General features: G+C 43.5%; 1 protein-coding gene across 1 annotated transcript; it reads left to right on the forward strand.

Moving 5' to 3' along the window:
- Positions 1–12,961: 12,961 nt before the first annotated feature.
- Positions 12,962–76,187, forward strand: LOC124553244 (YLP motif-containing protein 1-like; the record flags this gene model as incomplete). Its single annotated transcript, XM_047127132.1, has 7 exons — positions 12,962–13,015; positions 15,384–15,440; positions 29,854–30,048; positions 58,964–59,085; positions 59,842–60,068; positions 63,013–63,426; positions 76,069–76,187. Coding segments are annotated over 7 exons (1,188 nt in total), but the record flags the coding sequence as incomplete, so codon positions are not given.
- Between the last annotated feature and the right edge of the window lie 67,992 nt (positions 76,188–144,179).

Below are 144,179 nucleotides of genomic sequence, written 5' to 3' on the forward strand. Positions count from 1 at the left end.
TGCAACAGTCGTTACAGCTCTCAATTTAACCAGGGCAGGCCATAAATTAAAAGTTCCAAGAGACTATGCAATGATTTTAATTTTTTACAGGTATTTCTTCACAGTTGATGAGAACAATCTCAAGAAAAGCTCTTTTCAAGGTTAAAACACTTTTGTCAATTTCTGTCTTAAGATAGTCATTCTGTGAGGAAACAAACTGCAAAATAATTCCCACAATGAACTGTAACAGTATATAATTTTAGAAGAAAACTATCTAAGGGATACTTTCCACTCCGAATATTGCAAAACTGTACTGACGCTCATCCAGATTAAGAGCTATTTTCCAGGGCACAAACACGTTAGAGCTCATCTGCCGAAACAAAAACGGTCTGCTTACATTTGACAGTCTCTCAGTACAATAAGAATAGGGGCTCTTATTTTAGAAAAATGCCTGTATAGTGATCTGATTTTGTTCTGACACTGTGTGGGATCATGAGAACATTTTTCCTTGCCTCTGCATAATAATCATGTGAGCATAAACTAAATAAAACTCCCCTTTAATTACATATTAATATTTATCATTGCAGTTTGTGAACAGTTTGAATAGCTTACTACAAATCCAGTAGAAGACAATTAGTCAACCTAGAGCTTAAAAACTTATTTTTTAACAGAAATTTTAGGCTTACCTTAGGAGTAACCTTAAAAGATAGGAAAAGTTGTTCTTACACCGAAAAGGCTGTTTTATGCAGATTTCATAAACTGCCAATGCCATGCACAATTTCACATTTTCATGAAGTTTAGTACCAAATTTTGGAAACTGTTGCATATGAATGAAATACACAGACCTGTACTTGCTTCACTCAAACACCATTCTGAATTTTTTATTGCAAGCTCATGCGAGAAATCCTTAATACCTGGTGTCTGTAGTGGACGTATTTTGCCAGAGGTGAACACTATCCATTGCAGTGACAACTGAGATAATAGAAATACTTTTGTGCTTGACACTCCAATGATATTTACAAGCACGCACTGCCAACACCATGCACAATGCCATGTTTTCACTAAGTTCCATAGCAAATTTTGAAAGCTGTTGCATATGAATGAAATACATGTACCTCTACATGCTTCACTCAGAGCCTACTGAATTTTGTATTACAATCTCATCTGTCAAATCCTTACTACCTGGTGGCTATTACGTATCTATAGCAGACACATTTTATCGAAGTGAACACTATCCATTGCACCAACTACAGTTGCCTAAGAATCAAGAAACTGGTTTAAACTTTTAAGTGAAACAACTATTGGCGGTTTGAATTTCTATGGATAACAAGAAAAGTACATGTTGATTCTTCCAAGTGCTTTTCTCATTTTAAATTTATTGCACTTTTTTCTCAGTTGCTGCAAGTATTCAAAGAAAACTAACATCTCTTGGGAAAAAATAGATATGCAGAAACAATTAACTCAATACTTTACTTCACAACATTATTTCAATTTCTTACAAAATTTTATTTCACATTTTCGTTCTTACAACACAATATTTTCCAACAGATTTATTTCTTAAGCCCATATTCTAAGAGGGCAGAACAATGTTTAACAGATAAAAAGATACTAAAATGTAGACTTTCGCGGCCGGAAATATCATGTCCATTATAATTATACGGGCTGTTATGCCGTGGTCGGTTGATGAATTCTGTGGTGATTCCAAACGTTTTGTCTCCGACTGAGGGAGACATCTTCAAGGTGGTCCGTAGCTCTATGGATGGTCCAACACACCCACTGGCTCGGTGCTGACTGCCGCTAAATTCCGTGTCATCGCACTCCCACGCCGCGGCGTGACGTCACGTGTTTTGAAAACGTCAGTGCAATTGGCCGCTGTCCGTCGCCGTCGATCGCCGTTGCGGAGGAGATGTCAAGAGAAGTGCGACGCCTGGAAGGACTCCAGAAGAGAGTGCATCTTTTGTGTTCCCTCACATTCCTGCTCGTTGCAGAGCCGTCGGCGTTATACCGAAGTTTCTGAAGATAAAGCGACTGTTCTATTCGGGAAAGGCACAACGCATTTTCAAACGGACTGAGGCGGCCTTACTACGAGAGCGCATTCAGCAGACCCGACGGGACTTGGCAAGCACAAACTGTAAGTCAATGTCTCTCCATATTACGATCAGTAATAAACTGTGCAACGGTGACTGGGATAAAATAGATAGACTACTGCATGATACCATGGAGAAGCGTATGTTGACAACGTCTAGTTGACAGAAAAAGTAGTTCGATAATTTGCTACCTAATCAGACTGTTCGGCATTTAGACGTTTCGCGGACCGTTATCAATTTGTCCAAACGTTCGTTATCTGACGATGAGACATCTGTGCTTGCCAAGGGAGGAAATTTTGCTGTTAGTCCGCGTTTTGTGCCCACGGAAGAAATTGATGCCAATGTAGAAGCAGGAATTCGCAGTGTAGATTCTGTAACAGCTGAAGAAATCCCTATAGAAACAGTGAGAATATTAGCCAATGCAAAACCGCCGAAAAGTAATATAACTGTAAGTGAGAGAAGAGCTTTAAATCTCCTGAATGACGACGATAGTATTTTGGTTCTCCCAGCTGACAAAGGAAGCGCAACGGTGATTATGGATGTGGCCGACTATCGGAGTAAAATTACTGATCTACTGGATCCGCAAGCATATAGGAAGCTGAATGAGGACCGCACTAACAGCGTTCTCAGAACTGTGTCGCGGTTAATAAAAACGTCGTCCATTGAAGAGTGTACAGAAAGGTCTCTGCAATTCGGTTGCGCTACCACCGAGGCTTTATGGATTGCCCAAAATTCATAAAAAAAATGTGCCGTTAAGACCGATACTAAGTGCCATTGGTTCGCCCACCTACTCGTTAGCCAAGTTTTTGACTACGCTGCTGAAACCACATGTGGGCCGTTCGGACTCTTATATAAGAATTCGACACATTTCATTAGCAGATTGAATGGCATAGTGGTCCAGCTGGAGGACATATTGGTCAGCTTCGATGTGGTATCGCTGTTTACCATGGTTCCACTTAATGGTGTATTGGAACAGCTGGATCGAATTTTTCCTACTGATATTTCAGAACTGTTTAAGTGTTGTTTGACGACCACATACTTCAAGCGGAATGAACAGTTTTATGTGCAAACGGATGGCGTGGCTATGGGAAGCCCCCTAAGTCCCGTAATTGCAAACTTCTTTATGGAGAAATTCGAAGAACAGGTCTTCGGTACTGCCAGCAAAAAACCAAATGTATGGTTCCGATACGTGGATGACAGGTCTGTGCTGTGGAGACATGGTAGGGAGGAACTAAGCCGGTTCCACGAACATCTGAACAGTATAAACTCGAGAATTCAGTTTACAGTGGAGGAGGAGGTAGACGGCAAGTTGCTTGTTCTCAGAAACGAAAATGGTAGTTTGGGCCACTCAGTATACCGCAAACCCACGCACACGGACTGTTATTTGCACCGGGATTCGAACCACCACCCACAACAGAAGCGGTGTGTTATCAAGACGTTAGCGGACAGAGCTAGAAATATTTGTGAACCTGGGTTGCTCGACGTTGAGATGGAACATCTCCACAATGCACTAATGAAGAACGGATATTCGTCCGCCGAAATAAAACGTGCGTTGAGGCAGCCACGCAGAAATCATACTGACGTACAGGCTACTGCAAAATCTAAGGGTTTCCTGCCGTTTGTTACAAATGTAACGGAAATAATAGGGAGGATCTTGACGAAGCGGAATGTCACCGTAATTTACAAGCCCACCAGGAAGACACAGGAATACCTTAAGCCTGCCAAGGACGCTCGCAAACCACTGGCAAAAGCTGGAGTGTATAGGATCCCATGCAGCTGTGGTGATGTTTATGTGGCTACCACTAAAAGAACTGTTTCTAAACGTTTGGAAGATCATAAGGGAAACTGCAGAAGAGGAGAAACGGAACGATCAGCTGTTGCGGAGCATGCTTTCCAGCCAGGGAACCACAATATTCGTTTCGAGGAGACGCAAGTACTAGCGGCCACAAGCGGATATTACGAAAGGCTCTACAGGGAGGCAATCGAAATCGCTAAACACCCAAATAATTTCAACCGTAAGGAGGAGGGTGTGAAATTAAACGGCATACGGATGCCGGTGTTAAAGATGATGTGTACCACCCGCCCACTACTGGGTGATGGCAACGGCGATAGACGGCGACGGACAGCGGCCAATTGCACTGACGTTTTCAAAACACGTGACGTCACGCCTCGGCGTGGGAGCGCGCGGACACGGAATTTAGCGGCAGTCAGTAGCGAGCCAGTGGGTGTGTTGGACCTTCCATTGAGCTACGGACCCCCTTGAAGATGTCTCCCGCAGTCGGAGACGAAACGTTTGGAATCACCACAGAATTCATCAACCGACCACGGCATAACAGCCCGTATAATTATAATAGACAAGATAAAAAGATATAGAAGACACTGACAAGAGAGTAAATCTAGTAAAAATATAAGGGCTCAAACAAATTAACACAACATACAGATCTAGAAGAAACAAAAAATAAAAAGTACATAAATATATATTCTGTTAAGAGGAAAAGTATATCTAGGTTTACGTAAAAGAAATGAATCCAATTGTTATGAAAACAGAACTCCAAACATATACTGAAAAAGGCTTTGTGGATGCAATATGGGCACTTAGAAAGGCTAAGAACTCCAGGTACTTCTGTCTGTACTTTGTGTAGACATCAAGGTTCAAACATTAATAATAATAATCACCACCTTCGCAATTATTAACTCTAATGTAATAGGGATCAGGCATAGAATATTTAATGTCCCTTAAACAACACAGTTTTTGTGTATAAACTCCTCACACAACCTTTCTGGAATGTTTGTCAGTCTTTCCAAAATGGTGATTTCTAATTTTAAAACACTCAAATAAAATTGATTTATTACAGCATTTCTGTGATTTTCTGTGGACTCAAAGGCCATAATATGTTCGTCGATGGATTGAAAAACGCTACAATCAACATCTTCCATAGCACATGAAACAAGAACAAGCATAACATTTTTCTTTTGCAACATTCCCTTCGCCCGTTGCAACCGATGAGCTTGCTCTGCTGCTTTACAATTTTTAATAACGTCAGCAGAAGTCGTAGCCAAACCTCCCACATTCTTTCTTCTGATTACTCCAATGTCACTGTCCACTGCCCCACATAAGGAATTTGCACATTCTACACAATGTACTGACTTAGTCAATTTACGCACAATGAATCCTTCTATGTATGCAACAACATTCCGTACATAATTTGACAGCTGTTCAAATGAGACAGCAGGAATGCTGTATGAGTGACCATGAGAGACTGATGCAACATCTAGGCCTAACTTTTCTGAATTACAATTGATAACTGATGTAAATGGGTTAGATTGCGTCACATCCAGTCCGGAAGATGCACTGAGAATGGGACAATCTGCAGTATCCAAAGTAGATCCAAATTCTGACCCTCTTACCTGCTGATGGATAAGCAATAGTTTGTAGGCTGCTTTGAATTGAGCTGCTGTCGGGTTGTTGTTACCATCACAATCTTCTGACTGAGCTGAAAAATGTGTCTATGTGGTCCTGTAGCAATTGATATGTAAGCAAGAAACTTAGTTTTGGTTGAGCTGTTTATGACAGAAAAATATTATTTTCTTAGGCTCTGTATACATACAAGAAAGCCAAGGAAACCAGTCTTTCTGTTAGTATACAAAATAGATAGCCCATTAGCCTCGAGTCTCAGCTCCTGAATATATTTTTCCACTTCATCAAGAAATGGTAAAATATGGCGAGCTGTCTGCATTGACAGAGGTGATTTATACCTGTTGGACAGGAGATTCCTACTACTGAAACAATCAGAAATGGTGTTCACTGTCCTTATAAATTTAACTGTATGTTAACAGCCTTTAAAGTCAGCTAGCTGCAAATCTTTGTCAAGGGATTCTAGGGAATTAACTACACTACCACTAAATGTTTGCACAGCAAACCTTACATTCGTTTTATGACGATACCACTGAACGTGTTTTGTTCTTACTTTTGTAGCAGTCAGAAGTTTCTCCATTTTTTGCAGCTCATGTAATTTTAATACATAATCCCATTTCATTGTATTTCTATTTACATAAAAAATGACACCTTTACCAGCTAATGTATTGCGTATTAACTTGAACATGTGACATGGGTAAAGGAATATGCAAACATCATCCTTACATAGAGGGTGTTTAAAAAAGATTTCATTCTACACGTTGAAAGACTGGTCCCTAGCTTGTCTACGATTGCAGTGTTTACGTGAGCACCATCAAAAGTAACAGAAATTACTTCTACTCCAGCATCATATGTAAATTTCAATGCCTCCTTAAGTAGGTTCGATTTTTCAACAGCACATAGGCCATTGACTAAAGTATATACAATTGAAATGTTCCATGAACCATTAACAGCAGTGAAAATGAACGTTAATGCCTCATTTGCAACAGGCAGATTGTCATTGTCAAGATCTGTACCATAATCTATGTAACCAATAAACTTATTTCCACGAATTTCAACATGCTTCCTTATGGCAATCTCATCAAATGACAGGGTACTTTACTAATGAGTTCCTGACTCTTTATTCTAAGCGCTATTGCTGCTTCTGTACTGAAACCAGGACCCCCATCAACAACACTGTACCACTTTCTTAAAGTTCGTGGACAGGCAGTGATGTTTTAAAATTTTTCCTTACATAGCTATATGCCTTGCTACTGTGAAAATTTTGTGTTAGAGCAAATGTCCGAAGAGCTGCTGAATACTTATTTGCTTCTTTACCTTTACTGGCACGTTGGAGCAACTCTGAAGTACCAGGTGGCAGCATCTGATAGCGAAAAGCCACAATCATTTAAGCATAAGTATTCCAACCTGCAATCAGTCATACATTTTAATAACGACAGGCATTCTAAATATACTTGCCTTTAGTAAATTAGCCAGGGATTCATTTATAACACGATTATTTTCAAGATTATTTATCAAATATTTCAAAGACAAGACTTCCTTCTTCATCCCACGAGATGACCGCTGCAAGTTCTTTAACTTTCTGGCTTTGATGCTAATCTGCCGTGTTGCCACACCTACCACATTTTCTGCTATGCCAGGAGTACACAAATCGCTATTCGAAAAGTCCCCAATATACCTGGAACTTTTGTTTTTCGCGGCTTCGTTTCCATATCGCATAACGTCACTGTAAACAAAAGAAAAATGCATGTTTTGAGGTATAATTTGTAGGGGAACCATGTCCGAAGTGACACATAATGTAACATGTTACAGTTCTATTCTAATACAATATTTTAGTAACTCCCAGTTATCACAGACATTCTAACAACATTCAGACGTACAGGCATTAGAAGCACAGATTTCAGAAGACCAGGCATCATCTGACGAACGCCTTCTAGTGTGTGATTCACGGTGCTTAGGCCTCTTCGATTTCATATGCTCCGGAAAATCAAAAAGGGATAGCATCACTACTTAGCCAGTTCCCGCCAGTTTTAGTCCGATAAAAACATCAGGTTTAAAAATGACACACTGTAAATATAAATTATAAATATACATTGTAAATAATAACTAACCTATCAAAACACTTCTCCTCGACGTGCTTCGACCAAAGGAACGTATGTGCAGACGGCTTAGTTTTTTCCGTTTCAGGGCCTGTATCCAAAGCCGCCTTCGGTTTTCATCCTTAGCGAACCTATGAGTAGGAACGAGAAACAGTTACCTTACTTCTGTAACCGAATTATCACGGATACTTTCCAAAATGTAATATGAGTCTGACTCTACAGGCATCACTTTCTACACTTTAATTTACGTGATACTCTATTTCAAGTGTAAAAACCATATAAAAGTCACTTCAGCAGATTTCAATAAACGGATCTGCACTATCCTAGAAACACTTACACCTGATACACCTGACATGTAATGCCATTTCCCCCGACAAAACGCTGAGTACAGACACAAGCGCAACACGAAACAACTGTTTTGCCAACATTCACGTGACTTCAGCCCAGGGATGTTGGAGGCACGAAAATGACGTCAGGGCCAGTCTACCGTTTTTATGGTCGGATATCAACACGTACTGCTGTGAGCAAAGGACCGGCTACCGCTCTGCCATCTCTTGGCAACGCCCGGCAACAGCTGTGTGGGGCGCAGTCCGCCGACCAGTAGCAACAGACAGATGGCAATCGCATTTACTTCGAATTTTGACGTCTTGTCGAATAGCATTTGAAGTAACGCCAATCTCAACAACTGTATATACTTTGTTCTGTAATGACGTTGATGTAAGTGAACGAAGGTTTACAACACTTCTTCCAAGAATGTTTAATACTCGTTCTTCTAGTCTGTGGCAAATGCTATACAGTTTACAGTAACTTCAATGTGAGTCCCATTCGAGGGTTGGATTCCCTCACTTCTTCGTCGAAGAGTTTCACTGCCTGGGCTACTCTCAGGGTGCACCCTCGACGTGGAAGATCCCCACCCTTGTCTTGCCGTCTGCTCGTCGTCAGTACTGCTCGCCGCCGCCGCCGCCGCCTGGTCGCCGCCTGCCGGTGCTCGCCGCCGCCGCCTGCCGGTGCTCGCCGCCGCCGCCGCCGTTTGGTTGCCGCCTGCCGGTCCTCACCGCCGCCGCCGCCTGGTCGCCGCCTGCCGGTGCTCGCCGCCTGGTCGCCGCCTGGTCGCCGCCGCCGCCGCCGCCGCCGCCTGGTCGCCGCCGCCGCCGCCTGGTCGCCGCCACCATGTCCCAACCCACCACCACTACCACTATCATTTTCACCTCTCCCTCCGCTGCTCCAACCACCATCACATGGAGCTCATCCTCCACCCCACTTCCCGTCCTTCCTTCTCTCCCTGTCCACCCCACCCCTGCGCCACTTTCGGCTGTACCCACCCCCAACTCCTCTTCCCCTATCACTGTCGCCCCATCGACAGCTACTGACTTTCCGCCGCTCCCCGAACCGCCTCCGACAGGCTCCAAGCCAGCACGGATCTCTGCTCGACGTTCCACAGTCTCAGTGACACCCACGCCCCCACCATCTGCTTCTTCCGCTGCTCAGGGTGGTCCTGCCCCCCGCCATCTCCCCCTGCAACCCGTCCCCCTGCCCCCTCCCCACCCAGTGGTGTCCACGAAACTTTCCAAGCGCCCGAATGCTGACCCTTCCCCCGAAGTCTCCTCCAAAAAAACCCCCATTCCCCGTGACCCACCCACTCCCATGGACGCGGCCCCGACCCCCACCCCCGCCACGCCTGCCACCCACACCTTTGTCCTCTCCAATCCTGACCCTCAATTCCTTGATGCCCGCTCCCTCACTCTCGCCATCCGGAAATACTGCCCCAATGCTCCCATCTCCCAACTGATTCCTCGCAAGGACTCGGTCCTCATAAAATCCCCCAATGCTTCCTTCCACACCGACCTCCTCTCCCGCATCCCTCGTATCCAATTTGGCCAACATGCAACCCTCACCCCCTACCACACCCCATCCTCTCCCCGTCAGCCTCAACCTCCCCGACGTCCGCCGACCTTCACCGCTGTGATCACGAAGCTTAGCCCCGTGATCACGGAGGCTGAGGTGCTGGCGGAACTCAACTCCCGGCCCGACATCGAAAACCGCTCGGCCCGTCGCATCTTCAATGATGCCGGGCCGACTTTTCTCATGCGGATATTCACTGAAACCTCCTCCTCCATTGACCGCCTCCTCACCAAGGGAGCCCTCATCTACAATCAGCGCCATAAGGTGGACCCCTCCCGTTCCCCTGTCCAATCCTACCGCTGCCAACGCTGTCTCACCTACAATGACCACGTTACCTCTGCCTGCAAGAACCCCCCTACTTGTCCCCACTGCAAAGCCTCCCACTTCCTCAAGCATTGCCCCAACCTCACCTCTCCCCCCTCCTGCAACACTTGTAATGAACCACATCCTACCTACTCCTCGAAGTGTAAAGCGAAACCTCCACCAGTAACCCCTGAGCTCACCGTCCCTGTCCGTCCTGTTGATGACCCCATCCACCCCAACAACTCGCTCCGCCCTCCCCCTACTGCTGAGGACATCATCCGTTTCACCACCATTGTGCTCCAAAACATCCACCCCTTCCAGCGCTCCCACACTCTTTCCCAAATCGCCCTCGCTGCCCGTTCCATCTTCCATCTTACCACCTATGCCACTTACTCCCACAACCAGGCCCACTTCACCTTCACCCCCCTCACCACCCTCGTCTAACTCTCCACTCCCATGGTACAACAATCGTACCGTATCCTGTACCACAACATTCGTTCCCTGCCCACCCACTAACTCCTCTTCCTCCACACCCTACGTCAGCACCGCGTGGATGCCTTCGTCCTCAATGAAACTTTCCTTCAACCCCGTATCTCCATCTCTACTGCCCCTTACACCCTACATCGTACCGATAACCCGTACCCTCTGGCACGTGGCGGAGTTGCTATAGGCCACCTCAAGCACCTCCCTGTCCGGCCCCAACCTCTCCTTAACCATCCTGCCGAGCATCTCACCCTCAGCCTCTTCTTCCCCGCCCTTACCATCACCTGTGCCACCATTTATGTCCGCCCTCGCACCCCCATCCCGTATGATTTCCTGGCCCACACTGACCGCACCTTCTCCACCTACGTGATTGCCGCCGACCTCAATATCCACAGCCGCGATCCTGCCGACCTCTGGCGGTGGCATCAGTTTCTCACCACTCTCCAGGGAGACCTGGTTCCCCTGCCCCAGCACACCCGGCCCGAATCCAACACCACTCCTGATGTAGTCCTTGCCTCTCCCAACCTCCTTGGGCGCATCACCGCGGATGTCCTTGATCTCATTGGCAGTGACCATGCTCCTGTCCTCCTCACTGTCTCTAACGGTCGCCATCCCCGCCACGCTCCTCGCCCTGACGTCCCTCCTAAACTTGTCCATGATTACTCCCGTGCCAACTGGGATGCCTACCGGGATTCCATTCACACCCAGGTTGACAGCCACGACCTTACCCTCCAGTCTCCTGATGACATCTCTCGCACTGCTGCCTTCCTGCACCAGACCTTGTCTGACGCCGTCGCCACCCATATCCCCACCAAAGCCGTCCACCCTCACCGCCCCGCCCTGCCTCCACAGGCCGTCCTTCTCCTTCGGGAGTCCCGCCGCCTCTACCGCTCTTTTCTCCGCACTCATGACCAGGATACACTTACCTGTCACCGGCAATTACAGCGACACATCCGCAACCTGCTTGTTGCGAAGAAACGCCGAGCCTGGCGCCAGACATGTACCCACCTCAACACCACGCTCCCCATCAACTCTTCCAAGTATTGGTCTGCTTTCCACCGCCTTACTGGGAACCGCCCCACCCCCCAGTACCCTCTCCTCCTTAATGACCGTCCCTTTCCTGACAACCTCAGTAAGGCCAACCACTTTGCCTCCCACCTCTCTGATGTTTTTTCCATCCCAGATGATCCCCACTTTGATTATTCCCTCTTCCCTGATGTCATGGACCGTACGAATACCTCTGTTCCTCCCCTTGCTCCTAGCTTCCAGTACTTGGGCCACACCCCACCATCTGCACTTAACACTCCCATCACTACACAGGACATCAGCCTCACACTCCGCACTAAACGCAACACTGCTCCCGGCCACGACTGCGTTACCTACCGCCACCTCAAACACTGCCCTCCCTCCTTCCTTTCCCTCCTTGCCGCCCTCTACAATGTCATCCTTGCCACTGGCTTCTATCCCGACCTGTGGAAAACCTCCCGTATCCTGATGTTCTCCAAACCCAATAAGCCTTCATCTGATGCCTCTTCCTATCGTCCTATCTGTCTCACGTCGGTGTTCAGCAAGCTCTTGGAATCCATCCTTTCCCGGCGCATCCATCTCCACCTCCACCAAAACCACCTCCTCCCAAACACCCAATGTGCCTTTCGACCTTCCTTCTCTGCTGATGACCAACTCCTCTGCCTCACTCATCTCCTCTCCCTCCAGCTTAACTCCCGTCGCTCCGCCATTTTTGTCTCACTTGACCTTGAAAAGGCCTATGACCGTGTCTGGCATCCCGGTCTCCTGTTTAAACTCCAAACCTACGCCCTTCCTATCAACTACATCCGTCTGGTGGCCTCCTTCCTCTCCCGCCGCCCCTCCTACATTACAATCCATCATGCCAATTCCCGCACCTTCTACCCCTCTGCCGGTGTGCCCCAGGGCTCTGTCCTCTCCCCTCTCCTCTACCTCCTGTACACAGCGGATATGCCCCAACCCCCCCCTCCAGTGCACCTCTTGCAATATGCTGATGACACCGCATTCCTCGCCCTCGCTCCTACCCTCCAACGGTCCCAACGCCTTCTCCAGAATCACCTTGACCTTTTTGCTGCATGGTGTAACCAATGGCTCCTGAAACTCAATCCTTCCAAGACCCAGGCAATCATCGTAGGTCGTACCACTCGCTCCTTCCGGCTCCTGGATTTCTCCCTTACTGTCTGCGCGCGTCCTGTCCGTCTCACCCCCACCCTCACCTACCTTGGCCTCACCATTGACCGTCACCTCACCTGGATCCCTCATCTCCGATCCATCCAATCCAAAGCCCACAACCGCCTCCGCCTCCTCAAACTCCTCTCTGGCCGGACATGGGGGTTGCACCCCTCTACCATCCTCCACACCTACAAATCCTTAATCCGCCCCATCCTCTGTTATGCCAGTCCTGCCTGGATATCTGCCCCCCCCCCCCAAATTCTATCAGTCCCTCCAGATCCTTGAGCGTCATGCACTCCGCCTCGCCTTCCGTATCCGCCTCCCGTCCCCCACGCGGCTCCTCTATGATCTCATTCCTTTCCCCCATCTGCTCCTCTTCCTCGAACATATCCGCATCCTCTACACCTCCCGCCGTCTTGAACCCCCTCACCCCCTGGTTGCTCCTCTCCTCTCCCATCCTCGCCCCCTGCCTCGTCTTCACCGTTGTGTCCCCCCTACCCTCCATCCCTACACCCTCCATCTCCTTTCCCAAGGTGGCTTCCGTCAACTCCCCCTCCCGGATGATGCCCTCTCTCCCTCCATTTATTCTTCCTATCAACTCTGATCCTCCCTCCCCCTCCTTTCCTCTGTCCTTTCCCTGGGCTCCCTCTTCCCCCCCCTTCCGTCCTGTTTCCTCCCCACTACACCTCTCCCTACCTCCCTTCTCCCCCCCAGTCCTTTTGTATTCCCCTCCTCTGCCTACCCCCCTCCCTGTCGCGTCTGCCCCCCCACCCCTCTTATGGGTCCTCATCCTCCATCAGCTCCTTTCCCGGTTCCCCCCCCCTTCGCTTTTACTCTCCTTTCCCCCCCTTTTTGTTTTCCCATCTCCTGTTCAGTTTCCCCCCACCTGCTCTCGACTGTGGTGTCACCTTTGCCGACTTTTTCGTGCTGTGTTCTAGTGACTATTCAGTGTTGTGTTGCGAACAGAAACCATGCTGTCGCTGGGTGTGCGTTTTATATACTTTGCGAACAGAATCCAGACTGTCGCCGTGTTTTTTTAATTGTCTATTGTTTCCCCTGTCTGCTCCGTATGTATTTTTATTCGCTTCATCATCCCTCTGTTGTTTGTTTTCATTTCCCCATTTTCTTTTCACCTTGTTACTCAATGGGTCCCCGATTTTATCGCCTGTTTTTTATTATTATTTATTCTCCTGCTCTTTGTCAGAAAACCTGTAGGCTGCAGAGCGGCGTCCTAAGCTGCTGCCAGCCCGCCTCCTTCGGGGGGAATTGAAATTCAATAAAGGAAAAAAAAAAAAAAAAAAAAGACAATGTGAGTCCATGCAGCGATTCGAGGGTTGGATTCCCTCTCTTCTTCATCGAAGAGTTTCACTGCGTGGGCTACTCTCAGGGTGCACCTTCGACGTGGAAGATCCCCGCCGTTTCCCTGCCGTGTCGTCTGCTTGCCGTCCATACTACCTGCCGGTGCTCGCCGCCGCCTCCGCCGCTTGGTCGCCGCCTTCCGGTCCTCGTCGCCGCCTGCCGGGGCTCGCCGCCCCGCCTGGTCGCCGCCTGCCGGTGCTCGCCGCCGCCGCCGCCGCCGCCGCCGCCGTCGCCGCCTGCCGGGGCTCGCCGCCGCCAGCCGGTGCCGCCTGGTCGCCGCCATCGCCTCCGTCCTGACCTTGGTCTACGGCCGTCTTCGTCTTCATCCGTCTTCGTCTTTGTCTGTCCCCAGTTTCTGTCCTTTCCTCTTCGTTCTGTTCGTTCTTGTTTCTCTCTCCCGTCATGTCCGCCCCCACCACCACTGTCACTACTACCACCACCGCCATTGTCTATACCTCCCCTTCCACCGCCTCCACCACTATAACTTGGTGTGCCCAGTCCCACCCCCCTCCTTCCATTCCGCCTCTCCTCACTCTCCCTTCACCCTCTATCTTTGTCGCCCCCTCTCCCGCTTCTTCCTCCCGCTCCTCTCGTTCTGATCCCTTCCCCCCACTCCCCCAGCCTGTCACTGCAGCTCCGGCTCGGGTGGTGGCCCGTCGGGCCACTGCCCACGCCCAGCTTTCCCCGTCACCTTCGCCATCACCGCCACCACTGCCACCATCATCGTCATCGCCGCCGTCGCCTTCGCCTTCACCGTCACCGTCACCATCTCCGGCGCCGACTCCGGCCCCGGGACCTGCCCCTCCCCGCCACATTCCCGTTGTTCCCGTCCCCCACACCTCCTCCTCCGCCATCAAGCGCCCCTGTGGCACTCCTGCTTCCTCTGCTTCCAAAAAGGCTGCGCTTCGTCCTCCTTCCCCCACCCATGATGCCATGGAAGTCTGGAATCTATCCTCACCCGTCGCATCCACCAGCATCTCCGCCAGCACCGCCTCCTTCCCGTCACCCAGTGTGGCTTTCGGCCGTCCTTCTCTTCTGATGACCTTCTCCTTCACCTCACTCATCTCCTTTCCGAACAGCTTAATTCCCGCCGCTCCGCAATCTTCCTCTCCCTGGACCTCGAACGTGCATATGTCCGCGTATGGCATTCCGGTCTGCTCTTCAAGCTCCAAACCCTCGCCCTTCCCATTAACTACGTCCGTCTGATCGGCTCCTTTCTCTCCCGCCGTCCTTCCTATGTCACCATCCATAACACCGTTTCCTACACCTTTTTCCCCTCCGCCGGTGTGCCCCAAGGCTCCGTCCTCTCCCCCCTTCTGTACCTGTTGTACATGGCGGACATGCCGCCGCCGTCACCCCCCGTCCACCTTCTCCAGTTTGCCGATGACACCGCCTTCCTTGCCCTTGCCCCCACCCTACAGCGCTCCCAACGCCTTCTCCAATACCATCTTGACCGGTTCACCACTTGGTGCAACCAGTGGTTGCTCAAGGTCAATCCTTCCAAAACCCAGGCCATCATTGTAGGCAAAACCACCCCTTCCTTCCGCCTCCTTGATTTCTATCTCACCGTCTATGGCCGTCCCATCGCCCTCACTCCCACCCTTAAGTACCTTGGCGTCACCCTCGATCGTCGCCTCTCCTGGACTCCCCATCTCCAGACAATCCAAGCCAAGGCACATTCCCGCCTCCGTCTCCTCAAGCTCCTTCCCGGCTGTACGTGGGGTCTGGACCCCTCCACCATCCTCCACACCTATAAATCCCTCATCCGCCCTATCCTTTGTTATGCCCATCCAGCATGGATCTCCGCTCCCCCTACCTTTTATAAATCCCTCCAAATCCTTGAACGCCATGCTCTCCGCCTCGCCTATCGCATCCATCTCCCCTCCCCCACGCAGATCCTCTACGATCTCATCCCCTTCCCCCACCTCCTCCTTTTCCTTGAAAGGATACGGATCCTGTACACCTCCTGCAAACTCGATCCTCCTTACCCGCTCGTCTCCCCGATCCTCTCCCACCCCTGCCCGCTGCCGCGCCTGTATTCGCACGTCCCACGGTCTCCACCTCTCCACCCTCCTTTCCCTCTCCCAAGGTGGCTTCCGCCAGCTCCCCCTCCCTGATGATGCCCTCCTCCCTTCCATCTTCCCCTCCTACCAACTTTGATCCTCCCGCCCTCCTCCTGTACTTACTCCTCTGGGCACCCTCCCTCCCTCCTCTCCCTTTTCCCTCCCTCCTCCTTTTCTCCCCCCCTCCTCCCTCGGGCCTCCCCTCCCCTGTTCCTCTCCTCCTGCCCCCGACTCCTCAGCCATTGGCATCCTTTTTCTCCCTTCTCCCCCACCTCCCCCTTCTACCCCTCTTGGCAGGTCCCCGGACTCGCACACGTTACGTGGACATTCGCGCGCCGGAGGTCGCCGCCATCAGTGTTTTGTGTGTTTAGTGTTTAGTGTTTAGTGTTCACCGTCCCCTCCATCGTTCACCAGTGCCATCATCATCTTCAGTGGTTGTGCGTCGTCTCATCAGCTAGCAGTGTGGATTATCGACGAGTGTGAACGGCTCCGTGATTGTCTCTATGTGTCTCCTGTTTTATTGCCCACCGCTCTGTGACTTATGTGTCTTCTCACTGTTTTTGCTGCTTGTGTCTTCTATGGCTGAAGAGCAGCGTAGTGTGCTGCTGACAGCCTGCCTGTTGTACAGGTTTTAAAATAACAATAAAGTAAAAAAACAAAAAAAAAACAATGTGAGTCATAATTGCTTAACCCCTAAACACCACTAATTTTTGAACGACACAGATAGAGCAAAATTCTGTGCCGCGCAATGTATGAGGTAGATGGTATTTAAATTCGGCAGAAGGTCACGTCCATCAAAAACTGTGAATTTACAAAATGAGATTCAGAATTTTTTTGTTTCTTGAATGTATCTGAGGCAGAGAATGTTCGGTATTGGAATATAATTTGATGAATGAAGAACTTCGGCCCATTAACATAATGTTCATTTCAGGGCGATGCTGGAACCACCAAACCAGGCAGCCCGATGTCGCCTTCAATTCTGGACAGCCAGGCCTGCAGAAGACAGCAGGGGGCTCAACCCACACCCTCTGATACACAGGACTCACGGCGCAACTGTGAGGTCATTGCCGCTAGGTCACTGCTGCAAACAAGCAGCAGCGCAAGAGCGCTCACTTCTTTCCCGAAAGTATAACGACTTTGTTCTCGACTGTCAATCGGTGCGTCATTTATGAAGAAATGGAGCCGATGTTTATCATTTACAAAGAAACTGTACCGTTGCCGTATGCTACGTTGCAAAAATGCAGTAAGCTAGTTACAATACACTGTGATTTTCTTCTGTTCTGCTGGGGGGTCATATGCAAACTTTTACTACTTGCTAAGAAAAACGTTGCGACAGAAACAGACACCATAGCCTGTAAATTACACTAACAGATTTACTGTGACAGTGGTATCTACACTAAAATTTAGTAGATAATGTCGTAATTATTCTGATCATCGTAAGTTTAATTACTTCGTCAAAAATGTGACTGACTGGGACATAAATGACTCATTCACTCGGTGAGAGTAAAATTATGTTGTAGTACAATTTAAAAAGAAAACAGCTTCAAATATTTACCGACAATTTCGAAAAAAGAATATAATAGACATTTTAAATAATAATAAATGAAATAAAGGAATATAAAATAAAATAGTAAAAATAAATTACAGAAATTCAAAAGAAAAAAGCACCCCCATTAGATTTGGTGGCACAGTGGATATCCCATCTAAAAATGAACACAGATCAAGCATGGGAACAGTAAGAAAGTGTTCTGAACTGTAAAAAAAAAAAATAAATAAAAAATACAAACAGTGAACGGACAAGTGCAATATTGATCTGAATAGCCACGGTGTCGTGGTTAAGTGGTCATGGTGTTGGACTATCAAGTAAATGGGTCACGTTGAAAACTACCTCGTGCCATTTACTTTAGTTTTCTTTGTTTCACATTATGAACTGTACGTCCCGTCAATTTTTCTCCTCTTTCTGTTTGCTAAGCAGTTGTCATCCCCCCTGCGGGTCCGGGGATTAGAATAGGCCCGCGGTATTCCTGCCTGTCGTAAGAGGCGACTAAAAGGAGTCCATCCCTCTCACGGGGGTAGTTAGCACCTGCGTCCGGAGACGGACGGTTCCACGACCTATAATCGTGGTCTTTTTGGTTTTTCACTTCTCGTTTCTTCCTTCCTTTTGTTGGTTCCTTTCTTTGCTCTTCTCCACCTCACTGTCTTCCTTACTCTTTCCCTTGACCTCTCCTTGCCTTCTCATTGCCTTCCTTACTCTTTCCCTTGACCTCTCCTTGCCTTCTCATTGCCTTTTTCTCCTTGCCTTCTCATTGCCTTTTTCTCCTTGCCTTCTCATTGCCTTTTTCTCCTTGCCTTCTCATTGCCTTTTTCTCCTTGCCTTCTCATTGCCTTTTTCTCCTTGCCTTCTCATTGCCTTTTTCTCCTTGCCTTCTCATTGCCTTTTTCTCCTTGCCTTCTCATTGCCTTTTTCTCCTTGCCTTCTCATTGCCTTTTTCTCCTTGCCTTCTCATTGCCTTTTTCTCCTTGCCTTCTCATTGCCTTTTTCTCCTTGCCTTCTCATTGCCTTCTTCTCCTTGCCTTCTCTGGTCTCCGCCTCGGCGTTTGAGACAGTCTGTCCTCTTTCTCCCTCTCTCTCTTCTTTCTCCTCTTCTTCCTTCCTCCCTGTGCGTGCCTGAAGGCCGACCCACGCGTTCGCACGCGTAGCCGGTGACGGGGTAACGCGTAAGTCCCCGCCCTGGGTAGACATGTAAGGCACGCGCGTACCCCCTGGCAAAGGCCAGGCCCGGGGAGGGGTGATTGCCTGAGCTGATACCTTCTGACCATGCCGATTGGTCCCTCTGTCTGTTTCTCGGGAGGTGTGACCTGAGGTGTAAACATTCACCTAAGGCGGGAGTGCCCTCTGAGAGGGTCCCCACAAGGAAGGAGCGCGCCATCGGAGACGCTGGCAATCGTGGGGGATTCCTCCGCAATGGATTCTACTCCATCTCTCTCGACTTCGACCCAAAAACGGAAACGTGACCAGCCAACAGTGACAAAAGTACTACCGCCTGCCCCACAGTTCCTCGTAGTTTCTCGATCTGAGGACGGAAAGGATTTTTCCTCTGTCAACCCTTTCGTTATTCAGAAGGGTGTAGATGCCATAGCCGGATCTGTCAAATCTTGTACCAGGTTGCGTAACGGCACCTTATTACTAGAAACTGAGAGTGCCTTTCAGGCACAAAAACTGCTTCGGGCCACCCTCCTGTACATGTTCCCTGTCCGGGTGGAGGCCCACCGAACTTTGAATTCGTCTCGTGGTGTAGTCTATACTAGCTCCCTCGACGGATTGACTGACGAGGAGCTTCAATCTTTCCTCGCTGAGCAGGGCGTGACGGCTGTCCATAGGGTCATGAAAAAGGTCAACAATGACCTTGTACCGACCCGGACACTTTTCTTGACCTTCGATAGTGTTAAGCTGCCATCGCGCATCAAGGCGGGCTACGAGGTTATTTCTGTTCGCCCCTATGTCCCGACACCTACGCGCTGCTACCAGTGTCAGCGTTTCAATCACACTAGACAGTCTTGTTCCAATGCGGCTAAATGTGTCACTTGTGGCAGGGATGCCCATGAGGGTGACTGTCCACCTCCGTCTCCTCGTTGTGTGAACTGTCAGGGTGACCATGCCGCATCCTCCCGCGACTGTCCTGTCTATAAGGAAGAACGCTGTATCCAAGAAATTCGGGTCAAAGAGAAAGTGTCCACCTCGGCTGCTCGCAAGCTATTGGCTAGTAGGAAGCCCACGCTGCTCCCAGCGGGGAAATACAGTACTGTCCTCGCCTCTCCTCGGACTACCCGGGAGGTAGCAACCCAGACATGCGATCTGACCTTCAGCACCACGGTCGTCCGTTCGGCCAGTGCTAAGATCGCGCGGTCGACGTCTCCTCTTCCTCCCAGCACCCCACAGACACCAGCCTCTTCCTCAGCTTCTGCTAAGACGAAGACATCGAAGTCAGATGCACGGGCCTTCAAGAAGGAACCATCCCGTGCAGACTTCCTCCGTACCTCGACCTCCCAGCCTTCGACCGGTACCTCCACTCAACGTCCTCCCAAAAAGGCGCATAGGAAGCACAGTTCTCCTTCTCCGCCATGGCGCATTTCTTCTCCTGCGCCACCCAGCGGTTGCCGCCCCAGGCCGTCATCCGTTTCGCCTGGCCGCACTGCTGGTAGCTGTACATCTGGCCGTTCACCGGCGGAGGAGCTCCCCCTCCCGGCCATCCTCCCGAGATGGCCGATGACCCTATAGACCCAATGGACGATGACTGTCCGCCTACTGATAGCGGCGGCAGTGCTCGCTCGAAGCCAGGCCCTAAGCGGCCTTCGAGGTGACCACTTCTCTCATCTTCCTTTTCTTACGATGGCACTTATTCACTGGAATTCGCTCCAACCGAGAGGACTTGAAGTTGCTGCTCCGCTTGCACCGTCCGCTCGTCGTAGCCCTCCAGGAAACGAAGCTACGCCCATGCGATCAAATTGCCTTGGCACACTACACCTCTGTGCGTTTTGACCTACCCCCTGTGGTAGGTATCCCAGCTCATGGAGGGGTTATGTTGCTGGTCCGGGATGATATTTACTACGATCCCATCACGTTGCACACCGGCCTGCAGGCAGTTGCCATCCGCATTACTCTCCCCACTTTTACGTTTCCTTTTGTACCGTTTACACTCCATCATCTGCCATTACCAGGGCAGACGTGATGCAACTTATTGCTCAGCTACCTGCACCATTTTTGTTAACTGGAGACTTCAATGCCCACCATCCCCTTTGGGGCTCTCCAGCATCCTGCCCGAGGGGCTCCTTGTTAGCAGACCTTTTCAACCAGCTCGATCTTGTCTGCCTCAATACTGGCGCCCCTACTTTTCTTTCGGACACATCTCACACCTATTCCCATTTAGACCTCTCTATATGTACTCCCCAACTTGCACGCCGGTTTGAGTGGTATGCACTTTCTGATACATATTCGAGCGACCACTTCCCGTGTGTTATCCATCTCCTGCAGCATACCCCCTCTCCGTGCTTCTCTAACTGGACCATCTCAAAGGCAGACTGGGGGCTCTTCTCTTCCAGGGCGACCTTTCAGGATCAAACCTTTACAAGCTGCGATCGTCAGGTCGCACACCTCACGGAAGTCATTCTCGCTGCTGCTGAATATTCCATCCCTCACCCTCCTTCTTCTCCACGTCGCGTACCGGTCCCCTGGTGGACTGCAGCATGTAGAGACGCTTTACGTGCTCGTCGACGTGCTTTACGCACATTTAAACGCCACCCTACAGTGGCGAATTGTATCAATTATAAACGATTACGTGCTCAGTGTCGTCGTATTATCAAAGAAAGCAAGAAAGCCAGCTGGGCTGCTTTCACAAGCACCTTCAACAGTTTTACTCCTTCTTCTGTTGTCTGGGGTAGCCTGCGCCGGCTATCTGGCACTAAGGTCCACTCACCAGTTTCTGGCTTGAAGGTCGCGAATGACGTCCTTGTGGCCCCTGAGGCTGTCTCCAATGCCTTCGGCCGCTTTTTCGCAGAGGTTTCGAGCTCCGCTCATTACCACCCTGCCTTCCTCCCCCGCAAACAGGCAGAGGAGGCTAGGCCACCTAACTTCCGCTCCTCGAATTGTGAAAGTTATAATCCCCATTCACCATGCGGGAACTCGAAAACGCACTTGGCTGATCACGGTCCTCCGCTCCAGGGCCAGATTCTATTCATATTCAGATGCTGAAGAACCTTTCTCCTGCGGGTAAAGGTTTTCTTCTTCGTACATACAATCGCATCTGGATTGAGGGACATGTTCCCGCATGCTGGCGCGAGTCTATTGTTGTCCCGATTCCTAAGCCAGGGAAGGACAAACACTTGCCTTCTAGTTATCGACCTATCTCGCTTACCAGCTGTGTCTGTAAAGTGATGGAGCGAATGGTTAACTCTCGATTGGTTTGGCTGCTCGAGTCTCGACGCCTACTTACCAATGTACAATGTGGATTTCGTAGGCGCCGCTCTGCTGTTAACCATCTGGTTACCTTGTCGACCTTCATTATGAATAACTTCTTGCGGAAGCTCCCGACCGCGGCTGTGTTCTTTGATTTGGAGAAGGCTTACGACACCTGTTGGAGGGCGGGCATTCTCCGCGCCATGCATACATGGGGCCTTCGCGGTCGCCTCCCTCTTTTTATTCCTTCCTTTTTAATGGATCGACAGTTCAGGGTACGTGTGGGTTCTGTCCTGTCCGACACCTTTCGCCAGGAGAATGGGGTGCCACAGGGCTCAGTTTTGAGCGTCGCTCTTCGCCATCGCGATCAATCCAATAATGGATTGCCTCCCAGCTGATGTATCAGGCTCCCTTTTCGTGATCGATTTTACCATCTATTGCAGCGCGCAGTGTACACGTGTCCTGGAGCGCTGTCTTCAGCGTTCTCTTGACCGTCTTTACTCCTGGAGTGTCGCCAATGGCTTCCGTTTTTCTGCCGAGAAGACAGTCTGTATTAACGTCTGGCGCTACAACGAGTTTCTCCCACCGTCCTTACGACTCGGTCCCGTTGCTCTCCCAATCGTGGAGACAACCAAATTTTTAGGCCTTACATTTGACAGGAAACTTAGCTGGTCTCCACATGTGTCATATTTGGCCGCCCGTTGTACCCGTTCTTTAAATGTCCTCCATGTTCTCAGTGGTATGTCGTGGGGAGCGGATCGAACCGTCCTACTTCGTCTATATCGGTCGATCGTCCGCTCCAAGCTGGATTATGGGAGCTTCGTATACTCCTCTGCACGGCCATCCATCTTACGCCGCCTCAACTCCATACAACATCGGGGTTTACGACTTGCGATCGGAGCATTTTATACCAGTCCCGTAGAGAGTCTTCATGCTGACGCTGGCGAATTGCCACTCACCTACCGGCGCGATATACTGCTTTGTCGGTATGCCTGTCGGCTACTGTCAATGCCCGACCATCCATCTTATCGTTCCTTTTTTGACGACTCCCTTGACCGTCAATACAGGTTGTATGTCTCTGCCCTGCTACCCCCTGGAGTTCGCTTTCGTCGCCTCCTTCAACGCCTTAATTTTTCACTCCCTGCAACCTTTCGAGTGGGCGAGAGCCGCACGCCACCTTGGCTCCAGGCTCAGGTCCGCGTTCACCTTGACCTCAGCTCGCTCCCAAAAGAGGTCACAACCGGTTCGGTCTACCACTCCCGTTTTTTGGAACTTCGTTCAAAGTTCATCAACATGACTTTCATTTATACAGATGGCTCTAAGACCAATGACGGGGTCGGGTGTTCCTTTATTGTCGAGGCACAAAGTTTCAAGTACCGGCTCCATGGCCATTGTTCGGTCTTCACAGCTAAGCTCTTTGCCCTCTACCAGGCTGTTCTTTACATCTGCCGCCACCGACATTCTGCTTATGTCATCTGCTCAGATTCCCTGAGCGCCATCCAGAGCCTCAGTGATCCGTACCCGGTTCACCCTTTCGTACACCGGATCCAACGCTCTCTTCAGCAGCTTGTGGACGTCGGTTCTCCAGTTAGCTTTATGTGGGTTCCTGGCCATGTCGGTATCCCTGGGAACGAAGCTGCAGATGCCGCGGCCAAGGCTGCGGTCCTCCAGCCTCGGACAGCTTCTTGTTGTGTCCCTTCGTCCGATTTTAGCAGGGTCATTTGTCGGCGCATCTTATCGCTGTGGCATGCTGATTGGGCTGCACTTACCGACAACAAGCTTCGGGCCTTACAACCTCTTCCCGTGGCTTGGACGTCCTCCTCACGCCCTTCTCGGCGGGAGGAGGTCGTTTTAGCCCGGTTAAGAATTGGACACTGCCGGTTCAGCCATCGCCATCTGCTGACGGCTGCGCCGGCGCCGTTCTGCCCAAGTGGGCACTTGCTGACGGTTAGACACATTTTAATGTCCTGTCCAGATCTTAACACACTGCGCCTCGATCTTAACCTGCCAAATACTTTCGATGCCATTTTAGCGTATGACCCACGAGCAGCTGCTCGTGTTCTTCGTTTTATCAATTTGACAAACCTCGCTAAGGACATTTGATGATGCTGTTTTTTAATCCTATGCCTGTCAGTCTGTCTTTTATCGTGTTTTCCCTTTTAGTTGTTGTGGTCAACTTGTGCCTCGCGGTGCATTCTTAGAGTAGTCAGGGCGCTAATGACCATTGAAGTTGTGCGCCCTAAAACCACAAAAAAAAGCAGTTGTCATACTATACGTTGGTTATAGAATATGAGTCCTGTGGTAAGAATACGTTACCGTTGCGAGTAAACATGATGAATAGTGAGAGCAGTTGAGATACCACACACACGTCTCACAGAAATGAAAACAACAAATAAACGGGTGTGAACTATATTACAACTTGGGAATTCAAGAGTCAAAACTTCCAACATGAAACGCAACTTAAAAAACCGTTGAAAACGTATGTTTTGACAGAGCACAGTGAAACTGTGTAACAACTGTTGCGTTCATTTGTTGCAGTTTATGTGACAAATTATTGTATTTTCAGCATTTCCTTGGAAGTGATTACATTCATATGAACACCTATACCGCGCAAGGAGGCATATCTGTCACTCATCAGGCATACAAATTAGGTGCGTCGGTAAGAGGTACTTACCACACACACGTACTGTCACTAACGCCGTGGGTGACACACCAGACGTGTTTTCCTATGGAGGATTCGGTTGACTTGTCGCCTTGTCCTCAAACGTTACCAGTTCCCATTCGAAAGCCAATTCCTTTCTGCCTCTAATAGAGTACTTGTGCGGAATCAACTGTCCCTTTCTTGCACCCTGTTGTTGCAAACGGTCGTTACACCATAACACGGACTCAAATTTGAATGTAGCGAACAGCGGAAAAAAAATTATAAGTATCCCGAGGTAGGTTTGAACACGACTCGCCCGCCGTGACGGTGAGCACAAACTGACCCGTACAGCACGTGTGACGTCACACGACACTACAGCGCGACGCGCACGTTCCGCGTGTGTCACGCGGATCCTACGCATACTGAGACGCGTTTAAATACTTTGCACGCGCCGGTTGGCGACGCTCTGCGCTGACAGAAACGAAGCGCGCGCACACTGTATTGTTCCACGAACGATTTTACAGAAACTATTCGTAGTGTTATTTGTCAGCTTCGTGGCGAAGTGCACATCATCTCGCTAATGTTCACATTTATTGTGGTATACACATTATAGTAAGAGGCTACGCAAAATTCGAAAAGCTTGCAATGAAAATTACGGGTCGCTAGGATTTTGCGTTCGGTGCGTAGTACACCATATGTTGCTGCGTATGAAATTTAGCTAACATGCTGAATTTTTCCTTAGACTTGGGAGAAGGTCTCTATCTGCCTCCGATCTCGAGAAAATGCATTCTGTATAGCGCACTCACGCCCGCGAGAATGAAATATTCGAAACATCCCTGTTATCTCCTAAACGCTCGAGACATCGAAACGAGAGTTTTGCGAATGATGGCACACGAACGGGAGAGTGTCTCGCCAGTTAGAAAACACACGGAACATTCTTGTATGTGGTGATATATCAGTAGTTACACTCCCTTTCTTATTTTTTTTCACTCCAGTGAAATTTTTTAAGAGTTATCGACAGATACTGAAACATGAGTTTCCGTGTATGAAAATAAACATGAAATCTCTAATGTTACTGCAAACCGACGCTACGAAGTTTGTTGTTAGCTGTTGAGCTCTCTGATTGCTAGTTACTTGTATAATGAGTCACTCTGTTTCAGAATTCTGTCGCAATAGCTGCTTTGGGATGAGTTTGTGCAAATTACGCTGTATTTTGGCAAAGGGAGTACAGTTAAACCTGTCAATAAGAGAAATGTGACCATTACTCATAAATGCTGATGCTTCTTCGAATGAGAAAACGTTAACAATTGGCACAAAAATAAACTGTCCATTCTGCTGCAATTTTGGTTGAATCCCCATAACCAATCGTATTTTTAACCCTGAATGGAAACTTACGAAAGGATTTTATTCATTTTGTTCATCTGAGCAGTATTAAAATACTGAGGAACTTATCCTTCAGGCGGAATGATAGGCACGTGCCAGATGCTGGTTACTCACCTATGCCTTGCTGAACTGACAATGTGTGATTCGCGAATACGGTAGTAGAAAGGTAAACAATTGCTATGTGGCAGGAGACTGATGACATGAGAAGTCCCATAGTGCTCAGAGCCATTTTGCTACGTGGCACAACACAATGGTCCGTGTATCGTTCAGCAGCCGAGAATAGCGCGCGCGACAGAATGCGGAAGTTGGCCAAGTGTGCTTTGTGAGAGGAAGGGTTCACGTCGTTCGTGTAAGTATATCTGCCTTTGTCAGGGATACATTTCGACAAATTAAATGTATCAAATCACCACACACTTTCAGGATACTCATACTTCCGGAATAATACGGATCACTACTCCATTTGTATAGCCTGTTGTATAATTTATTTATGCTGATAGTGTGTATACAACCACTGAAATGCTTTTTCTCGTCACGACGAACGGATTAAAACGTTGTTATTCGTGAGCATTTCTCGGCTGTTTCTAGCTTGCAGTGTAAACGTTACGTCCACATGCAAATAGTATGTCTCTTACTACAGCCGTATCCAGATAATGATAGTGGAACTTAGTCAATCTCGGACGATTGTCGCCAGGAGCACAAAGGGATGATATCTGTGGAAATTGCGCCTCTGCGACTTTTTTGTAACAGGTCGTGGAGATACGTCAGCACAGGCAACAAGTACATAACCTTGTTTTACTTTCCTGCCTTGCTTCCAGATCACAATAATTTATGATGCTCCTTACTTCGTAATTAACTACTCTCACAATGAATCGGTCCCTTCTCACCATCTGAAAACATTGTGGAGGCAGAAGATATAATCCCAGTGGCTGATGGCTCACCACTGAGTGAACTGTGCATTGTTCTAGCGAAAAGAATAAACAAAATAAAAGAACTGCACAGATATGTGTAGCTTTCATAGTTGCTGGGGACTTAATTAATTAATTGTGTTAATGGAAATTTCATTTCATTCTTTGTTGTTCTATGCAGTCAGATTGCATACAAATACTAGTCAGGGCCAACCGGATACGAGACTTCGTAACCGGACAGACAGCGACTGAAAATTAAAATTATTTGCATTCTTTTTTATAATTAAGCCCCCATGCTCGTGGCGAAACAACAAGGCACAAGTGTAGCTGTTCTGTGTGGAAGTGTGATTCAGTGTACACATCTGGCATGGTTCTTCCTCAATAAGACCAGATATTTTAAACACCATTTATACTGAAGTAATTAAAAATGAACAGAAATGCTGTAATTGCGTAAGGAAACCAGAATTACACTCTAATACAAGAACACAAGTCAGATGCTTTGTTGACTGAACCTGTAATGACGCATTATTTAAGACACTGAAATAATAAAAGAAAAGGGAATTTTTTAACCTTCATATATATTGACTAAAAACACTCTGATCATTACAATATCTCCATTCGAACATCTGCTGTCTAGCCCATCAAACAAACTGCATAAAACATGGAACAAGCACTGCGTACTACATCATCTCGACACCGACTTGCTACCACCACTCCACAAGCACTGACTACTGCCACATCTCGACAAGCACTACCAGTGGAGGTGGCCGAATAAAACTCTTTGGCGCAATCTCTGGCGTTGTGGCTCAGTGTAGCCACCTTTCATATGCCCTTCCTCCACGGGCCACAATTTGATGGTATTTTTGCCAGCATTGGTGGTGAAAATACCACCAAATTCGTAAAAAAAAAATAGACAAAAATAAAAGATAATATTAATAAGTAAATATCACGTAATTAAATAAATTTTGGCTTTGCACTGACCTTTCAATAACCTAATATATAAAATACAGTAAGGAATACAAAATCTTTCATACATGTGATTTTATATAATAGTTTACACAAGTATTATGTGGTTAAACAATTCAATCAATACCGTCAGCAATGACGAATATGTGCAGGTAAGAGTCTCATAACTTTCATAAACAGTAAATACACAAAAAATCAGTTTATACAAATATTCATGTATATGCTTTCCATCATTCAATAAACAAGCAGTTGACAGTTCCAGCAGTAGCACCCAGCAATGGTCAACAGGTGCAAATAGCAGTCTCATAATATTTCATCAGCAGTAATTAAACACCTCCAACAGTGGCACCCAGCAATGTTGAGCAGCTGCAGTGTAATGGTACTTTGACTTCCGCAAAGTTATAATTTACGATCGCGCACGCAGAAGAGCGCTGCGCCAGCGACCGATTTTATAAATAATTTTGTTCTTTTTTACTTTTGCGTAGTTTTTTAAGAACTAATGGATGTCTCTCTCTCTTGTCTTGATACGAAAGACGTGTATTTTTTCCGTGATGTGTTGAATGTGCTTTTGGTGAACATTAAAATTACATAACAATGCGATGTTGTTTAAATAGCTAATGAGAAGATAATAAAAGGTAACACTACAATTGGCGACCGTGACAGGACTTGCAATCTTCGGATTTGATACAAGTGCAGTTCGGATTTGATACAAGTACAGTTTGGATTGATACAAGTGCAGTTATTATAAATTTTGGACATTTTATCTAATTTTAACCACTTAATAGCATCAGAAAATGAATTTGGACTAAGTCTCATTCATTTCAATTGTAATGTTACGTGCATGAAATTTACAACAATATTGTTTTCCCTGTTATTAATTTGTGTTAATTTTCATTTTCATCCTGAGGAAATTAATTTGGTAAAAACAGGGAAAAGGATAACGTTCCATAAAATAATTTGCACGGACGCGAAAGAAAAATTTTGGATTGAAAACTATATATTTGACGCTACATTTGCAACATAAGACTGAAAAAATTGGTGAGTACAGAAATTTACATTTTTTTCCAGTTTCAGACAGCCATCTGTATTTCCTTTATTCCGATCCATTTATTTCGAAATTATTTTTTCAAATTGTAGTTAAAATTGATTTACTGCTATTATTGGAAATGGTAAGTGAAGAGCATATTCAGTCATTTATTTGTGAGAGGGAAATTTCAGTACCAGTTTAATAATTCAATTTCTAATTAGAAATCATATAGAAATATCCATTTCCATAAGAGAAATTTCAGATTTCAACATATCATATTTTTAAAAAAAAATTTTTACCATTGGAAAATTTTATTTGCAATTAATTATGAAAATCGCAAGATGGACGCTAGACGCGTAGAAATTGTTTCCGCGGACGAGCTTAGTGAAAGTGACACGTTGCAAAACATGTCCGACAGTCAAATGAATATTGAACTTAATAGGGAGGATGTTCAAGACATAATTTTACCGGATCGATTAAGACAACAACCCCTGTATTTAAACAGATATACAGGCGAATGGAGAGTGAGTACTATGTGACAAAACGTGACATTGACAACGTCAACTTCAGAACCAGACATCAATCAGACACGAAAAAACTAAGACACAGGACTCTGACATGCTCAACCAGATTCTGAAGTTACTTGGTGACCAAAACAGAAAATTTGACAAAAGATTTGACGCTTTAGACGAGAAAAATGAAAATTTAAAACGTGACATTGGGAAATTTGACACTAAATTTGATGAACTGACATGGGACATAAAACAAAATTTTGAAAAACAATAGAGACAAATTGCCGACTTGACAGAAACCACCAGTAGTCTTGAAAGGAAATTTACTGACTTATCAGACAAGGTTACGAGACAAGAAAAGGTATTTGTGGAATTCAGTGACGAGACAAAAACTGACTTACAACGATGTAATGAGAAATTGTTAACAGTAGTTTTTGAACAACAGAAAACCAGTACCCAAGTCGACGAATTACGACAGTCACACAATTCCGTAAAAACAAACCAAGAACACTTAGACCTGACGATTACAGACCTTTCAGACAGATTAAATGATGTAACATTGGAGCAGAAATCCTTACAGGAAAAGTTAGAAAAGCTTGAAGACAGAGCAGATGTAGCATCTTTAAAGAATGACACAACTCTAGCAGAAAAACTTGTACATGAATGCAAATTATGTGATGATTATTTAGATGAGAAGTTTGAGACAATGACACAGATCATTTTAGATAAGACAAAGGAACAAGTAAAGGGAGAAACAGATAATATTCAGAAAGAGGTACGTAACCTTAAAGAGAATGTAATACCAAGTTCGTCAGTGATACCAAAACCCATAACAGACAACCAAAACATAAATGAGAATCATAATAATGCTAGACCCAGCACACAGCCGAAAATAGAATTACCAATGAGTGACACAAATCCCAATGAACCATTTTCAATGCTACCACAAGATCAAAATTACTATCAGACATCACCACATACTATGCACAGTTTGACACAAAATACAGGACCCATAATACCATCGGGAGTAGCTGATGAAACATTAGTACGACATGGATACTTTCAGACATTTTCATGTGATGAGAAAGACAAAGTGCATCCGATTGTTTTCATCCGCTCTTTTGATGGTATTTTCCCAAGACATTGGTTAGAAGCCGATAAAATTCGATACGTTACAAATTTGTTACATGGAAGAGCAGCTAAGTGGGGAGCAGCAATTAAAAGACGATGTTTAACATTTGAACAGTTTGAACAAGCATTTCTTGAGGAAATCTGGTCGATCACAGAACAGCAAAGTTTAAAACGAGAAGTATACAATCCAGAAATTTACAACCCAAAGAAAGAGACTTTACGACAATACTTTGAACGCTATCTAGACAAAACATTATATTGGACAAAACCAGCAGATTTACCAGATGTAATTAGAACACTTAAAAGCCACTTACCATTTCCTTACCATGATAAATTAATAGGAGTGTCCGAGGACAATATAAAGAATTTTTTCAGTTATGTTGATGAGATAGATGTTGTTTACAGAGATGAGATCAGGAATTTCAATCAATTGTATCCAATCCATCCAAGCAATTCGCGTACGCACAACAGAAATGACAGAGGCTATTGGAATCCGCCTCCGACACCACAACAAAACACTCAAAGAAACAATTCACACTACAGTGGGACAAATCCATTCAATATTAGGAGAAACAACTTGCAGCATTGGCAAGGAAACAGTAATTAGTACTATAATGGTTATCTGAACAGTAATTACAATCAGAACATTTATATTCAAAATAACAACAGTAGAAGGAACCGAAATTATAGAGATCAAAGAAGAGAGGATAACAGGTACCATCCAGGATATTTTCAGAGAAACAACATCCAACCATGTATTGCAGGAATAACAGTAATGACAATACCAGTTACAGTCATGGGCGAAATAATGTATGGGGAAATCACAATGGACAACCGCCACGACACATGCAATACAGCAACCCTCAATTTGAATCTAACGGAACTCCCGATGCGACGTGGGGTAATGTCAACAACCAAACAGCTGATACTTGGGTGACGCGCGACAGAAATGTAAATATTATTGAGTTGGGCAATGAATCCAACCCGCAGCAACAACCGAATTTGCCGGAAAACGAACGACGACCGAGCTAGGCGCCCGAGTTACGGTCAATAGGGAGCAGAGCGCAACGGAACCGACGATTTGTTTTCTCCGATATGATGACAGTAAGAAAATAGAATAGGAATTATATCAGGATGTAGATTTTAATAGTACCAGTAAAACAAAGAAGATTATTCAGGCTATAACACGAGTTATGATTGGTAGTTATGAAGTGGAAGTAATGTTAGATACAGGAGCAGCAGCAAGTGTCATTTCAATGTCCTTATATAATGAACTCAAACAAATAATGAACATACAAACATTGCCAGTACAGAATTGTCACATTATAAGTGCCACCGGTAACAAATAAAAGAATGTGAAATTTCAAGTGCTAATTAACTTCACATTTTCAAATATACCACTCAATTACAGTTTTCTGGTAGTAGACAAATTAGTTATGCATTGCATATTAGGAATTGACTTTTTGAATGAATGTCAAGCAATCATAGATTTAGGAAAAGGGAAATGTCATTTAACCATAAACCAACAACAACTGACAATAGAGTTAACACAGGATAAAAACTTAAACAGTAAACAAGGTAAATTTGAACAGTTACATTTTGTGTATCCACCAGCAATAAACATATGTGATTTAACTTTTAATGAAGCTGTATCTCAGGGAATTAAACCTAATGATTTATATGAGAAATGCACAGAATCTGAATATCTGACGAAGGAACAACTTGAATTACTTGAAGTTTTGCAGCAATTTGCTGAGGTATTTGTGGAAAAACCTGGAATTATTAGAGGCTATACTTATGAGATGGATTTTAAACCACACAAAACATACTGTAGAACATATTATAATATTCCTTGGTCAAAGAAACCCGCAGTTTTGAAAGAGATTGAAAAAATGCAAGCTTGGGATATCATTGAAAGGTCACATTCACCATATTGCAGTCTGATACTAGCAGTTAATAAAGAGGATGGTAGTGTAAGGTTAGTGCTGGACGCACGAGAAATTAACAAAGTTATAATTCCAATCAACACACGACCTATTAATTTGGAAGAACAACTTTTAAAATTTCATAATGTACAGTATTTAACCAATATCGACTTCCGCTCATCATTTTGGCAGGTGAACCTCCATAAAAACAGTCGTAAATACACTGCATTTCTATGTGAGGGACGCAGTTATCAATTTTGTGTTCTACCCTTTGGTCTACGTGTGAGTGCTGGAGTATTTATTGAAGCCTTAGATGCTGTTCTTGGACCACAATTGTTATCGCAAATCACAGTTTATGTTGATGACATTGTCATTGCAACCACTACTTGGGAAGAACACGTAAATCTTTTGAAGCAACTTTTGACTAAATTTTGTGATGCAGGTGTCACTATCAATTTATCAAAGACGAAATTAGGGAGGAGAGAAATCAAATTCCTTGGTCACATCATATCAACTGAAGGCATTTATCCAGACTCAAGAAAAATTGATGCAATAAAGAATTTTCCATCCCCACAGAATCGTAAACAACTCAAAGCCTTTCTTGGTCTATCTTCATTCTTCAGGAAATTTGTACCCTACCACCTTCTTAACAGTCCACATCTTCTATCTTTACTCAAAAGAAATAATATTTGGAAATGGACAGAGTTCTGTCAGATTTTGAAGCGATTAAGAATGCTTTAGTTAATGCACCGTTGTTATGTCATCCTGACATGACGTCAGACTTTTGCCTAGTAACAGATGCAAGTTCCTATGGGCTTGGAGCATTTTTATTCCAAATTCATGTAGATGAACAAACAGTCATCAAACCTATAAGTTCTGCTAGCCGCACGCTCACTGAATTCGAAATGTCATATTCAGTGACCAAGCGCGAAACACTTGCCATAGTATGGGAGTTTCGCAAATTTCGCTACTTTCTATGGGGAAAATGTACTAAGCTTTATACTGATCATCAAGCTCTTTCTTTCCTGCTATCATGCAAGTTATTACATCCACGTCTTGCACGCTGGTGTGCATCACTACAAGAATATGATTTTGATATTATATATATAAAAGGAGAATCCAACATTATAGCCAATGCTCTATCTCGTTTGCCACAAGGCCTACAAGAATTTTCAGATGTGACAGAACAAACATCAGATTTTAAAATTTTACTCATGTATGACGGTACATTTGCACCTTACTACAAAAACATGTGCAGGAAGTTAGCCATATTGCAGGACAATGATCCCAGGTGGATCCAGATAAAGAATAAATTACGTGCAGGAACAGACCCACATCTTGAAAAATATTACACGTTATACAAAGAAGTATTATTTCGCCGACGAAATCGTGAATCACAGCATTGGTGTGTTTGCTTACCTGAAGCTCATGTTGATGATTTTATTTTATTTACACACAGAACGTGGGGACACTATGGTGTAACCAAATCTACAGATAAGATTATACAATATTGCTATTTTCCAAATTTAAGGCGAAGAGTATTGAGTAATATTAGGAAATGCATCATATGTCAGAAAGCCAAATATTCTAATCGCACAAGCATGAATGAATTGCACCCAATCATACCTAAGAGGCCATTACAGCTAATTTCTTTAGATATTGCAGGACCCTATCCACAAGCACGTGGAGGAATGAAATACATCCTTGCTGTGTTAGATGTTTTCACAAAGTATTTAAAATTATATGCTTTACGTTCAGTTTCTACCACTGCTATTACCAGACGTCTATTAACAGATTATTTTGTAAGAATAGGAAAACCTGAAGTTATGATCACAGATAATGCAGCATATTTTACCAGTTTGAAATGGAAGACATTTATTGAAGAACAGAATGTTAAACATATTTTAATTTCAAGATTTCACGCAGCAGGAAACCCAGTAGAAAGAACATTTCGAGAATTTGGACAGTTTATGAGAACACACACACCAGAGAAACACACAAAATGGGTAGAATACCTAGCACCATTTGAACAAATAGTGAACAATTTGTAAGTAGGCTGTTTATGTTTTCTCTATGTAAGTAGGCTGTTTATGTTTTCTTATTGGTAACGCCACCTCTGTATGAATATGAAAATCACTGGCTGTGCTGTGTGCAGCCTGTGGCTAGTTTGCATTGTTGTCTGCCATTGTAGAGGGGCAGCTGGATGTGAACAGCGCGTAGCGTTGAGCAGTTGGAGGTGAGCCGCCAGCAGTGGTGGATGTGGGGAGAGAGATGGCGGAGTTTTGAAATTTGTCATGAACTGCTATATTTATATATGATGATATCAAGGTAAATACATTGTTTGTTCTCTATTAATATCTTTCATTTGCTAACTATCCCTATCAGTAGTTAGTGCCTTCCGTAGTTTGAATCTTTTATTTAGCTGGCAGTAGTGGCGCTCCTGTATTGCAGTAGCTTGAGCAGCGAAGATTTTTGTGAGGTAAGTGATTTGTGAAAGGTATAGTTTAATGTTAGTCAGGGCCATTCTTTTGTAGGGAATTTTGAAAGTCAGATTGCGTTGCGCTAACAAAATATTGTGTGTCAGTTTAAGCACAGTCATGTAAAAATGTTCAAAGGGGACGTTTCATATGTCGACCCTTAGCCGAGGATACCTCACTGGAATCTTCTGATTTTTTTGTTGTAGTTTGTGTAATTAGCGTAGATTTTGTTTATTGCTAGCGCGTAATTGTAGAGAAAATCTCCTTTGTAGTTGCAGTCTTTCATTGTTGTACAGTAAAACAGTTGTGGTATGCATGCAGATTTGCACCAAGTATTTCGCAGCTGCAATTAACTAGATATTATTTTCAGTGCTATGCTAATGTGTTCTCTTATTTTTGATCTTCAAATTGTGTTTTTCTGTGTTGTCGTGTGAAATATTGTTACAATTATGGCGTGTGAAAAACGTAATACTAGGCTCCAAAGTAAACTGAGAAATGACAGTGAAGACGAAAGCAGTGTGTTAGCGCCGCAGAGTAATGAATTAACTAATGTTCAAAGTAGTAATTTGGTAACTGCGCATAGGGAAATGGAGCGGGCGGCAAACAATGGTGTAGACAGTGAAACAGGTAGTGAACAGGGAAGCGTTATCGATCGATTGGTCGGCAACAGCTCGCCTCAGGAATCAGGAATGACAGAACACAATATTGCAAATACTGTAGACTCAGGTTTTGGGTTCTCACCGTTTTCTCAAATGAGTCAAGACACATTTTCCGCTTGTCAAAATGTGAGTGTTGCCGGTACAACTTCACTGCCGAAAAGCACTGAGGAACATGTTTCAGACACCAGTGCATTGTTATTACAATTAATGCAACATTTTGGTTTACCTGAAAATACATTCTGGGTTTAAAGTACTTACTGTGAGATACCAGACGACACAGTGGTTAGTTTATGTGACAACTACACGGTTTTATCACGACGCTACTAATGAGTGAAAATTTACAATGTTGCTTTTGCGGTGTTTCTGTTTTATATCTGCACAGTTTTCTGTTTTATTCTGGAAAGTAAAACAGGTTTTAGTAGTAACTTTTGTAGTATAGCTACAATGAGACTGCCTTTTCTGTAGCACAACAATACGTTACAGTACAGTACTTTCTTCATCACGGCAATAAGCGTAATAACTAAGACATTTATACGCAAAGCATTTCACTTTTGTTTATCATGAGGTAAGTACATTGACTTCTGCAGAACTTAGCTTTCGGAGGACGATAAGTACGACACTTCCACAGAATTATCTTACAGCGAGACGCACATTTAGCGCTGCAGGACACGCATTTGAGTGATTAATTTTGTACTTAAAACATTTATTTTTTAAAGATATTTGAAGTACATTGATACAAAGGTTTTCAGTGATACATTTCATTCCATTGTTCTAATCTGTAACACCTGAGGGTATAATTACATTAATCCTCAGGGGGTTACACACTTACTTTGTGTACCATGTGTTTGGCAACCACAAGGAACCCTAGCTAATATGGTATTTGCTTATACAACTTTACACATCGGTACCATATTTCTCTAACACACAAATTACACAGCTATCTGATCATTTAACTGAGAGATAAACATTTTTTTTGCTACATCAGTGACAGATGTTTACGCAATTACACACTTGGATAACTTCACACTTATGAAATTGTATTTTGTCTGTACTTTGTAAACTGTTCATATGTTTTTGGAACCATTGTGATACTATGAGAGCTTTGAATGATGTATTTGGTATGGATTCATGATTTTTAAAGTACGTTTGAGGCAGATGACACTTTTGACATGAGCAGAGAATTTTTTTTAATTATTGGAGGAAGCTACGACGATTTTGAGATTTGACTGAGGTGTTATGATGTTATTTTCACGACGACGATGTGTATTATGCTGCTGAGGTATGTTTATGATTAATAGGCTGATGCTATATGAGTTATTTGATTAAGCCACGTGGCTGTTATGATGAAATATTGAAGAAGTGTCGACGAATGTGGGAAGGAATAATGAGAAGTTTTTAGGGACTCTGGTTTGTGAAAAAGGTTGTTGGAAACCAAGATTCGTACTTTAAGAGTTATTAAATGTGCGTAAATGCGTGACTGTATCACAATGCTGACGAATATTTTATTTGGACACTTATATTTATAGGATTTTCTTTCTACAGATTTGCAACGCTAATTCTTGACCTGTGAAATATTTTTATGTGAGACTGTCACTGTAGCGGAAACTGGTGTCGTAAATATTTCCGTAAGAAAGTTAAGTGACCACCTGCACGTAATGCGTCGCGGGCACCCACCTGGGCGACAGCCGCCCGAAAAAAAAAGCCATTAGCCTTTCAGTGGCACAGGTAGAAAAAAAAATAAAAAAAAGACGCCATTAACCTCGCTTCTGACATTCCTTTGTAGAAAGCATCGCAAAAACGACACGGTCGAACTTGAAAACATATGATTACACTGGATGCCTAATGAAATGACGAGAAATATTTTTATGTCTATACACCTGATTATGACTAGTGTCTCTCTAGTTGAGAAATTTTTCTACTAACTTATGAAATGTCACATGACTATTGCATGATATTTGCATGCTTTGGTTTGCGTAATTGCTTATTTCATTTGGTACCTGTTTTCCAGCTGTGTTACAGCATTAGTTTTATAAAATAAACTTAGATGCATTTGCTAATGTGAACACTTTCTGTCAACAGATCTATTAAATGATAATTTTGTAATCCACATTCTTTATAAAAAAAGGAGCACTTGGAAAGGAAAGAACAATAAGAAGGGACTAGTAACAGTAACTGCATACATAATATTCTTTTCAAGTACATGGTAATATTTCTTTTACAATAAGTTGTTGTGGTGCACCACTCTAATTACTTAGACATTAAGATGTGATTATACATTTCCCTTATCTGCATTGTTGTTTTTACTGTAATATTTTTTCTGCTTGAGCTATGTCATGTTTAGGTATAAGTTGCTGCTGTTTGCCAGGCATAGTGTTATTGAATTTGACTTTACATTATTCTGTTAAGCCAGTTTTACTAATGACTTATTTTCATTGTTTGCTGCACATTGCCTTAGATTAGTTGTAATATTACCATTGCTTTGCTAATTTCTTAATACTGCTTGCTTCGCAAATCTGCGTTTTTTTTCATTGCTGTTTATATTAATTGTTTTATGTGATGCTGCATTGCCTGGTCCCTTAGTTTAGCATCTGAGCTCAGTAGATTTAAGTTAGCTTAAGAGGGGGTAGACTATATAAGAACCTAACTATGGAGAATAGGGAAAGAATGCTTTGAAAGTTAAATGAAAACGATTTGGGCCTAAATGAGTATTGTATAATGAGCCATATTTCTTTTGAAAGAAATATGGTTAGAATACAGAAAAGAGGTACAGATAGGACTTTTTGGGAATAATGATGAACGAAGGGAGATCTCCAAGAACAAAAAAGGTTTTGCTCGCAAAATACTGCAGTACCAAAAGTTACACTGAAAACGAACCCTGTCCTTTCCATTGTGTTATCCCACTGTATGTTTGTGTACCCTTGTGTATTTGTTTTCTTCCTGTCTCTGTGTAGTTTCATAGAATTTTTTCTTCTTTTAATATTAAGCTACATTCACTATGATGAGGAATACTGTTATCCTCAAATATAATTGGCATTAATAATATGTTATTTACTTTGTAAAGATGTTAGACATTATTTATTCTGTTTTGTGTTAATGCTCATGTGTGAAGTTGATGTTTCGAAAGTTATTCCGATCTTTTATGTATGTACTCATGTCATAATTCCACTGATGTATATGTTAGTTCGATTCTTTTGTAAAGCCTGTACTACAAATGTTATCTATATTGCTATGTTCTTTAATGATGTATTGTGTACCTTTGTAATTGTATTCTTATGTTATAATTGTTGTATCGGCCGCCGGGCCGACACCGTGAAGCTGCGGTGGCTGAAAATGCACGCGAGACTAACGCAGACGGACGTGAAGTACTGGAACAGGATACGTAATTAATGTTAGGAAGAAAAGTACGGAGCAGGTTTAATACTTAACTTTAATTAATCCTTGTGGTACACTGATCTTGACGATACACAGGAGACTTTAAGTACAATCACTGTATGGCTAATGGCGCCTTGCTAGTTCGTAGCCATTAACTTAGCTGATGGCTATTCTGTCTCTCTCGGCTAATGAGAGAGAAAGGCTTCGTACAACTGGGCGGTAGCTAGGTTCTCGTACAACTGGGCGGTAGCTAGGTTCTCGTACAACTGGGCGGTAGCTAGGTTCTCGTACAACTGGGCGGTAGCTAGGTTCTCGTACAACTGGGGCGAGTGCTCTCTCGTATCACGAGACCTGCCTTGGTGGTGGCGCTAGGTCTGCGATTACACAGTGGCGACACGCGGGTCTGACATGTACTAAATGGACCGCGGCCGATTTAAGCTACCACCTAGCAAGTGTGGTGTCTGGCGGTGACACCACAATAATATTGTAATTGACACCAGTTCATCAAATTAAGTAACTTGTCAGTTCCATTTCACTGCACACGTTTCTGTTGGTCATAGTATATGGACAATATGTGAGAAGTAGGGACTGTTAGTGTTTGCACATGTGTTGATAATTCAGCAAGGGACTGGATAACGGCATTGCTGGTTCTAAGGACTATTCCAAAAACTTTGTGAGTGCACAAGTGGTGGTTATGGACTTGCTCTATTATCCAGAAGACTCTTTGATGGTGATTGTGCACCTGCACAGTCACAACAGATGGCTGCTGGCCATCTCTACAAGGACTACAGTGGGTCTGCACCTCTGGTGGCCCACCAATACCATACTCTCTACCAGGACTACTGTGGGCCTGTCCACAATTTCTACCAGGACTGCAGTGGGTCTGCTCTGTGATGACCTACCTACCTATATTCATCATCTTCGAATGACTCTGCTGTGGGTTTGCTCTGTTGTGGCCCATTACCTGTCAGCATGTCAAGAGTCAGCACTGTCTTTCCGTTGGAAGGACAGCACTACTTCTTCAAGACTGTATGGGAATCCACTACTTCTGTGTGCAATTTCTTTTACTAATGAGAAACTGTAATTACTATTATGATGAATGATCAGGACTGTCTTTGTGGACTGTGAGAAAATTTTAGCTTTTGACCAACGTTGTATCAATAAGTGCGTGCATTTTATATCTTTGTTAGTGTAATTGTGAAAAATTTTTGTCAAATCTGTATTGGCCAGTGCCCAACACCATTTGTAAAAATTTTTTGTGGGGAGCATGGGGGCTATGTAAGCAGGCTGTTTATGTTTTCTCTATGTAAGTAGGCTGTTTATGTTTTCTTATTGGTAACGCCACCTCTGTATGAATATGAAAATCACTGGCTGTGCTGTGTGCAGCCTGTGGCTAGTTTGCATTGTTGTCTGCCATTGTAGAGGGGCAGCTGGATGTGAACAGCGCGTAGCGTTGAGCAGTTGGAGGTGAGCTGCCAGCAGTGGTGGATGTGGGGAGAGAGAGTTTTGAAATTTGTCATGAACTGCTATATTTATATATGATGATATCAAGGTAAATACATTGTTTGTTCTCTATTAATATCTTTCATTTGCTAACTATCCCTATCAGTAGTTAGTGCCTTCCGTAGTTTGAATCTTTTATTTAGCTGGCAGTAGTGGCGCTCCTGTATTGCAGTAGCTTGAGCAGCGAAGATTTTTGTGAGGTAAGTGATTTGTGAAAGGTATAGTTTAATGTTAGTCAGGGCCATTCTTTTGTAGGGAATTTTGAAAGTCAGATTGCGTTGCGCTAACAAAATATTGTGTGTCAGTTTAAGCACAGTCATGTAAAAATGTTCAAAGGGGACGTTTCATAAATTTAACTCACATTTCTACTGGATACACACCAACTGAATTAATTGTGGATAAAACAGAAAGAAATGAATGGACAGACCCTCTACCTAAATTTACAGCAACAACAAATCATGTTAGTTTAGAAGAAAAGGTAAGACAAGCTTACACAACATTATGTGACAAAGCTAAGGAAAGAAAGCAGAAATATGACAGAGGTGTCAGGAAAGCCCAAACATTTCAAGTTGATGAGTTAGTTTTGCTAAGAACACATCCTAAACCCACAAAACTGAAACATTTAAACAGGAAATGGCAGATCTTATACTCTGGACCATACCGAGTTGCAAATATTCCACACCCTGGCTGTTATTCTTTAGAATATCAATTAACACATAAACCCAGAGGTCTACATCCACACAGACATTTGAAAAAATACATACAGTAAAATGTTAGCTACTGAGGAGAAGATAATTAATATGATATACAGTTATGATGAGCCTACATTTAAGTTATACAGATACTTACAATCTAATGAATGCAGGTAAGTCTACTAAGCAATGTGAACCATCCAATAGCTAATAAGATATTTGGTTATAAGAGGAGTTGCTGTTGAGGCATATACACATTAGAGGAGGCATATACACATTAGAGGAGGCAGAGAACTAAACAGAATTATTTTCTTTAGGAGGCATGTGATAATAGTAATGTTGATATGAGTGATGTGAGTGACTGAATGAGATGAGTGAATGTAATTTTAGTTTAATAAGAGGACAAATAGTAATACGGAGAGAGGTAAATGGTATATAAGATGAGAAAATGGTATTAATATTATTATTATTATTGTTGTTGTTGTTGAAGTAAAAAGTAAGTGGTGATGAATAAGAGGAAAATATATATATAATGCTGAGGAATAAGTATATGTTATTTTGTGAAGAATGAATAATGGATAGGTGAGAATGTTATGAGTAACTGAGAATATGTTGAGAGGAGAGAACTAGATTTGAACGCTATATCACATGTACTCATGGAATACAGAATTAAAGTAGTGGAAAGAATATTATTTATTGAAAGATTGGTATGCCTGAGATAATAACTTATGTGGTATCATATATTCTTATAACTAAAGGTGAAAGTATAGATTTATGTGGAAAGGATTATTTACAGCAGCCACTGTTGGAAATATACCAGAAGATTTAAATCTATAACACTTTAACACTAATCTAATGGGAACTTTTAATGAAATTTTTGGAGTTATGTAAGCTTGACACTTCAGATTGGAAGAATTATTTAAGAGAACATATTTAGCAGTCATCTAATGACATAATTAAAGCTCATCTACTGTACTGAACTAATGCACCATTAAATAGAAAGGAGAATAAGGAGAAAACAAAACGTCAGTCCTCTGTTGCGGTTCATACTCTCATCCCTTCCTTAAAAAAATTTATACATGTTGATGAAGTATTTGACATCATATAATTCATGATTATCTGACAGTATGGAGAGACATACACACATATTTATTTATGAATAGAATTTTACAGGTACCACAAGGTAAATACAGAATGGATATACAGCATGGAACGCAGCAGCAGTTATCTAAGAAGATTTATTTATTTATTTATATATTAAGTAAAACATTTATTTATATTGCTTGATACTCATGAAAAGGAGATAAACTATACAAACTTTATAGGAACATGATTGACTTGAACTATATATATATACTTACCACACTGATGTACATACTTGTAGGATCCTAAGATATTTAGAGGGGCACCACTCCTAGAAACGGTAATAGAGGGGTACCACTCTTAGAAACAGCAATAGTGGGGACACCACACTTAGAAATGGTATTAAGTATAGGAACTTTTACGTTATATTAAGTTAACATGTATTTTATTTATCATATTTTATTTTGTGTAGTCCACTGTAGGGGATGACTTTACTAGTATTTATGAAGTAGTTAGCAACCATCCCATGAACCTATCCTCCTACAGAGGGCTGTCTTGAAGCTTGAAATATGTGTAAATTTTATTCCAGGGTGTAAGATGAATTTTAAGTTGAATATTCTAGCGAGTTTCCACAATTATCTTCAAATGTTGCAAGTGTAATGGGGAAATAAATAAATAAATGAAAAAAAGAGAGAGAGAGAGCTAACAAATAAAATAAATAGAATGTATATTTCAATCTGAATGTAATTTAATTCACATGTCAGCACAATGATATTAAATGTAACGTAAAAAATGTACTATATTTTTCATTTAATTCTGTATATGTAGTATATGACAACAATGTAAATATCTCATATAATGATTAATTGTAAATATTTGTTAATTTACGTACTTACTATATCAAGAAATGTATTTTAAGGAGATGTTAACGAGCTGCAAAGGACTTGTGCATGTAGCACATGATTCATATAAATGCAACTGAAAATGCAAAGATGAAACCAACGTGATGGAACACTGGTCAAGCAATATTTACGTAGTGTCAATATGCTTTGAAGTGTATGGTGTTGTGGAAACCGGCAGGTCTTCAGGTTGGTGTAAAAGACAAGCTCATCACCTGTCGTAGGCAGTGAGGTGTTTCCTGTGTCCTCATTGATCATTTATACCCCGGTAGACGCCACCAAAATTCGACTGCTGGAGATCACAATTTCGTGTTGACACATTGAACAAACTTCGGATTTTCTTCAAGTCACACGCACGAGATCCAGGCAGTACACACACACACTCAGAAACCGATACTACGTTTAAAGACATTGGAGCAATATAATAGAAACATTTATTGTTCGAATTAATTCCATTGTTAACACGAATCATGTGAACTGAATTCAAACGCTGTGCTAAGCAACGATAATACGCTGCAATTCAAAGACATTGATGTTACGACTCCTAAAGAAGATACACACCAGAAAGACTGTATACAAAGACTGATATCCCTGACTATGCTCAGAAATATTTTTTGTAATATGTAAATTTCTTATTTTCTCATATATGTATGTATCTATGTAAATTTTCTATACTGCCACGCTCGCTTCCGGAGCGTGTCAGTAGAGGAGGCATTGTAATGGTACTTTGACTTCCGCAAAGTTACAATTTACGATCGTGCACGCAGAAGAGCGCTGCGCCAGCGACCGATTTGTAAATAATTTTGTAATTTTTTTTTACTTTTGCGTAGTTTTTTTGTTTTTTTAAGAACTAATAGATGTCTCTCTCTCTCTCTTGTCTTGATACGAAAGACGTGTATTTTTTCCGTGATGTGTTGAATGTGCTTTTGGTGAAAATTAAAATTACATAACAAAGCGATGTTGTTTCAATAGCTAATGAGGAGAAGATAATAAAAGGTAACACTACAGCAGACAGCAACAAGTGACATCATTTCCATAGAAGCAGTTCAGTCAGTGGCACCCAGCAATGTTGAGCCGGTGCAGACACCAACAAGTGACATCTTCTCAGTAGAAGCAGTTCCATCAATAGCACCCAGCAATGTTGAGCAGGTGCAGACATCAACAAGTGACATTATGTCAGTAGAAGCAGTTCCATTAGTGGCACCCAACAATGCTGAACAGGTGCAGACACCAACAAGCGACATCATTCAGCAGAAGCAGTTCCATTAGTGGCACCCAACAATGTTGAACAGGTGCATACACCAACAAGTGACATTATGTCAGTAGAAGCAGTTCCATCAGTGGCACCCAGCAATGTTGAACAGGTGCAGACACCAACAAGTGACATCATTTCAATAGAAGCAGTTACATCAGTGGCACCCAGCAATGTTGAACAGGTGCAGACAGCAACAAGTGACTTCATTTCAGTAGAAGCAGTTTCAGTGGCATCCAGCAATGTTGAACAGGTGCAGACACCAACAAGTGACTTCTTCAGTAGAAACAGTTCTACCAGTGGCACCCAGCAATGTTGACAGGTGCAGACAGCAACAAGTGACATTATGTCAGTAGAAGCAGTTCCATCAGTGGCACCCAGCAATGTTGAACAGGTGCAGACACCAACAAGTGACATCAGTCAGCAGAAGCAGTTCCATTAGTGGCACCCAACAATGTTGAACAGGTGCAGACACCAACAAGTGACGTTATGTCAGTAGAAGCAGTTCCATCAGTGGCACCCAGCAATGTTGAACAGGTGCAGACACCAACAAGTGACATCATATCAATAGAAGCAGTTCCATCAGTGGCACCCAGCAATGTTGAACAGGTGCAGACAGCAACAAGTGACTTCAATTCAGTAGAAGCAGTTTCAGTGGCACCCAGCAATGTTGAACAGGTGCAGACACCAACAAGTGACATCATTTCAATAGAAGCAGTTCCATCAGTTGCACCCAGCAATGTTGAACAGGTGCAGACACCAACAAGTGACTTCTTCAGTAGAAGCAGTTCCACCAGTGGCACCCAGCAATGTTGACAGGTGCAGACAGCAACAAGTGACATTTTCAGTAGAAGCAGTTCCATCAGTGGCACTCAGCAATGTTGAGCAGGTGCAGACAGCAACAAGTGACATCATTTCAGTAAAAACAGTTCCATTAGTGGCACCCAGCAATGTTGAGCAGGTGCAGACACCAACATGTGACATCTTTTCAGTAGAAGCAGTTCCATCAGTGGCACCCACCAATGTTGAACAGGTGCAGACAGCAACAAGTGACATCAGTTCAGTAGAAGCAATTCCATCAGTGGCACCCAGCAATGTTGAACAGGTGCAGACACCAACAAGTGACATCATTCAGCAGAAACAGTTCCATCAATGGCACCCAGTAATGTTGAGCAGGTGCAAGTAACAGTCCATGATATTCACTATCACTAATTAGACAGTTCATCAGCAGTCATCAGCAAATATTAAACATGTCCTAGTGGCACCAATCATGTAGAAAAAGTGCAAGTAACAGTCCATAATATTCACTATCAATAATTAGACAGTTCATCAGCAGTAATTAAATATTTCCAGGTGGCATCCACCATGTTGAATAAGTGCAGGTAATAGTCCATAATACTCACTATCACTAATCAGACAGTTCATCAGCAGTCATCAGCAGAAATTAAACATTCCTATGTGGCACCCATTATGTTGAACAGGTGCAGGCAAGAACAACAGTTTGAATGCACACACAATTGCTTTTACAAAACTATCATCAATGCTCTTACTCTAAACATAAAAATTATAATAAACACACAAATGATATCAGATATTTGTCATATTAACTATTACAAGTACACAAATACCAGTAAACCTATAATATTTATAGGTGTCAGTGCAAGCCACAACAAACAAGTAAAATAATATTTAGGAGATAGGTCGGCGCCAATTATTTGGGATTAGGAAAGGAAAACACACAAAACACACTCACTCATCTTTCATCCACATTAAGTGCTACTGTGTAGTTGAATAGTATTAACTGTGTAAATGCAATTCTGTCGAAATTTGATGTTCAACTTGTGTATCAAGTAGTAGTGGCACGGTGTATAACAGACAATAATAGTTAGTCAACGTCATAGTCATCATGTCAAGACCAATGTTTGCCAAGCCAAATCAATATACGGTTGCTGAACAACTGTCAGTGTGCCAAGATATGCAAATACTTCCTCTCTCCAAAAAAAGTATATACTTCTTAGTGATTTAACAAAGTGTGTATGTAGACAATCTACCTTCTACTTGAGTGTTCTAGTCTGCCATCTTCATCCTCCTTGTTCCATATAAACCAACAAAAAAAAATATTCTCCTCACTTTCTTTACCTCTTATCCACCAAAACTCCAATAATCATCATCACATAAACTTAATACTTCAATAATACCTCTTACATCGATACATATAAACCTTATCATCAATACCATTTACCTTACCTCTTGTCCACCAAAACTCCAATAATCATCAACTTCACATAATCTCAGTACCTCAATAATACCTCTTCAATACATCGACACATATAAACCTTAACATAATATCATTTCACTTCCATAACAACTCTTTCCTCTAGTCAGTCTCCTTGAACAAGTACAGATAAAATCCTAGTGCAAACTTCAGTTCATCATCCCATACAATCCGAAGACACAATGTCCACACACAACCTCTGTGTAATCCATGCGATCCAAATCTTCAGCTCATTATGAATTATAAGATACATTTTGGTTACCTTGTCCATCATTAAACAAAAGAAATGCATACATGACCTCTAACAGCCTTTAGTTCGAAGAACTTTCAGTAAGTAAGTACGATTACGAAGTGTGAATAATCTTGATATTTCAGTGTGTACACCACTTCAAGAATTATGGCAAACAGAAGCAAACATGTGGAGTATTTCTTGTGTCAAGTATCACTTGCTATTTCAATTGCTCATGAAGAATGCAGTGTAATAACTGTCAATGGTCTAAACCTAGTGTTGGTATGTCATGTCGTTAGCTTCCTTCCTATTAGCATAAATTTATGCAGCTTCCATAAAACCTCCAGCTCATGTGACTTCCATGAAGTTTCTTGTACTAATGTCGTTCGTAGCATTATAGCAGTTCATTTTCTTATCTTATAAGGCACTGAGCGTAAGCAAAACATGCAATAGCGAGTAAATATACCAGTAGAGAACAGAATCTCAACAAGTGGATGCAGCACAATTCCTACAATGAGGCTCTGCCAAGCGAACAATCTGTAATTAATACCATAGTGTGACCTAAACTCTATGTTCGTACACCTCATATCGGCATTTCTATATACCAAATTAAAGAGTAGTTATGACAACAAACAGAAATGTATAAATATGCAATCCATACGCAAAGCAGCAAATATGTTATCTTACATAATAAACAGTTCATTATCATCATATCAGCATAAGCAAATAAATGTTCATACATAATCTTAATAAGTAAACATGATGGCGCAAGCAGATAAATCACAAAGTATAACTTACATACATAACCATATCAGCACAATTAATCAGGTGACAATTATAATTCAAATAAATAAGCACAGCAGGCACATAATAGAAAAAAATGTGACATCAGTGAAAAAGCATATTAGCCAAGCGATGCATAATATACATAAGTAACAACCCTGTTCATTAATCAATCATTGTCAAAATAAGTTAATGTACGCAAGCACGTCGCTTCACAAGTAAATTCATAGAACATGAAATTTAGCACAAAGTATGAGTCACGTAATCGCAAGCAGCAAATTACGTCTAAAATACTTACCTAAGTGGAAATATGTTACCTGAAAAATAAACTCAATTAATCGTTACCTTTTTAGTTTATTAGTTTCATCTTCGAAATTACATTCTTCCTGAAATTTTCTCGATAGCAAGTCCTCTTAACGTCGGACGCACACAGAATTTACCTGAAGGTCTTAAATATTTTATTCAAGCGTATCCTGAAAAATACTGAACGTTAATAACATAATTTATCAAGTCACTATAGCTTTATACTGAATTTAATCGGAGAAATTAGACTGTGTATTTGTTTACGGCTGTCAGTGTATTCGCACTGAGCGCTCGATCAGCTGTAGGCGCGTGACGAAGGAAGTAATTGTTTGCGGTCAACGACTGCCTTGTGCGGCGCGCAGACTTCATTGTTGCTTTGAGTATGTGCCGCCGCCGGAACACGGCGCGGTATCCTTGTACTCTCCATGTGTTTACGTATAACTGTTAGTTTCTAGAAAGAATGTCATTCCAAAAAAATTTTAATGTTCGATATATGATGTACTCCCTTAGAGCGTCGAGATTTAAGAGTTTCTACTTCAACAGTGTTATCATGAATAATTTTGCGAACTCTATATGGACCGTTATAAAGCAGAAAAAATTTGCGACACAAGCCTTTTCCTTTGTGAGACAAACGATGAGACTTAATTAACACCTTTTGACCAACTGACAAGATTTTTTAAACGACCAGGACGTTTAGCTGATTTCTCTCTTCTATCAGCCACAGACGCAATATTTTGTAGAGCCAGGTTGACAACTTCAGAATGCCGCAGTTTCCGTGTAGGCGGAAAAGGAACGATTTCAGAAATGCGATTTGTCGGTGCTTTATTTTTTAATATCAATATAGGCGGTAAAGAAGTTGAATCATTAGGGAGTTCATTCAGAATGTTTTGAAAAATATGAAGATACTGATCCCACGTTCTGTGATTCTGATGACAATACAGTCGACACAATTTATTGATTTCCTTCATCCATCTCTCTGAAGCGTTAGATTGAGGGTGAAAAAGTGAAATGAAAATTGGTTTAATCTTACGACGCCGTAGAGTACGAAGCCAAATTTTAGAGCGAAACTGTGATCCATTATTTGATATAACCTTATCAACATGACCCACTTCTTTAAGAAAATGGTTGATGAAAGCGTTAGATACTGAACGAGCTGTTGCTTTGCGTAAAGGTGTAAAACACACATATTTTGATGTCAATTCCACTGCTACGAAAATGTACGCAAAACCATTAGTAGAACGAACCACTGGACCAAACAAATCGACTGCAGCTATGTCCTTTAATTTCGCTGAAATGATAGGAAACAACGGTGCTCTATGAGAAATAGTTGGCGGCTTAGCCTTTTGACATAATTTCCATTTGGCAACAACAGATCGAATACGTTTTTCCATATTACTGAAGTAGCAATTTTCTCTTAATTTATGAAAGCATTTTCTGGGACCAAAGTGTGCATAACTGAAATGTGTGTACCAAATCAGTTTATTAACCCACTCATCAGGAATACAAACTAACCAAACAGAGTTGTCGACCGATTTTCGTTTAAAAAGAATGTCATTACGAACTAAATAATACTGTCTGATCGCTACGCTTTCCTTTCTCCTCCACTTCTCCTTAATGTCCTTCCAGATTGGATCCTTATTTTGCTCCTTAGCGATGTCCTGGAGCGAAGACAAAATAAAATTCTCAAACGCAACACCTTGAATATACATCAAACAATAATTGTTTTCCTTGCAGTCCTCTTCAGCACTTTGTTTCAAACCCATAGGTGCACGTGATAAAGCATCAGCAACAATATTTGAAGATCCCTGTATGTAAACAATACTAAAATCAAATTCCTGTAGGTACAGCGCCCATTGTGACAATCTTCCATGAGTTAATTTTGTTGACATAAGAAATTCCAGAGCTCGATGATCGGTGTAAACCTTAGTATATCTGCCAAACAAAAATGTCTGAAATCTTGTAAAAGCCCAAACAACAGCCAAAGCTTCAAGTTCCATAATCGAATAATTCTTTTCGGATTTAGAGAGAACACGACTTCCAAATGCAATAGTCTTCTGTACTACAACGCCGTTTTCTTCTATCTCTTGAAATAAATGTGCACCTTGGCCTTTGTATGATGAGTCCGTCGCCAAACAAAAATCTTTAGATAAATCCGGATGTGAAAGAAGTGGAGCAGCAACTAAAGCATCACGAAGTTGTTCAAATTCTGAGTGAGCTTCCTCATCCCAACACCAATTAGAATTCTTTCCAGATAGTTCACATAAACGAGGTGTGGCCAAATTGTCCAATCTAACAAAGCGTCTAAGAAAATTACAGACACCAAGGAAACTACGAACATCACGTTTTGTGGTAGGAACAGCATAATTATGAGCAGCGTCTAGTTTTTCTGGATCAGGAAGAATACCTTCTGTAGAAATAATGTGACCAAGAAATTTCACCTGAGAACGACCAAATTCAGAATTTTCCAAGTTCACTGTAATGCCAACTCTTGCAAAGATACGTAATAATGAATTCAAAATTTTGTTATGCTCACTCCAAGAATGTTTAGCAATAAGAATATCATCAACATATGAAGTAATATTGTCACGAAGATAAACAGGTAAAATTTCGTTTAAACTACGAATGAATGCTGCTGAAGATACAGTAAGTCCAAACGGTAATTTCCGAAACTGGTAACAGTTACCAAAAGCTAAAAAGGCAGTGTATTTTCTACAATCAGTGTGGGGTTCTATTTGCCAAAAACTTGCGCGCATATCAAACGTTGATAAAACTTTAATTCCATGGAAATGTTGAAGAAGTTCATCTAAATTTTGTGGACGGTCAGTTTCAGGAATGATGATATCATTTATCTGTCTGGAATCCAGAACCAAACAAATTGACCCATCCTTTTTAAGAACGACATGTAATGGGCTGGTATAAGGACTAACTGCTGGCTCAATAATGCCTTGATCTAACATGTATTGAAGTTCACTCTTAACCCTATCTCTGTAAGCCAAAGGAATAGCATACGTTTTCCCCCGAAATGGTGTGTGTTCTTTTACTTTAAATAAATATTGTAAGCCTTGTAAAGTTCCTGTGTCATGACTAAATACTGTAGCATCTGAAGTCAAAATTTGGTGCAGTTCTTCTCTTGCAATGTCATCTGGCAATTCAGCTTTATTAACCTTTTCATTAATTAATTTTTCGCTATTAATTATATCATCCATCGCGTCTCTGTATCTATTGCCGTTGTCATGAATGAACACATTGTCGTCATAATGCTCAACGAAAACATCAGAAGCAAGAAACCTTAAACATTTTGTATCTGATTCAGATCTTGCTAAACACTCGAAAAATTTCAAACATTTCGGCATTCCGGCAACAGTCAAATTCACACTTCCTTCTTTAAAGTTCAAAATTGCCTTATGTGTGTTAAGAAACTCCATACCTAATATAATTTGTGTACTGAGTAATGGAACAATAATAAAATTAGCAGAAAATTCGTATCCTTGACAAATAAATTTTAGGTTGGTCTGTTGTTTAACTTCCACACTTTTTCCAGAAATAGCGCCTCGAATTGTAGTTTTAGAAACAGGTAACACAGGACAAGCAATGGTTCTTACACATATACGAAAAACTGATTCACTAATGACATTGAATGGGCTCCCAGAATCTAAAACCGCAGTGAACTTATTCTTACCCACACATACTTCAACAACAAGATGTAAAAATGCGTCTACATTATTTTCCTTTTCGTCTAGCAAAATTTCTCTCATGTCTTCCAGGCGTAGCGTAAAGTCGTAGTGTCATTACTTTCTGAACCCTCTATATTGCTGCCAGAAGCCGAAGCTACATGTCATTGTCCATTGCTTACGTCACGTCTTTGATTATTCGCGTCATTTCCTGGATCAATTTCTACGATTTGCACTTTTCTCTCTGAAGTTCTGTCACGTGGGGGATGCCAATTACGTCCCTTCTGTCTGTTAGATACAAATTCTTGGTTGTGTCTGTTATTAAAATTTCTATTTTCCTGTCTGTCTGCATGACTACTTCTTGTGTAATTTCGACTATCACTTCAGAAATTACTGTTAGACCTACTACCCTGGTTATTTCTGTAGTAAGAATTTCTATTACTGTATGAATAATTTCTGTCTTGATGATACCGATTACTGTTTCCGTATGATTGATCATTCCGGTACGAATTACCGTTATTATAATTGTCTGTGTAATTTCTGTTAGAACGTCTGTTATTGTCATAAGGCTGGTATCTATTGTCCTGTCTGTTACGTCTGTCATTCTCAAAATTACCCATATAACGCCCATTCCGATCACTATCCCTTTTCTCTGAAAATCTATTGTAATTACTGTTACTGAAAAAATTACAGGAAGTCAGGTCGTCGTTGTCATACTCGAGTTCTTGTAGCAAAGTCTTAAAAGTCTCAATGTCGTTTTTACATCTTCCAGCTAAAGCAATTTGTCTTATGGATTGTGGCAGCTTAGTTAAACAAATGCGAATTAATTCAGTCGGGCTATAAGGGCTGGAAAGGAACTGATTCTTTCGAATCATGTCTTCAAATTATTCTGCTGGCGTGCGGAACTCAGACTGTTTAAAATTACGCTGCATAATAAGACTATGTTTGACTCTGTCTTGTGTGTTTTCGGACCAATATGCCGATAGAAATGCATGATAAAAATCATTTAAATTATTACAATCTCTAATAAGTGCGCGCATGCGCGTCGCCGATTCGTTTTCTAAATATCCACACATAAATTCCAGTTTGTGACTTAGTGACCAATTTGGTGGAAGTGCGTACATAAATTGATCTAACCATGAACATGGATGTATGTCATTCTTGGAATTGCGAAAGATCTTAAATTTCCGAACAGTCAAAAAGTGTTTATAGTCAAAGTTTTCGCCTCGTGGCGACAAAGACCTACCGCATCTGTCCCAGTTACAGTGGCGATTATTGTCAAGTTCGCGCGCCTGGCACTCTCTTGTTGCATCCCGTAAATGAAACAAATTACTTTCTTCAAACCCTTCTGCTATCTGTGATTCTAAATTTCTTCGTGCATGGGGGCTGAATTATTAAAAAGAATGCAAACAATTTTAATTTTCAGTCGCTGTCTGTCCGCTGTCTCGTAACCGTTGGTCCTGACTAGTATTTGTACGCAATCTGGCTGCATAGAACAACAACAAAGAATGAAATGAAATTTCCGTTAACACAATTAATTAATTAAGTCCCCAGCAACTATGAAAGCTACGAAACAACAAGGCACAAGTGTACCTGTTCTGTGTGTGGAAGTGTGATTCAACGTACACATCTGGCACGGTTCTTCCTCAATAAGACCAGATATTTTAAATACCATTTACACTGAAGTAATTAAAAAAAATAAACAGAAATACTGTAATTGCGTAAGGAAACCAGAATTACACTCTAATACAAGAACACAAGCCAGATGCTTTGTTGACTGAACCTGTAATGACGCATTATTTAAGACACTGAAATAATAAAAGAAAAGGGAATTTTTTTACCTTCATATATATTGACTAAAAGCACTCTGATCATTACAATGTCTCCATTCGAACAACATCTGCTGTCTAGCCCATCAAACAAACTGAATAAAACATGGAACAAGCACTCCCTACTACAACATCTCAACACCGACTCGCTACCACCACTCCACAAGCACTGACTACTGCCACATCTCGACAAGCACTGCCAGTGGAGGCGGCCGAATAAAACTCTTTGGCGCAATCTCTAGCGCTGTGGCTCAGTGTAGCCACCTTTCAAGGTAGATCACACAGATCATAGCTTTCTTCAGTGTGTAGTGAAATTGGGTGTAATATGTTTCTCAATAATTATGTTAAGAAAATTAACGTTGCCATAACTGTAGAAACAGCTAAGAGAGAAGATTGTCAACTGTAAAGTAGTTTGGAATAAAGTTTGTGACATGTAAACCAACATTATATTTGTCATTTTCCCCTCTATCCAAATTTTCTCTTACCAATATGCGTAATTGCATTTTTAACACTGAATGTGCATAATCATACTAAGCCTATATTTTACTTACAAAGATTTCGTTTCATTAACAGCAGTATTCTGGTACATATGACAGGGACATAAGGACGTATCAGATTTATGAAATCTCTCTTTTGGCTTTGTTGATTAAAACTTGGTTACATGAGGGACTAAACTATCTGAGCGACAATATCGAACTTTCTCTTGTGAGTCATTTATGTCTCCGTGAATTACAATTTTGTCAAAGTGATTAAAATCGTGATCACCAGAATAATTACTGCATCCTGTCTGCTTTTACTAAAACTATATCTCACTAACTGCTATAGCATACTTTAAAGGCTATGGTGTATGTCGGTTACACTAGCAATGTTTTTCTTAAGAAGCAGTAAAATTTTGTATTTGATCTCATACCCAATAGAAGGAAATCACAGAGAGTTGCAGCCAGCGTGTCATGCATTTGGCACAATAGCCTACAGGAATGGCACACAGACTGACAGTCGAGAACTAAGTCTGTTACGCTCTCATGGAAGAAGTACACGTTCTTGCACTGATGCTGGTTTGCAGCGACAGCCTAGTGGCGGTGACGTCACAGTTGTGATTTGTTTCTTGTGTCTTCGTTATCATATTCTCTGTTGAAGGGTTCAACGGTTGATACGTTATTAACTGACTTTAAAGATGCTAACGTCTCTGCGATAAGTTATCAGCGCCTCGTAACCATGAAACGGCATACTGCGGATTATAAAATAAGCTGTTTCATGTTTAAATTGTCAATTATTGACGATAACAACTCATTCCTAAGAACACTCTTATAAGAAGACATTAACCGTCGATAAATCATTATGTGACTTTTATTTAGCAACGATTATAATAAATCATTCCAAGAACGACGTTTTCTGTAAACATCCCGTACGCGAAGATAAAGTCCTGTGAGAGGCCCATATTGAACGCAAACGAAATTCGATAGCCGTGTTCGATTTTTGCGTATGACGTCAAAATTACGTCACGTGTGCAAGAAGTAAAGTGAAACGAGTGTTACCTCATTTGTTGTGAAAAAAGAAATACAGGCAGAGATTTCAATACCATGACCTCCTTCATAATGTTTCATTTTCAAACAGTCAAATAATTCCTTCTGTTTACAGTGATGAAATGTTATTTCAAGCGATTAGTTACTGTGTCGAAATAAACACTGTGACACATCTAATTGCAAGTTCATGTCATTTTAGAGTAACATTGCGCCAGCAAAAAATTACCACTGTTCTAGTACATTGATTATTCTGAATTGGGGCATTATAATTACGTTAATGATTTTTTTTGTTCCCCTTGATTTGCAGCATTTGTTAATTAAGTAGCTAATTCGGAAGCTAGTGTTTTGAGGAAATAAAATATTTCATGCCAAATGATTGCTATCAATAATAGTGTTCCTAGGCGAATGTACGTACGGACCTAGCACAGCTGAGGTCAGGCAGTCTGTGGCTGAGGGTAAGTGGAGCAACATCTGTGTCTCATGTCGTAAGCTGTGTGCCGTAGTACAATAACAAACATTCTGAAATATTCGCGCTATTTGTGTACGGTTCGTTTTCTTCAACTCTGGGCTTCATTTGTGACTTTTTTGACAGTAATCAATAATTAACTCTGAGTGAAAACTTATTAGAGGAACATCCGTGATTATTGACTCTCATGAACAATGACCGCTTAGCAGAGCAGTGTTGACGGACTTGATTATTTTTGTGCACTATCTTAAGTGTTTCGAGTTCTCTAACTGTGTATGAGGGCAGTGATATGGTGAACTAATAGGTTAAATGTTTGTCACAGGTAAACTTTTTTCAGCTACTGGACTGTGTCGTGTCCTTACTAACGCTAGGACAATGTGACAATCTATGAACCTGTGTAGCAGGTAGTACTCTGCATTCCTTTGATTCGAACTATATGTGAGACACAAATCTGGCCATATCGGTGAACACTTTACGCTGAGAGTGTAATTAAAGATTAAAGTGTTTTAAGTCTACCTCTAGTGTCGACCACAATATCGCTATCGACTATTAGTAGAAGTAACATCTTTCAGGAAATTTTGGAGTCAGTTCAGCTATCGAGAAGAACAATAGAGGATTATGCAGAAGGAAGTACAATTGTTCTACACTCTTCCAAATTATTCGAAAAGTACTGTAGGTGCAATTATAAATAAGCATAAATATTCATTCTAAGCCTCCAATTAGCCACGAATTAAAACAGTACTGTAGGCTTACTATGTTTTTCTTTTACAGACTGCAGAATGACAGAAACGTCCAAAACCAGGTTCTCAGGAATATGGCACGAAACCGGTCATTCGAATGAAAATCAAGAAGATATTAGAAGAAATTACTTCTCGACTAAATGGACACAGGAAAGCTGCAAGGAAGTATTACATTCCAAGACAAACCATTGTGAACAATTTGAGAAACAAGAATGACGGAAAAGCTGCAATGCCCACTGTTCTTACCCAGATTGAAGAGAGACGTTTTGTAAAAGACTGTATCAGTGTCAGTGATACGGTTCTTCCAATATCAATATCTGACTTCAAGTGCATGGTTAAATCATGTCACCTGAAAAAGAACAGTAGACTGCCTTGCTGATAATATGCTTGAATTGGCCTGGGGAAAGGCATTTTTAGAGAGACATAGTTCTGAACTGTCTCACAAATTTACAGTCAATATTTAAACGAAGGGTGCTGCTGTAAATGAGAATGTAATCAATATCTGTTTTAGAGAAATACCAAGCTGAGGTTAAAGGCGGTCCTGCTGAAAAGTTTACAGTTTTGATGAAAATGTGTTTCATGACATACCAGCAAAAGAAAGCTCTTATTTCGTTGGACATGTCGACGTCCTGAGAAAACTGAGGACACCTCAAGACCGTGCTTCACTCTTATGTTGTTGGGGAATGCAGCAGGAGAATTCCTTCCGCCTTATCTTACTGATAAACGTAAACGAAAATGGACTGACTGGATATACAGCCACCTCCTGGAACGCAAATAAACACAGCAGAGTGGGTGGCTAGAACAGAGTTGATTGACAATTGAATTCAAACTCACTTCCTCATGTTTGCCTCAAATAAGGAGTGAAGGAGATTAATATTTGAAATATTCTCTCTTCTCAAATCTCAATGAAATCTTCAGAGCTTTGTGAGAAAAAGAACATATAGTTCATTTGCATTCCACCGAACGCTACTAGTCTTCTGCGATCTTCAGATCTTGTTCATTTTTCTCCTCTGAAGAGATTCTTTGTTACAGCGTTTTCTGAAGGGTACATTTAGCGGCGCATTGGCGAATATTTTGCGTTTAGGTGAACAGACAACTACTACAAATTTAGTGAAAGGATTGAGAAATGTGGATGTTAAATGCGATGGGAAACTTAGAGTATCTCCCTGTTGCGCTAGAAAGAAGTTTTGTGTTATGATACATGTGGGAACTGAATTCCAGAAACGTTCGGGGACGGCGAGAAAGACAGTCAGACTCTAATGTGAGGATCGCCAAAACGTATATGTTCCCCATAGAACCAGGGATGATATGGACATTGTTTCGGGAGAGGATGTGCATGAAAAAGAAAAAAACATATTTCATAGCCATGTTCTTATTTAGTTTGAAATGCTGTTTAATTCGCCTAAACTTTGAAGAGTGGTTTATATTTCATCAGTCTGACCCTTTGTGGGGAACTAATGTATCAGTAAAGAAGTCGATGTTCTTGCATACAGGTGTTAATAGTACATAGTTAACCAACATGTAGTGCCGTGAGCAAAAGACTAACTACCGCCCTGCCATCTGTTGGCAACGCCAGGCAACAGTTGTGTGGCCCGCCTTTCACCGACCAGTAGCAGCCGACAGCTGGAAGTCACATTTATTTCGCATTTTGACGTCTTGTCAGATAGTATTTGAAGTAGAGTTCAACTCCACAATGATATATCTCTTGTTCTTTAAAGACTTTGATGTAAGGGCTCGAATATTTGCAGTACTTATCACAAAAATATTTAATACTCGTTATGGTAGTTCGTGGCAAATGCTATATAGTTCGCAGCTATGGCGCGTGAATGCTGAAATTATTGTTTATGTGCGCAATACTACTTCATTAACTTTTAATTTTTGAAGAGGTGCGTCTTATTGTGGTGTGTACCTCGTAACGTGGATCAAGCATTTGCAATGCATGTGTGATATTGATAACCTAGAGCTACGGAGTAGGCTGTCTTGCTTATGAGTTGGTTCATACTATGTCGGATGAATGAGGACACGAGAATATGAATGCCATGTTGTGAACATTATTTAAAATTAGGTAATCGTGTTCAGCATACAGAGTTTCATTGAAATATCAATATGTTAATCCGTTCACAATCGAGAAGCACTATAACTGACGCGTTTCGAACGAGCAAGACAGAATTACTCTGCAAGAAAAAAAGAAAAGCGCTATAAAATGTTCTACAATGGTGATTGTTGTATCCTAGCCAGTAATGCCAACCGAGCCCGCTGCCAAAAGGTTGGCAGCATCAAAGTACGGACGCCGTCCGTATAAGCAGCGCCAGCGAGACAGCAAATCGCCGCAAGTCTGCGCGCGCCACCGCTGGCTTCTGGCTTCTTAAGCGCTGGAGTCGCGAGCGCTAGGGCAGTTCTGTATTCGCCGCTCAGTTGTATACTCGCCACCGATTTGTGTACTTACTAGTCAGTTGTGTGTTCATCGCAGCAGAGTTGTTGTTTGTCGTCAGCCGACGCTGACCTAGCCGCTCCGACTCGAACTAGACAGATTTCTGTAGACACCGAGTTCACTACTGTGTTTCTGTATCTTCATGAATAAAGATAAGTACCGACTTATTTAATCAGAGTGTTTGGGGTTTCATCTTTCTGTTTACTGTTCCAGCGGACAGGTCGGCCCGCTATTAAAAGTGTGGCGGTGACTTCGTAAGCCATTTCTACAGCCAAGTGTTTGTCGCTACGAACACCGCCACAAAACTGGCGACGAGGTCTTCCGAACTCGTGTGCAGGGCTGGTTCAACTTGTTCTTGTTATACTAATTATAGCGATAAACTTTTGGGGGCTGGTTTAATTTGTGTTCACTATGTCTGCCGAATTACAACAGTTGATCTTGTTACAGAGTCAGCAAATACAAAGTCTGGTGGAAGCAATCGCCAAACAAACGGCTAATCCTCCAACACAAAAGGAACAAGCACAGGCAGCACCACAGTTCCGGGCTTTTGATGAATCCAGAGAAGAATGGCGAGAATATTTCGCGCAGTTGCAGGCGCACATGACAGTCTACAAAATCACAGGTACTGAGCGGCAGCTTTATTTAATTTCCACTGCAGGCGTGGAAATCTATCGACTACTTTGTAAGTTGTTCCCGGGATTTCAGCCAGAAGCTTTAGACTGTGACGTTGTTGTTAACAAGCTTGCTGAGTATTTCGAGTCGCGAGTTCATGTGGCAGCAGCCAGATTCAAGTTCTTCAGATTAAAGAAACTGCCACATCAATCTAATAAACAGTGGTTAACAGATTTACGGGGCCTCACCCGTCAGTGCCGATTTAATTGTGTGTGTGGAGCTTCCTACAGTGATGTCATGTTACGAGACGCTATTACTCAAAACATTGCAGATTCTCGTATTCGTGCTGCTATCTTAAAGTTGCCTGACCCGTCCTTAGAGACTGTGACGAACATCATTGAAGCCCAAGATACTTTTGACTATGCTGAGTGTGAGTTAGATCAGCCATGTATTTCTCAAATTGCCTGTGCTAAGCAAGTTATGTCACGCCCGCGGCCCCACCGGCAGAGTCAGACTGTAAACACTGGCCGGCCGCGTCATGTTAAACACATTCGTCAGCCGCGTGTGCAACATGATAGAGTTAAGTCTTGCCCTAAGTGTGTTCTTGCTCATCCTCGTGAACGTTGCCCGTTAAGAAACGCGGTTTGTCACTTTTGTCAAAGGAAAGGACACATTCAGACTGTTTGTTTGCGTAAACGCATGAACAATTCTAGTGCTGCCCAGCCCATGGATATTCATGTTCTTCAAAGCCAGCCCGCCCAGAAGGTCGCGTTTAAAGACTCTTCCACGGTTCATGTGGGTAATAAACTTGTTCGGAATAAGCCACCCACCCAGCCCTCTGCTATGCGACCCAAGCGTAATTCAAACGCTGTAAAAAGTGATGTACAGACTGCAAGTGACGCGGGGGTTGTTGTTCCACCCGCCCGCCCCACGAGTTGTCGTAAGCAGCGGACACGCGCTAAACGCGCTGATTTTGTGTCTTCCGCCTCCACTGCACCGATCCAGAGACAGTGTAATAAACTATTTGTGAAGCTACGCATCCAGGATAAGACCTTCAATTTTCAATTAGACACTGGTGCGTCTGTGACTCTCATAAATAGTGCTACGTATGCGGCTATCGGCCGCCCTAAACTTTCAGCGGCAAAACATTCTTTGGCTACTTATAGTGGCGAACAAATTCCTGTGTTAGGTGTATGTAGCGTGCCAGCCACATTCCGTGGCAATACAAAAACAGTTTCATTCACAGTGCTCCGCGCTACAGACAGTGTAAACATTTTCGGATTGGACTGTTTTGACTTGTTTGGCCTGTCTATCCAAGACAATGTGTTGCAAATTAATTCGGTTGTTGTTCCTCAAGACAGCATAACCAATTTGTGTAAACGATACAATGACATATTTAAAGACGAACTAGGTTGTGCTGCGAACTTTGTCGCTCATATTACGTTAAAAGATAATGCTCAGCCTCGATTTTGTCGTGCTCGTCCAGTGCCTCACGCCCTCCGGGCACCTGTAGAAGATGAACTTCGTCGTTGGCAAAACAACGGTGTTATTCAACCCGTTTCAGCGAGCCAGTGGGCTTCTCCCTTAGTTATTATAAAGAAACCGTCTGGCAAGTTACGTTTGTGTGCTGATTTTAAGTCGACAGTTAATCCTCAGACTGTCATTGATTCTTTTCCTTTGCCTAGACCGGACGAGCTGATGGATAAGTTAGGGGAAGCTCGTTTCTTTTCCAAAATTGATCTCCGTGAAGCATATTTGCAATTGCCCCTCGACGAGCAATCACAACAATATTTTGTCATAAACACGTCGTTGGGGTTGTTCCATTTTCTGCGTTTGCCTTTTGGTTGTGCGTCAGCTCCAGCTGTTTTTCAGCGTTTTTTGTCACAACTTCTGGCTAATGTGCCATCGTGTTGCAACTATTTAGACGATATTGTTGTGTCCGGTCGGACGCCTGCTGAACATTTCCGTAATTTGGAGTGTTTGTTTAAAGTGTTGTCTCAGGCAGGCCTACGTTGCAACTTCGATAAATGTTCATTTTTCCTTACGGAGATGGAGTATCTGGGACATGTTATTAATGCTCAAGGCATTCATCCCTCCCAGTCACATTTAGCAGCTATTCGTGATTTGCCCGCCCCTCACAATCTGCAGGAATTGCAAGCAGTTCTTGGCACATTGACATATTATATTAGGTTTATACCTAATGCATCACAGATTGCTGCACCGTTGCATCGTCTCCGCCGTAAGAATGTTCCGTTTGTGTGGTCAGCTGATTGCCAATCAGCCTTTCAGCAGCTTAAAGAGGCTTTATTGAATGATCGTTGTCTGGTCCATTACGACCCTAACAAGCCTCTGGTATTAGCTTGTGATGCCTCTTCTTACGGCCTCGGTGCTGTGTTGTCTCACCGCGTCGGTAACACCGAACGTCCTATTGCGTTCACATCTAAATTGCTAACCAAAGCTCAGTGTAGTTATAGCCAATTGGACAAGGAAGCGTTGGCTATTGTGTTCGGTGTCACGAAATTCCATCACTACCTCTATGGTAGACCATTCTATTTGGTAACAGATCACAAGCTCCTGACGTCTCTGTTTCATCCGTCTAAACCAGTTCCTCAGCGGACAGCTCAAAGACTACAACGTTGGGCTCTTTTGTTATCACAATACCAGTATGAGATACTGTATCGCCCTACAGCTCAGCACGCAAACGCTGACGCGCTTTCTAGATTGCCGATTGCTGCGGATGATGTCTTCGATTCCTCCGAAGACTCTTGCCATCAGATTGACGCCGATGAGCATCAATCCCTCCGGGATTTTCCGATTGATTATCGTCAGGTGGCACGTGAGACAGCTACGGATCCTCATCTGAGTTTACTATTACGTTTTGTTCAACGTGGTTGGCCGTCCAAGGCAAAGGACATATCGGATCCTGTGGTTCGTCGCTATTATCCGCAACGTCATCTGTTGTCTGTTTCGCACGGAGTTTTGCTGTTACGCACCGAGAATGACCAGCTTCGTGTAGTGGTTCCCCAAGTGCTCCAATCAAAGGTCCTCGACTTGTTGCATCAAGGTCATTGGGGAGTGGTCCGCACCAAGCAGCTTGCCCACCGTCATTGTACATGGATCGGCATTGATAAGCAGATTACGCAGATGTCTACAGATTGTTCGACGTGTGCCGAACACCAAGCTGCTCCGCCTCAACGCTATTTTGAGTGGGCACGCCCTGCCGGTCCCTGGCAGCGAGTACATATTGATTTCGCTGGTCCATATTGGAATTCTCGTTGGCTCATCGTGATAGATGCATTTAGTAATTTTCCGTTTGTTGTGCCCATGCAGTCTACAACGTCTGCACAAACTATACAGGCGTTGACTTCAATTTTTTGTATTGAGGGTCTTCCAGAAGTTTTAGTGTCTGACAATGGTCCACAATTTACCTCTGCTGAATTTGAAAGTTTTTGTTCTGCCAATGGCATCGAATGGTGCAGCGGAACGTTTTGTACGCACATTCAAGGATCATATGGACCGCCTTTGTGCTACGCACTCTCGTCAGCAGGCCCTCATCACGTTCCTGTCGTCGTACCGGACCACGCCACGCGACGGCCCTTCGCCTGCGGAGCTTCTCCACGGCCGTCGTCATCGCACCCTACTACGGTTGTTGCACCCCCCGGATCGACCCGCCGCTTCTGAGCATCGCACGTGTTTTCAGCGCAACGACGCCGTTTTTTTCAGAGTTTATCACGGTCGCCGTCGTTGGGAACGTGGTACCGTGATAAGTGTCCAGGGTCGCGGTTTTTATACTGTTCAAGGTGCTACTGGGGTGCACAGGAGGCATCAGAACCAGTTGCGCCGCGCTGGCCGCCCGGATTCTGCCGCTCGCTCCTTGTCCACAGATTTGGTCCGCGGCGGGTTCCAGCAGCGCCTTCCGACTTCGCTGCCGCCCCCAGGGCAGCAGCAGCAGCCGTCGCCGCTACCACGCCGACAGCCCGTCCCGTTGATGCCTCCCACGCAGCTTCATTCGGGAGCGCCCCAGGTGGTCGCTCCGGCGCCTGCGGTCCCTCTTCAGTCGCCACCGCCTTCGGAGCTGATGGACGTCGACCCCTCAGCCGGGCCGCCTCCCCAAGCGGTGGCTGTGCAGCCTGTCCTGCAGCCGCTTTCCTTGGGCACCCCCAAGGAGTCTGACACCGCAGCGCCTTGTCCGGCGCCCACTCAGCAGCCGTCGACGCAGCGTCAGGAGACGCTGCCTCTCTTCGTGGGTCCCGACGCCCCGTCGCGTCCAGTACCAGAAGCTGCGCCCGTGGTCACAGGCATGCACCCTGACCTCGGTTTTCAGTCGGTGTTTCCCGAGGCCCCGCACAGCCAATGCTGGGGTGCGGACCGGGGACTGCCACCGACAACAGTCTCCGCCCTGGTCTCTTCTGCTACGCCTGCGGCCAGACCCCTCCCCCGCCGTCGACGCTCGCCACGTCATTATTCAACGACGGTGCGGCGATTTGGGGGGGAGGAGTGTTGTATCATAGCCAGTAATGCCAACCGAGCCCGCTTCCAAAAGGTTGGCAGCATCAAAGTACGGACGCCGTCCGTATAAGCAGCGCCAGCGAGACAGCAAATCGCCGCAAGTCTGCGCGCGCCACCGCTGGCTTCTGGCTTCTTAAGCGCTGGAGTCGCGAGCGCTAGGACAGTTCTGTATTCGCCGCTCAGTTGTATACTCGCCACCGATTTGTGTACTTACTAGTCAGTTGTGTGTTCATCGCAGCAGAGTTGTTGTTTGTCGTCAGCCGACGCTGACCTAGCCGCTCCGACTCGAACTAGACAGATTTCTGTAGACACCAAGTTCACTACTATGTTTCTGTATCTTCATGAATAAAGATAAGTACCGACTTATTTAATCAGAGTGTTTGGGGTTTCATCTTTCTGTTTACTGTTCCAGCGGACCGGTCGGCCCGCTATTAAAAGTGTGGCAGTGACTTCGTAAGCCATTTCTACAGCCAAGTGTTTGTCGCTACGAACACCGCCACAAAAGTGATCATTTCCCTTGTAACGTGTAACATAATAAAACGTGCTTCAACTTCTTTCTGTTGCATCAGAACACTTTCGATACTGGAATAGAATTCGATGAATTAAAAATGTTCGATTGAAGGCGAGACGAACGACATAACCAGGCAGTCCGACGGCTCATTCAACTCTCGATAGCCAGGCGTGCAGAAGACTGCAGGGGGTTGAGCCCACAGCTTCTGATACACAGGCCTCACGGTCAACTGTGACGTCATTGCCGATAGACCGTCGCTGATTGCCGCAAAAGCCTGCAGTTCTTTCGTGAAATTGCAAAAAAATCACGAGACTTAGTTCTCGACTATCAATGCCACTTACAATGAAACTGTGTCGCTCTTTTATCGTTTAAAAAGACACAATGCCTCTCCTGTATGCTGTTGTGCAAAATGCATGTTACGCTGGTTGCAATGCTCTGTGATTTTCTTCTATTGTGTTTGAGATCATTTGCAGAATTTTACCGGTTGTTAACAAAAACGTTGGGAGTGAAACCGCCATATGCCACAGCCTGTAAATTATTCTACGTGATGGAGATAGTTTTAGTAAAACTTATCAGATAGGATGGAGTAATTATTCTGGTGACCATAAGCTTAATTACTTCGACAAAAATATAATTCACTGAGACATAAATGACTCACCAAAGATCGTATCGATGTTGTCGTCAGGATCAGATTAATTCTAGAGCCTCATGTAACCAAGATTTAGTCAAAAAAGCAAAAAGAAAGATTTCATAAATCTGATACGTCCTTCTGTCTGTGTCACGAGAACTGTCAAATATGTACCAGCATACTGCCGTTAATGAAATGAAATGCTTATAAGTAAAATGTAGGCTTAGTATTATGCACTTTCAGTTTAACAACTCAATTACACGTATTGAGAAGAGAAAATTAGGAATGAGAGGAAAATGACAAATGTAAATGATTGTTAACCTGATACAAAATTTATTTCAAGCTACTTTACATCTGAAAATTTTCCCTTTTTGCTGTTATTCCGCTACTGCTAATTATTGAGAAACATATTACACGATACTTTTACCACCCACTGAAGAATTCTGTCGTCTATGTGATCTACCTGACTATAAGAAAACTCCCTTCGGAAAAAGTCTTCTTTTTTTATTTCATCAGGATCTATAATTAAAAAGGACATCTAATGAAGCTGTGTTGAAGTTCTCGGGAGACCAAGCTTTTACCAACCAAATAAGCAGAAATAACAACATTAATAACCTCATTACCCTGCATTGTTTTCTAATGCTGATAATATATAATCTCTCTCTAAATATGTTTTACATGTGTCGTGTCTCAGATTCTTAAGAACACCATTTGCACAGTGCCCTGACAAGTATGTGTAAGAAAAGGCAAATATTTCTGAACAGACTGAATTTGATCCTCTCTGAAATCGATTATACTGACAAAGTTTGGTGGTGGGGCCGTGAGTCGTGCTTGGGTAACTCAGTTGGTAGAGCACTTGCCAGCGAAAGGTAAAGGTCCCGAGTTCAAATCTCGGCCCGGCACACAGCTTTAATCTGCAAGGAAGTTTCAATATTAAAAATGTTCCACCATGCACAAATTAATTTTGATGAATTTAGCAGCGCTCTCAAAACTTTCAGTAAGATGATGTTCCCCCAAGGCTACCAAACCTTGAACAGTCCTCTCATTGAAAATATCAAGCACAACTTTGAAATTTTCTCACTCCAGGTTGTTTTTATACAGATACTTTAATTTTTTTGGTAAAAATTTGTTATCTGTTTGTACTCCACGTCATGCAGAGAATTTCGCCATAAGGAGTTCTGTAATTTGTGAAACAGTTTTTAACTGTGGGCACTTTATTATCTGATCTGGATCTTCTTTATCGATCCAGTGGTATGTGACGCATTTTAATATGTAAACGAAATGTTAAACTAAAAAAGGGGTTGTGCGTCATTACAAAGAAGATTGTAAACAATTGACAGTTGAGAAGGGGAAGCAAAGAATGACGTGGCCCATGTGTTAATTGAACTTTTGTCACTAACATCACAGACTAATCAGTGAACAACAAGAACTAATTCACAAATAAATAGGAGCTTGTGTTTTGAATACAACAGTTAATTGCCCCCTAGCTGCTCAACTGCTGAATGTGTTTGCAAATGCAGACAAATCTTATGCTGTATATTAGGATCGGGTAGCGCAAGACAATTTGCGCTCCTTATAAACTCGTAAGTGTGTGGTGATATTGAAAATAAAATGCTACAAGACATAATGTAATCTGGGGAGTATCTTAACCCTTCTTTTGGACACCCATTCATTTCACTTGCTAACAAAAAAATTAATATTCCTACTTTCAGTTTTATCAAAAAAATTTAACTTTTTTTCAAATAATTGGTTATGAATAGTAAGTAGTCCGTTTCTGAAGTATCTTTGTTCTCTCTGATGGTTTTCCAAGTTATCTATAACGTCAATTAAGTCATTTAATCCTACTTTGCATGACCTATATTTTCTGCACATTTACATACCCTGGTTCCAATGGACCCATAATGTATAAATCGAGAATTTAAATAGAAATGTATTCTGTGGACATTAACATGCAGAAATATTTTGTTTTAAAGCTTATCAGTATAATAGAAGACAGCTGCGATTGTTTTTAACACTTATCTACATCTACATCTACATCTACATCTACATTGATACTCCGCAAGCCACCCAATGGTGTGTGGCGGAGGGCACTTTACATGCCACTGTCATTATACTGAAAAACAAGCCACCAGTATTATCACAGACTGTTCTGGGATCGGTGGCTATAGTATTCACGAAGAACAAATCAATAAGGAAACAAGGATAATAATTTTTACAATTGTTTCGCACCACACTGCTATGGTCTTGCCACACGTTTTGTGCATTTACAGAACACTGTCCTTTGGAGCAGGACACAATAAACAGCGACTCTTCTGATGACTGACAGTGCTGCTATTGTTACTACTGCTGTTTTGTGTTTTAGGAATAGTAATAAACTTCTCCATTTCCAGGTATATGGATTTCTATTGAAGGGGGTTAGACGATAAACAGTTGGATCAACTCCACTGAAAGGTCTTTGATGAAAAGTCTGCGTAAAGTCGCTTTGTGTGTACATCCCTTATGTAGCACCAGAGAGCCATTGGCCACCGTTTAGTTCCTCTTTTGCATGTATAATCACGCACTAGTTGATCCATAATATCCACACCATCCTTAGTTCGGTTATAAAATTTCACAATGTCAGGGGTCAGGTTTGGATACTGTTTATCTATAGATTTATCATGATGCATGGTCATAGGACTACACACTTGTTTTTCTTTCATGAAAATCGAGCCATTGTCATTTCCTTTGTAAATGCAAATAGACTTGAATTTTCTGCTCTACTCCAAGTAGGCTTAATCTCTTTTGGAATTTCTGTTTTATTCATCCTCATTGTTCCCACAACAATAAGGTTTTGTCACAACAGATATTCGGCCAATTTTGAACTTGTAAAATAATCATCTACAGTAACATTTCTGGCTGTACCAGCAATATTGCCTGCAAGCATCTTCACTGTGGTAAGGCCCAAATTTTTCTGGGATGACTCGCCTGGTTCTCTTCCTGTGTACACAGTCTTGTCAATGGCATAACCAGCTCAGCTTCGCACATCCAGAATATTTTCATTCCATACTTTCCAGTCTTGTTTGGCATATACTGCACAAATTAACAATGGCTCCTAAATGCAACTGGGTGTGCATCCACAGCTACATCGCTTTTAGGTATCATTGTTTTCTTGCACTGTCTGGTAAATATTTTCCATACATTGTATATAGCAGCAAGCTTATCGGTTTGTAACCTAGCCTCTTTCTTCTTTTGTCATCAAATCTAATGAATCTTCTTATTGCCTCAAACCGATTCACAGACATTATAGCACTGTATAACAGATTGGAAAATTTGCATGAAAAAATTCCCTTATTGGAACATCCCAAACCTTATCTACACCATTGTGAAGTAACATTACACAGAAGGCGAACATTTCGTCTGTAGCTTCATCATTCCAGTTTACTTTTTTGGTATACAAAGTCTTCTTGCTTCTAGGTTTTGTGCATCTCACGATTTGATCCGCAATGGCTAGAGGAGTAAATAAATCCCAAGCATCATTGGGAGTGAAAGCGATTACGCCCCTTGCTGGTCTTGGAGTATTTATTCACCAAATTGTGTGCATGCATTTTATTTGGCACTGGGGGGCACTAACCCCACTGCATACCATTTGGAGCAATATATATGGTAGCATTTTCACTGCTTATTTGTCCTGAGTCCTTATTAGCTATGTCATTGTCATCATTATCATCATCATCACCACCACCACTACTTTGTGCTTCTCTCAGAGAGCTGCATGCCGCTGCCTAAGGAACAATTTCACGGTTTTCATCTGAAAGGAAATCATCATCTTCAGCTCCCCACTGACTAACAACTGATTCAAAATTTGGGCTTGATAAGCGTATGCTATCTCCTTTCCTGGTCCTATTTATAGCTGTAGATTCTGACATTATATCTGAAATAATGTGAAGAAATAACCTCTCTTCTTCTGTCGACTGTAGGACTGTAACTGTTGTTCATTTTATTGTTTAGTGTTACAAATGACACTTACCTTTTTCCGAGTTCCTATCGAATATCAAACACACCACTGCTGTGCAGCAGACTCCCACAATATAATACTCGTAATAATCCACTACAGTATTTCGCTCTATTACACCACACAGGAGTACACCATCTGTTTCGAGCTGTAAAAATATATTTCCTGCAATGAAAACAACGTGTAGGTGTACCAACAATGTATTCCCTGAATTTCAACAAAACGTAATCGATTACAACCCAGTCTAATTTGATAACGCTGCAACATAAACCATAACTTTCCTCAGACCCAGTTGTATAAATATGTGGTATAAAGATGACAATGTACATAACACTTAAAACTAATGACACGGATTTCTAATGGTACATTTAATGTGTTACTGAATACTGCAAGAGAGCACAATTTTAAGTCTTTGATATTGTAATTGAAAGTTACTACTGTCTGCTGGCCTGTTGGACTAAGGGTATGCATACCAGGTTCAAATGGTTTATTGTTAATGGGAACTTCCTTGTACCAGGTTTTGTGGTTACACATTACCAAGATGTAACTGAATACTTGGGCCAGTATTCACCACAACAGAGCATTAAAGTGTAAGAATAACTGTTGTTTCTATTAGAGCAAAACTAATGACACTATCTGACTTTATAGTATGCCACTCTTTGAGCAGCCTGATCCCCTCCAAGCACTGAAGAAAAACATACAAGTCTATGAAATGTCTTTCCTGTTCATACTGGGCATAAGTTGTTACATTGGCTACAATAGCTAGTACTTAGTGTCTGTTTTCCAGGCTCTTCCAATGAAAAAGGAGGTGACGAAAGGTACTCCAGAGAGTTAGGTAGAATCCATGGTACAGTTGCTGGTCTAAGGTGAGGTTTCAGAAGAGGCACAGAATATTTCTTTCCTGTGGATGTGTAGAAATATTCACCACGTCTCTTAATGAGGTCATCAGCGAAATGGAGTTTGCAGACCTTGAAATTTTACAAAAACATTTTATTAGCTACAAGTGATAATGCCCAAGAGCAAGGTTGCCACTAACGCACAGATGCTATTAATGTCGGTTACTTTCAGAACAAATTGATCAGTAATGACTCGGTATTTTGAGTTATAAAGCTGCATAAATAAATCACAGTCCACTAGTGATTCTGTACTATATACAGTGAAATAGCTCTGCTATAGGTTGGCATCAGGTCAACTGAAATCACGTTGTTCCTAAACAACTGAACATCATGCTAACACGAACACACGACAAGTTGTTCTTGCTCTCTGTATTAAAGCACTCATACCATGACACAATCTAAGTGACTTGTAAAGACGCTGAGCTTACCTTTGAATTCTGTGTAACCTGGAAATTTTCACGATGTATTGCAGTCAGCTATCCAGTTCTGCTGGAGCTCTGCCCTTTTAGGAGAAAAAAACAGCGCTACTCGTGGCTCATTTTCATAATTGCGTCTGCAACAAGGTACGCAATATTTCTACACCATTTCGAATCATTGCATTTAACTGTCGCATATATGAACAGTGTAAATAAATCAAAGTAAGAAATGCATGCAACTGTGAAAACTTCAATTGGTGAAGACATGTTCCTGCAAAACGCAAGAAAACGGAATGAAATCAGCCACGGCTGGTCCTGCCATCGAGCGGTACGCCACGTAACTACACCCTGTTGCAAGTCGGCACAACAAGATGGCAGCACGGTAAGTAGCCTCATGTTTGTCCTGAACGATCGTTACTCGACGTGCAGTTTTTAGCGTATAGCTTGCCACCTGGAAACAAAGCCTCACAGCATGCGTTGTGACATCACAACAGGAGTCAAACAATATCTGCAGTTTGGGATGCCCTGCAACATGGATTGTCCAATTAAGTGAATGTATCATTACTTCCTGCGTCTTGCATAAACGTAAATTATCATTTAAAACAACGTAAAATAAATATGGTCATAATTTCCTTCACTGATGCTTATTATCACTGCAAATCTCATGTTTGCAATATTTCGACTTTTTTAAGTGCAGCTTTGTAATTTTAACATAGGCTCGTAGATTGACAAAACATAAATTGTAATTTGCACCATTTTGTGCTACAATTAGCGGGCCAGGTATTCGCATTTTTATGTTAAAACGTATGTGTTTGATCTGAATAAAACATTAACACGTCTTAATGGGAAAAATGTGCAGATGTGAATCACTAATTGCAAAATATAGAGGCAGCACACAATGTTCATTTTCTATTAATGGAAAATTACCGGATTAGCTGAAACCTATGCACCAAAATTTTCTTTTGTACAAATAAACTTCTAAAGAGCAGCACACAAATTAATGTAAATATTTTGGAATCTGTTGATTCATGTAATGTCATCAACGAGTAAGGAAACACACACTCATGACCCTTAAAAATAATAGAGAGATTCTGTTACACACACAGGCAGAAAAAAAACCACACACACAGAAAGCGAGGGGTGGAAAGAAATGGAATAATTATTTAAAAATATAAAAGTGACTTTTTATTTCACCTCATTATATGATTTCCAATACACTCTCCTACATGTCAATAAAAAAATTGAAGTACACTTTAATTATGTTATTCCTTCTTTTAAAAAACTTTTACATTTTTCTTCATAGCTGCATAATTTCTTATCTTAATATGATTATTTAATATGATATTTACACAACAGAGCAGTATGGAACACACGATAGATTCAAGGCTACGTTCGTTTTTACATTGAAATCCACCAAACAAATCACTGGGAATATTACAGGATGCTACCTTCAGAAGCACACACCTTTGATTTCCCTATTGGAGAAACAAAATTTGATGTTCTTTTACAATTTTTTGAAAAGTTAAATAAACATACGTTACACATGACACATCTTCTTTGGGATACGCCAAGCCTCCTCGATCCTTTGCCGTTATCAAATGATCATCTTGCTTTGCTTCATCTGAAATGAGAAATACTCACAGTGCAATACTCACAGTGAGGTTTTTTTTCCGCACTTGGTGTGAGCAGTATCCTGATATGTAGTGAAATAACGGCCATTTGTCCTCCACTATCCCTTCAACATCATTCTTATCTACCATCATACTTAATAAATCTGGTACTGGAATATCATTTAACTCCTGGATTTCAAAAGTTGTTTCAAAAATATATGACACCTAAATAACCACATCTCCAACTACTATAGACTGTGCTCTCAGCACTAGGTTTTTGCTCAGTTTCAAAAGCCTGTCTAAGAGAAATATGGTATTTTCTCCCACTTAATTCCAAACAGTCAATCTATACTCTTTCAAGGAGACAATAGGTCCTGTTTTTGTCAGACAGCCAGTAGCTACTGAAATCAGTCAAAGCAGCTGTTGTATGTCATAAAGCAAAGTGTGTCTCTTTAGAAAGTTTCCTGTTATCATACAACCCATGCCATAAACCTAACCAAGACACAAAGCTATTTAAAAAATCAAATATGTGATAGGAATTAGAAGTTATAGTTTCCTGCAAAACATTTCTTAGCCTCTGACCCTTAAGTAATGTTTTCGCATTCACAGTACACTACCGAAGTTTTATTATTCTTATAAATGTCACAGCACTTTAAAAATTTTGAATTCCTTTCTTCGAGCCTAGTCTCTGCAAAGCAACAAATGCCATATTATTAATGATACAAAGCACTTGTTTAGCATCTTGCCTTTCAATTGAATTTGGAAACAGAGATTTTAAAGCTAGAGAGTTCCTGTATTGTAATAAATCATCTTTTTCAATCACATGTAGCTCTTTTAGTGCTGTGACCGATGCAAAACCTCCCTCCATGCTCTCACTGAAATCAGGAAAACACAGGATCTACTCCTTTTCATTGAATCAGTTGTTACAAATACACTTTAAAAGATGAACTGCATCCCCAAAATAGTACAGTGGGCGATCTGCAGAAGTCTGTGGAGTTGACAGTACTTTAGCTTTACTTCTGGTGGAGTACTATAGTTAGATATTGCTTTCTATAAATTCAGTTATTGTCTCCCACTAACCCAACCACCTCACATCAAGCTGCTTCTAATTTAAGAATTACTTCTTTTATTTATAAGAAAACTACATTAGCGTGAATTGTTTTAAGTGGGACAAACTACACCACATCCTTGTAAGGTGAATCTAATCTTTATATCCTAAAAACATAAACACTGGTTGCACACAAAAAATTGTCACTGTTGAACGCACCACCTGCAATATTCCCACCTTTGATATCAAGTTTTTGATGAAAATAATAAATACTCCTCGCAAAAATAGAATTGTGACTTAAATATACTCTGTTAGTGATATATGACGCCGCTTTTTCATTTTCTGTTATAATATTTTATTATAAAGTAGATAATCGATGGTCGAAATTTTCACACGATATCTACATTGTATTTACCATAAATGAGGTCCTCTGATTTAAGTTAAATCAGTGGTTTTTGTTGCTAATATCAATATGTACTGTCTAACATTTTTTTCTATAAGGTTAGTTTTTTGTTTTATCACGATTTTACTTCATAACGCTAGGCTACGTTAAGCCTAGGCATTTACTGAACGGTACAGCAATTATAGAGTCGCAGATGTGTTTGACGTCAGCATATGCCTTTCAGATGGCGATGAGTTTTCGTCGCTACTTATGGTGCAATTGCTCACCGACACTCAGGAGCATGTGTGAAAGTAGTGGAAACATGGCGTTACCTCGATATGTGTAGCTCAAGTTATGAGAAAGAATAGTAATGATTGTAAACATGCGCTGTTAAGTTTTAGCCACAATTATTCACATTACTTCAAATCCAACTGTCGGCGCTCATATTTTACATTTCCGTCAACGGAGGCCGTCAGGGTATGAAACTGAACAATAACTTTAACTGTCACGGCGGGTATTGTCTTACTGTTAAGAGACTAGACAGGAATTTACAGAATTATTTACATCTCGTTGTGCAGAAACAGAGTCCTAGCAGGATTCCAATCAGTTGTTGTGCAAAAGCCGATCGTAATCTTGCATTTTTGTTCAAATTTGACGCGACAGGAATACGGTGAACGTCCGAAATTCCGTTTCAGATTGTAACAAAATTTTCGACCTAGAGCTGTTTTGGGGGCACTTTTTTTTGTTACATGTCATCTTAGTTGTTCCTTTATCTGATCCTTACGGAGTGAGAACTGGTGAGCTGGTCTGAAATATAGTGACGATCACTTCGGACCTCCGATATCGGTTACGAAACATCTGTGGGTCCCGTCATAGCACGATACTCACCTGTGTGGGACCCACACCACACACAACCGACAGCGGCTAATGAACGTCTACAGAGAAGGGCAGCAGAAATCGTGAAAGGTCTGTTTGACCCACAGGAGAGTGTCGCGCAATTGTTGAAACAACTCAATGATGAGAGACGCAAGCTGTCCCACGAGAGGCCGCTTAAGAAATGTCGCAGACGACTGCTAAGCGAGGAGTCCAGAGGCGCTCTCCAGCCACTACGCGTCGCTGCCGTAAGGAGGCTGAAGGCAGAGGCAGGCCGGCCACAGCACGGAGACGTCTCAGCACTCGCCCTTAACGCACTGCGTTCATGACCGGAACGGGAAAAAAATTCAAGATTTGCTACCGTGCCAAGTAGCCAATGCCATGCACTTCACTGTGGCTTGCGGTGTACGTACGGGGATGTAGATGTAGATGTGACGGTGAATATTCGGTGCTCGTAAATACGTCGCGATGTAGATACTTCCGAAACAGCAACATGTGAACCAGTGTGTGCACCTCCACAAAAAGACAGATTCAATTGTTAGATTTGTCCGTGGGTTCTCATGTTGATTCTTGGATCGTTGAAGCATTTTTGAAGCGTTAGTGGTGCTCGGGAACTAACGATTAATGACTGGGAATCTGGTCATGGAGACTGACCATAGAGTAGCGTTAGAAATTGTATTACTAGTATTACGGTAGGTCAAATAAAGTTGGAAATTTAGTTCGAATCCGAACATTTCAAGATTCTTATTATGCTTAGCATTCAAACTACGAAACCGTCACATTATATGCACTATTTACAGCCCAAACGTTAGAGCTCGCGACCGGTGGAGGAGAAACCTACTGGGGCAACTCTTACGAGACGCGAGGTAAGAAAGTCGACTACAAATTACTTACCAGAAGCGTGGGGAGGACGCACTGGTCTTCGATACGTGAATCACAAATAGGGGCACTGTGCACCCCCGTCTACGTATTGTGGCAGACGATATTTCAACCATTTATTCCGCTCTGTTGTGATAGAGTTACGCTTTGCATCCCTGTGTGTGGATGTGTGACTAAAGTGGCAAACTATATAATGAACAAGAGCTTTTGTAGCCCTCTTGTGGTAGTGTTATTGTTGGAAGCTTTACGACACTGTTTGCGGACGATACGGCGGTCTATAAGAGAGTGGCGACGCCAGAAGACAATATCGATTTGCTTAATGACCTGCAGAGGACTGATGAATGCTGCAGCCTCTGTGAGTTGACCCTGAACGCCAATGAATGTAACATATTGCACATAGATAGGAAAAGAAATCCACTACTGCACAACTACACTATTGATTACAAATTGATGGCAGCAGTATTTAGGAGTAACTATCCAGAGTGACTCTATGTGGAATGACCATGTAAACCAATGAGTAGTCTCATAAGGAGAAGAACTAAGAAATGTAACACATACACAAAACACGTGGCTTACAAGATGATTGTACAGTTGATTCTTGGGTATTGTTCAGCAGTCTGGGTCGTTTACCGGGTAGGGCTGGTAGGAGAGACAGAGGAGATCCAACGAATAGCGGCGCGTTTCGTCTCGTCATCGTTTGGTCGGCGCGAGAGCGTCGCAGGGGTGCCCAACAAACTCCAGTGGCACACGCTACAAGAGAGGCGTTGTGTACCACGGAGAGTTTTGCTGCTGAAATTTCGAGAAGGGATGAGTCGGACGCCACATTACTTCCTCCCTCAAACATTTCGCGAAATGACAACAACGAAAAAATTGGAGAAATTAGAGCTAACGCTACTGACAATCATTTTTAACATTCGCCATTCGCGACAGGGACGGGGAGGGTTGGGATCAGTTGGCTACACGCTCCCATGCTTCAGTGTCACACTTGGGCCGTTCCTCTAAATGCTTTACGCGTTCACAAAGGTTGTGTGCAACTTCCTTACGCTGCCCATTTATCTCATACTGACCTCGTTGCAGATTCGTTAGAGATCGCACTTCTGACGTCTTGCCCTCCCCACACGGTCCAGTCTTGTCACTCGTGTCAGTGATAAACAAGTTTCCTATCTTCACTACTATCTTTGGCATTTCGGCCTCCAGCACATGGAACGCCTGTGCGTTCTAGTCACCTGGACCTTAATGGCCTCCAATACCTGCGCCTCTACCCTTTCGACTCTTGTTTGCAGTTCCTTGTGCTGCTGGCTGCACGACTCACATAGTGCTTGGAAATCATCAAGATGCCGTTCTTCCTGCAGGCTACGTTGCTCGTCGACTCGAACCTGCCCCGCTTCCGGTGCACTAAGTCGCCGATCGACTATTTGAATATGATCTTTAAATTCGGTAACTACATCCTCTCTAATTTTCACTGCAAAACTATTAAACTGTTGATCCATATCCTTGGGTAACTTTTTTGCATGATTCTCATTCTGTTCGGCCAGATTTTTAATGCTTTTGAGTTTTTGATCAGATGACTTTTTTGCTAGGTTTTGATTTTCCTCAGATAACATATATTTTAGGTTTCTTATAACATTCTGATTTTCCTCGGATATTTTCTTTGTATCTGTGCATATCTGCTGCAGTTCTCATTAGTTATGCCATATCGAAAGGGGTGCTAACCGTGGGGCTGAACCTGGTTTCAACCGCGCTTTCAATACTTCATCGTAAATTTTTCCGAGGACTGTCCGGCAAAACTGGGGATGTTGTCCGCTCACTGTCGAAGTTTGAAGAGTGCATTACTGGAGTCCGACACTACAGAAGCATGTTATTCAAATTATTACGACCACTAACGCTCTTAGACCTGCTACGCATCTCCGTAAACAATCCTACTTCCGCAAAAGGATTGCTATAACACTAACAAACCCTGAATCTCCAAAGTATAAGACAATGTCTTACTCAAAATTTCACACGCAACCTAGCACATACAGTCACACACAATACATCACCGTACAGCAATAACATGAAAAGAACCCCCAAAAATTCACAAAAATAAGGCACAAAATACAAAACAAAGCAACACAGATCGCCAAACAACGCTGTGAATTGAACAGAAATTTCGTCTCTGAAAAACGTGGAAGTTGTTCGAGAACAAGAAGTGTGCGGTTAGTACATCCTAACTACTGACTGCTTCTCATTACTGCCTTCCCTGTGGCAGCGGTCTGCCATATAAATGGGTTATACTGAAACGCGATTCACGGCTTTTTAAACTTACTGGACCACCGAATGCTAATGCAAATAAGCACTCTGTTATTTTCTTTTATAGTAAATTATTTAGGGTTGCTACACAACGAAGTTGGGAATAAATTAATTACAATTAATTAAAGAAATTTTTAACTTGTTGTGTAGAAATCATTAAGATGTCAGTACTCTCATCAAATTAACTCTGAAATCAATTTACTCAAAAGCGTGATCAAACTGAATGGAAGCAGTTAGTTAAATTGAAACATAATTCTTTGGAATATAATTAAAATTCAGAGATTGGGCCTGCTAGACTACTGCGTTTTGGCAACGACAGGTTGGGTGTACAGAGTTCGATTTCGGAAGGGGTGGTTGCGTTGATGGACACACATTAAGTACAAACACAGTGTATTTTAAGCAAGAACACAAGTCAAACACTATACAATAAACAGATTGCAATAACGGCTGCTGTTGCATGAATTCAAATTAATACTGTTTCATATGGTTAAATGGTGACGAACCACGTGAAGGGGAAGGTATGTGAAAATTCTGGGAAGAGGAAAGAATAAATGCACATACTTACGCAAGATCCATACTAAAGAACACGCCCTCACCAGAGAGTCAGGGTAAGAGATTCGTTCCTTCCGAAGTAGCGATCTTTCGAAAAAAATGCAGTTGCTTAAAACTAGATTTTAAAAAAGGGTCACATTTACCAGGTGCCTCAATATTTTCGCAAAACGGTTAAATTACTTGCGCAACGCACAAGGAGATAAATTTAACTGCAAGAAATTTGTTTCTCTAAAATCCATTAATTACACAGAGAATTCAACAAAACCTAAATTCACTCAAGGCAACATGACTGATTATCACTGACAAACACGGGATGCGAGTTCGCGCCATGTGGTGCGAAGCATAAGGGTAAATTTATCAAATCACAGGTGAAACCGAAAGCATTCAAACTGCAGTAATGAATGAACCATTCACACGAGAATGTAACCATGCACACCTACACACTTAAGAAAATCTTTTGCAAAGTAATGTCAGCATTACTAGATGGGAAGCCTTTGCACAATATAAGTTCTGGTAGCAGAAAGAAAGTGCCAGAAGACACTTATTATAACTGGTAAATTGCACCGTGGCCTATTCTGTGTAAACTGTGGATCATATAACGCACCTATCGCTGTAATACTACTTCAGCTAGCCTCAAGACTTACACATCTCACTCTAAGCTCAGTCTTAAGCTACCGACCACACTCACCGACTGCCCAGCGTCAAGTGCTTAAGCACCCCCGAGAACAACGAATCTCCGCAGGTAGCCAGAACAGACCAAAGGGGTTGCTTCCGGTACCAACCTACCCACGGTCGAAAAACACGACATACCACAGCATACAGCAAGTTCCATACTACTGGCTACCAATGGAAACACGAAAAATACGTACACATGCACTTTCACACGGGCAGTAATGAGAAGTTTGAAACTCTAGGAACATAAAATATATTCAGTGTAAATCTAATTGAGGGCTTGCATGTGAACAATTAGGTAATTTAAGTACTTGTATAGCGATGCAGTACACAGAGACCTTTCAATGGTGCGAGGTCAGATCCCAGTTGCCTTGCAGAACTACGGCGGAACCGTTGTGCCTTCACAGTCAAGTTACGGTCCTCTCTCTTTCACTCTCTCTCTCTCTCTCTCTCTCTCTCTCTCTCTCTCTCTCTCTCTGATGTCACACACGGTCGGCCATGCTCTGGCCTTCGGGATATAGTTTCGATCTCTACAAACTGCCGGCTGTTTGTTGCTTTAATTTGGGACACCAGTGTATTTCAAAATGTTAACGACTATCGTTTATAAGTCCGTACCTCCAACGTTTCCGAAAGGTATCTAAACCTGTTCGAAACTAATTATCTTCAGAATTAATTATCTTTACAGTTTTAGACCACTGCTATCTACAATTACAAATTATGTCGAAATTTAAAGTTCTTGGCAAGATAAAACTGTGTGCCCGACCGAGACTCGAACTCGGGACCTTTGCCTTTCGCGGGCAAGTGCTCTCCCAACTAAGCTAACAAAACACGACTCATGGCTGGTACTCACAGCTTTACTTCTGCCAGTATCTCGTCTCCTACCTTCCAAACTTTACAGAAGCTCTCCTGCGAACCTTGCAGAACTAGCACTCCTGAAAGAAAGGATACTGCGGAGACATGGCTTAGCCACAGCCAGAGGGATGTTTCCGGAATGAGATTTTCACTCTGCAGCGGAGTGTGCGCTGATATGAAACTTCCTGGCATATTACTGTTGGATCCTGAACTTGCCCATTATAAGTTTGTTAACAATTTTTTATGTTCTACTTTGCTGTTGTTGTGGTCTTCAGTCCTGAGACTGGTTTGATGCAGCTCTCCATGCTACTCTATCCTGTGCAAGCTTCTTCATCTCCCAATACCTACTGCAACCTACATCCTTCTGAATCTGCTTAGTGTCTTGATCTCTTGGTCTCCCTCTACGATTTTTACCCTCCACGCTGCCCTCTAATGCTAAATTTGTGATCCCTTGATGCCTCAAAATATGTCCTACCAACCGATCCCTTCTTCTAGTCAAGTTGTGCCACAAACTTCTCTTCTCCCCAATCCTATTCAATACCTCCTCATTACTTACGTGATCTACCCACCTTATCTTCAGCATTCTTCTGTAGCACCACATTTCGAAAGCTTCTATTCTCTTCTTGTCCAAACTGGTTATCGTCCATGTTTCACTTCCATACATGGCTACACTCCATACAAATACTTTCAGAAACGACTTCCTGACACTTAAATCGATACTCGATGTTAACAAATTTCTCTTCTTCAGAAACGATTTCCTTGCCATGGCCAGTCTACATTTTATATCCTCTCTACTTCGACCATCATCAGTTATTTTACTCCCTAAATGTCAAAACTCCTTTACTACTTTAAGTGTCTCATTTCCTAATCTAATCCCCTCAGCATCACCCGATTTAATTTGACTACATTCCATTATCCTCGTTTTGCTTTTGTTAATGTTCATCTTATATCCTCCTTTCAAGACACTGTCCATTCCGTTCAACTGCTCTTCCAAGCCCTTTGCTGTCTCTGACAGAATTACAATGTCATCGGCAAACCTCAAAGTTTTTATTTCTTCTCCATGAATTTTAATACCTACTCCGAATGTTCTACTTGACGTGCAGTATTTGTTAATCAACTACCTAATAAGAAAGCTCGGTATTTTGAGGATTATAAAACATTTTAAGCAAGATGGCTGCCATCAATAATGAGTGGTGTAGAACATATTGCTCACAGTCGAAGCTACATATGGAGCTAGCACAGCTGAGGTCAGCAAGTCTGCAGCTGAGGGTAAATGGAGCAACACCTGTGTCTCTTGTCGTGAGCTCTGTGCTGTAATCCGATTACTAACATTTTGAAATATTAACATATATTGTGTGCAGTGCGTTGTCGACACTCATGGGCTCAATTCGTGACAGTAAGTAGTTCTAAGTCCAGGTGACTGACGACCTCAGATGTTAAGTCCCATAGTGCTTAGAGTCATTTGAACCATTTTTGATCTGTTTCAACCACTGGACCGTGCTGTGTTATTACTAACACCAGGACACTTTAGCAGTCTATGAGCCAGTGCAGTAGGTAGCACTCTGCTTTGCTTTTGAGAGAAAAATCTGGCCATGTCGGTGAATAATTTTCAGTGAGAGTGTAATTAAAGGGTTTTAAATCTACGTCCAATGTCGACCACAATGTCGCTGTACACTATTAGTGGAACTAACATCTTTCAGCTAGTTCTGGAGGCAGCGCAGTTACCGAGAAAACCGCTAGAGCCTTATGCAGAACGAAGCGGGATCGTTCTACACTCTTGCAAATTATTGAAAAATTGCTGTAGGTTCAATAGTTAATAAACCGAAATATTCATTCTAAGACTCTAGTTAGCTACGAATTTAAATAGTACTGTAGGCTTACTATGTTTTTCTTCTAAAGGCCACGGGATGGCAAAAAAGTTCAAACCCGGGTACTTGGCGATATGACAGGAAACCCGTTACTCGAATGAAAATTCTGAAAAAGATAGTAGAGAAAATTACGACTGGACAAATAGGACACAGGGAAGCAACGAGACATGACATTCCAAGACAGACCATTTGCGAACAAATTCAGAAGGAAGAGCAACTGCAAGGCTGGAAGGCCAACCATTCTTACCGAAATTGGAGAAAGATGGTTTGTTGATCACTGTATCAGTGTCAGTGACGTGGGTCTTCCAATACCAGTCTTTGACTTGAGTTGCATAGTTCAATCATATCTTGATACCTGTAGGAGGAAAGTATACTGCCTTGCTGATAATATGCTTGGAGGAGACTGGGGAAAGGTAGTTTCTAGGGACATAATTCTGAACTGTCTCACAAACTTACAGTCAATATTTCAAGGAAGGCTGCTGATGTAAATGAGAATGTAATCAATGTCTTTTTAGAAAAATACAAAGCCGAGGTTGAAGGCGTTCCTTTTGAAATGTTTTCAGTTTTGATGAAACTGGGTTTCGTGACATACCTGCGAAATAAAGCCCTTGTTTCGTCGGACATGTCGACGCACTGAGAAAACTGAGGACACCTCATAACCGTGCCACACTCTCATGTTGTTTGGGAACGCAGCAAAAGAATTCCTTCCCCCTTATCTTATTGATAAGGGTAAGCCAAAATGGACTGACTGTATTCACAGTTCACCTCCTGGAATGAAAATGAACACATTAGAGTGAGATGCTAGAACAGAGTGTGTTTGACAGTTGGTTTCATACTAACTTCCTCCTGTTTGCCTCAGAGAAAGGAGGACAGAGAGTAATTATTAGAGATAATCCTTCTTCTCACATCTTAATAAAAACAATGGGGCTGTGTGAGGGAAACAACATAAATTTCATTTGCATTCCCCCGAAAGGTACTAATCTTACGCAGTCTTTAGATGTGGCTTATTTTTCTTCTCTGAAGAATAACTGTAGAGAGATTCTTTGTCAATGGATGCAGATTGCAGATGGAAAGAAGAAACATCGTTTTCCGAAGGGTGTACTTAGTGGCCCACAGTCGAAGATTTTTAGATGAACAGAGAGCTTCTACAAATTTAGTGAAAGGATTGAGAAATGTCAAATGCGCTGTAAGTGTGATAATGCTAGAAATAAGTCTTGTGTTATGAGAAGTGTGGAAACTGAATTCCAGAAACATTTGGAGAAGGTGAGAAAGACTGTCAAACTTCAATGTGAACATCGTCAGAACGTATATGTTCCACAAACAGCCAGGGATGATACAGACGATGTTTCAGGGTAGGGTATGCATTAAAAGAACAATCATCTTTCATAGCCATCTGTTTTTATGTAATTTAAAATACGTTTTAACCAGCTTGAACTTTGAAAGAACAGTGGTTTATGTGCCATCGGAGTGCCCCTTACTGGGCAACCATGGTATCAGCAAAGAGGTCGACATTCTTGCATACAGGTTGTAATGGTTCATTATTTACGCGACCATTACGGCATTCCAACCTCAGTTCTCGATACCAGTAATATCATACTACTTTTCCGCGAAGTAACAGACATATTTTTGTGACAATATTCACATTTGGTTTTATTAATGTATAGGTACTCCGATGTATCGGTGTATTACAGTGATATGGTTCTTGTGTGTATTCATTTCTGTGAGACTGTCATAATCTTTGACTTACTTGCACACAGAGCAGTCTTTGTTTCATTTTGCAGAAGTTAAGGTGTTATTTCGCTTTGTAAAAGAGCAGTCAAGTCTTGTGTTTGGTTAAAGTGGAAATTAAAAATATGAAGATTGATACAAAACTGTTTTCTTGATGATGTGACAATTAAGAAGAAGTATATGTGAATTTACAAGAAGTCTATTAGAAATGTGGATCGTGAACACCAAGTCAAAAATTATTTCTACCATACCATTATTCTGATCTGGGATTATTTGATCATTAGGAATTTCCTGAAAAACTCATTTGTTAGGTCTTCAGATATTGCTAAAATACAGATCTGGACCTTCTAGCAGTCAAAGTGGAATCACCCTAGAATCAACAAGATGAGCCATAACAACTTCGACGAAATGTACGTGGGAATCCATTCAAGATAAGTGCCAAAATTGATGACTTTTTTACAGTGACTTCATTATTTCCATTATGATGATACCATCCACAGTCAATAACTTTGTTGTTGCTTGATAAAGCAAACATATGCTGCGTGAGCAACATTATTAATCTGATTTCTAACCTACTTTGCAAGTGATGGTATTGTTAGAAGGTGTTAGTACTACTTAGGTAACCAACACGTGCTGCTGTGAGCAAAGGACCGGCTACCGTTCTGCCATCTCTTGGCGACGCCCCACAACAGCTGTGTGGGGCGCCGTCCGCCGACCAGTAGCAACAGACAGCTGGCAATCACATTTATTTCCAATTTTGACGTCTTGTCAGATAGTATCTGAAGTAATACTAATCTCAACAACTGTATATACTTTGTTCTGTAATGACATTGATGTTAATGAACGAAGATTTACAATGCTTCTTCCAAGAACGTTTAATACTCGTTCTCATGGTTTGTGGTAAATGCTATGAACTACAACTGCCCTCGACATTCCCTCTCGCACCTTCTCCACCGACGTGATTGCCGTCGACCTCAATATCCACAGCCGTGATCCTGCCGACCTTCAGCGGTGGCATCAGTTTCTCACCACTCTCCAGGGAGACCTGGTTCCCTTGCCTCAGCACACCGGATCCGAATGCAACACCACTCCTGACGTGGTACTTGCTTCTTCCAACCTCCTTGGGCACATCACCGCAGATGTCCTTGACCTCATTGGCAGTGACCATGCTCCTGTTCTCCTCACTATCTCTAATGGTCGCCATCCCCGCAACGCTCCTCGCCCTGACGTCCCTCCTAAACTTGTCCATGATTACTCCCGTGCCAACTGGGATGCCTATCGGGATTCCATTCGCACCCAGGTTGATGGCCACGACCTTACCCTCCAACCTACTGATGACATCTCTCGCACTGCTGCCTTCCTGCACCAGACCTTGTCTGACGCCATCGCCACCCATATCCCCACCAAAGCCATCTACCCTCACCGCCCCGCTCTGCCTCCACAGGTCGTCCTTCTCCTTCGAGAGTCCCGCCACCTCTACTGCTCTTTTCTCCGCAGTTGTGATCGGGATACCCTTACCCGCCACCGGCAATTACAACGACACATCCGCAACCTGCTTACTGCGAAGAAACGCCGTGCCTGGCGCCAGACATGTACACGACTCAACACCACGCTCCCCATAAACTCTTCCAAGTATTGGTCTGCTTTCCACCGCCTTACTGGGAACCGCCCCACCCCCCAGTACCCTCTCCTCCTTAATGACCGTCCCTTTCCTGACAACCTCAGTAAGGCCAACCACTTTGCCTCCCACCTCTCTGATGTTTTTTCCATGCCAGATGATCCCCACTTTGATTATTCCCTCTTCCCTGATGTCATGGACTGTACGAATACCCCTGTTCCTCCCCTTGCGCCTAGCTTCCAGTACTTGGGCCACACTCCACCATCTGCACTTAACACTCCCATCACTACACAGGACATCAGCCTCACACTCCGCACTAAACGCAACACTGCTCCCGGCCACAACTGCGTTACCTACCGCCACCTCAAACACTGCCATCCTTCCTTCCTTTCAATCCTTGCCACCCTCTACAGTGTCATTCTTGCCACTGGCTTCAATTCCAACCTGTGGAAAACCTCCCGTATCCTGATATTCTCCAAACCCAACAAGCCTCCATCTGATGCCTCTTCCTATCGTCCTATCTGTCTCACATCGGTGTTCAGCAAGCTCTTGGAATCCATCCTTTCCCAGCACATCCATCACAACCTCCACCAAAACTACCTCCTCCCAAACACCCAATGTGGCTTTCGGCCTTCCTTCTCTGCTGATGACCAACTCCTCCGCCTCACTCATCTCCTCTCCCTCCAGCTTAACTCCCGTCGCTCTGCCATTTTTGTCTCCCTTGACCTCGCAAAGGCCTACGACCGTGTCTGGCATCCTGGTCTCCTGTTTAAACTCCAAACCTACACCCTTCCTATCAACTACATCCATCTGGTGGCCTCCTTCCTCTCCCACCGCCCCTCCTATGTTACCATCCATAATGCCAATTCCCACACCTTCTACCCCTCTGCAGGTGTGCCCCAGGGCTCTGTCCTTTCCCCTCTCCTCTACCTCCTGTACACGGCAGATATGCCCCAACCCCCCCCTCCAGTACACCTCTTGCAATATGCTGATGACACCGCATTCCTCGCCCTCACTCCTACCCTCCACCAGTCCCAACGCCTTCTCCAGAATCACCTTGACCTTTTTGCTACATGGTGTAACCAGTGACTCCTGAAACTCAACCCTTCCAAGACCCAGGCCATCATCGTAGGTCGTACCAGTCGCTCCTTCCTGCTCCTGGATTTCTCCCTTACTGTCTGCACCCGTCCTGTCTGCCTCACCCCCACCCTCACCTACCTTGGCCTCACCATTGACCGTCACCTCACCTGGATCCCTCATCTCCGCTCCATCCAATCCAAAGCTCACAACCGCCTCTGACTCCTCAAACTCCTCTCTGGCCGGACATGGGGGTTGCACCCCTCTACCATCTTCCACACCTATAAATCCTTAATCCGTCCCATTATCTGTTATGCCAGTCCTGCCTGGATATCTGCCCCCCCCCCCCAAATCTATAAGTCCCTCCAGATCCTTGAGCGTCATGCACTCCGCCTCGCCTTCCATATACGCCTCCCATCCCCCACGCGCATCCTCTATGATCTCATTCCTTTCCCCGATCTGCTCCTATTCCTCGAACATATCCGCATCCTCTACACCTCCCGCCGTCTTGAACCCCCTCACCCCCTGGTTGCTCCTCTCCTCTCAGATCCCCACCCCCTGCCACGTCTTCATCGTTGTGTCCCCCCCCTACCCTCCATCTGTACACCCTACATCTCCTTTCCCAAAGTGGCTTCCATCCTCCATTTATCCTTCCTATCAACTCTGATCTGCACCCCCTCCTTTCCTCTGTCCTTTCCCTAGGCTCCCTCTTCCTCCCCCCCTTCCATCCTGTATTTTTTCCCTGCCTACCCTCTCCCTATCCCCTTTCTCCCCCCCCCCGAGTTCTTTTGTACTCCCCTCCTCTACCTTCCCCACTCCCAGGCACGTCTGCTCGGCACCCCCCCCCTTATGTATCCTCATCTTCCATTGGCTCCTTTCCCCTCTCCCCCTTCACTTTTCCTCTCCTTCCCCCCCCTTTTTCCCATCATCTGACCAGTTTCCCCCACCTGCTCTCGGATGTGGTATGTCATATTTGTGCCAATTTTTTAGTGCAGTGTTTAAGTGAGTGTTCAGTGTTGTGCATCTTTCCATAGTGTTGCAAACAGAAATCATGCTGTCGCTGGGTGTGCTTTTTATATCTCTTGCGAACAGAACCCAGACTGTCGCCGTGTTTTTTAATTGTCTGTCTATTATTTTTCTGCTTCCTGTGTATTTTATTAGCATCATCCACCCTGTGTTTTATGTTTTAAGCGCCAGAATTTTCTACCATTTTACCTTTAAGTGACCGATTTTATCGCCAACTGTTATTATTTTTTTATTATCTTCATCCTTTTAAAACAAATTCTGTAGGCTGAAGAGTGGCGTAATAAGCAGCTGCCAGCCCGCCCCCTTTAGGGGAAATCGAAACTCAATAAAGGAAAAAAAAAGACATTCCCTTAAGAACAACTGCCCACGGAAATCTCTAAACTAGTACAAATTTTTGGCAGGCACAGATCGAGTAATAATTTGTGCCTCGCAATGCATGTGAATGATGATTTCAATATTCGACAGGTTGTTACTTCCCTCGGAAACTGTGATTTTATAAAATAAGTTACAAGATATTCTTGATTAAAGCTGCAGCAGAGAAAGTTCGGTATTGGAATTTAACTTGATGAACGAAGAACTTCGGCCCATTAAAATAATGTTCATTTGAGGGCGATGCTGGAAAGACACAACCAGGCAGCCCAACGTCGCCTTCAACTCTGGACAGCGACGCCCGCAGAAGACAGCAGGGGGCTCAAGCCACACCCACTGATACTCAGGATTCACGGCGAGACAGTGAGGTCATTGCCGCTAGGCCACCGCTGCAAACCGGCATCAGTGCAAGAGCGTTTGCTTCTTTCCCGAAAGTGTAACGACTTTGTTCTCGACTATCAATCTGTGTGCCATTTACGAAGAAATGGTGCCGCTCTTTATCATTTAAAAAGAAACTGTGCCGTTGCTGTATGCTAAGGTGCAAAATGCATGTTAAGCTAGTTACAGTACACTGTGATTTCCTTCTATTCTGCTGAAGGTCATATGCAAACTTTTACTACTTGCTAAGAAAAACGTTGCGACAGAAACAGACACCTTAGTATGTAAATTACACTAACAGAGTTACTGTGACCGTGATATCTACACTAAAATTTAGTGGATTAGATGTCGTAAGTTTAATTGCTTCGACAAAAATGTGATTCACTGGGACATAAATGACTCATTCGCACAGAGAAAGTTAAATTATGTTCTAAAAAACAGCTTCAAATATTTACCAAAAATTGCAAAAAGAGATTATAATAGACATAAAAAAATTAAAAGAAAACAATAAAAATAAATAATGGAAATATAATAGAAAAAAAGAATATAAAGTAAAAATATCAGCACTCGATATTGCCGTTTTGATATAAATATGATATATCGGCGTTCAGTTTCATGGCTCTAGATTTTATGGCCGCACTGCCTTGCCATTTGACAGCTAGAGCGATACTAGCGCCCGGAGGGGTAAGAAAGCAATCACTTGCGTGTTAAGGATAATGTTTGTTTTTACTTATTCTCTACTTAATTCAGGAAACAGTTGTTACATTTTTGAATTTCAGGCATTAGGAAGTTATCAAGAGACGCGAAGTGTCATTAAATACATGTGAAAACAGCTGAACCACACTGATTCAATGATATAAGCTATAACTAACTCATTAAGAAATTCTTTCGAATAAGCGTATTTGCAGCGTACTCCGCTGAAAGAAAGAGAATGTAAACACATATGTCATGCATGAGTAGCATATATTTCTGTTGTTATTGCCGTAGTCACTTTCCAAGACACTTAAAATTTTATGGGGTCTAGTGATTCGCTCTTTCTAACACGTCACTCGACTTCCTAATACACAAGTACTTTTGTAAATGAAATTACTTTCGCTTAAAAAGTGCACGTGTTGAAGATTCTTGCCGTTCGTGGCCCAGGTTTAGCAAATAATTCTTGAATTTTTCTGCGTCGAGAAACAGTTTTGTTTCTTTTGACGATTTACTATTACGTCTGCGTGGTCTTCCCTTAAGCTACACTCCCTCGTGCTACGTTAAATAATGTAGTTATTACATTCCATATAGGTCTCCTACGTTCCATATTTACTGTTGTGGCTAAAAACTTAGCGGATAAAACTCTGGTTTGTTGAGTAGATATAAGACGTTTCTCTGCGGAAGGTCAGCTCATCCGGAGTTTACTTTCTTGGTACAGGAGAATCGTAAATAAACTGCCCTGTAATGCAGCGCTTCATACCGCCGAGGGTGCTTACAACAGAAACTCCCAATGGCACCCCCATCAGATTTGGTGGCACAGTGTATATCCCATCTAAAAATGAACACAGGTCAAGAATGGAAACAGGACAAAAGTGTTCTGAATTGTAAAAAAAAGAAAAAATACAAACAGTGAACGGACAAGTGCAATATTAACTTGTTTAGCCATGGTATCGTGGTTAAGTAGTCATGGTGTTGGACCATCGGGTAGACGGGTCATGTTCGAAACTCCCTCGTGCCATTTACTTTTGTTTTCTTTTTTCACAACATTATGAACTGTCTGTTCCGTCAATGTTTCTTCATTTTCTGTTGGCTAAGCAGTTGTCATGCTATACGATGGTTGTAGAATATGAGTCATGTGGTACGAATACGTTACCGTCGCAAGTAAACGTGATGAATAGTGAGAGCAATTGAGATACCACACACACGTCTCACAGAAATGAAAACAACAAATAAAAGGGTGTGAACTATATTACAACAAAGGAATTCAAGAGTCAAAACTTCCAACATGGAACGCAACTTAAAAAGACGTTAAAATGTATGTTTTGACAGAGCACAGAGAAACTGTGAAGCCGTTGCATTCATTTGTTGCAGCTTGTGTGACAAATTATTATATTTTCAGCATTTCCTTGGAAGTGATCAGATTCATACGGACACCTATACTGGGCACGGAGGCATATCTCACTCACTCATCAGGCATACAAATCAGGTGCGTTGGTAAGAGGTTCTTGCCACATGACACACGTGTTGTCACTAATGTCGTGTATGACACACCAGACGTGTTTTCCGATGGAAGATTCGGTTGCCTTGTCGCCTTGTCCTCAAACGTTTGCGGCTCTCATTCGAAAGCCAATTCCTATCCACTTCTAATAGAGTACTTGTGCGGAAACAACTGTCCCTTTCTTATACCCTGTTTTTGCGAACGGACGTTACACCATGACACGGACACAAATTTGAATATAGCGAACAGCGGGAAAAAAAAGAACTTTATCCCGACATAGGTCTGAACACAACTCGGCCATGTGGCTGTCCATCACCGTTAAGAATGAGCGCAAACTGAGACTCGTACAGCACGTGTGACGTCACACAACACTACAGCGCCACGCGCACGTTCCGCATGTGTCGCGCGGATCCTACGCATACTGAGACGCGTTTAAATACTTTGCACGCGCCGGTTGGCGACGCTCTGCGCTGACAGAAACGAAGCGCGCGCACACTGTATTGTTCCACGAACGATTTTACAGAAACTATTCGTAGTGTTATTTGTCAGCTTCGTGGCGAAGTGCACATCATCTCGCTAACGTTCATACTTGTGGTATACTAATTTTAGTAAGAGGCTACGCAAAATTCTAAAAGCTTGCAATGAAAATTAGAGGTCGCTATGATTTTGCGTTCTGTGCGTATTACACCATATGTTGCTGCATATGAAATTTAGCTAACATGCTGAATTTTTCGTTAGACTTGGGAGGAGGTCCCTATCTGCTTCCGATCCCGAGAAAATGCATTCTGTATAGCGCACTCACGCCTGCAGAATTACATATTCAAAACATCCCTGATATCTCCTAAACGCTCGAGACATCGAAACGAGAGTTTTGCGAATGACGGCACACGAACAGGAGTGTGTCTCGCCAGTTAGTAAACACACGGAACATTCTTACATGTGGCGAGATATCAATAGTTACACTCCCTTTCTTATTTTTTTTCACTCCAGTGAAATTTTTTAAGAGTTATCGACAGATACTGAAACATGAGTTTCCGTGTATGAAAATAAACATGAAATCTCTTATCTTACTGCAAACCGACGCTATGAAGTTTTTCGTAAGCTGTTGAGCTCTCTGATTGCTGGTTACTTGTTTAATGAATCACTCTGTTTCAGAATTCAGTCGCAATAGCTGCTGTGAGATGAGTTTGTGCAAATTACACTGTGTTTTGCCAAAGGCAGTACAGTTAAACCTGTCAATAAGAGATATGTGACCATTACCCATAAATGCTGATGCTTCTTCGAATGAGAAAAGGTTAACAATTAACACAAAAATAAACTGCCAATTCGGCTGCAATTTTGGTTGAATCCCCGTAACCAATCGTATTTTTAACCCTGAACGACTAGAGCGGAAACTTACGAAAGGATTTTATTCGTTTTCTTCATCTCAGCAGTATTAAAATAATGACGAGCTTATCCTTCAGGCAGAATGATAGGCACATGCCAGATGCTGGTGACTCACCTATGCCCTGCTAAACTGACAATGTGTGATTCGCAAATACAGTAGTAGAAAGGTAAACAATTGCTTTGTGGCAGGAGAAGATAGTGCTCAGAGCCATTTTGCTACGTGGTACAACACAATGGTCCTTGTATTGTTCAGCAGCCAAGAATAGCGCGTGCGACAGAATGCGGACGTTAGCCAAGTGTGCTTTGTGAGAGGAAGGGTTCACGTCATTCGTGTAAGTAGATCTGCCTTTGTCAGCGATATATTTCGACAAATTAAATGTATCAAATCACCACACACTTTCAGGATACTCGTACTTTCGGAATAATACGGATCACTAATTAATATGTGTAGCCTGTTGTATAACTTACTTATGCTGATAGTGTGTATACAACCACTGAAATGCTTTTTCTCGTCACGACGAGCCGATTAAAACGTCGTTATTCGTGAGGACTTGTCGACTGTTTCTAGCTTGCAGTGGAAACGTAACGTCCACATGCAAGTAGTATAATGTCTCTTATTACAGCCGTATCCAGATAATGATAGTGGAACTTACGTCAATCTCGGACGATTTTCGCCAGGAGCACAAAGGGATCACTTTTTGTAACAGGTCGTAGTGATACGTCAGCACAGGCGACAAGTACATAACCTTGTTTTACTTTCCTGCCTTGCTTCCAGATGACATGATTTTATAATGCTCCTTACTTCCTAATTAACTACCCTTACAGTAAATCGTCTGTCCCTTCTTACCATCTGAAAGCATTGTGGAGGCAGAAGATATAATCCCAGTGGCTAATGGCTCACCACTTAGTGAACTGTGCATTGTTCTTGCGATAAGAGTAAATAAAAGAAAAGAACTGCACAGATATGTGTAAGTGAAAACTATTACGTACTAACGAAAAGAGATGGAGCACTTAAACGTCGAAAATAGAAACACTACTCAGTGAAAATGAAATTGAGTACACAGTAAGGCCGTATTTTTCCACTGCCCATATGCGCCGTGCCCAAGCGAGCACACACTGCCCCCCCCCTCCCCCGCTCCCCGCCTCCCCCCTCCTGCAGGACTCGCGAGGCGAGAAACAGCTGGCGCAGGGTTGTGTCGCGTCGGTTCCCAATCTGCGCGGCCCCATTTGAACCTGTGAAGTTACAAACACGCGCGATGCGCTGCGCCCTGCCACACGCGCTATACGTGTCTCATGAACTTGTGCCTAGCGTGACCCTACTACTTTTTTCCGTTGTTGTTCATTGCATTTTTTCGGGGTGGATGTCCCATGACACCCATTCAAGTTCATCAACTCCGTTACTACACTGCAAGCGCCAAAGAAACTAGTATAGGCATTCGTATTCAAATACAGAGGTATGTAAACAGGCAGAATACGGCGCTGCTGTTGGCAACGCCTATGTAAGACAAGCGTCTGGCGCAGTTGTCAGATCGGTTACTGCTGCTACAAAGACAGGTTATCAAGATTTATGTGAGTTTGAGACACAGCTTCTCTGAGGTATCGAAGAAGTGGGGATTTTCCCATACGACCATTTCACGAGTGTACCGTGAATATGAGGAATCCAGTAAAATATCAAATCTCCGACATCGCTGCGGTAGGAAAAAGATCCTGCGTGAAGGGGACCAACGACGACTGAAGAGAATCGTTCAACCTGATTGAAGTGCAACCCTTTCGCAAATTGCTGCAGATTTCAATGCTGGGCCATCAGCAAGGGTCAGCGTGTGAACCATTCGACAAATCATCAACGATATGTTCTTTCGGAGACGATGGCCAACTTGTGTACCCTCGATGACTGCGCTACAGAAAGCTTTACGCCTCGTCTGGGCCCATCAATACGGACATTGGACTGTTGATGACTGGACACATGTTGCCTGGTCGGACGAGTCTCATTTCAATTTGTATCTAGCGGATGGACGTGTATGGAGACAACCTCATCAAACCATGGACCCTCCATGTCAGCAGTGGAGCCTTCAAGATGGTGGGGGCTCTGTAATGGTGTGGGACGTGTCCAGCAGATAGGATCCCTGATACTTCTAGATACGACTCTGACAGGTGACACATACCTAGGCATCCTGTCTGATCACCTGCATCCATCCATTTCCATTCTGCATTCCGACGGATTTCGGCAATTCCAGCAGCACAATGCGACGTCCCACACGTCCAGAATTGCTGCAAAGTGGGTCCAGGAACACTCTTCTGAGTTTAAACACTTGCGCTGGCCAGCAAACTCCCCAGACGTAAACATTATTGAGCATTTCTGGGATGCCTTACAACGTGCTGTTCAGAAGAGTTCTCCAGCCCCTCGTGCTCTTACGGATTTATGGACAGCCCTGACGGATTCATGGTGTCAGTTCCCTACAGCACTACTTCAGATATTAGTCGAGTCCATGTTACTTCATATTGCGGCACTTCTGCGTGCACGCGGGGGTCCTACACTATATAAGGCAGGTGTACCAGTTTCTTTGGCTCTTAACTGTAGTTACAAGAAGTTTGAGCATGCATTACTGGCTCATTTACTAAAGAGATCAATAAAAATGTACCGACTTTTATGCAGATGTCAGATCTATTTTGGATGTAATTATACTGTAAATTATCGGGATTTCAGTTTTGAAAGGAAAAAAAAAACAGGTTTGGCAAGTTGAAGACGATGAAAAGAATGCACATGAAATCCATTTCGCCAAGGATAGCCCTGTAGCTTGCAGTGAGCTTCGTAGTATTGAGTTAACTGGTAGCTTGTCACTGTCATTCATCTGTCTCAATTGTCGCTGGAAGGAATAGAAGTTCTAATTCTATCAGCAATGTTTTGCATGCCTGGTCTGAGTCTACATCTGGGATTACTCTTCTAGACGTGAACGTAATGCTCTCGCCATGTAAAGTCCACCTACTCTTAGGTGTGGGTTCTTCTGCTTCGTCACAGTGCGTGGCATGTTGCGAGTCTTAAGGGAGGAGAGGAGGTGGTAACTACATTGCGCGTTCTTGAAGTTCGATTGTCAACGTAACAGTTTAGTCTTGCGTATCCAAACACATGAAACGTACATGTATAAACGTGAAATTCACGTTTATGATCGTGGAAATGTGACGAATATGTAGTGCAATAGTGAGTCTGCCATTTCGCACGGAATTTCTCAAGGTCTACAAATTATAATATTAAGAAATCAAGTCGTTTCTCGATGGAGTAAATGATTATGTGGACATCTATCGCAATTTAGCTTAGTTGAGCGATTTGTATTAAAGAATAAGTTTGTTTTTTTATTCCTATCGTTTGTGTGATGTCACTACAACCACAGTCTACTAGAATCGCGACATTCATTAGTGTGAAAATTTTCACTGTCTTGTCAGTTGATGCGACACTAGCGCCCCAAGCGACGAGAAAGGAGTCGTAAAAATAAAGTAGGTTTTTAATTGCCTTTATAGTTAATTAGCGAAATAATATATATATACAATTGAAGAATATGATACTAGTACTTGTGAAGCCGATGAGCTACTAGCATCCTATATATATATATATATATATATATATATATATATATATATATATATACACACACACACACACACATGTACGTATGCGCTGCTGCTACAGTCGCAGGTTCGAATGCTTTCTCGGGCATGGATGATATATATATATATATATATGATAGTACTTCATCGCCTTTGCTAGTACTAGTATCGTACTCTTCAATTTATATATATTATATATCATCCATGTCTGAGAAAGCATTCGATCCTGCGACCGTAGCAGCAGCACATATGTACTTCATCGCCTTCGCTAGTACTAGTATTGTATTCTTCAATTTATATAGAAGAATACGATACTAGTACTAGCGAAGGCGATGAAGTGCTATTATTTTTTTTTCCTTTATTGTATTTCAATTCCCCATCGGGGTGGGCTGGCAGCAGCGTATGCGCTGTTCTTCAGCCCAAAGACATAGAACAAACAGTAGCAGACATTTAAAAATAACATAAACGAGAAAACATGGTGTACATAGATGTTAAAAAGGGGAAACATCATGGAAGACAATAGGAAAGAAAGGGGCGACTGTAAAATGGAGCTAAAAACTGTAAAAAGATAGAACACACAAAAAACCATATACTGGTACAATTAAAAGAACACAAGGGGCAGCATGACTGGAGTATAAAAGTATAGATGGATGGCGTAGCACATAACAATCACTGACAGTAACACTAAGTACAAGGCCAGCACACAATTAAAATCACACCTCTCGAAGCACAGGAGAGCAGCACTAAACACAACACTGACGTGGCACACTGATGATGATCAAAATGGAGGATCTGCCAGGCGCAAGGAGATGAGGGAGGGAGGTAGGGAGGGAAAGAGAGGGGAGGGATGAGAGCAGGGTGCGCGCCGAAGAGCGCCAGGAAGGGAGGGAGGGATGTGGGAGGGAGAGAGGCGAGGATGGGGTGCAGGGTCTCAGTGGGGGGGGGGGGGGGAGAGGAGGAAAATACGCTCTGGGAGTGAAAAGAGGGCCCTGGGGAGGAGGGGAACAAGACCAGGCTATAGTAGGAAGGAAGGGTAGATGTCACGGCGAAGTTCATCATCTGGGAGGAGGAGGCGCTGGAAACTGCCCTGAAGAAGGAGATGGAGGGTGTGGAGGTGAAGAGAGGGGGGAGGAAGTACTAGCATCCCACTCATATATACAGGGTGGTCCATTGATCGTGACTGGGCCAAATATCTCACGAAATAAGCGTCAAACGAAAAAACTACAAAGAACAAGACTTGTCTATCTTGAAGGGGGAAACCAGATGGCACTATGGTTGGCCTGCTAGATGGCGTTGCCATAGGTCAAACGGATATCAACTGTGTTTTTTTAAAATAGGAACCCACATTTTTTATTGCATATTCGTGTAGTAAGTAAAGATACATGAATGTTTTAGTTGTAGCACTTGTTTCACTTTCTGATAGATGGCGCTGTAATAGTCACAAACGTATGGCTCACAATTTTAAACGAACATTTGGTAACAGGTAAGTTTTTTAAATTAAAATGCAGAACGTAGGTACGTTTGAACATTTTATTTCGGTTGTTCCAATGTGATACATGTACCTTTGTGAACTTATTATTTCTGAGAACGCATGCTGTTACAGCGCGATTACCTGTAAACACCACATTAATGCAATAAATGCTCAAAATGATGTCCGTCAACCTCAATCCATTTGGCAATACGTGTAACAAAATTCCTCTCAACAGTGGGTAGTTCGCCTTCCGTAATGTTCGCACATGCATTGACAATGCGCTGACGCATGTTGTCAGGCGTTGTCGGCGGATCACTATAGCAAATATCCTTCAACTTTCCCCACAGAAAGAAATCCGGGGACGTCAGGTCCGGTGAACGTGCGGGCCACTGTATGGTGCTTCAATGACCAATCCACCTGTCATGAAATATGCTATTCAGTACCGCTTCAACCGCACGCAAGTTATGTGCCGGACATCCATCATGTTGGAAGTACATCACCATTCTGCCGTGCAGTGAAACATCTTGTAGTTTACATCGGTAGAACATTACATAGGAAATCAGCATACTTTGCACCATTTAGATTGCCATCGATAAAATGGGGGCCCATTATCATTCCTCCCATAATGCCACACCACACATTAACCCGCCAACGTCGCTGATATTCCACTTGTCGCAACCATCGTGGATTTTCCGTTGTTCAATAGCGCATATTATGCCGGTTTACGTTACCGCTGATGGTGAATGACGCTTTGTCACTAAATAGAACGCGTGCAAAAAATTTGTCATCGTCCTGTAATTTCTCTTGTGCCCAGTGGCAGAACTGTACACGACGTTCAAAGTCGTCGCCATGCATTTCCTGGTGCATAGAAATATGGTACGGGTGCAATCGATGTTGAAGTAGCATTCTCAGCACCGACGTTTTTGAGATTCCCGATTCTCGCGCAATTTGTCTGCTACTGATGTACGGATTAGCCACTACAGCAGCTAAAACACCTACTTGGGCATCACCATTTGTTGCAGGTCGTGGTTGACGTTTCACATGTGGCTAAACACTTCCAGTTTCCTTAAATAACGTAACTATCCGGCGAACGGTCCGGACACTTGGATGATGTCGTCCAGGATACCGAGCAGCATACATAGCGCACGCCCGTTGGGCATTTTCATCACAATAGCCATACATCAACACGATATCGACCTTTTCTGCAATTGGTAAATGGTCCATTTTAACACGGGTAATGTTTGACGAAGCAAATACCGGCAGAGTGTTACATGATACCACGTACTTATACGTTTGTGACTATTACAGCGCCATCTGTCACAAAGCGAAAAAAGTAGTCCAACTAAAACATTCATATTTCCTTACGTACTACACGGATATGTAATAAAAAACGCAGTTGATATCCGTTTGACCTATGACAGCGCCATCTAGTGGGCCAACCATTGCGTCATTTGGTTTCCCCCTTCAAGCTAGACGAGTTTCGTTCTTTGTAGTTTTTTCGTTTGATGCTTATTTCGCGAGATATTTGGCCCAGTCACTATCAATGGACCACGCCCAAGGCAGGATTCGAACCTGCGACCGTAGCAGCAGCGTTGATCCGGACTGAAGCGAGTAGAACAGCTCGGCCACATCGGCTGACTTCTTAATATCACATTCATTTATTTCTAGTTACAATTACTACGTTTCGCCACAGAACGTCACCGATTTATTACCTATGATTCGAAACTAAATAAATATCGATGACTAAAATATGACGTCATTGGTCAAAGCCGACGAGTTTTATATCATTTTTCATTTGACGCTTACCACCTCCCAAAATATGGATAGCAAAGAGCTGCAGTAGAAGAGATTTGTTTCTAGCATCTAAGATGACGAAGTGCTCATAGCTGTTAAGGTATGTATGTTAGAGCTCATGTTTCCTAGACATTTTTGCTTCTATTGATCATTCCTGTAATATTACCGACTATTGGCTGTTGCTCCTGGGATTCCCCGTATGTAGCAGTAGCAAATCAAAACGGTTATCACAAAAGAACTTCAACTACACTCCTGGAAATGGAAAAAAGAACACATTGACACCGGTGTGTCAGACCCGCCATACTTGCTCCGGACACTGCGAGAGGGCTGTACAAGCAATGATCACACGCACGGCACAGCGGACACACCAGGAACCGCGGTGTTGGCCGTCGAATGGCGCTAGCTGCGCAGCATTTGTGCACCGCCGCCGTCAGTGTCAGCCAGTTTGCCGTGGCATACGGAGCTCCATCGCAGTCTTTAACACTGGTAGCATGCCGCGACAGCGTGGACGTGAACCGTATGTGCAGTTGACGGACTTTGAGCGAGGGCGTATAGTGGGCATGCGGGAGGCTGGGTGGACGTACCGCTGAATTGCTCAACACGTGGGGCGTGAGGTCTCCACAGTACATCGATGTTGTCGCCAGTGGTCGGCGGAAGGTGCACGTGCCTGTCGACCTGGGACCGGACCGCAGCGACGCACGGATGCACGCCAAGACCGTAGGATCCTACGCAGTGCCGTAGGGGACCGCACCGCCACTTCCCAGCAAATTAGGGACACTGTTGCTCCTGGGGTATCGGCGAGGACCATTCGCAACCGTCTCCATGAAGCTGGGCTACTGTCTCGCACACCGTTAGGCCGTCTTCCGCTCACGCCCCAACATCGTGCAGCCCGCCTCCAGTGGTGTCGCGACAGGCGTGAATGGAGGGACGAATGGAGACGTGTCGTCTTCAGCGATGAGAGTCGCTTCTGCCTTGGTGCCAATGATGGTCGTATGCGTGTTTGGCGTCGTGCAGGTGAGCGCCACAATCAGGACTGCATACGACCGAGGCACACAGGGCCAACACCCGGCATCATGGTGTGGGGAGCGATCTCCTACACTGGCCGTACACCACTGGTGATGGTCGAGGGGACACTGAATAGTGCACGGTACATCCAAACCGTCATCGAACCCATCGTTCTACCATTCCTAGACCGGCAAGGGAACTTGCTGTTCCAACAGGACAATGCACGTCCGCATGTATCCCGTGCCACCCAACGTGCTCTAGAAGGTGTAAGTCAACTACCCTGGCCAGCGGGATCTCCGGATCTGTCCCCCATTGAGCATGTTTGGGACTGGATGAAGCGTCGTCTCACGCGGTCTGCACGTCCAGCACGAACGCTGGTCCAACTGAGGCGCCAGGTGGAAATGGCATGGCAAGCCGTTCCACAGGACTACATCCAGCATCTCTACGATCGTCTCCATGGGAGAATAGCAGCCTGCATTGCTGCGAAAGGTGGATATACACTGTACTAGTGCCGACATTGTGCATGCTCTGTTGCCTGTGTCTATGTGGCTGTGGTTCTGTCAGTGTGATCATGTGATGTATCTGACCCCAGGAATGTGTCAATAAAGTTTCCCCTTCCTGGGACAATGAATTCACGGTGTTCTTATTTCAATTTCCAGGAGTGTATTTATCGAAATGGGAACGAACCAAGTACCGCAAAACAAGGAAAGATTACAGCTGCGGCACAGTCTTAACATGATGATAAACATCTTAGTAAATTAGCTTACTACGACTATTTTCACTCATTGCTTTCATATGGCATCATATTTTGGGGTAATTCATCACTGAGGAATAAAGTATATATTGCACAAAAGCGTGTAATCAGAATAATAGCTGGAGTCCACCCAAGATCATCCTAGAGACATATATTTAAGGATCTAGGGATATTCACAGTAGCTTCTCAGTATATATACTCTCTTATGAAATTTGTTATTAACAACCAAACCCAATTCAAAAGTAGTAGCAGTGTGCATAACTACAATACTAGGAGAAAAGATGATCTTCACTATTCAAGATTAAATCTAATTTTGGCACAGAAAGGGGTGCATTACACTGGCACTAAAGTCTTTGGTCACTTACCAAATAGTATCAAAAGTCTGACAGATAACCAACAAGTATTTAAGAAGAAATTAAAAGAATTTCTGAATGACAACTCCTTCTACTCCATAGAGGAATTTTTAAGATATAAATTAAGGAAAAAAATGGTTGCTATATTAACTTAAGTATGTTGTTAAATTAACTTAATTACGTCATGTATTGGAAAATTTGACTTGTTCCACATCATTACGAAATATCGTATTCATGATCCATGGAACTGGTATTAATCTAATCTAATCTAATCATAACAGTCACGGCGCTCCATTTCTTTCTTGTTACCCACAGCGGTTGCAGCGCACCAAGCGGCCAGGAAGTTACACTGTTGAGTTCGGTGAGATCTTTTAAAAGCGAAAGCGTCGCGTAATTGTTTATATTGGTCTTTAGAATGGTTTTCACAAATGGAAGCGTATGTAGCGCTGCACATTGGAACAACAACAACAAGAAGACACCACATTTTTCTTTTTTTAGTTTCCTAGCATACCTAGCAGATGTGAACTGCTACATTATGGAACAGTTCATTTACAATTTTCTTGTAACCTACAAATATTTCCTAGAGAATGTCGTGTTCTTTAAGAACAAAAACATCGCTAGTAAACAGAAGGAGACGTGACAGGTTGCAGAGAGGCATTTTCGGTTGAGGCAGAATCTTCTCAGGAAATTTCAATCACTAGTTTTCTGCTCCAAATGCGAAAACATTTTGCTGACGCCCACCTACATAGAATGAAACGATCATTATAATAAGATAAGAGAAATCAGAGCTCGCACGGAAAGATATATGTATTCGTTTTTCCGCGCACTGTTCGGAGATTGAAATAATAGAGAATTATTGTGAAGGTGGTTGGACGAACCCTCTGCCAGGCACTTAAGTCTGATTTGCAGAGGATCCATATAGATGCAGTGGCGGATACATACGGGGTCGAACGCCCCCCCCCCCCCCCCTTGCGGGGCCGATTCGTTCGTTTCTCTCGGCAGTCGACTCGACTGAATCGAGATATGAAGTAGTTGTACTAAAAATAAAATAATTGTGCTTGCATAAGGCTGATTTCCAAAATAACCCAGTTTTAGTTGTACTTCCCTATGTGGCACGCGTGATCATATTTTATACATTTAGGCCTGGCACATAAATAGCTAACACACACCTACGAGTAAAGTCGCGACCATTCTAGTAACCTCGATTCGTTATCCTGTTTGGCATTTGTTCAAGAAAGCAGCGAATATTCTACTGTTTCCTTGTACAGAGAACCTTCGATACGTAGCGTTATAAATACGGACTATTCGCCGAATAGGAAGCTAGTTTACATTCAGAAGCAGAAATATGAATACTGAAGAATGAATAAGTAAAAAGTCCCAGTTGTAGCAAGTGCAAGTGTGAAAGCTAGTCAAGAGTGAGAGTGACCAATTGATTGTGGAGTATTAATAATAGTAATTCGTAGTATTTTCTCAGTAAAAATATTGTTGTGAGACTCGTAACAACATTTTTACCAATAACGTAACAATAGTTTCCCTTACCTAACTCGTAATCTACGGTAATAGCGATTTTCGAGAAAATGCCTAAAAGCGCATTTTTATTACAGTAGAAGTAGAGGGTAGCTCAAGGTATTTATAGCGCCCCATCCTTGAGATTTTTCTGTATCCGCCACTGTGTAGATGTAGATATATATCTACTCAAAAACCTAAAGTTTTCTTCACTGCACTTCCAGTCAAATCAGTACATGTGGAATATAGGAAACGTGTAAGGAATGCAATACCTACGTTATTTTAAGTAGCAGATAAACTACCGCAACTGTAGTTCAAGGAAAGACACGACTGGAGTCACAATAAAAGAATAGAAGCAATAAAACTGTTTCCCAATACAGATGAAACCAACTCTGTAATTATTGCTGCGTCTGATTCACAAACAGTTAGAATCTCCAAACATTCGATTCTGAAGCAAAAGTACTTAGATTTACAAAAATATTTTTGGATTAGAAAGACAAGTGACGTGTAAGACTATGCGAAAGATGAGGCTGCTTATGAAGTTGTTACGCGTCAAGGAAAGCGTCTGTCATAATTAGAACAGACAACAAAACAAATATATTCTTCTCATGCATGAAATATACGTTTATATTCTCTTGTTTTCAGCAGAGTAAGCTACAATTATACGCATATTCCAAAGTATTTCTTCATAATTCGGTTGTAGCTTATGTCATTGAACCAGGTTCAAATGGCTCTGAACATTAGGGGACTTAACTTCTGAGCTCACCAGTCCCCTAGAACTTAGAACTACTTAAACCTAACTAACCTAAGGACATCACACACATCCATTCCTGAGGCAGGATTCGAACCTGCGACCGTAGCGGTCGCGCGGTTCCAGACTGAAGTGGCTAGAACCGCTCGGCCACTCCGGCCGGCATTGAACCAGGAAAATTCGGTTGTTCCTACATGTGTTTCACGGTCATTCATGTCTCTAGACAACTTACTAATGCTTCGAACGCAAAAACGTAACAATTATTTCGCTAATCAACTAGAAAAACAGTTAAAAAGCAACTTTACTTTTGCGGTCGCTTTCTCGTCTCTTGGGGCGCTAGTGTCACACCAGCTCTCAAGACGGTAAAAATATCCACAGTAATGATTGTCGCAATTGTATTAGACTGTGGATGTAATTACACCACGACAAACGGTACGGATAAAAGAAAAAGCTTATTCTCTAATACAAATCGTCAAACTACGCGAAGTCTCGATGATGTCGACATAATCAGTTACTCCATTGAGAAACGACTTGATTCCTTATTATAATTTGTAGATGTTGATTAATTCCGTGCGAAATGGCAGACTCAGTATTGCACTATATATTCGTCACAGTTCCACGATCTTAAACATGAATTTCACGTTTACGCATGTACGTTTCAGGTGTTTGGATACGTAAGACGAAACAGTTACGTTGACAATCGAACTTTGAGAAAGCGCAATGTACTTACCACCTCCTTTCCTCCCTTAAGACTCGCAACATGCCACGCATTGTGACAAAGCAGAAGAACCCACACGCAGAGTAGGTGGACTTTACATGGCGAGAGCATTACGTTCACGTCTACAAGATTCCTCCCAGATTTAGACGCAGACCAGGCATGCAAAACATTTGCTGATATCATTAGAACTTCTATTCCTTCCCAACGAGAATCGAGACAGACGAATGACAGTGACAAGCTACCAGTGATATCAATACTACGAAGCTCACTGCAAGCTACAGCGTTATCTTTGGCGAAATGGATTTCGTGTACGCTCTTTTCATCATCTTCAACTTGTTAAAACACGTTTTTTTTTCTTTCAAAACTGAAATCCCGATTATTTACAGTATATTTACATTTAGAGTACATTTGACATTCACATAAAAGTCGGTACATTTTTATTGATTTCTTTAGTAATTGAACCAATAATCTATGGACAATGAAAGCTCGAACTACTTGTAACTACACTGAAGAGCCAAAGAAACTGGTACACCTGTCTAATATCGTGTAGGGCCCCCGCGACCACGCAGAAGAAGTGCCGCAACACGACGTGGCATGGACTCGATTAATGTCTGAAGTAGTGCTGGAGGGAACTGACACCATGAATCCTGCAGGGCTGTCCATAAAACCTGAAGAGCACAAGGGGCTGGAGAACTCTTGTCAACAGCATGTTACAAGGCATCCCAAATATCGAAATAATGTTGACAACTGGGGAGTTTGGTGGGCAGCGGTAGTGTTTAAACTCAGAAGAGTGTTCCTGAACCCTCACTGTCTGGGGTGTCGCAGTGTCCTGCTGGAAATGCCCAAGTCCGTAGGAATGCACATCGGGAATGAATGGATTTAGGCGATCAGTCAGGATGCTTACGTACGTGTCACCTGTCAGAGTCGTATCTAGATCCCATATCACTCCAACTGCACATGCCACATACCATTCCAGAGCCTCCACCAGCTTGAGCAGTCCCCTGCTGACACGCAGGGTCCATGGATTCATGAGGTTGTCTCCATACCGACACACGTCCATCCGCTCGATACAATTTGAAACGAGTCTCATCCCAACCAGCGACCTGTTTCCAGTCATCAACAGTCCAGTGTCGGTGTTGACGGTCCCAGGCGAGGAAAAAAACTTCGTGTTGTGCCGTCATCAGGGATACGCAAGCGGACCTTCGTCTCCGAAAGCGCATATCAGTGATGTGTCGTTGAATGGTTCACACGCTGAACCTTGTTTATGGCCCAGCACTGAAATCTGCAGCAATTTGCGGAAGGGTTGCACTTTTGTCATGTTGAACGATTCTCTTCAGTCGTCGTAGGTCCCTTTCTCGCAGGATCTTTTTCCGGCCACAGCGACGTCGGAGATTTGATATTTTACCGGATTCCTGACGTTCACGGTACACTTGTGAAATGGTCGTACGGGAAAATCTCCACGTCATCGCTAGCTCGGAGATGCTGTGTCCCATCGCTCGTGCGCCGACTGCAACACCACGTTCAAACTCACTTAAATCTTCCCACTGCCATTGCAGCAGCAGTAACCGATCCAATAACAGCGCCAGACGCTTGTCTTACATATGCGTTGCCAACCGTATTGCCGTATTTTGCCTGTTTACGTATCCCTGTATTTGAATACTCATGCCTATACCAGTTTCTTTAGTGCTTGTAGTGCAGCCATGACGTTGTGGTCAATAGCTGGCTGGCATGGTAGCTCAACGTGTTTGGGGAGAGGGTTAAGTACCATCTGTGATAAAACTGAACGGGTGTCATGGGACATCCGCTCCGAAAAAATGCAGTGAACAACAACGTAAAACAAATAGCAGCATCACTGTGATGCGGCGCCACGCGGGAGAGTGGTGTTCAAACCCACCTCGTGCCAACTTGTTTTTTCTTTGTTCGCTATATTCAAATTCGTGTCGTGGCGTAACATCCATTTGCAACAACAGTGTGTAAGACCTGGACCTATATTCACAGTTGATTCCGCACAGCTACTCTATTAGAAGCGGAAAGGAATTGTCTTTCAAATGGGAGCCGCAAACGTTTGAGGACAAGGCGACAGGTCAACCGAATCCTCCATCAGAAAACACGTCTCGTGTGTCATGCACGGCATTAGTGACAGTACGTGTGTCACGTGGTAAGAACCTCTTACCGACGCACCTAATTTGTATGCCTGATGAGTGAGTGAGATACGCCTCCTTGCCCGGTATAGGTGTTCGTATGAATGTCGTCACTTCCAAGGAAACGCTGATAATAATTTGTCACATAAGCTGCAACAAATGAACGCAGCAGCTTCACAGTCACACAGATTCTCTGTGCTCTGTCAGAACATACGTTTCAACGTCTTTTTAAGTTGCGTTCCATGTTGGAAGTTTTCACTCCTTTGTCGAAATACAGTTTGTAAGTAGGCTGTTTATGTTTTCTTATTGGCAACGTTACGTAGCGCTCTGTATGAAAATCACTGGCTGTGCTGTGTGCAGTCTGTGGCTAGTTTGCATTGTTGTCTGCCATTGTAGTGTTGGGCAGCTGGATGTTAACAGCGCGTAGCGTTGCGCAGTTGGAGGTGAGCCGCCAGCAGTGATGGATGTGGGGAGAGAGATGGCGGAGTTCTGAAATTTGTAACACTGGTTGTCATGAACTGCTGTATATATTATGACCTTTGAACACTAGTAAGGTAAATACATTGTTTGTACTCTATCAAAATCTTTCATTTGCTAACTATGCATGCCGGCCGCGGTGGTCGTGCGGTTCTAGGCGCTCCAGTCCGGAGCCGCGCTGCTGCTACGGTCGCAGGTTCGAATCCTGCCTCGGGCATGGATGTGTGTGATGTCCTTAGGTTAGTTAGGTTTAATTAGTTCTAAGTTCTAGGGGGCTGATGACCACAGCAGCTGAGTCCCATAGTGCTCAGAGCCATTAACTATGCATATAGTATATGCATAGTTAGTGCCTTCGGTAGTTTGAATCTTTTATTTAGCTGGCAGTAGTGGCGCTCGCTGTATTGCAGTAGCTAGAGTAACGAAGATTTTTGTGAGGTGAACCATGGACCTTGCCGTTGGTGGGGAGGCTTGCGTGCCTCAGCGATACAGATAGCCATACCGTAGGTGCAACCACAACGGAGGGGTGTCTGTTGAGAGGCCAGACAAACGTGTGGTTCCTGAAGAGGGGCAGCAGCCTTTTCAGTAGTTGCAAGGGCAACAGTCTGGATGATTGACTGATCTGGCCTTGTAACAATAACCAAAACGGCCTTGCTGTGCTGGTACTGCGAACGGCTGAAAGCAAGGGGAAACTACAGCCGTAATTTTTCCCGAGGGCATGCAGCTTTACTGTATGATTACATGATGAAGGCGTCCTCTTGGGTAAAATATTCCGGAGGTAAAATAGTCCCCCATTCGGATCTCCGGGCGAGGACTACTCAAGAGGATGTCGTTATCAGGAGAAAGAAAACTGGCGTTCTACGGATCGGAGCGTGGAATGTCAGATCCCTTAATCGGGCAGGTAGGTTAGAAAATTTAAAAAGGGAAATGGATAGGTTGAAGTTAGATATAGTGGGAATTAGTGAAGTTCGGTGGCAGGAGGAACAAGACTTCTGGTCAGGTGAATACAGGGTTATAAACACAAAATCAAATAGGGGTAATGCAGGAGTAGGTTTAATAATGAATAGGAAAATAGGAATGCGGGTAAGCTACTACAAACAGCATAGTGAACGCATTATTGTGGCCAAGATGGATACGAAGCCCACACCTACTACAGTAGTACAAGTTTATATGCCAACTAGCTCTGCAGATGACGAAGAAATTGAAGAAATGTATGATGAAATAAAAGAAATTATTCAGATTGTGAAGGGAGACGAAAATTTAATAGTCATGGGTGACTGGAATTCGAGTGTAGGAAAAGGGAGAGAAGGAAACATAGTAGGTGAATATGGATTGGGGGACAGAAATGAAAGAGGAAGCCGCCTGGTAGAATTTTGCACAGAGAACAACATAATCATAACTAACACTTGGTTTAAGAATCATGAAAGAAGGTTGTATACATGGAAGAACCCTGGAGATACTAAAAGGTATCAGATAGATTATATAATGGTAAGACAGAGATTTAGGAACCAGGTTTTAAATTGTAAGACATTTCCAGGGGCAGATGTGGACTCTGACCACAATCTATTGGTTATGACCTGTAGATTAAAACTGAAGAAACTGCAAAAAGGTGGGAATTTAAGGAGATGGGACCTGGACAAACTAAAAGAACCAGAGGTTGTACAGAGATTCAGGGAGAGCATAAGGGAGCAATTGACAGGAATGGGGGAAATAAATACAGTAGAAGAAGAATGGGTAGCTTTGAGGGATGAAGTAGTGAAGGCAGCAGAGGATAAAGTAGGTAAAAAGACGAGGGCTAATAGAAATCCTTGGGTAACAGAAGAAATATTGAATTTAATTGATGAAAGGAGAAAATATAAAAATGCAGTAAGTGAAACAGGCAAAAAGGAATACAAACGTCTCAAAAATGAGATCGACAGGAAGTGCAAAATGGCTAAGCAGGGATGGCTAGAGGACAAATGTAAGGATGTAGAGGCCTATCTCACTAGAGGTAAGATAGATACCGCCTACAGGAAAATTAAAGAGACCTTTGGAGATAAGAGAACGACTTGTATGAATATCAAGAGCTCAGATGGAAACCCGGTTCTAAGCAATGAAGGGAAAGCAGAGAGGTGGAAGGAGTATATAGAGGGTCTATACAAGGGCGATGTACTTGAGGACAATATTATGGAAGAGGATGTAGATGAAGATGAAATGGGAGATATGATACTGCGTGAAGAGTTTGACAGAGCACTGAAAGACCTGAGTCGAAACAAGGCCCCCGGAGTAGACAACATTCCATTAGAACTACTGACGGCCGTGGGAGAGCCAGTCCTGACAAAACTCTACCATCTGGTGAGCAAGATGTATGAAACAGGCGAAATACCCTCAGACTTCAAGAAGAATATAATAATTCCAATCCCAAAGAAAGCAGGTGTTGACAGATGTGAAAATTACCGAACTATCAGTTTAATAAGTCACAGCTGCAAAATACTAACACGAATTCTTTACAGACGAATGGAAAAACTAGTAGAAGCCAACCTCGGGGAAGATCAGTTTGGATTCCGTAGAAACACTGGAACACGTGAGGCAATACTGACCTTACGACTTATCTTAGAAGAAAGATTAAGGAAAGGCAAACCTACGTTTCTAGCATTTGTAGACTTAGAGAAAGCTTTTGACAATGTTGACTGGAATACTCTCTTTCAAATTCTAAAGGTGGCAGGGGTAAAATACAGGGAGCGAAAGGCTATTTACAATTTGTACAGAAACCAGATGGCAGTTATAAGAGTCGGGGGACATGAAAGGGAAGCAGTGGTTGGGAAGGGAGTAAGACAGGGTTGTAGCCTCTCCCCGATGTTGTTCAATCTGTATATTGAGCAAGCAGTAAAGGAAACAAAAGAAAAATTCGGAGTAGGTATTAAAATTCATGGAGAAGAAATAAAAACTTTGAGGTTCGCCGATGACATTGTAATTCTGTCAGAGACAGCAAAGGACTTGGAAGAGCAGTTGAATGGAATGGACAGTGTCTTGAAAGGAGGATATAAGATGAACATCAACAAAAGCAAAACGAGGATAATGGAATGTAGTCGAGTTAAGTCGGGTGATGCTGAGGGAATTAGATTAGGAAATGAGACACTTAAAGTAGTAAAGGAGTTTTGCTATTTGGGGAGTAAAATAACTGATGATGGTCGAAGTAGAGAGGATATAAAATGTAGACTGGCAATGGCAAGGAAAGCGTTTCTGAAGAAAAGAAATTTGTTAACATCGAGTATAGATTTAAGTGTCAGGAAGTCCTTTCTGAAAGTATTTGTATGGAGTGTAGCCATGTATGGAAGTGAAACATGGACGATAAATGGTTTGGACAAGAAGAGAATAGAAGCTTTCGAAATGTGGTGCTACAGAAGAATGCTGAAGATTAGATGGGTAGATCACATAACTAATGAGGAGGTATTGAATAGGATTGAGGAGAAGAGAAGTTTGTGGCACAACTTGACCAGAAGAAGGGATCGGTTGGTAGGACATGTTCTGAGGCATCAAGGGATCACCAATTTAGTATTGGAGTGCAGCGTGGAGGGTAAAAATCGTAGAGGGAGACCAAGAGATGAATACGCTAAGCAGGTTCAGAAGGATGTAGGTTGCAGTAGGTACTGGGAGATGAAAAAGCTTGCACAGGATAGAGTAGCATGGAGAGCTGCATCAAACCAGTCTCAGGACTGAAGACCACAACAACAACAAGTGATTTGTGAAAGGTATAGGTTAATGTTAGTCAGGGCCATTCTTTTGTAGGGATTTTTGAAAGTCAGATTGCGTTGCGCTAAAAATATTGTGTGTCAGTTTAAGCACAGTCTTGTAATAATTGTTCAAAGGGGACGTTTCATAAGTCGACCCTTAGCCGAGGATACCTCACTGAAATCTTCTGAATTATTCTTGTAGTTTGTGTAATTAGTGTAGCTTTTGTTTATTGCTAGCGCGTAATTATAGAGAGAATTTCCTTTGTAGTTGTAGTTTTTCATTGTTGTACAGTAAAACAGTTGTGGCATGCATGTAGATTTGCAGCAAGTATTTCGCAGCTGCCCTTGCAATTAACTAGATATTATTTTCAGTGCTATATTAATGTGATCTCTTATTTTTGCTCTTCAAATTGTGTTTTTCTGTGTTGTCATATGAAATATTGTGACAATAATGGCGTGTGAAAAACGTAACAATAGGCTCCAAAGTAAACTGAGAAATGACAGTGAAGACGAAAGCAGTGTGTTAGCGCCACCGTGTAATGAATTAACTAATGTTCAACATAGTAACATGGTAATTGTGCATAGGGAAATGGAGCGGGCGGCAAACAATGGCGTAGGTAGTGAAACAATTAGTGAACAGAGAAGCATTATCGATCGATCACTCGGCAACAGCTCGCCTCAGGAATCCGAAATGACAGGACACAATTTTGCAAATACTGTACATTCAGGTTTTGCGTCCTCACCGTTTTCTCAAATAAGTCAAGACACATTTTCTGCTTGTCAAAATGTGAATGTTGCCGGTGTAAATGCACTGCCGAAAAGCATAGAGGAACAGATTCCAGACACTAATGCATTGTTATTATAGCTAATGCAACAAATGGAACAAAATCAGAGACAAACACAGCAAAAGCTTCAAAAGTTAGACACAATGGAACAACACCACAGACAAACACAGCAAAATCTTCAAAAGTTAGACACAATGATACAAAATCTTCAAAAGTTAGACACAATGGAACAACACCAGAGACAAACACAGCAACAGTTAGACGCAATGGAACAAAATGTTCAAAAGTTAGACACCACACTTGAACAAACACGTGAAGATTTAACTACTGAGTTACATGAAATCGAATCGAAATGTCAAAAAGTCTGTAACGATGTAAAAACACAAATTTGTAAGCATTTCCAACCTATTTTTTCGCGTCATGAAAATGCATTACAGAAACACGAAGCATCCATAAAAGAACTGCAAACTATTGTTCATGAAAATCACGACACCCTGCAAGCTAAAATTGACTCAGTTGCATCTACCGATTCGGTTATGTAAATTGCAAAAATTCAGGAAAACTTAAAGGACACAGTAGATACGATTTCAACACAAATGGACACTCTGAAACTTGGTTCAGAAAAACACACAGAGGAAATAATTTCACTAACGGATAAAGTAGCCGAACTTTCAGATCAGTTCACTAACTTATCTACAAAGGTAGATGATGATCTGAATGACACAAGACCTGTAGCCATCACTGACACAGAAGAGTATGAACAAATTAAGAAATTCAAACAAAATCAGAATCAAATTAATACGCAACACAAAAGAGAAATCCGGGAAGTACAAGATCAGTTGGCACAAGTAATACAAAAATTACATATTTCAGAGGAGACTCGCGCTCCAACACGGGAAGAGGGATTTAGAAATACGGAACAACCACAAAATAATAACACAGGACACTTCGGAAATTATGAAAGAAATTGGCAAGGCACACCGAATTTGGAGATGGAACCACCGAAACGACGTAACAATGACCGACATGTGACTCGCCGACATGATGATTTTGACTATAAGCTGTTCATTACGACACGTAAATTCAAAACATTTAAGAATTCGGGCAACGACATTCATCCACAAGCATGGCTCCATCAATTCTCTCATTGTTTTCCTCCCAACTGGTCGTTAGAGCACAGATTAGAATTTATGTGTGGGTACTTAGAGAATGAACCAGCTGAAAGAATGCGATTGGTCATTCACGATTGTCACAGTGAAGGAGAATTTTACCATGCGTTCCTCTCAGCATATTGGTCTCAAGCTACACAAGACCGAGTAAAACATAGCATCATGATGATGAAACATTTCGAACAATGTCAATTTTCCAGTCTTGTCAAATATTTTGAAGACATGTTGCAGAAGAATCAGTACCTGTCAAACCCATACAGCCCCTCAGAACTCATCCGAATTTGCTTAATCAAACTATCTGAACACTTACGACATATTATTTTGGCAGGACGTTGTAAAGATGACATTGAATCGTTTCAGGGACTGTTACAAGAATTGGAAATTGACACTGACAATCGCGGGACGCGAAAACAGGAACAGAACAATTACAGGTCACATCCGTCACGATTCCGCGATGAAAGAAATAATTACTGGACACGACAAGGCCATTCTTATAACGTAAATCGTGACCAAAACAGACACCACCTGTATGACAACCACTGGCAGAGTAATAGTTACAGAGAAAGATCACATTTCCGTAGTAATGAATATGACAGAGACAATCATAGAAAGAGACAATTTGGCAACCAGAACTATTATTATCACGGGAGACAGAATAACTTCAGATGCAACGGTCCACCATGCAGTGATAATTCAGGGAGAAATTCTCCACCACTTAACTGAGAAGAAAGAAACTACAGGAACTATCGACATGACGACAGACGGTATAATCATAACGACATACGTCAATTTCATCAGAACTGGCGGGATTCTAACACGGCTGGGCCCTCTTGACAAGGTGAATTTGTAGAAGTTAGGTCTCCTAATCGCAGTAACAACGCGCGCCAACAAAGAAACAGACAATGACTCGCACTGCAGGCAGCCACGTGCGCCCGCTGGCTCAGGGAAAAATAACATAGACGCTAACCTTGAGAAAAATTCCAGTATTCTTTACCGACGTATACCACATGATAATTGCGTTAAAGTTGAAACTCTGCATACTAGGAAGAGCAAAGGGTTACACCACATTTCATATGTAAAACCATTTACTGAGAGATAATCTGCTTTTTAACTTAGTCTTTGCCATAAAACTTTTCACTCCACGCTACTAGTACAATTTGTCACTCTGAGAAACTGTTAATAGGCAACAATGTTTGAAGTTAAATATCCAGTCAAGAACCAAGAGAATTTATTTCAACAGAAATTACGAATGCATTGTTATAGTGAACAGACGACACAGTGTTGTTATTTGTACATTCTTGCTTGTTAGTTGCATGATTACGTAGCGACTATAAGGCTCACATACTTAGAACATTTACCAGTACTGCTAATGAGATTTTAATGCAACATTTTGGTTTACTTGAAAATACGTTCTGGATTTAAAGTACTTTCAGTGAGGTACCAGATGACACAGTGGTTAGTTTATGTGACAGCTACACGATTTTATCACGACGCTACTAATGAGTGACAATTTACAATGTTGCTTTTTCAGTGTTTCTGTTTTATATCTGCACAGTTTTTCTGTATTGTTCTGGAAAGTAAAACATGTTTTAGTAGTAACTTTTGTGTTATAGCTACAATGAGACAGCCTTCTCTGTAGCACAACAATACATTACATTATAGTACTTTCTTGATCACGGTAAGGTACGTAATAACTACGATATCTATACGCGAAGCATTTCACTTTCGTTTATGATGAGGTAAGTACATTGACTTCAGCAGAACTTTCCTTACACAGGACGATAACTACAACAGTTACACAGAATTATCTTACAGCAAGACGCACATTTAGCGCTACAGGACACGCATTTGAGTGGTTAATTTTGTACTTAAACCATTTATTTTTCAAGATTTTTGAATTACAAAAAAAGTTTTCCCTGATGCATTTCATTCCATTGCAATAATCTGTAACACCTGAGGGTATAATTACATTAATCCTCAGGGGGGTACACGCCTACTTTCTGTACCATGTGTTTGGCAAGCACAAGGAGCCATAGCTAATATGGTATTTGCTTATACAACTTTACACATCGGTACCATATTTCTCTAACACACAAATTACACAGCTATCTGATCATTTAACTGAGAGAGACAAACATTTATTTTACTACATCAATGACAGATGTTTACGCAGTTACACAGTTGGATAATTTCACACTTATGAAATTGTATTTTGTCTGTACTTCGTGAACTGTTCATATTTTTTTGGAACCATTGTGATACTATGAGAGCGTTGAATAATGTATTTGATATGGGATCATGATTTTAAAGTACATCTGAGGTAGATGACACTATTGAAATGAGCATAGAATTTTTTTTAGGTTTTGAAATTATTGGAGGAAGCTACGACGATTTTGAGAGTTGACTGAGGTGTTATGATGTTATTATTACAATGACTATGTGTATTATGCTGTTGCGGTATGTTTATGATCAATAAGATGATGCTATATGAGTTATTTGATTATGATACGTATCTGTTATGATGAAATATTGAAGAAGTGTCGACGAATAAGGTAAGGAATAATGAGTAGTCGTTCGGGACTCTGGTTTGTGAAAAAGGTTGTTGGAAACCAAGAATCGTACTTTAAGAGTTATGAAATGTATGTAAATGTGTGAATGTATTACAATGCCGACGAAAATTTTTTGGACACTGTTATATCAATAGGATTTTGTTTCTACGGATTTGTAACGCAAATTCTTGACCTGTGAAAAATTTTTATATGAGACTGTCACTGTAGCAGAAACTGCTGTCGTAAATATTTCGGTAAGAAAGCTAAGTGACCACCTTCACGTAATGCGTCGTGGGCACCCAGCTGTGCGACTGACTCCCGGAAAAAAGCCATTAGTGTGTGCCTTTCAGAGGCACGGGTGGAGGAAAAAAAAAGGAGGCCATTATCCTCGCTGTTGACATTCCTTTGTAGAAAGCATCGTAAATACGACACCCTCAAACTTGAAAACATGATTACACTGTAGGGTTCTTAATTTATGATATTTACTGAAATGAAATGATGAGAAACCTTTCACATCTATTGTCTTGCTAGTTGAAAGATTATTTACTGCATTATGAAATGCCATATGGCTAGTGAATGACATTTCACGCCTTGCTTTGCCTATTTTGTTTAATATCTAGTTTCTAGCTGCACTGCAGCATTGGTTAAAATAAAATTTTATAGATGTACTAATATAAATATTTTCTGTCTACAGATCAAGTAAATAATAATTTTTTTTAAAAAAATGAGGGAGCACAAAAAAGACATTTACCTTCGCAGGAACTGCATTCATAATTTTCTTTTCAAGTACCTGGTAATTTATTTTGTAGAATAAGTTGTGGTGCACCACTTTAATGACATAGATATTAAGATGTGAATAGACATTTCCCTTATCAGCATTGTTGTCTTTAGTGTAATATTTTTTCTGCTTGATCTTTGCCATGCTTAGGAATTAGTTATAGCATTTGCTGCTGCTGTTTGCCAGGCATAATGTTACTGAATTTGACTTTGTATTACTCTGTTAAGCCAGTTTTACTGCGGATTTATTTTTCTTGTTTGCTGTGCATTGCCTTATATTAGTTGTAATATTGCTGCTTGCTTTGACAATTTCCATTTTTTTTCTCATTGCTGTTTCTATTAATTGTTTTATGCTGTTGCATTGCCTCGTCCCTTAGTTTAGCATCTGAGCTCAGTAGATTTAAGTTAGCTTAAGAGCGGGTAGACTATATAAGTGAATGAGTTGCGATGAATTGGAAGAAATGCATTGAGAAGTTATTTGAAAACGATTTGGGCCAAAATGAGTATTGTACAATGAGCCATAATTATTTTGAAAGAAATGTGGTTAGAACATTTTGGGAATAATGATGAACGAAGGGAGATCTCCAAGAACAAAAAAGGTTTTGTTCGCAAAATACTGCAGTACAAAATGTTACACTGCAAACGAACCCTGTCCTTTCCACTGTGTTATCCCCCTATGTGTTTGTGTACCTTTGTGTATTTGTTTTCTTCCTGTCTCTGTGTACTGTTTCACAGAATTTTTTTCTCTTCTAATACTAATCTACATTCACTATGATGAGGAATACTGTTCTCAACAAATATAATTGGCATTAATAATATGTTATTTACTTTGTAAAGATGTTTAGACATCATTTATCTATTCTGTTTTGTTTCTCATGTGCGAAGTTGATGTTTCAAAAGTTATTCTGATCTTTTATGTATGTACTTATGTCATAATTCCTGTGACACTGATGTATATGTTATTTCTATTCTTTTGTAAAGCCCATGTTACTACAAATGTCATCTGTATTGTTATGTTCTTTAATGATATATTTTGTAACTTTGTTAATGTATTCTTATGTTTTAAAATTGTAATTGACACCAGTTCATCAAATTAAGTAACTTGTAAGTTACATTTCACTGCACACATTTCTGTTGGTCATAGTATATGGACAATATGTGAGAAGTAGGGACTGACAGTCTTTGCACGTGTGTTAATAATTCAGCAAGGGACTTGTTAACAACATTGCTGGTTCTAAGTACAATTAGAAAAAAACTTTGTGAGTGCACAAGTGGTGGTTTATGGACTTGCTATATTGTCCGCAAGACTCTTCGATGGTCATTGTGCACCTGCACAGTTGCAACAGATGGCTGCTGGTCGTCTCTACAAGGACTGAAGTGGGTCTGCACCTTTGATGATCCACCAAGACCATTATTTCTACAAGGTTACAGTGGGTCTACACCTTTGCTGACTCACCAGTACCATTATTTCTACAAGGACTGCAGTGGGTCTGCACCTCTGGTGGCCCACCAGTACCGTAATCTCTACCAGGACTGTGATGACCTACCTACCAATATTCTTCAAAACTTTGACTGACTCTGCGGTGGGTTTGCTCTGTTGTGGACCATTACCTGTCTGCATGTCAAGAGTCAGCACTGTCTTTCCGTTGAAAGGACAACACTATTTCTTCAAGATTGCATGGAAGTCCACTACTTCCTTGTGCATTTTCTTTTACTGCTGAGACTTTGAGAAAAACACTGCAATTTTACTGTGATGAACGATCAGGACTAGCTTTATGGACTGTGAGAAAATTTTAGCTTTTGACCAACATTGTATCAATAAGTGTGTGCATATGATTTCTTTGTTATTGTAATTGGGAAAAAATTTCAACAAATATGTATTGGCCAGTGCTCAAAACAATTTGTAAAATTTTTTGTGGGGAGCATGAGGGCTATGTAAGTAGGCTGTTTATGTTTTCTTATTGGCAACGTTACGTAGCGCTCTGTATGAAAATCACTGGCTGTGCTGTGTGCAGTCTGTGGCTAGTTTGCATTGTTGTCTGCCATTGTAGTGTTGGGCAGCTGGATGTTAACAGCGCGTAGCCGCCAGCAGTGGTGGATGTGGGGAGAGAGATGGTGGAGTTCTGAAATTTGTAACACTGGTTGTCATGAACTGCTGTATATACTATGACCTTTGAACACTAGCAAGGTAATACATTGTTTGTTCTCTGTCAAAATCTTTCATTTGCTAACTATGCATATCAGTAGTTAGTGCCTTCAGTAGTTTGAATCTTTTATTTAGCTGGGAGTAGTGGCGCTCGCTGTATTGCTGTAGCTAGAGTAACGAAGATTTTTGTGAGGTAAGTGATCTGTGAAAGGTATAGGTTAATGTTAGCCAGGGCCATTCTTTTGTAGGGATTTTTGAAAGTCAGATTGCGTTGCGCTAAAAATATTGTGTGTCAGTTTAAGCACAGTCTTGTAATAATTGTTCAAAGGTGACATTTCAAGTTCACACCCGTTTATTTGTTGTTTTCATTTCTGTGAGGCGTGTGTGTGGTATCTCAACTGCTTTCACTATTCACGTTTACTAGCGACAGTAATGTATTCTTACCACATGACTCATATTCTATAACCATCGTATAGTATGACAACTGCTTAGCCAACAGAAAGAGAAGAAACATGACGGGACAGACAGTTCATAATGTTTTGAAAAAAAGAAAAAAAAGTAAATGGCATGAGAGAGATTTGAACATGACCTGTTTACTTGATAGTCCAACACCATGACCACTTAACCATAACACCGTGGCGACACAGGTCAATCACTTCTCCGTTCACTGTTCGTATTTTTCTTTTTTTTTTCACAGGTCAGAACACTTTCTTCCTGTTTCCATGCTTGATCTGTGTCCATTTTTAAACGGGCTATCCACCGAGCCACCAAATCTGATGGGGCTGTCATTGGGGGTTTCTGTTGTAAGCACCCTCGGCGGTATGAAGCGCTACATTACAGGGCAGTTTATTTACGATTCTCCTGTAACAAGAAAGTCCTAGTAAACTCCTGAAGACATGACCTTCTGCAGAGATATGTCTTATATCCACCCAACAAAGCAAAGTTTTATTCCCTACGTTTTCAGCCACATCAGGAAATGTGGAACGTAGGAGACGTATATGTAATGTAATACCTACATTATTTAACGTAAAAAATGAGCCCCCACAACTGTAGCTTATGGGAAAACGTCAGAAGTAATAAAACTGTTTCTCGACACGGAAAAATTCATTTCAAGAATTATTTGCTAAAACTGGGCTGCGAACGACAAGAATCTTCAACACGTGCACTTTTGAAGCAAAAGTAATTACAATTACAAAAATACTTGTGTATTAGGAAGTCGAGTGATGTGTTAGAAAGGGGCAAATCACGAGACACCATAAAATTTTTTTAAGTGGTTCGGAAAGTGCCCACGGCAATAACAACAGAAATATGTGCTACTCGTGCATGACATATGCGTTTACATTCTCTTTCTTTCAGCGCAGTACGCTGCAAATACACGTATTCGAAAGAATTTCTTAATGAATTAGTTATAACTTACATCATTGAACCAGTGTGGTTGGGCTGTTTTCACATGTATTTGATGATACTTCACGTCTCTCGATAACTTCCTAATACATGGAATGCAAAATGTAACACCTGTTTCCTGAATTAAGTAGAAAATAACTAAAAACAAAACACTATCCTTAAGACGCATGTGACTGTTTTCTCACCCCTCGGGGCGCTAGTACCGCTCTAGCTATCGAACGGTAAGGGAGTGCGGCCATAAAATCTAGAGCTGTTCCTAAAATATCGATATCCTTTCCAAAATATATCGATTTTCAACGACGAGAAATTCAACGCCGACATATCGACATATTTATATCGAAGCGCCTATATCGAGTGCCGATATTTTTATTTCATATTCTTTTCTCCTATTGAATTTCTATTATTTATTTTATGTTATTATATTTTATTTAGTATTATTTGTATGTCTATTATATTCTTTTTCACAATTTTCGGTATATATTTGAAGCTTTTTTAAAAAATAACAGTAGTACGTAATTTTACTTTCTCTGTGTGAATGAGTCATTTATGTCTCAGTGAATCTAATTTTTGTCGAAGTAATTAAACTTACGATCACCAGAATAATTATGACATCTTATCTACTAAATTTTAGTGTAGATATCACTGCCACAGTAACTCTGTTAGTGTAATTTACAGGCTATGGTGTCTGTTTCTGTCGCCACGTTTTTCTTCACACGTAGTAAAACTTTGCATACGACCTCCAGCAGAACAGAAGGAAGTCACAGTGTATTGTAACTAGCTTAACATGCATTTTGCACCTTAGCATACGGCAACGACACAGTTTCCTTGTAAATGATAAAGAGCGGCACCACTTCTTCGTAAATGACACACCGTTACACTTTCGGGGAAGAATTAAACGCTCTTGCGCTAACGCTGGTTTGCATCAGCAACCTAGCGGCGATGACCTCACAGTTGGGTCGTGAGGCCTGGATATCAGAGGGTGTGGGTTGTCTTCTGCAAGCCCGGCTGTTTGAAATCTAGCTGCTACTTTGTATCACATTAGGTCAAAATCCTGGATTTCAAGGAAAGTGTCTACTATTAGATTACGGAGACCATCACTCACATACATTGGAGTGCACAGACTCCAACGCGGTCTGTGCCTGCCAAAAATTAATCTAAATACGTTAGTAAGGATGACCAGATGCTATAGGGTTTTTTTTACTTTATTGTTAGTTTAAAGCCTGTACAAAATCAGGTAGGCTGGCAGCAGCACACTACGCCGCTCTTCAGCCATAGCGTTTACAATAGTAGAAGAAACGGAGCATGATAATGATACAAAGTGACAGGCAAAAGAGAGAGGTCACAGAGACACAAGAAACACGGAGTCGTTCACACGTGACGATAACAACACTGAAAACACGTTGGCACGGCGCACAGAACACTGACGAATCCGAAGGCACAAGTGAATGTAGTAGTGGGACGGCGGACACCAAAAACACTAAATGACGTCACACACACGAGACACAGAAGGCGATGATCTCCGGCGCGCAAATGTTCACTTTCCGTGTGCGAGTCCGGGGACCTGCCAAGAGAGGAGGAGGAGGAAGGGGAGTGGGAGAGCAAGAGGAGAGAGTAGAGATGACACGGGCAGGGGAGATAGGGGGGAGGGAGGAAGGGGGAGAGGAAGCCCGGGGGAAGAGGGGGGAGGAAGGGGACTGGGAAAAGGAAAAAAGAAGGGAAGAGAAGAGAAGGGAGGGAGGGTGCCGAAAGGAAAGGACACTGGAAGTGGGGGGTTGGGGCTGAGTCAAAGTTGATAGGAGGGGTAGATAGAGGGGACGAGGACATCATCAGGGAGAGGGAGCTGGCGGAAGCCACCTTGGGAGAGGGTAAGGAGGGTGGAGAGATGGAGACAGGGCGGGACGTGGGAATACAAGCGCGGCAGCGGGCGCGGGGGGGGGGGGGGGAGCGGGGATGCGGGCGGGTGAGGAGGATCAAGTTTACGGGAGGTGTACAGGATCCGTATCCTTTCAAGGAAAAGGAGGAGGTGGGGGAAGGGGATAAGATCGTACAGGATTCGTGTGGGGGAGGGGAGACGGATGCGATAGGTGAGGCGGAGAGCATGGCGTTCCAGGATTTGGAGGGATTTATAAAAGGTAGGGGGAGCGGAGATCCATGCTGGATGGGCATAACAAAGGATAGGGTGGATGAGGGATTTATAGGTGTGGAGGATGGTGGAGGGGTCCAGACCCCACGTGCGGCCGGAAAGGAGCTTGAGGACACAGAGGCGGGAACGTGCCTTGGCTTGGATTGTCTGGAGATGGGTAGTCCAGGAGAGGCGACGGTCCAGGGTGACGCCAAGGTACTTAAGGGTGGGAGTGAGGGCGATGGGACGGCCATAGACGGCGAGATAGAAATCAAGGAGGCGGAAGGAAGGGGTGGTTTTGCCTACAATGATCGCCTGGGTTTTGGAAGGATTGACCTTGAGCAACTACTGGTTGCACCAAGCGGTGAACCGGTCAAGATGGGATTGGAGAAGGCGTTGGGAGCGTTGCAGGGTGGGGGCAAGGGCAAGGAAGGCGGTGTCATCGGCAAACTGGAGAAGGTGGACGGGGGGTGACGGCGGCGGCATGTCCGCCGTGTACAACAGGTACAGAAGGGGGGAGAGGACGGAGCCTTGGGGCACACCGGCGGAGAGGAAAAAGGTGTAAGAATCGGTGTTATGGACGGTGACATAGGAAGGACGGCGGGAGAGAAAGGAGCCGATCAGACGGACGTAGTTAATGGGAAGGGCAAAGGTTTGGAGCTTGAAGAGGAGACCAGAATGCCATACGCGGTCATATGCACGTTCGAGGTCCAGGGAGAGGAAGATTGCAGAGCGACGGGAATTAAGCTGTTCGGAAAGGAGATGAGTGAGGTGAAGGAGAAGGTCGTCGGAAGAGAAGGACGGCCAAAAGCCACACTGGGAAGGAGGCGGTGCTGGCGGAGATGCTGGTGGATGCGGCGGGTGAGGATAGATTCCAGGACCATGCTGAAGACCGAGGTAAGGCTGATGGGACGGTAAGAGGAGACGGCGGACGGCGGTTTGCCAGGTTTAAGGAACATGAGAATACGGGAGGTTTTCCACGGGTCGGGGTAGTAACCGGTGGACAGGACTACAATGTAGAGCCCAGCCAGGATGGAGAGGAAAGAGACAGGAGCTTCACAAAGGTGACGGTAGGTGACACGATCATGACCAGGAGTGGTGTTGCGCTTGGTGCGGAGTATAACAATGAGATCCTGTGTAATGATAGGGGCATTGAGTTCCGTGTGTGCAATGTTGCCCAAGTACTGGAAACCAGGAGTGAAGGGAGGTACAGAGGTGTCAGTTCGATCGCAGATATCCGGGAAGAGGGAGTAATCGAACTGGGGATCGTCGGGGATGGAGAAAACATCGGAGAGGTAGGAGGCAAAGTGATTGGCCTTACTAAGGGTGTCAGGGAAGGGGTGATCATCGTGGAGAAGAGGATAATAGGGGGAGGGTTTAGTTCCGGTAAGGCGACGGAAGGCCGACCAGAACTTGGACGAGTTGATTGGTAGGGTTGCCAGTCCCGGCGTTTCGTAGCCGCGAGCAAATTACGAACGTGTCGCTGGAGTTGCCGGTGGCGTCGTAGTGTGTCCGGGCCACGCGTGCGGAGGAAGGCACGGTAGAGACGACGGTATTCACGGAGGAGGAGAACGACCTGTGGGGGTAAGGTAGGACGGTGGGGGTGGATGGCGACAGTAAGAACGTGGGCCGCCATGGCCTCAGACAAGGTCTGCTGGAGAAAGGAGGCGGCATGAGTGACATCGTCAGGGTGGTGGTAGGTGAGAGGGTGGCTATCGACCTGGGTGGAAAGGGTATCCCGGTAGGCATTCCAGTCGGCTCGGGAATAGTCGTGGACATACTTAGGGGGAGGATTCGTACGAGGGTCGGGGCGAGGGCGACGACCGTCTGAAATGGTGAGGAGGACAGGGAGATGGTCGCTACCAATAGGCTCCAGGACATCCACCGTTATGCGGCCAAGGAGGTTGGGGGAGGATAGGATAACATCAGGAGTGGAGTTGGATTCGGGACGGGTGTGCTGGGGGATGGGAATGAGGTCGCCTTGAAGGGTGGAGAGGAACTGATGCCACCGCCGTAACTGGGCGGCGGAACAACTATGGATGTTGAGGTCGGCGGCGATCACGTAGGAGGAAAAGGTACGATCGATGTGGGAGAGGAAGTCGAAGGGAATAGGAGCGTTGGGGTGGACATAGATGGTGGCGCAGGTAACGGTAAGGCCGGGGAAGAAGAGACTAAGGATCAGGTGTTCAGTGGGGTCGGGAAGGAGAGGTTGGAGCCGAACGGGGATCTGGCGGTGGTGACCAATGGCAACTCCGCCACGCGCAATTGGGAGGGGATTATCGGAGCGGTGGAGGAGGTAGGGCGAAGTGTGAATGGTGTGGTGGGGTTGGAGGAAGGTTTCATTAAGGAGGAAGGCATCCACGCGGTGGGTGGCAAGGGTGTGCAGGAAGAGGTTCCTGTTGGCGGGTAGGGAGCGGATGTTGTTGAAAAGGATACGTTGCTGTCGCGCCATGATCGGGATTTAGACGAGGGTGTCGAGGCGGGAGAAGGTGAAATGGGCCTGGTTGTTGGAGTAGGTGGCGTACATCTTGAGTTGGAATATGGAACGGGCGGCAAGGGAGATCTGCTGGAGGGTGTGGGGGCGCTGAAAGGGATGAACATTCTGGAGGATGATGGTAAGGAACCTGATGATGTCCTCAGTGGTGGGGGGGGGACGAAGGGAATTGCCAGGAGGGGTGGGGGCGTCCAGGGGACAGACAGGGACGGTGAGTTCAGGAGTGGTTGGAGGGGGTCGGGCTTTACACTTTTGGGAGTAGGTGGGATGGGGGAGATTGCAGGTATTGCAGGAAGGAGGGGATTGGAGGTTAGGGCACTGCCTGAGGAAGTGCGCTTGCCGACAATGCGGGCAGGTGGGGGCCTCGCGGCACTCAGCTGTGGGGTGCGCGTTATAGTGCAGACACCTCTGGCAGCGCAGGGATTGAGGAGGGGAATGGGAGGGGTCGAACTTGTACCGCTGGTTAAAAAGGAGGGCACCCTCGTTCAGGAGACGGTCTATGGAGGGGGCGTGCTCAGAAAAAACCCACATAAGGTGGGTGGGGCCAGCAGCGTTATGTATGCGGCGAACTGCACGCACCTCCAAATGGGGATGCACCTTGAGCTCCGCCAACACCTCCTCCTCCGTGATCACTGGACTAAGCCGAGTGATCACGGCGGTGAGAGTTGGCGGGCGACGCGGAGGTTGGGGTTGGCGGGAGGGAGGTGGTGAAGGACCAGGTGTGAGAGAGGCATGAGGGCCAAAGCGGGTGACAGGGATGCGGGAAAGGAGGTATGTGTGGAGGGTTGGGCTGGGGGAGGAGATGAGGACCGAATCACGGCGAGGAGTGAGGAGGGAGATGGGGGCACCAGGACAATACTGGTGAAGGAAGAGGGTGAGGTTCCGGGCTTCAAGGAGAGAGGGATCAGGACGGGAGAGGAGGTAGCGGTAGGAGGAGGGGGTAGAGGAGGAGGAGGAGGAGGGGGCAGGGACAGGCGGGGAGACATCCATGGCATCATGGGTGGGGGAAGGAGGACGAGGCGGAGCCTTTTTGGAAGCAGAGGAAGCAGGGGTGCCACTGGGGCGCTTGACGGCGGTGGAGGAGGTGTGGGGGACGGGAGCAACGGGAATGTGGCGGGGAGGGGCAGGTCCCGGGGCCGGAGTCGGCGCCGGAGATGGTGACGGTGAAGCTGAAGGTGAAGGCGACGATGACGATGACGGTGGCAGTGGCGGCGGTGATGGCGAAGGTGACGGGGAGAGCTGGGCGTGGACAGTGGCCCGACGGGCCACCAACCGAGCCGGAGCTGCAGTGACAGGCTGGGGGAGTGGGGTGAAAGGATCAGAACGAGAGGGGCGAGAGGAAGAAGCGGGAGAGGGGGCGACAAAGATAGATGGTGAAGGGAGAGTGAGGAGAGGTGGGATGGAAAGAGGGGGGTGGGACTGGGCACACCAAGTTATAGTGGTGGAGGCGGCGGAAGGGGAAGTATAAACTATGGCGGTGGTGGTAGCGGTGGCAGCTGTGGTGGGGGCAGGCATGACGGTAGACAGAAACAATAACGAACAGAACGAAGAGGAAAGGACAGAAACTGGGGACAGACAAAGACGAAGACGGATGAAGACGAAGACGGCCGTACGCCAGGGTCAGGACGGCGGCGGCGGCGACCAGGCGGCACCGGATGGCGGCGGCGGCGGCGGCGGCGGCGGCGACGACGAACAGACGGACGGACGGACAGCAGACGGCAGCGAACAGGCAGACGGACGGACGGACGGACAGCAGGCAGCAGCGGCGGCGGTGGACAGCGAGCAGGCAGGCGGACAGACGGACGAACAGCGACAGCAGGAAGCGACGGGCAGGCAGGCAGACAGACAGACAGACAGACACAACCGCCGAAGACGGAGATTACAACCTGAGAGTAGCCCAGGCGTTGCAATCTGACGTCGTCGACTGAGGGGATCCAACCCTCTGATGGCTGCTATAGGTTTTTTTTTACTTTATTGTTATTTTAAAGCCTGTACAACAGGCAGGCTGTCAGCAGCACACTACGCTGCTCTTCAGCCATAGAATATACAAGCAGAAAAAAAGAAACAGGAGAAGACACATAAGTTACAGAATGTGGGCAATAAAACAGGAGACACATAGAGACAAACACGGAGCCGTTCACACTCGTCGATAATCCACACTGCTAACTGATGAGACGACGCACTAACACTGAAGATGACAATGGCACTGGTGAACGAGGGGGTGTGACGGGGAACACTGAACAATAAACACGACGGCACACACCAAACACTGATGGCGATGATCTCCGGCGCGCTAATGTTCACCATGCGTGTGCGAGTCCGGGGACCTGCCAAGAGAGGAGGAGGAGGAAGGGGAGTGGGAGAGGGAGAGGGGAGAGCAGAGATGCCATGGGCAGGGGAGAAAGGGGGGAGGGAGGAAGGGGGAGGGGAAGCCTGGGGAAAGTGGTGGAGGGAAGCGATGGGGGAAAAGGAAAGAGAAGGGGAGGGAAGGGAAGAGAAGGGAGGGAGGGAGGGTGCCTAAAGGAAAGGACACCGGAAGTGGGTGGTGGGGCAGGGTCAAAGTTGATAGGAGGGGTAGATGGAGGGGAGGAGGACATCATCAGGGAGGGGGAGCTGGCGGAATCCACCTTGGGAGAGAGTAAGGAGGGTGGAGAGATGGAGACAGGGCGGGACGTAGGAATACAGGCGCGGCAGCGGGCGGGGATGGGGGAGGATCAGGGAGACGAGCGGGTGAGGAGGATCAAGTTTACGGGAGGTGTACAGGATCCGTATCCTTTCAAGGAAAAGGAGGAGGTGGGGGAAGGGGATGAGATCATACAGGATCCGCATGGGGGAGGGGAGACGGATGCGATAGGCGAGGCGGAGAGCATGGCGTTCCAGGATTTGGAGGGATTTATAAAAGGTAGGGGGGGCGGAGATCCAGGCTTGATGGGTATAACAAAGGATAGGGCGGATGAGGGATTTATAGGTGTGGAGGATTGTGTAAGGGTCCAGACCCCACGTACGGCCGGAAAGGAGCTTGAGGAGACGGAGTCGGGAACGTGCCTTGCCTTGGATTGTATGGAGATGGGGAGTCCAGGAGAGGCGACGGTCGAGGGTGACGCCAAGGTACTTAAGGGTGGGAATGAGGGCGATGGGACGGCCATAGACAGTGAGATAGAAATCAAGGAGGCGGAAGGAAGGGGTGGTTTTGCCTACAATGATCGCCTGGGTTTTCGAAGGATTGACCTTGAGCAACCACTGGTTACACCAAGCGGTGAATCGGTCAAGATGGGATTGGAGAAGGCGTTGGGAGCGTTGCAGGGTGGGGGCAAGGGCGAGGAAGGCGGTGTCATTGGCAAATTGGAGGAGGTGGACGGGGGGCGACGGCGGCGGCATGTCCGCCGTGTACAAAAGGTACAGAAGGGGGGAGAGGACGGAGCCTTGGGGCACACCGGCGGAGGGGAAAAAGGTGTAGGAATCTGTGTTATGGATGGTGACACAGGAAGGACGGCGGGAGAGAAAGCAACCGATCAGACGGACGTAGTTAATGGGAAGGGAAAAGGTTTGGAGCTTGAAGAGGAGACCGGAATGCCAGACGCAGTCATAAGCGCGTTCGAGGTCAAGGGAGAGGAAGATTGCGGAGCGACGTGGATTAAGCTGTTCGGAACGGAGATGAGTGAGGTGAAGGAGAAGATCGTCGGAAGAGAAGGATGGCCGAAAGCCACACTGGGTGACGGGAAGGAGGCGGTGCTGGCGGAGATGCTGGTACATGCTGCGGGTGAGGATAGATTCCAGGACCTTGCTGAAGACCGAGGTAAGGCTGATGGGATGGTAGGAGGAGACGGCGGACGGCAATTTGCCAGGTTTAAGGAACATGATACGGGAGGTTTTCCACAGGTCGGGGTAGTAACCGGTGGACAGGACTACATTGTAGAGCCTGGCCAGGGTGGAGAGGAAAGAGACAGGAGCTTCATGAAGGTGACGGTAGGTGGCACAATCGTGACCAGGAGCGGTGTTGCGTTTTGTGCGGAGTGTATGAATGAGATCCTGTGTAGTGATAGGGGCATTGAGTTCCGTGTGTGTAATTCTGTCCAAGTACTGGAAACCAGGAGCGAGGGGAGGGACAGAGGTGTCAGTTCGATCGCGGATATCCGGGAAGAGGGAGTAATCGAACTGGGGATCGTCGGGGATGGAGAAGACATCGGAGAGGTAGGAGGCAAAGTGATTGGCCTTACTAAGGGTGTCAGGGAAGGGGTGATCATCGTGGAGAAGAGGATAGTAGGGGGAGGGTTTAGTTCCGGTAAGGCGACGGAAGGCCGACCAGAACTTGGACGAGTTGATTGGCAGGGTAGCATTTAAACGGGTGCATGTCCGTCGCCAGTCCCGGCGTTTCTTAGCCGCGAGCAAATTACGAACGTGTCGCTGGAGTTGCCGGTGGCGTCGTAGTGTGTCCGGGTCACGCGTGCGGAGGAAGGCACGGTAGAGACGACGGTATTCACGGAGGAGGAGAACAGCCTGTGGGGGTAAGGTAGGACGGGGGGGGGTGGATGGCGACAGTAGGAACGTGGGCCGCCACGGTCTCAGACAAGGTCTGCTGGAGAAAGGAGGCGGCATGGGTGACATCGTCAGGGTGGTGGTAGGTGAGAGGGTGGCTATCGACCTGGGTGGAAAGGGTATCCCGGTAGGCATTCCAGTCGGCTTGGGAATAGTCGTGGACATACTTAGGGGGAGGGTCAGTACGAGAGTCGGGGCGAGGGCGACGACCGTCTGAAACGGTGAGGAGGACAGGGAGATGGTCGCTACCAATAGGCTCCAGGACATCCACCGTTATGCGGCCAAGGAGGTTGGGGGAGGAGAGGATAACATCAGGACTGGCGTTGGATTCGGGACGGGTATGCTGGGGGATGGGGACGAGGTCGCCTTGAAGGGTGGAGAGGAACCGATGCCATCGCCGTAACTGGGCAGCGGAACGACTATGGATGTTGAGGTCGGCGGCGATCACGTAGGATGAAAAGGTACGATCGACATGGGAGAGGAAGTCGAAGGGAATAGGAGCGTTGGGGGCGGACATAGATGGTGGCACAGGTAACGGTAAGGCCGGGGAAGAAGAGACTAAGGATCAGGTGTTCGGTGGGGTCTGGAAGGAGAGGTTGGAGCCAAATGGGGATCTGGCGGTGGTGACCAATGGCAACTCCGCCACGCGCAATTGGGAGGGGATTATTGGAGCGGTGGAGGAGGTAGGGCGAAGTGTGAATGGTGTGGTGGGGTTGGAGGAAGGTTTCATTAAGGAGGAAGGCATCCACGCGGTGGGTGGCAAGGGTGCGCAGGAAGAGGTTCCTGTTGGCGGGTAGGGAGCGGATGTTGTTGAAAAGGATACGTTGCTGTCGCGCCATGATAGGGATTTAGACGAGGGTGTTGAGGCGGGAGAAGGTGAAATGGGCCTGGTTGTTGGAGTAGGTGGCGTACATCTTGAGTTGGAATATGGAACTGGCGGCGAGGGAGAGCTGTTGGAGGGTGTGTGGGCGCTGAAAGGGATGAACATTCTGGGGGACGATGGTAAGGAACCTGATGATGTCCTCAGCGGTGGGGAGGGGGGGACGAAGGGAATTGCCAGGAGGGGTGGGGGCGTCCAGGGGACGGACAGGGACGGTGAGTTCAGGAGTGGTTGGAGGGGGTCGGGCTTTACACTTTTTGGAGTAGGTGGGATGGGGGAGATTGCAGGTATTGCAGGAAGGAGGGGATTGGAGGTTAGGGCACTGCCTGAGGAAGTGCGCTTGCCGACAATGCGAGCAGGTGGGGGTCTCGCGGCACTCAGCTGTGGGGTGCGCGTTATAGCACAGACACCTCTGGCAGCGCAGGGATTGAGGAGGGGAACGGGAGGGGTCGACCTTGTACCGCTGGTTAAAAAGGAGGGCACCCTCCTTCAGGAGATGGTCAATGGAGGGGGCGTGATCAGAAAAAACCCGCGTAAGGCGGGTGGGGCTGGCAGCGTTATGTATGCGGCGAACCGCACGCACCTCCAAATGGGGATGCGCCTTGAGCTCCGCCAACACCTCCTCCTCCGTGATCACTGGACTAAGCCGAGTGATCACGGCGGTGAGAGTTGGCGGGCGACACGGGGGTTGGGGTTGGCGGGTAGGAGATGGAGAAGGAGCAGGCATAAGGGAGGCGTTGGGACCAAAACGGGAGATGGGGAGACGGGAGTGGATGTCAGTATGGAGGGTTGGGCTGGGGGAGGAGATGAGAACAGAATCCCGTCTGGGAGTAAGGAGAGAGATGGGGGCACCAGGGAAATGTTGGCGGAGGAGGAGGGAGAGGTTCCGGGCCTCGAGAAAGGAAGGATCGGGACGGGACAAGAGATACCTGTATAGACCGGGGGGAGGAGGAGGAGGAGGAGGTGGGAGCAGGGCCAGGTGGGGAGACATCCATGGCACCCTGGGGGGGGAAGGAGGTCGGGCGGGGCCTTTTTTGGAGCGGAGGAGGTGGGGGTGCCACTAGTGCGTTTGACGGCGGCAGAAGGGCGGGTGGTGACATGAGGGACGGGAGCGATTGGGAGGTGGCGGGAAGGGACAGGTCCCGGCGTGGACGCAGCAGTCGGGGCCGGAGATGTTGACGGTGACGGTGAAGGCGACGGTGACTGCGACGATGATGGCGGTGATGGCGAAGGCGACGGGGAGATCTGGGCGTGGACAGTGGCCCGATGGGCCACCACCCTAGCCGGAGCTGCAGTGACAGGCTGGGGGAGTGGGGGGAAAGGATCAGAACGAGATGAAGAAGGGGGAGAGGGGGCGACAAACAGCGAGGGCGAAGGGAGAGTGAGGAGAGGTGGGATGGAAGGAGGGGGGTGGGATTGGGCAGACCAAGTGATAGTAGTGGAAGCGGCGGAAGGTGGGGTATAGACGATGGCGGTGGTGGTAGTGGTGGCGGTGGTGGTGGGGGCGGACATGACGACAGGAAGAAAAAACGCACAGCACTAAAAGGAAAAGACACAAACTGGGAACAGGCGAAGACGCAGACGGACGAAGACCAGGGACGGACGACCAGGGCGGACGGCGACGGCGACGGCGGCGGCGGCGGCGAGCACCGGCTGGCGGCGACGGCGTCAGCGGCGGCGGTGGCAAGCACCGGCTGGCGGCGACGGCGGCGGCGGCGAGCGCCGGCGGCGGCGGCAAACAGACAGACGAACGGACGGACGGACAGCAGGCAGCAGCGGAGACGGACAGCGAGCAGGCAGGCGGACGGACGGACGAACAGCTACAACAGTAAGCGAAAGCGAAGATTCCAACCAGGGAGTAGCCCAGGGCTTGGAAACTGGCGCCTTCGAATGACTGAATCCAACCCTCTGTGTGCCGCTGCTATAGGAATTTACTGAACACTATATAGCATTTGCCACAAACCGTGACAACGAGTATTAAACATTCTTCGAAGAAGTATTGTAAATCTTCATTCACTTACATCAACTTCATTACAGAACAAAGTATATACAGTTGTTGAGATTAGCGTTACTTCAGATACTATCTGACAAGACGTCAAAATTGGAAATAAATGAGATTGCCAGCTGTCTGTTGCTACTGGTCAGGGACGGCGGGCCACACAGCTGTTGCGGGGCGTCGCCAAGAGATGGCAGAGCGGTAGCCGGTCCTTGGCTCGCAGCAGTACGTGTAGTAGTAGTAGTAGTAGTAGTAGTAGTATTAACACCTGTATGCAAGAATGTCTACCTCTTTGGTAATACTTTGGTTGGCCAATAAGAGGCACGCCGACGGTAAATAAAAAGCTCTTCTGTCAAAGTTCAAGCTAATTAAAACGTATTTTGAATTACTTAAAAACAGATGGCTATGACAGATGATTGTTCTTTTAATGCGTACCATACGCAGAAACAAAGTCCATATCATCTCTGGCTCTATGCGGCACAAATACGTTTTGACGATCCTTACATTGATTCGCGCGCCGAAGATCATCGCCATCAGTGTCTCGTGTGTGTGCCTTCGTCTGCGTTTAGTGTTCTTTCGTCGTCACGTGTGCCGTCGCTGTCGTCCGTCTTCTGTGCGCCGTGTCAACAAGTGTTAGTGTTTTTTCGTCCAGCGTGAACGGCTTCATGTTTCTTGTTTTTGTATCTACATTCTTTGCCCGCCATTTTTTGTATTGTCTGTGTCACCTATATATCGTATTATTGTACCCCTTAAGGCTGAAGAACAGCGTATTATGCTGCAGCCAGCCCGCCTTGTATGAGGTGCTTAAAATTACAATAAAGAAAAAAAAGAAAAAAAAGAAACCTCACATTGAATTCTGACTGTCTTTCTCGCCTTCTCCAAATGTTTCTGGAATTCAGTTTCGACACTTCTCATAACACAAGGCTTATTTCTGGCATTATCACACTTCCAGTGCATTTGACATTTCTCAATCCTTTCACTAAATTTGTAGAAGCTGTCTGTTCATCTAAAAATCTTCCACAGTGGGCCACTAAATACACCCTTTGGAAAACGATGTTTTTTTTCCATTTGCAGTCTACCTCCATTGACAAAGAATCTCTCTCCAGTCATTCTTCAGAGAAGAAAAATAAGCCGCATCTAAAGACTGCATAAGACTAGTACAGTTCGGTGGAATGCAAATGAAATTTTTGTTGTTTTCCTCACACATCCCCGTAGTTTTCATTAAAATGTGAGAAGAGGGATTATCTCTAATAATTACTCTCCGTCGTCCTTTCTCTGAGGCAAACAGGAGGAAGTGAGTCTGAAACCAACTGTCAAACACACTCTGTTCTAGCCAATCACTCAAATGTGTTCATTTGCATTCCAGGAGGCAGTGTGCGATTTGCAGGGGGGGGATTGGGGGGATTTCACCCCCTCTGTATCAGACCATCCCCTCCTCTGGCTTTAATTTATGCATCCCAATCTGGGATGTTCATTTCCCACGCACTGGAGTAAAACTTTACATGTAATTTAAATTTGTGGAGCTGTACACTGAAAGTTTTTAATACAGTCTTACTATTAATACTATTAATGTGTTTCCTTATTAATTTTGAAAAAGTGTTACGTAGTAGTTAACCATTTCAAAACATTTAGAACTAAATCATCTTTCCCATGTCGTCATTGTTGCTTTCGTCTAAGGTGCGTCATCCGTTTACTTGCGAGCTTGCGGCGGAAGTAGTGTGGCAGTCATACCGCAGCAGTCGTACCGCAGAGTTGGGTGAGCTGGGGGCTGAAAGTCCCACCCCGGGCCCTAACACAGGGTGGTGACCGTCCCGGTACCTGTGCGAACATTTACCGTTAGGCCACCTTTTGGCAACGGTATGGCGCGGACTAACGCGCCTGGGACGAGAGAACACATTACTAAATACCGCACCATCGTCTGCATCTAGTTCCTGGGATACTATTTCGTGGATCTTCCGTAAGTACTCTTCTCTTCCACCATCGTTTTCTTTTTCTTTGGTTTTCATTTCCGTTGTTAGCTGCATGTGCAAGCACCAAGTAGGCCGACGCTGCGATACTTTATAATCCTTTATACTGCAAGACCGACACACGTGTGGCACAAATTCTGTTGCTTTGGTATAAAATAACCTGCCGCATGCAACATACGCCGCAAGATGTTGCCTGTTGTAGCATGCTACAAGACGTCGCCCCAGCGTAAACGAGGCTTTAGAGCCAGGTCTGTATTATATGATGGATATGAGGTGTTGCGTACGAGACTATAACCTACAATCAGATTCAAACGTCGTGGAGAACTGTGAAGAGGTGTCATCCTGCAGCAACATAACGCTCGCCCACATTCTGCGAAACGGACAGCCGACGCAATAAAGGAGTCGAGATTCGAGGTATGAAACTTCCTGGCAGATTAAAATTGTGTGCCTGACCGAGACTCGAACTCGGAACCTTTGCCTTTCGCGGGCAAGTGCTCTACCATCTGAGCTACCGAAGCACGACTCATGCCCAGTCCTCACAGCTTTACTTCTGCCAGTATCTCGTCTCCTACCTTCCAAACTTTACAGAAGCTCTCCTGCGAACCTTGCAGAACTAGCACTCCTGAAAGAAAAGATATTGCGGAGACATGGCTTAGCCACAGCCTGGGGGATGTTTCCAGAATGAGATTTTCACTCTGCAGTGGAGAGCACAAATTCTGTATGAGACATTAAGAGCAAACATGTGGGTTCATCAACAAACTAGTTAACATACCACAGAAAAACCTAATTTCAGAATATCATGTCAAGAACTGAAACTTCCTGGCAGATTAAAACTGTGTGCCTGACCGAGACTCGAACTCGGGACCTTTGCCTTTCGCGGGCAAGTGCTCTACCATCTGAGCTACCAAAGCACGACTCACGCTCAGTGTTCACAGCTTTACTTTTTGAATTCCTGTCGTATACCTGTATGTAGAAGAATTTTGTAAGTAACTTTTACCTATAATGTACTTTTAAAGATATAACAACGGATGGCTTTTCCGATAACGCATGCGCGTGAATAGTGAGTTTCGGCACTAACATCTATTTATAAATAACTGTTTAACCATGGGTAACGCCACAGTCCAAGCTAGTAACATATGTAATTATACTAACCCCCTAAGGCATCCCCCCCTCTGGTAAAAGCACAAAACGCACACTGCGTTGATGTTGTTTTTCCGTGTGTGTGTGTGTGTGTGTGTGTGTGTGTGTGTGTGTGTGTGTGTGTGTGTGTCAGTCATGTGGATCCCTAAGAATTTGGTGTGGTGAATTCAAGAATTCGACGTTACTGTCACTTAGTGTTACTTTTGGGGCCTGGAGAGTTCTATTCTGAATGGTGTGGAAGGTTAGGCATACTGTCTGTTTTCCACTGAAGTCCAGTCCATTCGCTTCAAGCCATGAGTCTTTTTACTGCTGACTGGATAGATTCATCTGTATTTGATGTAAGGACATCAGTATAGTCAGCAAGTGGAAACGCTTTACTAGTGGGTATGTGGGGGCAAGTAGAGGTAATGAGGTACTAAAAACTGATCCTCATGGCACATCATGTTTAATGACTTGTCTCAAAGTGACTGCTTCTAGGAGTCGTGATTGATTTTATTTATGTGGACGTATTGTATTCAGTCTTCAATATAACTGCTGAGACAGCCATGGGCAGAGCCCCTTACCCATGCAAATCCAAATTTTGTAAGAGTATGTTGTGGTTTACTGCATGAAAGGCCACTGTGAGGTCAAGAAAGACACCTACAGCTGGGAATTTTTCATCAAAAATATGTAGAGCAGTATCAAGAAATTAAAATTTTGTATCAGTAGCTGTTTTATTTTCTTGGAAACCATAATCGGCAGAAGAAAGAATTGCTGCTTAAAAAAAAAGAAGTATAGGCATTGATCTGGGAAATACTTGAAAATTTTACACAACTGTGGCCAGAAAGTAGAAGTTAACATACTGATGGACACGTCCGGTAGCAAACACTAGCGATGTTGTTACTAAAAAAGCAGTTCTGCAAGGCATGATTACAACACTGCTCACAGGTGAGGATGCATAGCCTGACAGGCACTCTGAACAAATTTGGATACAGATGTGGAGTGATAAGGTGGAATAAAGGGCATTGACATGGCATGAAAAACCCATATGTTGCAGTTACAACTGCATAATTATTAAGGAACGTACCACTCGTGCCCTCCAGAGAGACTATGCCAGAGGTGTAAGGAAAGGAGTATAAATAAGGGAGCCCAGAGGCTCAAAGCAAGCAGTCATGTCACAAAACTTTGTGTCTGGAACCAGAGAGAGTAACGATTGTTGCAGGCCAACCGCAACAACCGTCTGGATGAATTTCAGCAACTGTCCTACTGAATGAACCGTCAGCTCTGCTATAGAGATGTGCCACAGTCGTGGCGAGGCAGGTCCCAAACTTCGTACTGCAGAGGTGTGGGCAGTAGGGGGCAGCCGTCCTTTGCTCTCTGGGCGATATCGTCCGACAGACTGCGAGCCACTGTTTGCACAGCGGAGCTGGGATGTGATATCGTGGCCTCCCCGATTTGAGGCTGTCCTGTCACTGAAAGAGCTGCCCCGAATGGGCGACTGGAGCTGCTGAGGCTTTACTACAGTGACGGATGCCGGCTGTTATACTTCGGTGCTATATGCGGTGAACGCAAGGAATGCTCGAGGGAATAACCAGCCGAGCTCCAGAGAGCAGCCTGGGGATTTCGACTCGGCCAACACGTGCTGCTGGTCGTGCCACCCAGTCCAGGACAGTAATCATTTCTTGACAAGGATGGAGTAGCCATGTGCTGTAGCAGCAGATCCAGCACTGGTGTTTGTGCCGGCACATGTACACGTACTGCACCACCATCGTAGGGATTGACAGAGGCACTGTGTATTCTTCAGCAGAATGTAAATTGATGCCAAACTTGTCTGTATACCTCTGCATGCCCTGTGCCAGTGAGCTGTACATTTTGTAATTTGTACGGGCACAATTTCCTGTGTGGCAGACCTGTAGTAGCTACTTGTTCTGTGTGTAAGCAAACTGAACATCTGGCTAGTAGCTGTACTCAGTCTAGATTCTGGATGAGCACTGATTCACCAGAAGAATTAATTAGTGGTTAGACTTTAGTGTGTGTGGAGAAGGGTTAAATGGAAAGTTTTCTTTTCATAGCAGTTGGTAATTGAATTGCGGTAGAAGTAAGAGTATGCAAATGGTGGAAACACTAGCTACTACTAGTGTGGATGCAGTTGCTGCTGTAATACAGTGACTACTCGTGTTAAAACATGAATTTGAGAATGAGAGGCAGAGAAAGTTCGAACTTAATCGTGAGTAGACACTGGGGAAGTGTCAGGTTCAGCACAGTTGGAATCAGCCGAAAGTAAGTCTGGGTTGACAGTGCCTTCTGCTCCGTATGACCTGGCAGTGTTCGCAGTAATTTGTTGCTTCTCAGACGAGGCAATGGAGGATGTGATGGTTTTTAATATGACATTAGGGATGCTGTGGAAGTGCACAGGTAGTCAGACAAAAGGACACTGTATGTTGATAGTAGGCATTTGGCAGGGGACACTGAAGCATATGCTGTATATCGTGAGACATCCAGTAAAGCACAAACGTGTAAGAATTGCGTCTCACGAGCCTGCAGGAATCGCTTTGTGGTGTCGTCAGAAAGCGTGACAGTGTTGCCTGGTATCTAGACCTGTAAGCAGCTATGTTGACACAACTGACATCATCACCTGTTGGCCACAGCCTTTATACAGACTTGTTTCAGTTGTCGTTTTGGAATGTCAAGCCACTCCAGATTGTTTGAACGAGGCTTCCATAAAAAGAATTAAATGTAGAAACAATCTTTGAATGTTAATAATCTCGATTAAGGTGACATACTAATCTGCAATATCGTTGGAGTTACATAATAGTCTTACGTGATTGATTGAAGCCAAATGATTATGAATTATTGGTTGAATGGCAGAGAGTTTTATAGTATAACAAATATTATGCATTCAGGACATGTTTAATTTATTAAGTGCAGCTTACTAATGTAACTACCACTCAGACATTTACAGTAAGAATTTGTCTTTGCACTCGTACAAGCAGTAGCAAATGTGGGAAAATGGATGAAATGTAAGGGATATGTAGTGTAATGCCTCTTACATTTTTCCAGTTTGTGTATGATATCTGTACTTAATATGCATCAAAACACACGTCGGATGCTTGCTTATTTTCTAGTATATGTTTTTGGGCTTGACCTAGTAGCTTTATTTTTTATTACGAAAATGTGTTAGTTATGGGAAAGTGCATTTAAATATGGCGCAAACAAAGTATTAGGCAAACACAGATATCTGTCTGTTATCACAACCTTTATTTCTCATCAACTGAGTTCCACAATTCTAGTTATCACTTTTCAACCTAATGTAGGCCTCAGGCTATACTACAATTAAACTTGTTATTCCCAGCCAAGCATTCAAGAAAGAAGGGGTCAGGGGGGCATGAAATCCAATATAGTACTCTAGCTCAGATATGTGTTCTTACCCAATCTGTGTTACCAATACGCTTAAATTTAGATCGTTGTTGATCTGTAAACAAACAGCTATATGTCAATCATGTTTTCCTCAAACCCAGTTTATTTTTATGTGATCTTTTGACAGAAAGAGATTGAGGGATTTTTAATAGTATCTAAGCAATACTGAGATCTCCAAATTGTATGATTGTTATAGTTGCAAGTCACTGATTGTCAGAGTGTATCAGGTAGAGATAAATGTGAAACAAAACATTTTAAATAAATCATGAAGCTTTCGGTCAGTTTCAACTAATATTTTTTATGTAGTAGACAGTCACAATTTTCTTCCGTATTTCGATATACAGGGTGGTCCCGAATTCATGGTACAAACTTTAATGGTAGGTACAGGACATTGTAACAAGGATTTATTGTATAGGAATGTATAGTCGCAGGTGACGCGGTGAGGCGTAAACAGGGGAAAGAGAAATGGAGTGATCGGTTGGTGTCACTGCCGGTAGAGGGCAGTAGATGAACATGATGTATCGCAGTAGGGACAAGCGCCATTCACAATTGTGCTGCCGTAGACGATGGGTGACTTTACGTATGCAGAAAAAGCAGACATGCATTACATGTACGGCCGTGCAAATGGTAACGCCAGAGCTGCGTTACGAATGTATCGCGCGGAGTATCCTAATCGACGAATGCCGGATCATAGAATTTTTCAACGGTTACATCGTCAACTTTGTGAAACAGGTACGTTCGACGTCAACAGACATGACGCTGGTCGATTAAGAGCTGTACGCACTCCAAGACTGGAAGAACGCATCTTGAACATAGTGGCTGATAGACCCGAGTCAAGCACAAGAACTGTTGCGCGTGACGTACATGTGAGTCATCAGACTGTATGCAGAGTGTTAAATGAAAATCGCTTACACCCCTTCCATTTTCAAAAAGTACAAGCATTGAATCCGGCAGATTACCCTCTTCGCGTGAACTTCTGCCAGTGGTTGTTGCAGCAATGTGCGTTGCAGCCAGATTTCGTAGGTCATGTGCTATTTACAGATGAAGCGACATTTTCACGCGAGGGTGTCTTTAATGCGCACAATTCCCATGTGTGGGCAACAGATAATCCACATGCAACGCGTCCACATGCGTATCAACAACGTTTCGGTATTAATGTGTGGGCTGGTATTGTGAACGACTTTTTGATTGGGCCATACTTACTACCCACGCGACTCTGTGGCGAAAGCTATCTTATTTTTCTGCAAGAAGTGTTACCAGAACTGCTGCAAGATGTTCCGCTCGCCATTCGTAACCGCATGTGGTTTCAGCACGATGGAGCGCCAGCACACTTCAGCACTGCTGTACGGAATTACCTGAATGCCACGTTTGGTGCTAGATGGATTGGGCGTGGTGGACCAGTCCCTTGGCCACCCCGATCTCCTGATTTCTCTTGCCTCGATTACTTTTTATGGGGACATCTTAAGAGTCTTGTTTATGAGACTCCAGTTGACTCAGATGAGGATCTCGTTGCTCGCATATCTGTAGCTGCTGCAGGTGTGCGTGAAATACCAGGCATCTTTGAACGTGTACGCCAATCGCTGCACCGACGCTGTCAAGCATGTATCGCTCATGGTGGACGCAATTTTGAACACTTACTGTAAACATGACACTTGTCAACAACGATTTCAATAAAATCTTTCGTTTTCCTTTCGGCCGTTATTTCCCCTGTTTACGCCTCACCGCGTCACCTGGGACTATACATTCCTATACAATATATCCTTGTTACAATGTCCTGCACCTACCATTAAAGTTTGTACCATGAATTCGGGACCACCCTGTATATACATACTACACAAACAACCAAATGATACATGGTATAGGGTACCTTGTACCACTACAAATCATTTTCTTTCCTGTTCCACTTACAAGTAGAGTGAGGGAAGAAAGGCTATCTATATGCTTCCATACGAGCCCTGATTTCTCATATATTCTAAATTTTCTCAGTAGTGTTGTAGAAAAAGAACTCTGTCTTCCCTCCATTTTCATGTTAGTTTGTCAAGCATCTTTATAATACTCGCACATTATTTGAACCTATCGGTAACCTTCGTCGATCCATAATGGAAATTTACCAACAGCTGTATGTATTGTAGAAATTTATTTTATTTTATGAACTTCTATGTGCTACCCCCCCCTCCCCCATGAACCATGGACCTTGCCGTTGGTGGGGAGGCTTGCGTGCCTCAACAATACAGATAGCCGTACCGTAGGTGCAACCACAATGGAGGGGTATCTGTTGAGAGGCCAGATAAACGTGTGGTTCCCGAAGAGGGGCAGAAGCCTTTTCAGTAGTTGCAGGGGCAACAGTATGGATGATTGACTGATCTGGCCTTGTAACACTAACCAAAATGGCCTTGCTGTTCTGGTACTGTGAACGGCTGAAAGCAAAGGGAAACTACAGCCGTAATTTTTTCCGAGGGCATGCAGATTTACTGTAGAGAGCTGCATCAAACCAGTCTCAGGACTGAAGACCACAACAACAACAACATGTGCTACCCAGTTTCGGCATTACATTGATGCCATCTTCAGGCCCCATTCGTCATACTCGTAAAATTGGTATACACGGAAGGAGCCATATAACTTGATCCGTGAATCAATCGTCCTACAACAGCTTAACACCTGAGTCTGTGTCACCTAGCCACCAAGAGCTGTTGCAGGACGATTGATTCACGGATCCTATTATATGTCTCCTTCTGTGTATACAGATTTCACGATTATGGTGAGTGGGGCCTGAAGATGGCATCAATGTAATGCCGAAAGTGAGTAGCACATAGAAATTCATAAAATAAAATAAATTTCTACAATGCATACGGCTGTTGGTAAATTATTGCATCAAGAAGAATATTGGTAACCTATCTAGAAGCCCACCTTCGAGTCACTTCAATGTGTTGCTTTAATCTGTCCTGGTGGATATCCAAACATTAGGTAAGTACTCATGAATGGGTCACACAAGTGCTCTACATGGGTGGTCTTCCCCTCATTCCCAATCTTGCAAAACATATCCATCTTCCCAGAGGAAGGAACTAATGGACCTGAAAATTAGAAATGCTATTTTATTCTAGTGCTGTTCTTATCTCATACTTCACACAAAGCATTTCATAATTTTACAATGAGTATTGTCAGCCTCACATATAGCAGTAACATTAAAATCCTGTTTAACATGAACCGTAGGGTTAAACAGCATATGCATCCTTGAGTCCAAGCATTATTTTTAATTATAATGAATTATAGAAGGAGAGGCTAATAAAGTGGTTTTTCACTTTGTATTTTTTTAATATCTTAGAATTTCCTGTTTTCTGCCTGGTACCTAGCAGCAACCTGTTTGACTGTTGTATTAGAATATAAAATTCTATCCTGAATCATAGACAGGGATGTGTAGTCTACATGAACAATATTTTTACTTCCAGCATTTTGCAAGTTCATTTCACTGAACATAGCAAAACTACCCCTGTTATTAACAACAAATACTATTAGTGAGTAAATATATTAACATGTAGGTGAGACTCCCAAGGACACTGAAGAGAGTTTTGTAAGGTGCTGAGCTATCAGTTTTACACATTAATTTGACTCATGTGGCTAAAAAGTTACGTTAAACTTCCACATCAAATTTGTATAAAATCCCAAGATTTTCAGATAGCCTCAATCACCATCATCATGGACTAAGTGTGACTGTCATAAAAGTGGTGAGGTTCACGGTTTTACGCCCAGTGGATGGCCCATGATTGGCTAAATTACATCATGATGACAACATGGAGATGGCATATGCTAAGATGACAATCTCTGCATTCATAGGCTATATTAGTGTTGCTGTCCAGCATGGCTTGCAGTGCCATCACTCATATCGGATTATGACTATCATACAGTATAGGTACCCAGATATACGAGTGGTTTGAAGACTTCTTATGTAATAGAATCCAGTAAATTGTCAACGATGAGACAGGAGTTCCATCAGGAGTGCCACAGGGAAGTGTGATAGGACTGCTATTATTTTCTGTATATGTAAGTGATTTGGCAGACAGGGTGTGCAGCAATCTGCAGTTGTTTGTTGATGATGTTGTGGTACATGTGAAGATGTCTTCATTGAGTGACCTTAGGAGGATACAAGATAACTTAGACAAAGTTTCCAGTTGGTGTGATGAATGGCAGCTAGCTCTAATGTAGAAAAACGTATATAACGCAGATGAGTAGGAGAAACTGTTGTGTAATGTCCGAAATACTGCATTAAAGTTAAGTTTTTTAAATAATTCAGCATAATGTAGCAAAGTGATATGAAATGGAACAGGCATGTTAGGGTAAGGTATTAATGGTAGACTTTGGTTTATTAGGCGATTTTTGGAAAAGTGTAGTTCATCTGTAACGGTCTCTGCGCATAGGGCACCAGTGCGACATGTACTTGAGTACTGCTGGAGTTTCTGGGATCCCCACCAGGATTAAAGGAAAGGTGGGCTGCAGATTTGTTATGAACAATATGCAAGTATTATGGAAATGCTTTGGGAATACAAATGGAAATCCGTGGAGCGAAAGCAATGTTGTTTTTGAGGAATAGTTTTGAGAAAATTTGGAGAACCGACACTTGAAGCTGACTGCAGAAAGATTTTACTGCCACTAATGTACATTTCACCACTAAGATCAGATGAGAGAAATTGGGGCTCTTACAGAGGCATGTAGACAGTCATATACCCCCCTCTCTATTTGTGAGTGGAACAGGACAGGAAATGAATAAAATATCATCGGTTTCCAAGCCACGTCAATTTGAAAACTCCGAGGCAAGAAAATGACCAGTAGTGGTACAAGATACCCTCTGTCACACTCCACATGGTGGCTTGCAGAGTATGTGTGTAGATGTAAAACTATGTAAAGTTCTCCTCTGCAATTTTTCTTTCTCAAGTGCATGTTTCCATGTATTGATTTAGTTATACTAGCTAATTTGAAACTGTTTTATAATATTAAGTTTTATATTCAGATATATTAACTTGTGTGTGAGATTTGATCTGTTCTTGTATCTAGCTAAAACTAAAACCAAGAGCAAGTAAACAAATAAATAAATAGCTAGGTGTGTAACCAGTATCTCTTGAAGCTGTGACCATACAGTCTAATTTCTACTGCTTCCCTAATCACAGACACAGTTGGAGTCATGGGCCTGAATCCTCATCTGTACAAACAGCCTGTTTATTCATTAGGCTGTTCTTGGAAACTGCTGCTTTTAGTGTTCCTGTACTTAAGGTGGAAATGTTCAACACAACAATTAGCAACAGTCTGTATAGAGTGCCCTTCATAACAGATACCGCAATTACAAGTAATTTTGTAAATCCTCAGTACTCTGAGGCTAAGAGTATTTTTGACAGATCGTGTCTCTCTAATTTTCCTGGTTGGTCAAAAGATCGATCTGATTCTGTGGCCAGTTTAGACTCTACTTATCTTACTTGTTGTTGCACCACAGAATGGGAAGCATTCTACATGCTGGACCACATGGCTCGGTTGAATGGTATCAAGCCTTGTTTTCTTTGACAGATTTGACCTAATTACACAGGCAGAATATGCACTGCGGTGGTGGAGGTGGGTTAGATTTTGCATGAGTAATGGAAAGGTGAACAGGCATGGGCAAGGGACGAACTAAGCTAAATAGGAAATAAAAGGGTGAGGGTGAGGGCTTGAGGTGATGAGATGTTCAAAGCCATAAGAGATTATATCACAACATTAAGATAAGACTGTGGAATGCACATCCTAATGCATAACTGAAATTTTTATAGCACTGTACTATACGAATTAATAGCAGCCCCACTTTCATCACATAATTTGTTAGATTGCCAATACCTATATTACACAATATCTCAACAAATGCGAACAATCTCATGCTTGGATGAATACACAAACACAAACATTATTTCAATACTACTCATGAAGATAAAAAAAAGTCATTAAAAATAGAAAACAGTAGACAATATCCAAACACGGGGAGAAGAAAAAAAGCCTTCACCTGTCTGCAAAACCACAGGCCAGACCAGTTTCACAAAGACAGTATAACTGCACACAGCACCTAATGTCTGTCAATACCAGTCATTATAAGATGACCTCTACCTTTACCTGTTAGTGCTGGCATATGCAGACACCAGTACCAAGAACTTTCTCTTTACGTCTTCCTTTGATCATGCATGATCATTTTCCATTTAATCACCCACAATCGACTCCACCTTTTTTCCTTGCTCCCCTAGCTTCACTTGCGCATCCCACCAGTAATCATTGTAAAAATAAATTGATGTGTTTCTTTTAACCAGGATGAGTGATTTGTGTTTAACAGATAGAATAGATGACATCTTATCAGATATGAAAAACAGTACTGTAATTTTAATGCTATTCATTGTGTATTCAAATGCATATCATTTTCTTATATATAATGTTGGAGTACATAATCTCTTAAACTATTGCTTCTCTTCATTGCATTTTTGGTGTTTGTAAGTTTTAAGACACTTTATTGTAATGTGACTTCTATAGTGCAGTGGCATTATAAGTCAATAAAGATAAATTTGCCAAGGGCCCAATGCTTCTCCACAGTCCTCCTACCTATTCCGGTGCATATTTATCCATGCTTCTTCCTATCCCGACTCACTCATCGATTGTAAATAATATTATGTGTAATACATACCTATATACAGTTGCGATAATTTAATAACATGTTAATGCACTATGAAATTTCACTATCGCCTTATTATGTGTTTTTGCAACACCTGATAGACTTACAGTAGGTCTCCCTCCCGTATTTTAAGTTTGGCAATGCTACAGATTGCTAGCTGTCATTTATACAAGGTGTGAAACTTTGCTTCTGCCATTTTTCCCCAATATTGAGGCTTTAATGAAACAAATTGGTTACACATGTATCATTCACTGTATTTTCCATCGCTGGCCACTACTTTCTCCCATCTTTTGGGCAATGTACGAATCCCGCATCGAAAAAATTGTTCATCTTTTGAAGCAATCCACGAACTGATCCAATTTGTAGCTTCTTCATGAGATCGGAAGTGTTGGTCAGCCAGGCCATGTGCCATTGATCTAAACAGATGATAGTCAGAGGGAGCAATGTCTGGAGAACATGGGAGTCAGGTAGGGCTTCCCATTTTAATGTTTAGAAGTACATTTTGACCTCTTTTGCAATGTGGGGTCATGCTGCAAAATCTCTTTATTGTGCCTCTCACTGTATTGCGGCCGTTTGTCTTTCAATGCGCCCGTCATTGTTTCACTTGGTTTGAACACCTCATAGTACAAGACGCTGAACTGGTCCCACTAAATACAGAGCATGATCTTGGAGCCGTGAATGTTCGGCTTGGCCGTCGACATGGAAGCATGGCCGGGATATCCCCACTGTTTAGTGTTATCATAATGAACCCATTTTTGTCCCCGGTTACAATGTGATGCAGAAATCCCTTCCATTTTTGCCTCTGATGCAACTGTTCACAAACACACAAATGCTGTTCACCGTCTCTCGGTTTCAGCTCACAGGGGACCCAAGTTCCTTCTTTTTGAACCATGCCCATAGCCTTGAGACATTTTGAAATGGTTTGCTGTGTCACTCCCACTAATCGTGCCAATTCTTCTTGAGTTTGAAGCAAGTCTTCACTCAGCAATGT

The sequence above is a fragment of the Schistocerca americana genome, chromosome 11, assembly GCF_021461395.2.
Source record: "Schistocerca americana isolate TAMUIC-IGC-003095 chromosome 11, iqSchAmer2.1, whole genome shotgun sequence".
In the NCBI taxonomy this organism is placed as follows: domain Eukaryota; kingdom Metazoa; phylum Arthropoda; class Insecta; order Orthoptera; family Acrididae; genus Schistocerca; species Schistocerca americana.